The sequence below is a fragment of the Oryctolagus cuniculus genome, chromosome 6 (assembly GCF_964237555.1).
Source record: "Oryctolagus cuniculus chromosome 6, mOryCun1.1, whole genome shotgun sequence".
In the NCBI taxonomy this organism is placed as follows: domain Eukaryota; kingdom Metazoa; phylum Chordata; class Mammalia; order Lagomorpha; family Leporidae; genus Oryctolagus; species Oryctolagus cuniculus.
In genome coordinates this window covers 1,616,050-1,723,707 of record NC_091437.1, presented here as the reverse complement: position 1 = coordinate 1,723,707, position 107,658 = coordinate 1,616,050, and the positions used below count along the sequence as shown (strand labels likewise).

At 49.0% G+C, this 107,658-nt stretch overlaps 11 protein-coding genes across 15 annotated transcripts; 5 read left to right on the top strand and 6 right to left on the bottom strand.

Annotated features, from left to right (window-relative positions):
* The first annotated feature begins 4,016 nt into the window (after positions 1-4,016).
* Positions 4,017-19,901, top strand: ZNF496 (zinc finger protein 496). Of its 4 annotated transcripts, XM_070075749.1 has the most exons (9): positions 4,020-4,270; positions 5,020-5,146; positions 5,381-5,809; positions 5,958-6,129; positions 7,179-7,255; positions 15,739-15,871; positions 16,289-16,393; positions 18,120-18,233; positions 18,747-19,901. In XM_070075749.1, the coding sequence occupies exons 3-9, from the start codon at positions 5,420-5,422 to the stop codon at positions 19,382-19,384; spliced, it is 1,629 nt and encodes a 542-aa protein (XP_069931850.1). In that variant the 5' UTR covers positions 4,020-4,270; positions 5,020-5,146; positions 5,381-5,419; the 3' UTR covers positions 19,385-19,901. The 4 variants fall into 4 exon arrangements, with proteins under 4 accessions (XP_051685675.2, XP_051685673.2, XP_069931850.1 ...); XM_051829713.2 differs by lacking the exon at positions 5,020-5,146 and having other exon boundaries at positions 4,018-4,270; positions 15,760-15,871; XM_051829711.2 differs by lacking the exon at positions 5,020-5,146.
* Positions 19,902-23,838: 3,937 nt separating this feature from the next.
* On the bottom strand, positions 23,839-32,382 carry LOC103345959 (ral-GDS-related protein). Of its 2 annotated transcripts, none has more exons than XM_008251337.4 (13): positions 32,164-32,382; positions 31,732-31,794; positions 30,237-30,430; positions 28,819-29,012; positions 28,412-28,680; positions 27,555-27,770; positions 27,119-27,222; positions 26,599-26,668; positions 25,840-25,914; positions 25,356-25,430; positions 24,819-24,851; positions 24,343-24,464; positions 23,839-24,124 (listed from the first exon to the last, which is right to left on the bottom strand). In XM_008251337.4, the coding sequence occupies exons 1-13, from the start codon at positions 32,299-32,301 to the stop codon at positions 24,061-24,063; spliced, it is 1,617 nt and encodes a 538-aa protein (XP_008249559.2). In that variant the 5' UTR covers positions 32,302-32,382; the 3' UTR covers positions 23,839-24,060. The 2 variants fall into 2 exon arrangements, with proteins under 2 accessions (XP_008249559.2, XP_069931851.1); XM_070075750.1 differs by having other exon boundaries at positions 24,819-24,848.
* A 7,542-nt stretch (positions 32,383-39,924) lies between these two features.
* LOC100355420 (olfactory receptor 6F1) lies at positions 39,925-41,555 on the bottom strand. The gene has a single exon (XM_017339178.3). The coding sequence runs from the start codon at positions 41,198-41,200 to the stop codon at positions 40,259-40,261; it is 942 nt and encodes a 313-aa protein (XP_017194667.2). The 5' UTR covers positions 41,201-41,555; the 3' UTR covers positions 39,925-40,258.
* Positions 41,556-47,860: 6,305 nt separating this feature from the next.
* Positions 47,861-50,247, top strand: LOC100351873 (F-actin-capping protein subunit alpha-1-like). Its single transcript, XM_017339179.3, has one exon. It carries the CDS (start codon positions 47,901-47,903, stop codon positions 48,759-48,761), a length of 861 nt encoding a protein of 286 aa, XP_017194668.2. The 5' UTR covers positions 47,861-47,900; the 3' UTR covers positions 48,762-50,247.
* Positions 50,248-50,748: 501 nt separating this feature from the next.
* LOC100355668 (olfactory receptor 14A16-like) lies at positions 50,749-51,714 on the bottom strand. Its single transcript, XM_002723169.3, has one exon. The coding sequence runs from the start codon at positions 51,712-51,714 to the stop codon at positions 50,749-50,751; it is 966 nt and encodes a 321-aa protein (XP_002723215.3).
* Positions 51,715-61,148: 9,434 nt separating this feature from the next.
* On the top strand, positions 61,149-62,133 carry LOC100355911 (olfactory receptor 6F1-like). Its single transcript, XM_002723170.3, has one exon. It carries the CDS (start codon positions 61,174-61,176, stop codon positions 62,131-62,133), a length of 960 nt encoding a protein of 319 aa, XP_002723216.1. The 5' UTR covers positions 61,149-61,173.
* A 9,299-nt stretch (positions 62,134-71,432) lies between these two features.
* LOC100356160 (olfactory receptor 14A16-like) lies at positions 71,433-74,913 on the top strand. Its single transcript, XM_051829723.2, has one exon. It carries the CDS (start codon positions 73,107-73,109, stop codon positions 73,965-73,967), a length of 861 nt encoding a protein of 286 aa, XP_051685683.1. The 5' UTR covers positions 71,433-73,106; the 3' UTR covers positions 73,968-74,913.
* Positions 74,914-81,194: 6,281 nt separating this feature from the next.
* Positions 81,195-82,154, bottom strand: LOC100356418 (olfactory receptor 6F1-like). The gene has a single exon (XM_002723171.3). It carries the CDS (start codon positions 82,152-82,154, stop codon positions 81,195-81,197), a length of 960 nt encoding a protein of 319 aa, XP_002723217.2.
* Positions 82,155-89,049: 6,895 nt separating this feature from the next.
* LOC100352118 (large ribosomal subunit protein eL19-like) lies at positions 89,050-89,782 on the bottom strand. The gene has a single exon (XM_051829724.2). It carries the CDS (start codon positions 89,739-89,741, stop codon positions 89,151-89,153), a length of 591 nt encoding a protein of 196 aa, XP_051685684.2. The 5' UTR covers positions 89,742-89,782; the 3' UTR covers positions 89,050-89,150.
* Positions 89,782-98,752, top strand: LOC100356677 (olfactory receptor 14A16-like). Its single transcript, XM_051829721.2, has one exon. The coding sequence runs from the start codon at positions 94,356-94,358 to the stop codon at positions 95,286-95,288; it is 933 nt and encodes a 310-aa protein (XP_051685681.2). The 5' UTR covers positions 89,782-94,355; the 3' UTR covers positions 95,289-98,752.
* A 5,201-nt stretch (positions 98,753-103,953) lies between these two features.
* Positions 103,954-104,913, bottom strand: LOC100356936 (olfactory receptor 6F1-like). Its single transcript, XM_070075736.1, has one exon. It carries the CDS (start codon positions 104,911-104,913, stop codon positions 103,954-103,956), a length of 960 nt encoding a protein of 319 aa, XP_069931837.1.
* Between the last annotated feature and the right edge of the window lie 2,745 nt (positions 104,914-107,658).

The window sequence follows — 107,658 nt, the reverse complement described above, 5'->3', positions numbered from 1 at the left end:
GTTTCAGTCACATTCCAGGGAGCCTCAATTCCCAGCCACCCTGAACCAGGCTGGACCCTGCAGCTGGAGCAATGCCTGCCAACCAGATAGAACGTGTCTGACAGGCACCCTTTACTTCACTTTAACACATCTCTGCCCCATGTGCTTAAGTCTGACCACCATGATACACATCCTATGTGGGAGCATCTTTCTGAACAGCTACCCTATGGACTTTCCCCTCCCCCAAACACGTGATGACAATTCCTGATGCATTTCTTAGAACTCACCCAGAAGCTGTCCCTCACTCTGGGTGAGTAAAAGGGTCCCTGATGAGGTGATGGCTCCACACTATTTGTCATCTGTCCCCAGGGGTGAGGCATAAAGACATAATGGCTGCCCTCATAGAAATTACTGACTCTTAGACAAGCCATTTGTCCATCAAAGTTCACTCTCTGTGAGTAACCTCTCATTTCCTCTGCTACAGCCCATTCACCTTTCCAGCTGCAAGATGACCTTGTCATCCCTGCTCTCTCTCACATTCCAGTCCCCCCTCTGCCTCGGGGTGGGAGAGAACAGAGGGGAGAGGGGAGGTAAGGGTTTTGGGGTGGGGGTTGGGGAGAGAGAACCGCAGCTTTTGGAACTGGTTCCTGAGATCCTGGGGTTTGCAAATCCCAGTCTGAGAGGCAGGCTGTGGCTAGGGTGGGCTGCAGGTCCCAACCATGCTTCCTGGGGCACCTCTGTCTTGGCTCCCAAGGCCTTCAAGTGGTTGGATGAGGCCTAGCCCATCAGAGTCATCCAGTATCTAGTCTACAGATTTAAATGTCAATCACATCTACTGCCACAGAAGCATGCAGACACACCGTGCCCCTACTCCGGAGGGTGGGTGGAGCTGCAGGAAGCTGCACAGATGCTCACTGCCTACCTCCTCCAGGGCGGGGCCTGTTATCTGGCCCATCTCTAAAATGAAGCTCATGGCCACCTTGCACTGCGCCCACAACAGCTCCACAGCCTTGGCTCTACCCAGACCCTTAGGGTTCCTGGCTCCAGGTCCCCTCACTGGGATTCAGAGCTCCACACCAACTGCATTTCCCTCAGCCTCAAAGTGGGCAGGAACTATCCCTCCCTTTTCTCCCATCCTCTCTCCTCCCCCTACCTTTCCCAGCACTTTCTGGTCCTGCCAGACTCTCTCCCTCAAGGGATGGAAAATCTGCCAGTCCCCAACCCATAGTCATCCCCAGCCCCTTCCAAGAAACCTGCATTCCCCCAGTCCCATCTCCTATCACAGCCCCTCACTCCTTGATGCCTGCAGTGAGGAGTGGGCCTGGTTGGCTCTAGATGGGGCCAGCATTCACCAGCTGGCTCCAGGGGTCAGCCTGGGTCCCTGCTTCTAAAGGGAACCTGCTGTCTGTCCTGCCTGATGATCTTGGTAAGATGAAGAGTCCATGGGGTGGGCATTGTGGTGCTGCTGGTTAAGTCGCCACTTAGGATACCAGCATCCCATATCCCAGTGCTGGTTCGGGTCCCAGCACCTCTGATTCAGGTCCACCTCCCTGCTAATGTGCCAGGAAGGTAGCAGATGATGGCCCAGGTACTTGAGTCCCTGCCACTGACATGGGGGACCTGGATGGAGTTCCAGGTTCCTGGCTTTGGCCTAGCCTAGCCATGAGTGTTGCAGACATTTAGGGAGTGAACCAGTAGATGAAGACATGCTCACTGTCTGTCTGTCTCTCTCTCACTCTGCCTTTCAATACGTAAATATTTAAAAAGAGAAGGAAAGCAAAAAAAAGCTAAGTAGCGCATTAGGCCCAGGCTCACCATCCTCTCAGTTTTTCTGCCCAGTGAAGTAAGCTGCTGCTTCGTGCTCTTTCCCCAACCTCTGCCCAGTGACATGGTTGGGGGGCACCCCGCCCCCCCACATTGTCCCAGTACATTCCCTGCTATTGTTCTCCAGCCCCTCTCACCTATGGAATTATACTGTCATTTCTTTATTGTCCACCTGTCTCCCCAGGGTAGGATGGGCACTGTGATGCAGCAAGTGCTGGTGGCCTCTGGTGCAGAGGAAAACAATTCCCACAGCCTCCAGTGTGCTCACCTCCAGCTGACAGCCCCTCCCTGGCTCACTGACCACCCTCTCCAGGCCCCCTCAAGCCAGAGCTGAGCTTGGTCAACTCCTCAGTCTCAAATGTGACCGGAAGTAAGGCCTGCCCTGCTCTCCCACTGCTAGCCCCTCCCCAGCACTCCTGCCTCTGGACGCTGCTCCACTTGCTTCCCTCTAGGGCACACATCACTCACGTCATTGCCTTTACTCTTTTTTTTTTCCCTCAGAGAGAGAGAGAGCGAGAGAGAGATCACTCCCTAAAGGGTCACAACAGCCAAGACTCTGCTAGACTGAAGCCAGGAACCAGGAGCTTCCTCTTAGTCTCCCACGTGGGTGGGAGTCCAGGGACTTGGGCCATCTTCCGCTGTTTTCCCAGGCACATCAGCAGGGAGCTGGATTGGAAGTGGAGCAGCCAGGACTCATGGGGCGCCAGCATTGCAGATGGCTGCTTAACCCTTTACCCCACAACGCTGCCCAGACTCTACTCTTGTTTCCTGGCCCTTGCCCCTTCCCACCAGCAGCCAGTTGTGTTCAGGATGCCCAGCATGGCCTGGAAGGCCACCAGGACCACAGGTGCCTAGCAGGTCCTCAGTGCAGGTTTGCTGAACGACTGAACCATCCCACAGACCACAAAATGCAGTTGGCAGCATCATCCCTGTTTCTTGAGGAGGAAACCGAGGCACAGAGGAGTTACAAGGGCCTGTGGTCATCTGGCTAGGAAATGACGAGGCCCCAGGAGTTAGCCCAGGTGCTGACTCAGAACCCAGACTCTGACCTCTGAGCTGAGCTAAATGCAGAAGGAACACAGAGGAGGGGCTTGGCAGGGAGCTGTCTCTCAGAGGAAAGATCCTAACTGCTGGTGGGACCAAGCTGATGGCGGCAACCTCAGAACCCTACATTTTACCTACTTTAGAACTACAGGGTGCGGAGCAGCGAGCACCAATTCCAGTCCCCTAGAGCTGGTCCCAGACTACTCATGGACGAGCACACCAGCTGTGACCAGCACCTGAGTCCAGGTGTGGCTCCTGGCAGGTGCTCTTACAGGGCCCTTCCACATCCAGCATAGCCCCTGCCACTTGGTGGAGAGCCAGGCCAACTGGGGTCTGGCTGGCAGCCCAGGAGGAATCGCTGTCCACACAGGAGCCCCACTCCTTCCCTAAGGAGCCAGAGGATCCCAGCATCTAACTAGTGCTGGCGCCCATTGCAGTCAATGCAGGAGGGGAGGAAGGGGCTCAGGCCCAAGGCACCAGGACAGCCATGGCCACTGGGCCTCTGGTATCCAGACAACCCTCCACCTACTAGACCAGGCCACCTTTAGGGAGGAGGGCTTCCCACTGCTTGCCCTTGAGGGTCTGAAGGAGTCTGCCTTCCCTCTCCTCTCCTTGCCCTGGAGGGGGACAGAGGATGGAGCAGGGCGTGGAGCGCTGGCCACCCAGACTCAGGGCCTGACAAACCGGCTGGCCCGGGGAAGCCCCATCTGAAACGTGGGTGACAGCACCGGGGCAGAGACCCTAACTCCTTCACCACCTCCTGGGGTCCAAGTCTTGTCTCCCCTCCGCCCCTCGGCTGAGCCAACGGCCGCGCCTTCGGGACTCGCGGAGATCAGGCGGCGGTGGAGCAGGGAGGGGGTGGGAGAGGCCTTCCTGCGCCCCCAGACCGCCCTCTCCGGGAGTGGGCGAGGGGCACCGGGAGGGGAAGCGCCCCTGGCCCGCCTTCCCGGGACGTGGGCGAGGGGCACCAAGGAGGGGAACGGCCTGGGCCGGCGCGACCCCCGCCTGGGCCCTCGGCACGCCGGGGCCGGGGCCCGGGCGGGGCGGGGCGGGCCCGGCGGTGTCGGGTGTCGGGTGTCGCCCCGCGCACACCTCGGCCGGGGGCGGGAGCGAACCACTGAGATGCGGAGACCTCCGCCGTCCTAGAGCGGAGCAGGAAGTGTCCCGGGGGAGGGCGCGCGGGGTCCGGCCTTTCCGCGCCTCGGCGTCCGCGGGCTCGGCGGCGCCCAGCGGCCGGGGGCGCGCGGCGGGCAGCGGCGGGGCGGGCGCGAGGCGCGGCCGCGCGGGCGGCGCCGGCCCGCAGCGAATCGGGCCCTGCGGGGAGGCCTCACCGGAGAGGATCAGCGGCGGCCGCGGCCGGGGGCTGGATCCGGCGCCGTGCGAGGGGCCCGGGTGGACGCCGGGGCCGAGCCAAGGCCGCGAGGTGCGCGGGGTGGGAGGAGAGTGCGCTCCTCGGAGGATCCCGGCGGCCGCGGCCCCCGGGGCCGCCCCTCGCGTCTGCCGGGCCGAGCTCGCGCCAGGGGCCGGGGGACAAAGGGGCGAGGGGCCTGGGTACTGGGGCTGCAGGTGTGGCTGGGAGTCCCGGGCCGGTGCGGAGCGCGGGCAGGTGGCGCCGACGGGTCACAGCCGCTGGCCCAGTGCCCGCTCCGTGCGCCGGCTGCACTGCAGAGACCTGGGTGCCCATCGGAGGTTTTGCAGCTGCTCTGGCCTCATGGGTCCTCCTGCAGAGCAGGAGCCAGGCCCGCACGGCCTCCTCACCGGGACGCCTAAGCGGCGCTCACGCCCAGGTGTCAGTGCAGAGGGGGTATGAGAAGCAGATGCCGGGCAGGGCACCGTGCCGCCACCTGCCCGCCCACTTTTCCGGTGCTCAAGATGTGCCTCGGGGACCCGCGCTCAGCTGCAGTGGCCTCAGGTCCCCCCGACGGCAGCGGCTTCTGCGGGGCTGTGCCTCCTGCATTACAGCCTGGGATTCAGGAGCTCTGAGCCCGCCGTGGGAGTGCGGCGTCCCGGCCTGCGCGGGAAGGACTGTGGGTGGAGCCCAGAGCAGGGACCAGGTCTCTGGGTGGGGACAGGGCGACTTCAGATGGGGTAGATGTCCGAGTGAGTTGGCCGACAGACTCGTGGGAAGACCTGGTGCTAGGTGCCTCCCTGTTTTTCTGTGGCAACCTGCAGGTGCGGCCTCTGGTGACCTCCGGGTCCGGCCCAGGCTCTTCCCAGCCGCGCTGCAGCCCAGGGTGGGGTGCTCCGAGTGTGTAGGCCCGCAGGGCGAGGGCAGCCACTGGAGCTCCGAAGCTTCAAGGTAGAGGGCTGGGCACCCGTGGGTCCTGTCCAGATCGACCTGCTCTCCCGAGGGCCACTGGAGGCTCTTCTCCCGCTCCCCCACCCCTTCCACCCCCACGGCATTAGGGACCCAGGCGGTGGCACTGTCCTGTGTCCAGAAGGGTTGTTACGCACTCCAGGGCTTTCCCGACCCCCTGCCCCAGGCGTGACCCCGGGACCCAGCGTCGAAGCCGCGATTTCTGTTTGGAACCAGGTTTGTCTTCCGCCGCTGACCCCGTCACTGCAGCTGGTCATGCCCACGGCGCTGTGCCCCCGAGTCTTGGCTCCGAAGGAGAGCGAAGAGCCCCGGAAGATGAAGAGCCCCCCAGGGGAAGACCCCGGCCCTCGCGCCGAGCCGCCCAGCCCGGAGTCCTCCCGCCGCCTCTTCCGCCGCTTCCGCTACCAAGAGGCGGCGGGGCCGCGTGAGGCGCTGCGCCGCCTGTGCGAGCTGTGCCGGGGCTGGCTGCGGCTGGAGCGGCGCAGCAAAGAGCAGATCCTGGAGCTGCTGGTGCTCGAGCAGTTCCTGGCCATCCTGCCCCGAGAGGTGCAGAGCTGGGTGCGGGCGCAGGAGCCAGAGAGCGGCGAACAGGCAGTGGCCGCGGTGGAGGCGCTGGAGCGCGAGCCGGGCCGGCCCTGGCAGTGGGTGAGCTGGCGATCAGCCCCGGTCCGCGTGTGGGAGGGGCCACTGCACCTGCCCGGAAGGAGCCTGGGGTGGGCAACTGTGGAGTTGTGGTGAGCCCCAGCCCCGGTGTGCTCTGCCTCAGTCTGAAAAGCCCCCTCTGGGGTTGCAGCTCAAGCACTGTGAGGACCCCGTGGTGATTGAGGATGGGGAGCAGGAGCAGGAGCAGCTGCAGGCGGAACCGCACAGGGACCTTGCTGGGGGCCCAGACACCGAGCCCGTGGCCCTGGCTCAGAGCCCGGGGCTCCCAAGCAGACCTCCAGGCCAGCTCAGTGGGGATGCAGGTACGCAGCCCCTGGCGGCCCTGTGTGGTGGGTGTGGGCTTTGTTAGGGTGGTGGCTCTTGACTCCCCTGGCCCCTGAGGAGCTGTGAGCCATTCCCAGAGTGTGGGTCCGTCCCTAGGACGATGGACTCAGAGCCTTATGGGGACTTCTGCCCTCCCAGAGGGAGCGCTTGCAGAGGTGGGTGTCTTGGAGGTGCATCTCTGCACCGTGTCCACAGCTGTGGCCTGAGCTTCCGGGAACCTGTGGCCCCAGCTGAGCGGTGGCCTGCAGGGTCCTTGTGGTGTTCCAGGGAGGCACAGGGAGGTGGCAGGCCCAGGTGTGGTTCCAGTGCCATTGGATGGGAGGAATCCTGGTTGTGCAGTAGTCTGGGAGGCCAGGGGTCTGCTGTCATCCTTGGCATTGTAATCAGCTTTTCACTAGAAACAAAACACCTGTTAAATCCACATGCAATACTGTACAGGATTCTGCATGGTTAAGGTGAGGTGGGTGTGTGAATTCCAGGGCTGCTCACTGGGCCCAGGCACAGGGGCTCTGTCACCGACTTAGGAGGGTGGGCACCTGGGTGTGTTCCAGTCTGGGTAGGTCTGGGCTCACCCTCTGGAGCTTTACCTCCTGAAACAGCCCTTCAAGTGCAGTCACAGCCTGTGCTGCTGTAGGGTTGGAACCTCAGCATGAACTTGGGAGCACATCCTGCCAGAGTCAGTGTCTGTGTATACGGCCTGGGCCAGGCAGGGAGAGGCCCTGAGTGTGGGGGCATCGTCCTGGACCAGGCAGGGAGAGGCCCTGGAGGTGTGTGGGGGACACCCTCCCAGGCTGGGTAGGGAGAGGCCCTGAGGGTGTGGGGGGAAGGGAGAGGCGCTGGGGGAGAGTGGGTAGGGTATCGTCCTGACCCACGCAGAGAGAAGCTGTACATGGGGGAGTGTATCATCTTAAGACCCTCCCTGCAGACGAGCTGTCTGCTGGTGCCATCCCCTGGTCTCCTTTGCCAGACAGCCCTGGAGTGGGACGGGGACTGGCTCACTGGGACACCCTCATCTGGTCTCTTTCAGTTCTGCAGGACATGCCAGTTTTTCAGGAAGAGAGTATGTGGGGTGCCCCCCAGGTGACCGCCCTTCAGCTGCCTCCGGTGAGTGATCTCTGCAAGTCTTGAAACCTTGCTTCTTGTACCTCACAAGGTATTCAGCCCAGCCCAGAAGAGGTGAGACAGGTGGGTCTCAAGCCCTCCTCCCACTCTGCAGGCAGTGATGGCTGATCCAGGCGACTTCAGTCCTGTGTCCTTAGGGCATGGCCTTGGTGTGCCCAATACCATGTCCTATGGGGCTTGCTTGGGCTCTGCAGAGATGAGGTGGTGCTGGCCAGGCAGGTACACTGGGTCCTTCTTGCCCCGTCACTGTCTCAGCTGTGACGTCCCATCACAGAGCCTCTCCTCCAAGCGCTTGGTTGGCTGGTGTGGCGTCATCTGCTTCCACGGGAGCATGGGCTCCGTGGACGTGGGCACTTGCTTCATTGCACGCTCCCTGGCCAGTAGGAAACTGAAGAATAGTGGATGCGCTACAGGCTGAGGATCCCTTGTCTGAGGTGCTTGGAACCAACAGGGTTTCAGGTTTTGTGATATTTGCACCCACAATGGTACTTCAAAAAGCTCATGAAAATGGAATTAAAACACAAGTTTTGGGTAGACTTTACCGCAGTGGTTAAGGTGCTGCTTGGGGCACCTGCATCCCATATTTGGGTGCTTGGTTCCTGTCCTGCTGCTCTCCATCCAGTAGACTGTGAATGTGTGCCCTCAGAGGCAGCGTCCATGGCATCCTCATGGGAGGCCCAGATCACATTCCAAGCTCCTGACTTCAGCCTGGCCCAGCCTTGGCTGTTGAAGCATGAGCCAACAGGTAGATCTCTTTCTTCTCTCTCTCTTACTGTCTCTCTGCCTTTCAGATAAAAATGAAAATAAATAAATAGAAACTTGAAAAGGGAATAAAAGACAAGTTTATTTTGATGCCAAAGCATTTTGAAGTCCATGCATACGCAGAGTCTTCCCAAAGGTCATGGAAGATATGTGCCGTGAGAGACCCACGTGGAGTTCAGAATGATTTTGCCCCCAGACGAGCTTCTGTGTCAAGTCTGTCTTCCCAGGGCCATTTCTGGGTGGGTTGTTCCTCCTAGGCATGCCCAGAGCCCTACACCCTCTGCCTGCCGAGCTGCTCTGAGTGCCAGGTTCCCGTGTTCCTCCTAGTGACAGTTGCTGTTGTTCCTCACAGAGGAGCAGCACCAAGTGTCTCCAGCAAGCCCTCAGGGGAGCTCTGTGTCTTCCTGGGGCTCCACCTCCTGTGCAACAGCATGGAAAGGTGGGGTTGGCCATGCCCACCTTTAGCAGCAGGCCCCTTGAGCCCCTCCTCAGGCCTCTGGGTCAGAATGGGATAGATGTAGGATTTACTAGGTTTTCTGTTTCTATTTTCAGCTCTTTGGAATTTATTTCAAGCAGGGGGCAGGATCGGGAATGGCAAATCCCTTCAGTTCCCCACCCTCCCCCTTCTTGCCCTCTCTGCCCTGCTTTCCCCCGGCGCACCCCACGCTTCCTGAGTCTACACAGCTGCATGCAGGCTGCCCTTGGTGGCTTGCTCACATGACGACTGGCTTCCCAGACAAGCACTGCAGTCACCACGGGGGATTTCACCCGGAAGCAGAAGCCCCCGGCATCCTCGCCTGGCACATGTCCTGCTCAGGATTTCCGGAATGTCCTGGGGGCAGTGGTTCTTGAAGTGGTAGGAGGCAGTGGTGATACAGATCTGTGGGGGTTGGCAGTGGGCACGCCAGCCAAGTGGGTCCTGAGCCCCGCGTGGATCATGTGGCTGGTCACTGGGATGGGGGTCTGAGTTATTTTATACCTGTTCCCTGGGGAAGAGAAAGAAACAGAGATCCTTCATCCCCTGGCTCACTCCCCAGATGCCTGCAACAACTGAGGCCGGGCAAGGCCAAAGCCAGGAGCCTGGAACTCAGTCCAGGTCTCCCACATAAGTGGCAGGGACCCAAGTGCCTGAGCTGCCACCTGCTGCCTCCCAGGGTGTGCAGAGCAGGAAGAGGTATCAGAAGAAGAGCTGGGACTGTAATCCAGGCCCTCCATACGGCATGTGGGCGTCCCGAGAGCATCTTAGCTGCTGCCCTGGTCACCCACCACATAGGTGTCTGCTTTTCTGTTACATCTTTTAATCTTCATCGACTTAAGGTTGTTTTGTTTTAAAGATTTATTTATTTATTTGAAAGTCAGAGTTACACAGAGGAGAGGCAGAGAGAGAGAGGTCCCCCATCTGATGGTTCACTCCCCAGATGGCCGCAACGGCCGGAGCTGCACGATCTGAGCCAGGAGCCAGGAGCTTCTTCTGGGTCTCCCCTGACAGGCACCCACATTTGATGCCGGCACTCAGGCCAGGGCGTTCACCCGCTGTGCCACAGCACTGGCCCCCGACTTAAGGTTTTAAGATAAGTCTATTCTCTTTAAAATCTGTTGAGCCATGACTTGCATACACAGTAGGTGCAGTTTGGAGTTGCTCATGAATGGGTGCAGCTGTGTGGCTGCCACAGTCATCAAGTCCCCGAGACACCTGGCAGCGCAGCTGTGCCCCATCCGGGCCGTCGCAAGCGTCTGTCCCTAGACCAGTGCCCCGTCTGAGAACTTCGTATGAGTGGCGTTGGATGTGCTTGGTAGTCTGCATCCCGTCCTGCCCCGGCCGGTGCACAGCTGCTGTCTCCCGGTGGGTGCTCTTTTATCGCCAGGTGGTATCCATCACATGACTGCAGTTGTCTGTCCATTTCCCCGTTGGTGAGGAGCTGGTCACTTGCACCCCAGCTGTTGTGCGCGTGTCTGTGGCCTGGGAGAGCTGCATGAGGAGCCACCTCTGTGGGATTGTCCTGTGGTCTCCCAGCAGAGGGCAGAAGGCCAGCTGGTCATAGCCTCAGCAACTCTTGCTCTTGTCGGAAAATGTAGGCCTTTAAAGGGGATCTTTGGTGTGGCTTTAGTGTGCATTTCCCCGCTGACTGAATGATTCATTAGTTACATTTATATGAAGGATCTTCATAAACTTCATGGAAAATGTAATATGGGAAGACTTTCCTGATACCAAAGCAAACAGCTTTTGTGTGTGTATGTGTGTGTGTGTTTAAAGATTTATTGACTTGAAAGGCCGAGTTAGGGAGAGAGCTCGATCTGCCATCCACTGTTTCACTCCCCAAATGGCTTCAGTGGCCATGTCTGAGCCAGGCTGAAGCCAGCAGCCTGAAGCTCCATCCAGGTCTCCCACATCTGCTGCTGCTTTTCCAGGTGCATTAGCAGGGAGTTGGATTGGAAGTCGAGCAGCCGGGACTTGAACCAGGGACATCAGTGTTGCAGGTGGTTGCTTAACCCACTGCACCACAACACTGGCCCCCGAACTTAACCTTTAATTCCATTGTCCACAAACTTTGAAGTACCTGTGTGTGTGTATGAAGGAGCTTGAAAAAGTTCATGGAAAATGAAATTAAAAAGTAAGTTTAGGGTCAGACGCTGTGGCATAGTGAACTAAGCCTCTGCCTGTGGCGCCAGCATCCCATATGGGTGCTGGTTCTAGTTCCAGCTGCTCCTCTTCCCATCCAGCTCTCTGCTATGGCCTGGGAAGGCAGCAGGACATGGCCCAAGGGCTTGGGTCCCCGCACCAGCGTGGGAGACTGGAAGAAGCTCCTGGCTCCTGGCTTCCAGTCAACCGAGCTCATTTGGAGAGTGAACCAGCAGATGGAGGACCTTTCTCTCTGTTACCTGAAGTAAATAAATCTTTAAAAAATGTTTTTTGTAAAAAAGTAAGTTTAAGGCAGGTGTGGAAGATACGGATGGAGCTCCAGGGTTTGATCTGACCCAGCCCTAGCTATTGTAGACATTTGGAATGTGAGCCAGCAGATGGAAGATCTGTCTCTCTGCCTTTCAAATTAAATTAATTAATTAAAATTAAAGGAGATAAATTCCAGAAAATTTATTAAAAAATGTTTATTTTGATGCAAAAATTTTTGAAATCCATGCAGTTTTCTGACTTGTGGCACTCTTCGGTATTAGGGTCAGGCACACATATTTTGGAAAAATTTTTATTTTTGATTTTTTTGATGCTTATAAATGCTATATTTGGATTTTTTCATTTATCCTCCAGGTGCTTGTGACAGTATATAAAAATATGCTGAGTGTTGTGAACTGACCTTCTCAGATGTGTCTGAGGGTTCTGTGGGGTTCTCTGTGACTGGGTGTGGGCATTTCAGCCTCCAGGCTAGGAAGGTGTAATCTGATGATTTTCTGCATGAGGCCCAGAAGGCTGTTGATGAAATATCATCACCCTTCTTTCTGAATCTTCATCATCAAAGTGGGAGTGATGACATGGTGTGTGCATTCTTTGCTATGTTGACCTCTTTCTCACTTTTTAAATCTGTATATAAAGATCTATTATGGGGCCAGCAGGTGGCTTAGTAGGTTAACTTTCCGCCAGTGGCAATGGCACCCCATTTGGGCACTGGTTCAAGTCCCAGCTGGATTGGAAGTGGAGCAGCTGGGATTTCAACTTGCACTCATGGAATGCAGGCCTTGCAGGTGACTGTTTAACCCACTGCACCACAACATCAGCCCCATCACATGTGTTTGTAAATGTCTACTGCCTTGGCCTGTGTTTTTCTTCAGGATGGAGGCTTTTCCAGATGTGCCTTGTGGGCTGTGTGTGTGATCTAGGCCATCTGTCAAGCACATTTGCTTCTAGTTGTCATGGGTCTTGATCTCACTCATTCTGTTTCATTACTGTAGGCATTTGTAATATTTTTGTGAAACATCTGCCAATCATTTCTCTTTACTTTTATTCCTGGAAAGATTTTTTTATTTAGTGTTTTGGCTTTTTATTTTGATTTGATTGTGATTGAGGACTAGAACCTACTTTCTGGGTCTAAATAGTCGACCGCCACATCAGGCACATGGGCTGAGAGTCATCTGACTGCCTTGCCTCGTTCTCTTTCCTGCAGGTTAAGTTTTCCTGGGGACCAGTGTTTGCTTCTACACTTTCACATCAGTCCAGTTTTGTTCCTCAATCCAATTTCTTTTTTTCCTAAGGTATATTTATTTGAAAGTCAGAGGTACAGAGAGAGAGAAAGGGACACAGAGAGAGATCTTCCATACACTGGTTCCCTCCCCAGATGGCCATCACAGCCAGCACCGGGCCAGGCCAGAGCCAGGAGCCAGGAGGTTCTTCCAGGTCTCCCACAGAGGTGCAGGGCCACAGGCACTTGGGCCAACTTCTGGTGTTTCCCAGGCCATCAGCAGGGAGCAGGATTGGAAGTGGAGCAGCAACCCCCTGTGGGATGCCAGCACTGCGGACAGAGGCTTTGCCCGCTATACCACAGTGCCAGCCCTCTAAATCCCATTTCTGCTTTCAGAGCCTTTTTATCAGAGTTGCTGTGGCACTGACTTGAGAACTTCCTTGCTGCCCGTCCTGCACTGATGTCAGTGACTGCCTTCCACCACCAGGAGAGGGACACACATTGGGGTTGTTATTAGGTTGGGAGTCTTAAAAAATATTTCCTTATTGGATAAGCAGAGAGACAGAGACAGAGAGAGCAAGCTCCCATCTGTTCTTCACTCCTGAAATATCCTGACGCTGGGAGCCAGGGACCCAATTCCAGTCTCCCATGTGCGGGTCCCATTTCTGGGGTCATCACTGTGGCCTGCCGGGGTCTGCGTTAGCAGGAGGCTGGAACCAGGAGCCAGAGTGAGGGATCCAACACACGCTCTCTGAGGTGGGCCACAGGTTCCCGAACAGTGTCTTATCTGCCAAGCCAAACCCCTGCCCCTAAGGCTTTATTTATTTATTTATTTATTTATTTTTTAATTTTAAAGTTGGAATAGTGTTGGCCTTTCTGTTACAGTACTGAAAACATAGGCACAATTAAAACGACAAACCCGGGGTGCAAGCTTGGCTCAGCGGTTACATCATCGCTTGGATGCCTGCATCCCAGATCATGGTGTTGGGTTCAAGTCCCAGCTCTGTTCCTGGGAGATGCCAGCTTCCTGCTGATCGCACCCTGGGAGACAGCAGGTGATGGCTCAAGTACCTGGGCCCGTGCCACCCACCTGGAGACCCACGGAGTTTCTGATTCCAGCCTGACCCAGCGCTGGCTACTGGGGCATCTGGGGAGTGAACCAGTGGATGGGAGATGAAGCTCTCCACCTCCCTCCCTGCTCCTCCAGCCTTCCCCTCCTCCCCTCCTTCCTCCCCCTCCCCCTCCAGCTTCCATATAAAATGAATACAACTAAGTAAATAAGTAAACCTCAAGACACTTTAAAAGAAAAAAAGGAGCCCCTTGGAAAATGGTAGGAAAAAGAAGTAAGTGAGCTAACAAGATGGACCCAGATTAGCCAGTGCAGCTGTGAAGGTTATTGAACTACTGTTAACTTTCTCTGGTGTTACAGAGCAGTTTCTCAGCCATGGCATTAATATTTTGTCCACATCATTCTCTCTGTCTTGTGGGGCTATGTGTATATTTTATTGCATGGGGCTGTGTGCATTTACTTTTAATTTTTTATTTAATTATTGTCTAATTTATTTGGAAAGCAGAGTTAGAGGGACGAGAGAGAGAGAGATCCTCATCAGCTGGTTTACTCCCCAAATAGCCACAATAGCCAGGGCTGTGCCAGGCCAAAGCCCAGAGGCTGCAGCTTCTTCTAGGTCTCCTACATGAGGGCAGGGGTCCAAGCAGGCACTTGGGTCATCTCCCGCTGCTTTCCCAGGTGCAATAAAGGGAGCTGGATCAGAAGTGGATCAGCTGGGTGTTGCAGCACGCCCAAGTGGGATGCCGGCATCACTGTGCCACCATGCCTGCCCCTGTCTGCCTTGCTCTGGACCTTCCCCTCCTTCTGGGCACCCTGTACGTGGTGACCAGCCAGACTGCCCTCTGCGCCGTGCTCCTCCTGACTGGTTCTTGCTGGTGCACGTGCGTCTGTCCCTGGAGGCTGCCTGTGGGTTACCTCACCCCTTCGCTGGGTGCGTCAGTGCTGCCCTTGCTGCATCCCTTCTCAGGGGGGTGCAGGGAGCCGTTGCCCACCTCACACTGCACCTTCAGAGTAGACTGGGGGTGAGCACCGTGGTGGACTGCGGGTGTCGCTGGGAGCACTGGGAGAAGGCCTGTTCTCACATCCGGCCCTGAGCTGTGTGCTGCTGGGGCTCCTCCCCACCCATCTCCAGCTCACCCTCTCCCCTGGTGCAAGGGTCTGAATGTGTGCATCCCTCAGAATCAGGGTCTGGAATCCTAGTCTCCAAGCAGATGGTGGTAAGAGCCGGTAAGAGACCGCCAGCTGCCTAGCCCCTCTGCCAAGCGGGGACAGTGACAGGAAGGCCGCTGTGACCAGGGCAGGGCCTCGGCCCAGCACCACCCTGCAGGGCCCTCTGCACAGCTGCCGAGGACACCTGGGGGAGGCCGGCCCAGAGGGCAGCAGGTGCCGGCTGACAGACCACGTGTGGGAGTGGCTTTTGAGCCGGGTGCTGTGGAGAGGCTGGAAGGGTCTGGGCTGTGTCCTAGAAAAAGCTGTGTTGCTGTGAATGCCCGGGCAAGGGCTCGGGGCCAGGGGAGCGCCGTCCTCGGGGGCCAACCTCTGGTCCTGTGCGGTGAGAACAGGTTGTTGGTGGACACGTGGGTGGGCAAGGCCTGGTCACACAGGGGAGGGGTTGAGTGGGGGTGCCCCGATCCGTGCCCTGTGGAAGGCACACCTTGTGGGTGATGAACGTGAGACCAGGGGAACGATTTGTGATGGAGTTGGTACTCAGAAGGGAAGCAGAGCCTGAAGATCCGGAACATTCTCAGGCTGTCTGGGTTAAGGAGAATGAGAGTGCAGCTCAGGAGACAGCTGGAAAGGTGTGGCCCTGTGAGCGTGCATTAGAAAGGCAGAGAGAGGCTGACTCCATCAGCTGGCTTACTCCACACATGGCCCCAAGTCCCCGCGCTGTGCCTCCCGGGCGGGACAGCGTCAGTGCAAGAGTTCCTGACTGGTGGAGTCGCTGTCCTGGACCCAGCCTGGGACACTCAGGGACGTCCCAGCTGGGACACTGAGGGGCGTGGGGGCAGGGCCGCCCAAAGCCACAGAGCCTTGGAGGCCCAGATGCAGGCCCAGAGAGGGCTGCTGTCCCGCCCGCAGGTTGGGACTTGTCTGGGACCTGTCCCTCCTGTCCCGCATCTCTCCCTTTTGGAATGTGCCTGATCCCACTCCCGGCAGGAGCAGTCATCTCCACAGTCACACCTGCAGCCACACCTGACACAGGTGCCACCTGCACCAGACGGGGGCTGTCAGGATACAAGGACCGTGCTAGCCTGCAAGGAGGACGTGGGCCTGGGCTGCCGGGGCTGGAGCGCCAGGGTGGGGACGTCTGTGCCCAGGTTTCATGAATGAACCCCTGACCCCCGTGTGAGGTCCCAGGAGGCAGGACCAGAACCTTCTGCCCCAGGAGGTCCCTGAGCTGAGATGCAGGCCCTCACCAGACGATGCCCGGCTTCTCGTGTCCCTGGTTCTGCGTCTGTCCACAGTGTGCTGTCAGCCCCTGACCCAGGCCTGGCCTCTGGTTCCAGAGCCGGGCTTCTCCCTTCAAGGACATGATCCTGTGCTTCTCTGAAGAGGACTGGTCCCTCTTGGACCCCGGCCAGACTGGCTTCTATGGAGAGTTCATCATTGGGGAGGACTGCGGAGTCTCCGTGACCCCAAGTAAGACCCGGCTCCTGGATGGCGGCCTGGGGTCCCTGCCAGGGTCTCCCTCCCGAGTGCGACTGTGCACCAGATTGGGGGCTGGGGTCCCTGCCAGGAGCTCCCCCCTGTAACAGCAGGAGACTGGAGGTGTATTCAGGTCTGTGCCTGGTGGCTCAGCAAATGTCGCCCTGGCTCCTGCCCCCATTTTAACACCTGTGGCTCAGGCTTCCCGGGTTGTCTGTCACCAGAGGCCCAGCATCCCTGTCTGCTTCTGGCTTCACACCTGCCGGCCTTGAAGGCCCCGGCCCTGCCCCTAGGGGTTCCTGCCCACCACACTCCTCCCCCCTCTCCGCTCAGCTTCTTGGGCTCTGCGCCTGGCTGCGCTGGCCACCTTGGGAGCTGCTCAGTGGGGTGCCTTGCCTTCTCCTGGAGCAGATGACCCAGCCGCCCTGCCAGGCCCCTTCCAGGGAGAGGAGATTGAGCTGCTGCCAGAGGTGCTGGAGCTGCAGGGGAAGGAAGCACCCCAGGCCTCCCCGACTGGTGAGTGAAGGTTCCAGAACTGGGTGGGCGAGGGGGCAGAGCCAGGCTGTTTCCGGGTTTCCTGAGCAGCCCTCATATGCTGTCTGGGTACTGGTGCCCTGCCCTGTCCCTGTCGCTGTCTGGGTACTGCTGTCCTGCCCTGTCCCTGTCATTGTCTGGGTACTGCTGTCCTGCTTTCTCCCTGTCCCTTTCGTTGTCTGGGTACTGGTGCCCTGCCCTGTCCCTGTCGCTGTCTGGGTACTGCTGTCCTGCTTTCTCCCTGTCCCTTTCGTTGTCTGGGTACTGGTGCCCTGCCCTGCCCTGTCCCTGTCGCTGTTTGGATACTGGTGCCCTGCCCTGTCCCTGTCGCTGTCTGGGTACTGGTGCCCTGCCCTGTCCCTGTCGCTGTCTGGGTACTGGTGCCCAGCCCTGTCCCTGTTCCTGTCATTGGGTCCTAATGCCCTGCCCTGTCCCTGTCCCTCATTTTAACTGAGCCACACTGGGGCCAGGTGTCCCTCAGGTACCCACCCTAGGCCTGGTGCGTGCTAGGGCTCGGGCAGTCCTTCTGTGCCTGGGGCCTGCAGTGCTGGGGCTGGGAAGTCTGCACCTTGGGGGACAGCATGTGCAGGATCCTCAGCATCAGCGCCCCCTGTCGATGGGACTCAAAGATGCCCTGGAGCACATGGGCTTGGGTGCCCACGCCTGCCTGCATCAGCTCTGAGGCCAGCAGCCACGCTGCCATGTGTCCCACCCCGCGCTTTCCATCCTCGCCCTGTGCTCGCCCCCATCCCAGCCACCGCAAGTCCCCACCACCTCCCACCAGTCCAGCTGGGTATTCATAGGCCTGTAGGGAAAGCACCCCAGGGCAGGGGAGGGCCTGCTCTACTCCTGCCAGAGGGAGAAGCGCAGACCAGGGTCAGTACTGATCCTTTCAAAGGCTTTATTTTTGCACAGTTATATTTATTTATTCATTCTTTTGAAAGAGAGAGTTTTGGGGCTGTCCTTGAGGTAAAACAGGTAAAGCCACTGCCTGCAACACGTTCCAGCTGCTCCACTTCTGATGCAGCTCGCTGCTAATGGCCTGGGAAAGCAGTGGAAGATGATGTGGGTGCTTGGGCCCCTGCACCCACGTGGGAGACCCTGAAGAAGCTCCTGGCTTCTGCCTGGCACAATCTGAGCCTCTTGGACAATTGGGGAGTGACCAGCAGATGGAAGAGCTCCCTGACTCTCCCCCTTTGTAACTCTGCCTTTCAAATAAAAAATAAAGCTTTTAAAAAAGGAAGAAAGAAAGAAAGAAAGGCAGTGGTTGACAGAAAGAGAGGAGGATGTTCCATCAGCTGGTTCACTCCCCAAAGGACTGCACCAACCAGGGCTGGACCAGGCTGAAACCAGGAGCCTGGAACTCCACCCAGGTCTGCCACGTGGATGCCAGGGGCCCAAGCACCTGGGCCCTACTCCGCTGCTTTCAGTGGCTATGTTATAGGGAGCTGGATGGGAAGTGGAGCAGCCAGCACTGGAGCCAGTGCTCATAAGGATGCCAGCGCCACGGCCGTGCCTAAACCTTCTGTGCCACAGTGCCGGCCCCTCTTGCTGGCTCTAGACCCGTCCTCGTGGTGCTGGCCCTTTCTGCCTTCAAGCTCACTCATTCAGTGACACTGAGTGGCTCCCGGGGCTGCCCTCAGCTCACAGCCCGGCCCCTGGTGCACCCCCAGTGCCAGACACACGATTTTCCCTTTCCCCTGCAAAGACCTCCCAGCCCTCCAGCTGTTCGAGGTGGAAGAAAGAAGGAAACAGGATGAGCTGCAGGTGCTGGAGTCCCAGGCCTTCCAGCAAATGGCGCTCCCTCCAAGCACCCACCCAGGTACAGCAGGGCTTGGAGCACAGAGTTACACCCATGCATGGTGCATGCACACACACATGTGTGTGGCATGACCATACAACCACATGGCTGCTGGGCTGTGACCGGGTGGGATGGGAGAATGATGGGCTGTGATGGGCAAGTGGGCTGTGACTGGGCTGCAATGGGAGGCTGGGCTTTGCTCAGAGTCAGGCACCTTCCTGGACCCCCTGGGACCTCCCACTGGGGAAGGAAGGTGGTGTATACGGTGTGCCCATGGTTACCACCCTACACAGAGAAGTGCAGGCTCTGAGCTTGGAGGGGCCTCTGTGGCCAGAGGGGAGGGAGGAGAGAAGGGCACAGCATCTGGGCCGTGATGGCTGCTTTGTGGCTCTACCTGTGGTCCCTGCAGGGCCAGCCAGGACCGAGATCACCCAGGAGCACTGCAGGAACAGGTGTCTCTGGGCTTTGAGCCAGGCCTTCTGGGTAGGGTTCTCAGGGGCTGGTGGCACCCCTGACCAGCTTGGTTTCCTGTAGCTGGAGGCGGCCCACAGGTCCTGGAGAACAGCCTGGAGGAGGAGGAGGAGGTGACCATCGAGATCGTGTTGTCCAGCTCTGGGGACGAGGACTCCCAGCACAGCCCCCATGGGCCGCAGCCCTGCCAGGGCAGTGAGGAGATGGCAGGCGAGGTGCCCGCCTCCAGGAAAGCCTACGTGTGCCCCGCGTGTGGGAAGGCCTTCCGCTGGAGGGTCAACTTTGTACGGCACCTGCGTAGCCGCCGGGACCGGGAGAAGCCACGCGTGTGCCCTGTGTGTGGGAAGCTGTTCAGCGAAGGCGAGGACCTGGACGGCCACCTGGAGGCCCACGAGGCCCAGAAGCCCTACAGGTGCGGCTCCTGCGGGAGGAGCTTCCGCCTCAACTCCCACCTGCTCTCCCACCGGCGGATCCACCGGCAGCCCAGCAGACTGGAGCCGGAGAAGCAGAGCGAGGAGGGACTGGGCTTCCAGCGCCGGGAGCCCCTGGCCCGGCACCGCGGCCACACACACCAAAAGGACGCCATGCGGCCCTTCCAGTGCCGCTACTGCGTCAAGAGCTTTGGGCAGAACTCGGACCTCCTCCGCCACGAGCGCGTGCACATGAAGAGGCGCTCCAAGCAGGCCCTAAACTCCTACTGAGGGCTACGGCTCAGCCCCATGCTCCTGCTGCCCCCTGCGCCTGGGCCGTGTCCAGCCCCACCTGCTGCCACGGTAGCCCCACCAGTGCTTGTTCCATCTCAGAGGCCCCTGCACACGGTCGCCCCAGCTGGCAGAGGGCTGGTCTCCATCCTGGGACCACTGGGTCACCAACCAGTCCTCAGCACTAACATTCCCATCTTGCCCTGAGCACGGACCCCAGAGTCCAGGCTGGCTGCTGTCCCTGCCCAACAGGTTGGGTGGGGAGTGGACCCGGTGCACAGCACATCCTGTCTCCAAGGCAGCTGAAAGGCAGATGGTGGGGGTGGGGTGGGGAGCCCTATGGTGGGAGCTCCAGGGTGCTCAGGGCTGGGAACCCGCCATGGTCCCTTTGGATGTGTGCGGGGGAGTGGGGCTCCCCAGGAAGGCAAAGCTCTCCTTTTTAACTGTTGTGCACCTGCCCCAGAATGCCCCTTTCTCTGCCCAGATGCCCTTGGTAAACATTTGAGTTGGAAGCTGAGCTGTGGTTGTTTGAAAGGACTTAAAGCCCTCCTTGCCCTCCATGTCCAGGAGCTGAACCCCCAGTGAGGGCATTGGCCTGGGGGTGCCGGGCCCCCAGCTGAGGCTTGTCTGAAATCCTGCTCTGCCTGGCTTCAGCAGCGTTCCCCAGTGGGCTCTGCACCTCGGGTGGCTTGGTACAGCAGGAATGCCGGTTACAATTCCCAAGGCTGCAGGTCTGGGGGCAACCTGTCAGCCAGGCTGGACCCTCCTGGGGGGCTGTAGGGGAGATTCTGCCCCAGCTTCCAGGGCCTTCCTGGCAGGTGTGGCTGTTCCTGGCTGTGGTGCTCTGTGAGTCTGTCTCCTGGTTTCCCTTCTCAGAGAGACGTAAGTCACTGTTCCCATATGAACTTGTCTATACCGCAGTTGCAGGGCACACATCCGCCCACACCTGCACTGCTGCCCTCCCTCCTGAGCCTGCTGGAGCGGGATTCAGACTGCAGGGCCTGCCTCCTGGGCTGGTGTCCCCTGCAGGGGGTTTTGGGTCAGGCATGGCCAGCCACGGGCAGTGAGGCTGAGCACCAGGAGCTGGTGCTGCTGCTCCCGGGAGGCAGCTGTGTCAGCTCCGCTCCAGTGAGAAGGCCTGGGGGCTGTGCAGCTGAGCCAGGGTGCCGGGATCAGGTGGGTGTTCCTGTGTCGGGCCCACTGCTGGGCAGCAGGTGGGGTGGAGGTGCCCAGTGCTCCATGTCACCCCGTCACTTCACACCAAGAGGCTTCTGCCTCACACCCAATCAGTTGCAAGGCTTTGTAGCCTCAGTGAGTGCTGGATAGATGGACCCACTGGCCTAGGAACAGGAAGCATGGTCCAACCCTGCAGTCAGACCTCAGAGAACTGGCGAGGCCCTTGGTTTCTAGCAGCCAGGATGGGGATACCCCACACAGAAGTGGGGCCCTCTGAAGTCCACTCTGTGATATCCAGGCCTGGCCCGTGTGTGCCCAGCATGTCCTTGGCCTCAGGAAGGTCATTTCCCCTGGGGCTGTGGACACTTGGCTGGGAGAGAAGCCCTCTGCTCTCCGGTGAGTGTCTTGCCTGCAAGTCGGGCTTTGTGATGGACTGGAGCCCAGAGGAGGCAGTCCCACCCCCCAGGTACTGTCAGGGCACCCAGCTGTGATTCAAAGCCAGGAACCTGGTGGCAGGAAGACCGCAGCCTGTGTCTGGAGAGCCTGCAGGGCTGGGGCACGGCCAGGGGCTTCTCTGAGAGAAGGTGCGGTCCCCCAGCCCGCCAGGCCCGAGTGTGGTGGAGCAGAAGTATCTGCCTTCCCTTGGCCACTGGCATTTCTGGCCTCAGCTGAGGTGGGTAAAATATACAAGGTATTTGTGAGGCAGCTGAAGAGGTGCCTGTAGGCAGATTATTTAGGGGCAGGGGAGGTCGCTGTGGCGTAACAAGTAAAGTCACAGCTGGCAACACCAGCATCCACGTGGGAAACCTGGGTGCAGTTCCATCCTCCTGGCTTTGGCCAGGCCCAGCCCTGGCTGCTGCGGCTATTTGGGGAGTAAACCAATGGATGGGAGATCTCTTTCCCTCTCTCTGTAACTTTCAAGCAAATAAAATAAACCTAAAAATAAAAAGCAGCAATGTGTGTAGTTTTTAAAGATTGATTTATTTACTTGAAAGTCAGAGTTACAGAGATAGAGATCTTACATCCGCTGGTTCACTCCCCAATTGTCCTCAATGGCTGGAGCTGCACCGATCCAAAGCCAGTGGCTTCCTCCAGGTCTCTACGCGGGTGAAGGGCCCCAGGACTTGGGCCATCTTCTACTGCTTTCTCAGGCCATAGCAGAGACCTGGACCGGAAGTGGAGCAGCCAGGATTCGAAACCAGGACGCATATGGGATGCCAGCACTGCAGGTGTGGCAGCTTTCCTTGCTAAGCTGAAGTGCCAGCCCCAGCAACAATGTTTTAAAATAAATTAAAAATAACTATTTGTTTGAAAGGCAAGGTGAGTGGGAGATCTATCTGCTGATGGCCCCATATGCTTGCAGCAACTAGGGCTGGGCCAGGCAGGGGCCAGGAGCCCAGAACTACATCCAGATCTCCGGTGTGGGCGGCAGGGACCCAAGCACTTGAGCGAGCATCCGTTACCTCTCAGGTTGCACTAGCAGGGAGCCAGATGGGAAGCAGCGTAGCACACCAATATGGCATGCAGCTGTCCCAAGCAACGGCCTACCCCACAGCACCCCATCACGCACCCCTAAATGTCTCTATAAAAGAGGTTCTTCAGTGACCAACACCTGCAACAATGCTCAAGTTCTTTAGGAATCAGGTACACTCAGATGGAGCCTGAAAGCACAGAGCAGTCAGGTAATCACAATGGGAATGACAGCACGATTTGGCAGGGACGCGGCCATGCAAGGGAGCTCGTGCTGTGGGTGTGCAATGCTACAAGCATTCCAGGAACCCAGCAGTGTCTCCCAGGGTGCAGAGATGCAGCTTCTACGCTGTAGCTCCTCCACTATGTACATACCTGACAGATCTGTGCCGTGTCACCAAAACCTGTGCCAGAGTTTAAATACCAGCACTCAGAGCCCCAACCGGAAAACACTGCTATGTGCCTGATGGTGACTACTCACGCAATGATTGAATGCTGACAAAGGTGAGACACAGCAAAGTGCAAGAAGACAAGTTCAAGTCAGCCTTTGGAATCAGAAAGGCCAGGTCGAGTCCCTGCCCTCCGACATCATTTACAGCAAGCGTCAGGTGTCGGTTGGCCCCACTGTGTGTCAGCGCTGGTGCCTGAGGCCCTGGGACTCCCCTCAGGTGTGCCTAGCTTCTGCAAAGCTGGTGGCTCCCAGGTGTGTCGGGAACGTTTCCTAAGACAGCTCTGCGTGAGGGGACTTGAAGACAAATGTGGCGTCCACAGGCACAGGTGCTGACCCTGCAGCACTGCTGTCGCCTCGCAGGTTGAAGATGCAAGTTCCAGTGAAAATGTGGGGACATGGAAAAGTTAATACAGAGAAGATGGAGAATGAGAGATCAAAGCAAGTGTCAGGAAGGGGCACCTGCTGCCATGAAGCCCAGCCCTTAGTGTGTCCATTATTTCCAGAAACAGACGGCTTGTTCCTATGAAAATAAGCAACACATTCTTTTGGATGTCTCAGGGATACTAGCCATTAATGTGTCCCGTAGTGATACAGACATCAAAACAAGCTTTTATGATAAAGCATTTTGACATTGTGGTAGTATTTTTACATTCCATCTAAAATGCTTTTTATTCTTTTTTTCTATTGTTAAAGATTTATTATTTTACTTATTTATTTATTTGAAAGCTAGAGTTAGTGGGAGAGATAGAGAGGTCTTCCATTTGTTGGTTCACTCCCCAAATGGCCACAATGGCTGGAGCTGGGCTGATCGGATGCCAGGAGCCAGAGTTTCTTCAGGGTCTGCTGCATAGGTGCAGGGGCCCAAGGACTGGGGCCATCCTCCACTGCTTTCCCAGGCCATAGCAGGGACTGGATCAGAAGGAGAGATGCCGGGACTCGAACACACCCCTGATGCCAGCATTGCAGGTGGCAGCTTTACCCACTATGCCACAGCACCAGCCCACCAGCCCCTCTTTTATATATTTAGAAGGCAAAGTGAGAGAGAGAGAGACCTTCCATCTGCTGGTTCACTTCCCATTTGCCCACCACAGCCAGACCAGGCCAGGCTGGACCCAATATCCTAAACCCAGGGCAGAAAGTGCAGGAGGAGTGAGGCAGTGTTTTTACACCAGGCATCACATGATCTGCCAGATCCTCTTAGGAGAAGAACCTCAGGGAACCTCAAACAGCAAGGTGCAGCTCCAGGAGCTGCAACTAGGAGGGGCCCATGTCCGCGGCACATTTGCACGGGTGGAACACCGCTCACAACCTCAGTTATGGGGAAGCAATGATGAGGAAGCATGAAACTCATGATGCAACATATTTATATTAACTTTAATAAAACTCTACTAGGGAGTTACTAACAGTGACTATAGTTAAATGGGGGAAAAGAGAAAACATAAGAGGGGCAATTAAACTGATACAACGCAAGCCTCAGCTTCACAGCAGGGAGGCCACTGTCCCAGGCACCAGGCTCACAATGAGCTCAGATCTGCTCCTGAGGTTCTAGCACTCGGTCACGAGGGCATCACGATGGTGTTCATGGCCTTGAGGCTGATGTGGGCTTCTTGACAGGGGGCTCCAGCTGGCAGGAGAGGGCGTAGCTAACGGAGAGAGCACAACCATGAGTCCACCAAGAGCCTCAACTCAGGCCTCCCTCCCAGGGCCTGTCCAGGAGCTGCAGTCCTGGGGCCAGAAGTGCCCATGGGACAGGGCCTGCTGTCCACCAGGGGGCCTGGACGATGCTCCCCGCAGCTGCACAGCAGGGAGAGCCCTCCCCACCCCCACACTAGGCTTCACTTAATTCCTGCTCATCACTCACCTCTCCTTCTCCGTGAGAAACTCCACAGACCGGAACCACAGGCCAAACTCCTCATCACGCTTAAAATAATACTTGCTCGCTGCCACCTGCAGTAGTTGGATTTCTTGCAGGACTTTAATTTCCTGGGGATGGAGGGACACACAGGACACTGTTAGGGCCTGGGCTAGGAACGCTGTGGGGAACTGGTAGGGGAGGGGTTGTGAGGTTCTGGGTGTTTCCTCTTAAGAGGCCTCCTCCCCTCCAGCCCATGCAGGCCCCACCCTGGCCTCCGACGGGGGTGCAAACAGCCCCTCCCCAGGGGCTTCTCCTTGATTCCAGTCCTCTACCCTCACCCACCCTAGGGATGGGTCTCCCCCTCATGTGCACCCAGCCCTCCTAATAGAGCAAAGCTGCAGGGGTGATGCATGGGGGTCCCGACCGGGGCCACCTGTGACCCCCAGTGCCCTCCTGCCCTGAGTGAGGCCACAGCTGCTCACCTTATTCAGTTTCTGGAAGCTGACATCAGCCTGCTGGAAGGCAAACAGAGTCCATCAGAACCACCCCCAGCCGGGCCCAGCCCCAACCCTCCCCTTCATGAGGCCATCAAGGGGATGTGGGTAGGCAAGGACAAGGATCTGGGTGAGCTCTGGAGAGGGGACCTGCTGTTCTCCCCTGCCTGGTGACAGGAGGGAAACAGAGGCTGGGATGGGCGAGGGTGCTTGGCCATGTCAGTGCTTCCTGACCTTGCTGGGCCCAATTTCTCTCCTGCCCATGGAGCCTACCCGAGGAGAGGCAAAGGAGGCTCAGCCAAGACCTTGTGTAGCTTTGTCCCTCCAGGAAAGGGAGGGCCACCCGGTTGGAGGCCCCGACACTCCCAGGGCAGAGGCAGTGAAGCCCCAGCCCCAGGGATGGCTGTGAGGTTCAGGAGAGGGGGGGCAGCACTGAAGGCTAAGAACGCAGTCCAGGCTCTCCCCACCCCCCCGACCCCAAGCCTCAGGGACCCGGCCCACCCCACCTGCCCCAGGATCACTCACATGCACAGAGTCCCCCATCACAGTGTCCAACATCACCAGGTATTTCAGGTAGGTGCCAAGAAAGGGGACGACTCCCTGTGCCACAGGGGGTGGTGATGAGCACCTGCTCTCAGCTGCCCCCCGAGCCCTGGCCCCAGAGACCCCTCCACCCCAGCTCCTGGACCCTGGCTCATGTCTCCCCCTGGGAGCCATCCATACCTTGGCAGCCTCCCCCATTCTCCATCCTCCCAGCTACTCCCAGGACAGCAGTCACTGCTAGGACTCCTGCTGGGATGTCCAAGGGCACACAGGCTATGTGGCCCCCAGTGCCACCTCAGCCCCAAGTGCACTGAGAGCCCAGCTGCCCCAGGCCCTGGCTCTGGTCTCTCCGGTGGGGGCCACTGAGGCAGTGTGGGGACTGCAGGCAGTGCTGGAGGTAGAGGCCCTGCTCCTGTGGCCCGGGCTCCATTGTGACAGAGGATTCCCCTTGCCCAGGCACACACACCTTCTGTTGTTTCTGCAGCCTCATCTGTGCTCTCTGTGGATTCTTCTCCCGGGCAGCAAGCTTGAAGGCACCCTTCTGCCAGGATCAAGGTCAGGGTCATAGGGCCTGTCCTTCTGACCCCTGCCCACACCTGGGCCTTCTGCTGGGCCCTGCATGTCTCACCCCTCACCCAAGTGCACTCTGTGCTCCCACCCTCACTGGGGGCACCTTGAGCAAGGGGCCTTCCTGGGTCTGGTCTTTGGCTGGCAAGGGTGCTGGGCACCCCCCCTCACAGCTGTCCTGACTCAGCATCCTACGCCTGCCCTCCCCCTCCTCACTGTCCCCTGGGAGGAAGGCCAGGCCCTGCACCATGCATCACCCTTCCTGGTGCCTCACCGACCCCCTGTGAGCATTGCATAACAGGCTCATCAGCCCCATCCTCTACTTGAGAAATCAGAGGCCTTGGGCAGTGACCAGTCTCCATCAGGGCTCTCTGTGTCCTGGTCCCTGGCCAGGCACAGCCATGGAGGGAGAGGGCCAGGTGATCTCTGGAGGTCTGGCTGAAAGGTGCTGGCCACCCAGTCCCACTGGGCGCTCCCCCCAGCCCCAGCAGGGTTGAGGATGAACCACAGCTTCTGCTGCACATCTCCCCTGCCACTCAGGGAGTGGCCCCCAGGGATCATCTCTGAGTGACAGGCAGGGTCTGCACAGGTTCTGGGTGGTGACACTTTGCTTCCTCCCTACCCCTCAAACACTTGCCCCACCTTCCAGCCCCCCTACCTTGGTGAGCCGATCTCTGCTCAAGCCATTGTCCTTCTCACACAGGCGCTCAAATTTTTTGCAACTTTTCCTGTGGAGATGGGAAACCAGGAAGAGCTACTCAGTGTGATGGGAGCGTGGTGAGTGCAGCTCCCTATGCTTGAGAGCAAGGAGGATGCACACGGCCCAGGTGAGTTTCCCACTGAGTTCCCTAAGCCCTGGTGCCCAGGAGACAGGAGGGGAGCTCAAGTGGTTCTCCTGGGCCCCTCCCCTCCACTGAGCAGCACCGTTCTGCCTCAAGTTCACCTGCACAGGGAGCTCCGGTGCTGCCCAGGAGCACTATTAAAGAACTGGTGCCTGACAGCAAAGCAAATATCATCCTGTGGCAAAAATTAGGCAGAAGGTCTAGGGGTCTCAAAAGTGCCATTCCCCATGCCTCCCCTTAGAGTCCACGTCTGGCCCCTCCCAGAGTCATGGGGGATAATGCTGAGTCCTAGGGTCCCAGGTACACCCTGGTGCTCCTGTGGGAGAACACACCCACCTGGAGACTTCTCCCCATGTCTCTTGCAGGCGACAAATTGGGGAGGTCTGTAGAGCAGTGAGGATGGCATGGGCCGAGGAAACGTTCCTGAGGGTCTGGCACTCCTGGAGAGCAGAGCGGATGAGGGAGAAGTCACCTGATCCCCCTGGGCTGACGTCCCCCTCCTGCATCAGATGCCCACGGAGCCACAGGAAGGCACGAGGGCACTGTGGCCACCCTCACAGGGAGAGGATTGGGTTCAACCCACACGGAGGTTCAGGTGGGAGGTGAGCATGCACCCCTGGGGGAAGTGAGTCAGGTCAGGCCCCTCCCTGCCAGGAAGGGCCCAGGGTCTGTGTAGGGTCTTCAGCCACAGGGTGTACTCCTGAGGGCTGATAAAGCAAAATGGCCATTCCCAGAGTGCAGTGAGCGAGGGCCCTGGCCACCCACAGCTGACCTTGGCCACCTTGATCCAGTGCTCCACCACACGGGCCCTGTCCGTGGCCTTCATGCTGGGGTGCCCCAAGCATGTGGTTACTACACAATTTGTCACGCAGTTGAACTGCTGGACAGTGGCATGGACAGTGGAGGCCAGGTGTTCCTTGCCTCTCTTGTTGCTCTTGGTCCAGACGGAGCCCAGGCAGTGGAAGGGCACGACTTTCTGGAACAGCTCCTGGGGAGGAGAGTGTCCCATGGGCACAGCCACCCCCACTCAGAGTGCAGGGGTGCTGTGCATGGGGCTCACAGTGGTGGGAGCAGCATCCCCCTGAGGGTGCCCAGAGCCCCACGGCCCAGAGCCCATTCTTGGAGAGAAGACACAGAGGTGTTTTCTCCGGGGCGTCCTGGCCAACTCCCCATCCCTCAGCCCATCGCCATCAGCCCTGTGCTCTTTGTGCCCATCCCAGCGCACCTCCCTGTGGCAGCTACAACAAGGGGCTCTGTTTGCGTGTCTGCTCTGGGACCCCGTCCAACTCTGAAGCCTGATCAGTGCTGAGACAGGTAGGCATTCTGGGCAGACCGGCAGGGACGGGGGCCTGGCTGCACCTCAGTGAGTGCCCTCCACCACCACCGGGCCACACCGTGCCCAGCTTTCTGTCTGTCGCTCTGTGCACCTGGCATGAGTGTGTCCCATCTCTGCTGTGCACAGGAGACAGGTGGGTTAGGACATGAGAAACGAGCCCGGGTCACAATGGGGCTGAGACATGAAGCCTGGGCTGACTCAGAACACTGGACTCTGGCCAGGGCTTGTGTGGGGCAGCAGGTGCCTCAGGGACGCCGTGGTCCTGGCCCTGCCCAGCAGAGCCGGCTGCTCACCGCATCCAGAAGTGTGAGCTGTTCTGCCATCTTCCTGGGGGAGAAGGTGGTGATGTCAACCATCTCCACCCCAGGCAGCTCCTCTGCAGTCCCAGCCCAGCCAGAGGAGACCTGTGGAGCTGGCCCTGGTGCTGATTGTGCACATGGGGGCAGGCCCCATGGGGAAGCTGGCCCTGGCTCTGGAGCAGGTCCTGGCTGAGTCAGTGGTGCTGCAGCTGGCTCCAGAGCCAGTGTGCAGAAGGGTGCTGGCCCTGCACGCAGAGCAGGAGCTGGAAGAAGAGAAAGGGTCGCCAACGTGAATCACCTTCCAGTGACCTCTGCAAACCCCGAGAGGTCGCACTGCCTGGAAGGGGATTCCAGCCCCAAACACCACCCCTGAGAGACCTGCAGACTGTGCTGCCCCTCACCATCTGCTTTGGCCTCAGGGTGCTGGGCGTGTCCGGGCAGGGCATACAGAAAGTACACCTGGGTCCCCAGGTCTCCTCCAGGCAGGCTGACAGGCTTGCAGCCCACCTTCATCTTCAGCAGTGGAAGGCTGGTGTTGCCATGGAGCTCTGCCTTGTACAGGTCTCTGCAGTGTCCCAGGAAGGAAGCCATGTTGCTGGGGACGCAAGCGAGGGCAGCGGGGTCAGAGGCTGGCCTTGGCCGTCACACTGCACTGCCTGGGCCCCTCTGTGGTTCTGGGGCCCTGGGCATGCCTCAGCCTGTCCAGAGCATGACCCCACCCCCCAAGCCTTCCTGGGCTGCCCTGGCCGTGGGAGACCTGGTCAACAGGGCTGGTGCACACCCCGTGGTGACAGCCTCCCAGTGACCTTCTTTCCTGAGGGGAGGTTCCCCAGTGCTCAGCACGGAGGCTCCAGGCAGACTTAGGAGCAGGTTTCTCAGGATCTCTGCAGGTCTGGACCTCCTGGGGCAGGGGCGGGGACGGGGACGGGGACGGGGAGTGTGGGTGGAGCTGGGAAGCACCTGTCCTGGGCTGCTCTGCGCCCCAACCCCCCACTCCTTTGCAGGTCTGGGACCCCATTCCCAGCTCTGTTCTCCTTTCCTTTGAGGGGAGTCCTCGGGCCTCGGTACTCTCAGAGGAGTCACAGAAAGTGGGAGATCCACACCCTGTCTGTCTCTCCCCAGCCACAGCCCACATTTCACTCCCACAATTTGCAGGGACAGAAGGCCTCCGACTGGACCCACAGTCCGTGACATCCTAGTGGGGCCTGGGCTCTGACATCCTGACAAGACCATGGGAGGATGATCCTCTCCCCTCTGACCCTGTGGACAGGATCCAGGCAGGCGTTCAGTTGGGGAGTCTAGGTCCTCCCAGGTCAAGAGGCCCCGGGAATGCTGTCTGCTTTGCTCGCTGAGCTGTGACACGTGTCTGCAAAGTGACTGCCCAGTGTTTAACATTCACTTGCTGTGGGGATGAACCACACATGGACCCTTGCCAGAGAGCTGAGAGGCCTGGACCCCACACCCAGTGCCCAGGCCCTGCTCTGTCTGAATCGGGCACTGGGGCTGGGAGGTCTCCTTTACAGATGGAAAAGCAGGGCTGCTCTCTGTGGGGTTTTCCAAACCTCGAGGGCCGTGGGCTATTGAGTCCCAAGGGTGCAGAGACCAGAAGAAGAGGGATGAGTGCAGCTCCAGCAGCCCTGGCCACAGAGCAGGCACCAGGCCCCTGCCATGTCTGCAGTCACATGGTCCCTGTCAAACCCTGAGGCTCACGCCCACACCACCCCACTTCTCAGAGGAGCACACAGGCACAGAGAGCCACAGCTAGGGGGCTCTGGCACACAGCAGAGGCCCCGTGTGCCTGGAGGGCACAGAAGCTCACCTATGGAATATCTGGTCCAGGAAATACGGAACAGTGCTGAAGTCACCATGTGAGCACAGCAGAGTGGACAGGTAAGTGATGGTTCTTCCTGGGGAGGCCGGGACCAGGGACTCCTCCAGCTTCACCCCGGTGCCTGGCTGCAGGCTCCGCAGGGGGCAGACCTCCGCCAGGTGCAGTGTGGACACACCTCCAAACTAGGGGGGACCAGCAGGGACAGGAGTCAGAGGTGGCTCCAGGGACCCCCGACCATGGGAGTCTGGGCTGGGAGAAGATCCCCTCACAGAGGGCATCCAGCTGCACCAGGTGACCCCTCACATCCCTGGGGGGTGGGAATGAAAGGTCCAGAATGACTTTGTTGGCCACATAGAGAGCAGCGTGGGAGAGTGGGGAGAGCAGAGTATCCCCCCAGGGAGGCCAGCAGCTGGGAGCAGCAGTGCAGAGATGGCAGCTGGCGGTGTCCCAGCCACAGCCCTTCTGCACGGTGATCTGACCGTGGCTGCTCCAGGGGGACACCTCAGCCCCTCTCCCCAGCAAGTGCTGTCTGGGCCTCTGTCTCAGCAGGGCATTAGCTCCTGTGAGAGCGACGGTGACGCTCTGACTCTGCGTCCCTGAGTGTGGTTGCATGTGCCATGCGCTCCTGAGGAGGTGATGGATGTTAGGCCAGGCCATGGTGTGGGCCCCAGCTCTGCCGTGCTGATAAGGAGAGGGGACAAGGACACAGAGAAGCACGGGAGAACACGAGAACACGGGAACGGAGATGGACATGTACAAGCAGGAGACACAGGGACATCCAGCCCCCAGCACTGTGTGCAAACTCCTGTGTGAGAGCCACCCTCGTGTGGGCCCTGGGCTGTGACTGCCCAGCAGACCAGGCTTCCAGGGGCGCTCTCTGAGGCCGTGACCTGCAGCAGGGCAGCCGGGGACGAGCACTGGAATCCCAGCTGAGCTGCAGGACAAATCTCCTTTCTCATGGAACAGGATGGAGACGGGTGGAGGCTCCAGGGCTGAGACCGAGAGACACACTGCCAACATGTGCATGGAGTAGTCTCTCTCTCTCTCGAGTGTAAGCCTCACCCCTGTGTGTGTGGTTTGGGTTCTCTGTCGTGGGTTGTGGGGAGGTCTGGAAGCACAGCAGAGCTGACCCCTGCCCGGGATTCCCGGGCTGGGTGGGAAAACAGTGCTGTCCCACACGCGGACGCTCTTGACTTCGTATCCAGGGAACCAGTAGTAACCTTTCCCCTGAAAATCCCACCAGGGCCCGACATGGGGTTGCCATAACCCAGCTGTCAGTGGGCAGCAGAGGGGTGAGATCTCTTAGGAACGAGACTGGGGTCAGTCACTCTGGTTGGAAACACCAGAACGGGGCCCAGAGGTGCCTATATCCAGGCTCTGGTCCTCGGCCCAGCCTGCTCATCTTGAGTCCCTGCCTGTGTATCTCCCTAGGCCCCTCCCTCAGCCCAGCCCAGCACTGTCCACGGCTGTTGGCCTGACACACCTGTCCGTTGCCTGAGAAGATGAGTTCCTCACGGGAATCATTGCTGATCTCCAGCGTGGATCCCTGCAAACAGAGTGCCCGGAGCCAGGCCAGAAGGTGTCAGTGTCCCACAGGAGACACCCCGTGAGTATTTCCACTCCCCAGGTCACATACATAGGGACATCTGTATATACCCCCAGCCAGGAGGACTCCAGGTGACACAGGAGAACTCAGATGTAACTCCTGAGTGGACAAAATGGCCCCCAACACCCACTTTCCCATCCGCCATCCCTGGAATGGGTACCACAGCTGTCCTCCAATGCCCGAATCCTGGTGCTGTGCAGGAATGTCCCCTCCTCTTGTCCCCTTAGTGGGGACGGGAGGACAGCCCACGTGGGGTCACCAGAGACTCCGGGCCTGGACGGGACTTCCCGGGGCTGTAAACCCTGTTACCTGTGGCTGCCTCCTCCCCCGTGGCCACAGGCGTCCATAGTGAGAGCTCAGCCAGCGTGTTACACGCTGGAAGAGACCTTCATTCTGGGCTTTGGCTCTGCGAGAGCCTCGCCTTGAAGGGCAGCAGCAAGGGAACATAGTTCTCCCTGCAACGTTTCCTATCAAGTGAGCTGGCAATGGCTACCACTAGAATGTGGGTGCCTGGTTACCAGAGTTCCATGTTCTGTTGTGGCCCGTCACCAAGGAAGTGAGGTCACTTCCTCTAGGTCCAGTATATGGACCCTTCCAACAGGAAGAGCTCCCAAGGCCTTCTGGGCTGCTGATTGTTCCTCCTGACCCAATGCCATCCCCTTGACTGTGCACAATTCTGCAAACACAGCCCCATCCCTCAGTGCCTGGGAGACCTGGATGGGGTCAGGATCCCAGGTTGAAGGGCACTCAGTTGGAGTCTAAACCTCCTTTTCCTATCATTTCCCAAAGACAGTAGCCTGCTTCTTAGGAAGGCCCCTAAAATCCAAGCTAAGGTCAGTGAGGAAAGCCAAGGGCAGTGTCTTAGATGAGCCCTAAGTTCTTAGGCCATCTTCTGCTGCTTTCCCAGGTGCATTAGCAGGGAGCTGAATCAGAAGTGGCACAGCTGAGCCACACACCGGCACCCCTATGGGATGCTGGCACAGCAGGTGGTGGCTTCACCTGCTAAAGCACAGCACCAGCTCCTGTGTGAGCTTTTATTTAGAATGCTGAGATTGAATGGTGGAACTCGTGGCAAGGTCATAGCATCAGCTGGAGTTTGAGTGACTCGTGGAAGCCCCAGCCTGGGCCAGGGTCTTCTCCACTCCACAAGGGTGGCCCTCCATCCTGAGTCGGGTCTGGTCCTGGTTGTTCCCATGCTCAGATGCTGCCCCCCAGTCAAAATCTCTGAGCTGGAACCAGTGTTTGCACTCTGCCCTGCTGTAAGGACAGAGCTGCCTTCCCACGTCTCAGACACCCCCAAGCCTTCAAACACGAGTGTCAGCTTCAGCAGGCTCCTGAGCGCCACATGGTTTCTCTCCCAGCCCCATGCTGCAAAGTCTGGCCTGCTTGCCACGGAGTCCCGCTGCTCTCCAGACGTTGGCATACTCTCCCACAGACACACACATTGGTTTACTCTCACAATGCACACACATGCTGGCATGCTCTCTCACACACAGACACGTTTGTGTGCTCCCTCACACATAGACACACATGCCACACACACTGGCACTGTCACACACACACAGGTACACACTGGCATGCTCTCTCACACACACACATGCACACACACTGGGACAGTCTCACAGACACACATGCACACACTCTGTGCACTCAGCCAGATCTCTGCCACCCCAGGAGCAGATCCCCATCACCTGCTTGAGGCTGATGGCTGGCAGGGAGCACAGGAAGAGTACAGGGGTCCCAAGGTGGGGCAGACCCTGACATTCCTGTGCATGAGGGATGGTGGACCCACCCCTGATGCCCAGCCATGGCCTCTTTCCATAGTGAGTCCCTCGCTGGACCCCGCCACAGCCAGCCCCAGGCTCTCCCTGTCTGAGGATCAGAAGAGCGTGAGGCGACTGCTCTTCGACCAGGACCTGCCACCCAGCACCAGCAGGTTTGACCAGGACCCCTGCGTGCTGGCCCAGGAGCAGTTCTTCGCCAGGCAGTACTACTGGGAGGTTGAGGTGGGGGACAGGAAGGCCTGAACGCTGGGCGTGTGTCTGAGCAGTGTGGACCAGGAGGGCAGGGTCCCCAAGGCCTCCCAGCATGGCCTCTGGGCAGTGGAGTATTATGAGGAGCGACTCCAGGCCCTGTGCTATCCCAGGACGTGGCTCTGGCCTCCCTGGTGCTTCTGTCGGGTGGGCATTTTCCTGGATTGTGATGGGAGATTTTCTTCTAAAAAATATTTCCTTATTGGATAGGCAGAGAGACAGAGACAGAGAGAGCAAGCTCCCATCTGTTCTTTCACTCCTGAAATATCCTGACGCTGGGAGCCAGGGACCCAATTCCAGTCTCCCCTGTGCGGGTCCCATTTCTGGGGTCATCACTGTGGCCTGCCGGGGTCTGCGTTAGCAGGAGGCTGGAACCAGGAGCCAGAGTGAGGGATCCAACACACGCTCTCTGAGGTGGGCCACAGGTTCCCGAACAGTGTCTTATCTGCCAAGCCAAACCCCTGCCCCTAAGGCTTTATTTATTTATTTATTTATTTATTTTTTAATTTTAAAGTTGGAATAGTGTTGGCCTTTCTGTTACAGTACTGAAAACATAGGCACAATTAAAACGACAAACCCGGGGTGCAAGCTTGGCTCAGCGGTTACATCATCGCTTGGATGCCTGCATCCCAGATCATGGTGCTGGGTTCAAGTCCCAGCTCTGTTCCTGGGAGATGCCAGCTTCCTGCTGATTGCACCCTGGGAGACAGCAGGTGATGGCTCAAGTACCTGGGCCCATGCCACCCACCTGGAGACCCATGGAGTTTCTGATTCCAGCCTGACCCAGCGCTGGCTACTGGGGTATCTGGGGAGTGAACCAGTGGATGGGAGATGAAGCTCTCCACCTCCCTCCCTGCTCCTCCAGCCTTCCCATCCTCCCCCCCTTCCTCCCCCTCCCCCTCCAGCTTCCATATAAAATGAATACAATTAAGTAAATAAGTAAACCTCAAGACACTTTAAAAGAAAAAAAGGAGCCCCTTGGAAAATGGTAGGAAAAAGAAGTAAGTGAGCTAACAAGATGGACCCAGATTAGCCAGTGCAGCTGTGAAGGTTATTGAACTACTGTTAACTTTCTCTGGTGTTACAGAGCAGTTTCTCAGCCATGGCATTAATATTTTGTCCACATCATTCTCTCTGTCTTGTGGGGCTATGTGTATATTTTATTGCATGGGGCTGTGTGCATTTCCTTTTAATTTGTTATGTAATTATTTTCTTTTTTTAAAAATTTTTGACAGGCAGAGTTAGACAGTAAGAGAGAGAGACAGAGAGAAAGGTCTTCCTTCAGTAGTTTCACCCTCCCCATGGCCGCCACGGCTGAAGTGCTGTGCTGATCCGAAGCTAGGAATCTCCTGGTCTCCCATGGGAGTGCAGGGCCCAAGCACTTGGGCCATCCTCCACTGCACTCCTGGGCCACAGCAGAGAGCTGGACTGAAAGAGGAACAACTGGGACAGAACCGTCACCCCAACTGGGACTAGAACCTGGAGTACCAGCGCCGCAGGCAGAGGATTACTTTACTGAGCCGTGGCACTGGCCTATTTCATTATTTTCTAATTTATTTGGAAAGCAGAGTTAGAGGGATGAGAGAAATAGAGAAAGAGAGCAAGAGTGAGTGAGAGAGAGATTCTCCACCAGCTGGTTTACTCCCCAAATGGCCACAATGGTCAGGGCTGTGATAAGCCAAACCAGGAGGCTGGAGCTTCTTCTAGGTCTCTTACAAGCACTTGGGTCATCTCCCACTGCTTTCCCAGGTGCATTAAAGGGAGCTGGATCGGAAGTGGATCAGCTGGGTCTTGCAGCACGCCCAAGCAGGATGCCGGCATCACTGTGCCACCATGCCTGCCCCTGTCTGCCTTGCTCTGGATCCTCCCCTCCCTCTGGGTGCCCTGTACATGGTGACCAGCCTGCCTGCCCTCTGCACCGTGCTCCTCCTGACTTGTTCTCGCTGGTGCACATGCGTCTGTCCCTGGAGGCTGCCTGTGGGTTACCTCACCCCTTCGCTGGGTGCATCAGTGCTGCCCTTGCTGTATCCCTTCTCAGGGGGGTGCAGGGAGCCAATGCCCACCTCACACTGTGCCTTCAGAGTAGACTGGGGGTGAGCACCGTGGTGGTCTGCGGGTGTCGCAGGGAGCACTGGGAGTAGCCGAGCTCACTGCTGGCAGAAGAGGGGGCCCTGCCTTCTTCTTTCCTGATATTTCTTTTTTTTTTTTTTTTTTTTTAATTTTTGACAGGCAGAGTGGACAGTGAGAGAGAGAGAGACAGAGAGAGAAAGGTCTTCCTTTGCCGTTGGTTCACCCTCCAATGGCCGCCGCTGCAGCCGGCGCACCGCGCTGATCCGATGGCAGGAGCCAGGAGCCAGGTGCTTTTCCTGGTCTCCCATGGGGTGCAGGGCCCAAGCACCTGGGCCATCCTCCACTGCACTCCCTGGCCATAGCAGAGAGCTGGCCTGGAAGAGGGGCAACCGGGACGGAATCCGGCGCCCCAACCGGGACTAGAACCCGGTGTGCCGGCGCCGCAAGGTGGAGGATTAGCCTATTGAGCCACGGCGCCGGCCCTTTCCTGATATTTCTGCTTTTCCTACCCTGTAATGGAGTTGATCTCACCTCTCGGTTTCTCACAGTACGGATGGCTGTGCAGAGTAGGGGTGACTCCTGTGCAACCAGGGTCAGCAGTCCAGTACCTCCTCTCGTTGGGAGTGGGTGGGAATGCTCGGCTATCCTGGCCTGTGGAGGTGAGACCATGGGAGGTGTGCAGTGTGTGAAAAGGCACCGAGGAGATCCTCAGGCCGTGGGCGCAGGGCAGTGTGGGAGCCAACTGCACTTAGGCAGGATCAACTCGGGTTGCATGTGCTGTGGGTTGTATGTTCTCGAGTGACAAGTCACGAAAGAAGAAGACTTCTTGTCACGTGGTATAAAGGATGTGTCCTGTCGTGGCTGTTAGCATTGACCTTGGTCACACGGCCGAGGCAGTGCTCTGCAGGCTTCCTCACCCTGTGGTTACTGCTGTCCTGTCACACGCCACAAGGCAGGAGGAAGCCGCGTCCTGACGCCATCTCATCCCTTCTGTTTTCTTCTGCACCTGCTCTCTGATGTTTGCTTGTTTTCCCAGGTGTCCCCAGGGCATCTTCACGCATCCATCAGCACTTCAGTGTGTATCTGAGAGTGCTGCACCTACACATCTCCCGATTGTTAGAGGTAGACGTTAGATGCGTTTCTCCCACTCCTGGAGGACACGCTTTCAAAAGCACTGCCCTGTGTGTGTCTCTGCTGTGCCTCATGCAAAATTCTCACATTTAACAAAAATTGCAGTAGTCTTACATTTCCTGCTCTGTCTCCTACTGAACTGGTCACATTCTGTTTTTACTGAAACTTCTATTTTTTATTTGCTTTACACTTTTTTATTGAAAAACAGTTGCAGATAAAGTAATTCATATTTTCCAGATCCTATTTCCCTTTCTCTCTCCTCAGAGATATTCAGTCACATTTTCATATTTATTGCCTTAAAATGTACCTTTAAATATCTCAGAGCATTATTTTCTTTTTTTAAAGATTAATTTCATTAATTTATGTGAAAAGCAGAGTAACAAAGAGAGACAGAGATTGTTCATCTGCTGGTTCACCCTGTACAATGCGTGCAACACAGGGCTGGGCCAGGCCGAAGCCAGGAGCCAGGAGCTCCATCTGGATCTGTCACGTGGGTGCAGGGGCCCAAGCATTCTGGCCATCTTCTGCTTTCCCAGGCTGTGAGCAGGAGCCAGGAGCCTTTTCTGGATCTGCCACATGGGTGCAGGGGCCCAAGCCCTTGGGCTGTCTTGCGCTGCCTCCCAAGTGCATTAGCAGGGCGCTGGATGGGAAGCAGAGAAGCTAGGACTGGAATCGGTGCTCTGATATGAAATGCTGGTGTTGCATGGCAGCAACGTAACCCACTGCACCACAATGCTGGCCCTAGAGCATTATTTTAGACTTTGTTGATGGCTTGGGAAAGCTGTGGAAGATGGCCCCAGTACTTGGGCACCCATGTGGGAGACCCAGAAGAAGCTCCTGGCTCCTGGCTTAGGGTCAGCTCAGCTCTGGCTATTGTGGCCATTTGGGGAGTAAACCAGTGGATGGAAGACCTCTTTCTCTCTCTGTCTCTCCCTCTGTCTGGCCTCTCAAGTAAATAAATAAATCTGAGAGAGAGGCAGAGAGAGAGAGAGAAAGAGAGAAAGGAGAGAGAGAAAGATTCCTCTTCCAACCTAGGAAAATCCCTCTCTATCCTCTCCCAGAGAACCTCAAGTGACAAGTGCCATGCCATGTACTGGAGCTGGGTATGGACTCCCAGAGGCTGAGAGGGGCTGAGCAGCAGGGCCAGGCTGGGCCCCCTCCGTTTGTTACCCTTTGAGCCCAGTCTTGCTTTCCAGTTGCTTCTCTACAAGGCTGTGCATTCTTCACTGAGTCTAAGCCTTAAAACACACGGCTGTGGGGCCGGCGCCGTGGCCCAGTAGGCTAATCCTGCGCCTGTGGTGCCAGCATCCCATATGGATGCCGGTTCTAATCCCAGCTGCTCTTCTTCTGATCCAGCTCTCTGCTATGGCCTGGGAAAGCAGTGGAAGATGGCCCAAGTCCTTAGGTTCCAACACTTGCATGGAAGACCCAGAAGAAACTCCTGGCTCCTGGCTTCAGATCGGTGCAGCTCGGCCATTGCAGCCATTTGGGGAGTGAACCATTGGATGGAAGACCTTTCTGTCTCTCCCTCTCACTATCTGTACTCTACCTTTCAAATAAATAAAAAAAAATCTAAACAAAACAAAACAAAAAAAACATGGCTCTCTCTGGGTCTTTGGGACATCCTTTCTGACCAAAAGTTTAAATCATGTAAATTTCTTATTAAACAAATTTATCATGTTTTTGTTTTGCTAACCTGTCTTCTGTTGCACAGATACCGGCCACGACCCTTGTGACGGGTGGGAGAAGTGCCCCACTTTTCCCCCCCACGGTCTCTTAGGAGGCAGACTTTCTTTTTTTTTTTTTTTAAGGTTTTTTTTTTTAATTTGACAGGTAGAGTTACAGACAGTGAGAGAGAGAGACAGAAAGGTCTGCCTTTCGTTGGTTCACTCCCCAAATGGCTGCTATGGCCGGAGCTACGCCAATTGGAAGCCAGGAGCCAGGTGCTTCTTCTTGGTCTCCCGTGCGGGTGCAGGAACCCAAGCACCGGGGCCATCCTCCATTGCCTTTCTGGGCTACAGCAGAGAGCTGGACTGGAAAAAGAGCAACTAGGACTAGTACCGGGTGCCCATATGGGATGCCGGTGCCACAGGTGGAGGATTAGCCTAGTGCACCATCGCGCCGGCCCCAGGAGGTAGACTTTCAGCAGAGGCACATCTTTGCCAGGGGACTCAGTCTCAGTTAAAACATGTTCTCCTGCGTCCTTCCAACACGCAGCCTTCCCCGCCCCATTCACTTCCAAAACCAGGAAAGGTTCCCAATATTGGGAACAGAGAGGTCTGAGGGCAGCCATTCCCAGCCCCCGCCTTCCTCCTGGGGGAAGAACACAGCCCCAGCCCGTTCCTCTGCCTGGCTCTGTTGGCCAGCCCCTGACTGCAGTGTCTAACCCCAGCCCTGGGAAGTGGGTGAGGGGAAATGAATCTTCCTGGGTGCATGGCTGAGAAGGCAAGGCCTGCTTCTGGCTCCTTAAGGATGGGGTCTTTTGGAGGGAAATTAAAAACAAAAACGCTCTAATTGTACCCCAAGGTTATTTTTTCTCTGAAATCTAATTCTGTGGGACAGCACCTTGAACACGGATCATCACGGGACTTCTATAGCTTTACTCAAACCCTTTCAGTTCTGGGGAAACAGATGTGGCATCTTGCAAGTTAGCAGCTTCCCCTGCCATCTGCATCTATTGCCGTACCTCACCCAAGAAAATATCATGTGGGAATAATGGCACTCTCATTTCATTATGATTTCATGTATTTTCCTGTCCTAGTTCTTACACCCCAGATTTACAAGGTGATACAAAAATCTTACAAAGAACGAGAACTTGGAGTTTTAGTTATGCACGCTTCACACTGAGTATGTGTCCCTAATGTTATAAACAAAACTCAAAAGAAAACCCATGTCAATGTACGACTATTTTGCTTGGACAAGCTAGTTTGCTTATATCAAAAACTCCTGTTCCCCTCCTGCATGAGAAAGGAGAGCTCCTGCACCCAGTGTTTCCCTTGATAGGTCTGATTTTGTCTTCCAGGTGTTTCCCCTTTGTTTTCTCCCCCCTGGAACCAAAGAAGCATCCCTGTCACTCTGTGGTGCACTTGGAGCCATGATCAGAACACCTGCCATGCTGCAGGAATGGAGAGCCCTGCAGTCTGGGGGCCGGCACACAGCACACCTCCCCATCACACCGTGGGGAGTTTACCTCCTTTCCACTTTCTCAGCAGACTCTCCCTCACCTCCTTGTTCCGGAGCGTGTAGATGAAGGGGTTGAGAACGGGGGTCACCACGGTGTTCAGGATGTGGATGGCCTTGCTCAGGTCCAGGGCATCCTTGATGGAGGTTCGCACATGCAGGAAGATGGTGGACCCGTACCACAGGAGGACCACAGTGAGGTGGGAGGAACACGTGGAGAAGGCCTTGCTCTGGCCACTGGCCGAGGGGATCCTGAGGATGGTGCTGATGATGTAGACGTAGGAGACCAGGGTGATGAGGCATGAACTCAGGATGACCACACAGGCGATCACGAAGGCCACGATCTCCACGGCTTGTGTGCTGGAGCAGGCCAGGGCGATCCAGGGCGCGATGTCGCAGAAGAAGTGGTTGATGGCATGGGGGCCGCAAAAGGACAGGCTGCTGACGAGGGCAGTGGGTGCCACGATGGCCAGGAAGCCACAGGCCCAGCAGCCCAGGGCCAGCCTCAAGGAGAGCAGGCTGCTCATGATGGCCCCGTAGTGCAGCGGGTAGCAGACAGCCAGGTAGCGGTCGTATGCCATGACAGCCAGAAGGAAGTACTCTGTGCAGCCTAAGGAGAAGACCAGGTACATCTGCAGGAGGCAGCTGGGGAACCCTATGTCCTGGCTCCTCCCCAACAGCACGGCCAGGGCTTTGGGGACTACGGCGGTGGTATACCAGATCTCCAGGAAAGAGAGGTTGCTCAGAAAGAAGTACATGGGAGTGTGTAACTGGGGGGTGGTACCCACGAGCACCAGGATGGCCACATTCCCACCCACTGTGAGGACATACATCACGAGGAACAATGAGAAGAGGGACAGCTGGAGGGCCTGGGGCCCCGGGAAGCCCAGCAAGACAAAGTCCTGGGCTAGTGTCTTGTTGTCTGCGTCCATGATGCGTCCCTGTCTCTCAGTCCTAGAAAGATGTTGACTCGTGAACAAGTGCCAGCCAGCAGCTGGATGCACACAGAGTCTCCATGGGGTTTGCCAAGTGCCTGCACTGTATTAAGAGGCAGAAGGCGTGGACACCACCTGTTTGATGACGCATGGAATCAGGTGCTGTCATAGCGGATTAGCAGTTTAGGGAAGTAATGGGCAAAGAATTTTACACTTCAGGTCCAATATTGAAGTCCAGCCTGTGCCTCCATCATCCTACGTCAAACACAACCCAATGCTGTCATAAAAGTACAACCAAACCCACAAAGCTGGTCATTCCATGTTGACTCCGTTCTTCATATTTTAACCAGATTCCGCACGACCTTTGAATATAAGCACACAATTTTGTCTTCATTCAGAACTCTGTCTGGTTTCACTTGTGTGTGAGAGTCATGACTTCCAAATTGATTTTCTAATGTACAATCTCTGTCTTCAAAAAGAACGTGGAAAAGTGAACTAAAAGAATTTAAAAAGTAATCAGTTTCAGAATGATGCTTTGGCTCCTCGGATCCTGCCCCTTTTGTGTTTAAGTTCACGGCTGTGGTCACTCCTCTCACATAAACGGTCTGTGTCCCCACATGGGGCGGGACCCTCCTGCACCAGCTTGCTGCACCAGGCACCTCCTGGTGCTCACTTGGAACTGGTGTGCTGAGTGCAGCTGGGCAGAGCATCGCTTTGAAACCAGGCCCCATGGTTTGTTTCTGAACACCACCTTTGGGGGCGACATACTCTGCACATTCAGAGAGCAGTGGAAAGCTCTTCTGCTGTTGTTACCGCAGGTGACTGGAGCCTGCATTTGGAGGCAGATGCTGGAACCAGAGGCTGGTGCCTTCCTGCCAGACTGTCTGTCAGGTGTAAGGGCATGCCCACTGTCCACACCCTAGGATCAGGCCTAGGACACACCCACTGTCCACACCTAGGATCAGGTCTAGGACACGCCTACTGTCCACACCCTAGGATCAGGCCTAGGACATGCCCACTCTCCATCCTCCTGCTCCCTCTCCCCAGCACCAAAGGTCATGGTTGGTCAGGCACATACCCTGTGTCAACAGCACCTGACTACAGGGTGGTCCACACAGCACGGGTCTGGGGGGTCTGACCCTTGCATTTTGAACCTGCTGTGGTCAGAGACCTTTCCCCCAATAGGTTCCTATGCTGCCTATCAGCAGCTTCAAAAGTGATAGTTTAATTTATCTTCAAAAAGAAATCTATGTTCAAAGTACTTTTGAAACTCCACTACTAGAAATGATTCTATCTTAACCTTCATAAGCTATGTGAAACAAAACCATTATATTCATCTTTCCATTTTCAAAACTTAAAATCCAATTTGATTACTAAAATTAGATAATAAATAGAATGTTTATTACTTAATAATGAAATGATATTTTCAGACTTTATTTTCAGTTAAGCTGCTTAGTTTGTCAGACACCCTGGGGTGCGATTTATTTGAAGTGTATGGTGCTTGTGATGGGACCTGTGTGGCTCAGTCATTTCTGTATCAATTCTAAGACTTAGTAAAAGTTAAAAAAAGAAGATTTCTTTAGATAAATAAAGTTTCTATTTTTAAAATTAATTACCAGATTCACCTACTTTATAAGAGATAGACTGATCATTCAACAATTTACCTATCAAGTACAGTAAGTCATGTTAATTTCTTATATGTGAACACATATATGTTTTTCATGGAAATAGGCAGCGTCTATAACACAGCTGCATGTAGACTGCTTCTGACTCACAGGAGAGTCAGGGCATTGATCCAGGGCTGTGGGGATCTACTGAGGAGCGCGGATCTGTGCTCACAGAACTGCTCACTGATCTCACCTTGGATGGAATCTGTCAGCAAAAGACTCACCCGGTTGCGGTCCTTTCTGCCACAAACCCCACGGACTCCACAAGCTGCGTCTTTCGAGCTCAGCCTTGGTTACCTCCTTTTTTCATTCCATGGCTTTCTTCATTTGAACATATTGTGCACTGACTGCTGTCGTGCCTGCCTTCCTCATTCCTCTCTAGACGGCCTTCACTCTCTGGTCATCTCAGCCCTCCATGACCTCTGCCACTCTTCTGCCTCCTTTGTCCTTCTGATGAGGCCCCAGCCTCCCTGTGGTCTCCACTCCCCTTCCTTACATCTTCTCTTCCTCACCCTCAGCTCCACATGGAGAATACTGTGTGATCGAGTAATTGCCAAGAGCGGATGGATCTTCTGGGAGAAGGGCTCTCTCTGGGATACTCAGGCTGGCACGAAGATGTGACCTGTGTTAACTCTTCCTAGTGGGTGACAGAATCTCTTGATCCTTGGATTTAAAGGCCTGGATTGTGAAGTCTGCGGCACAGGAAAGGAATGTCTCTTGGGTTCTGTGCATGGTAACCTGGGCCTTTTGCCTGGCAGAGAGCTTCAGCCGAGCAAATGTAAAAGGAGTCCAACAGATGTGTGAAGAAGTCTTTAAAACGAATCCAATTACCTTAAATAAAAGCATAAGAAACAAAAGGCATGGTGCAACTGGAAATTACAAAGTAGCCCAGCATTAAAGAGGAAGTAGCAGAGCAAGGGAAAAAAAAAGACAGCTAAACATAGATTAGGGAACAGTTTCTCCTGAGGACACCATGCAGTTAAGTGCCATGTGATGACGCCTTCTTTAAGTGATTACTACCTCCTTCCTGAGAAACTCTCTTCTTTAGAATCTTAGACATCAGGAATTTTGTGGATTTGGAGTGTATGAGTGAGAATAAAATTTCCCATCCTGTGGGCAGCACCTGCTCCCATTGGTGCAGTGCACATCTCACTTTCCACCCCAGCCCCAGAGCTTCAGGGATGGAGCTTTTGAATGCCAATTCCTGGTTCATCACGACTTTGTAGTTCCTAAGGAACCAAAACATGTAGGTCTGGTTCACAGTCCAGATCTGGTGTTGGCACGTGACCCTGAGCCTGAGCACACTCCTTTCTTTAAATTTCACATCAACTGCACCCATCACCAAAGCCCAAGAAAGCCCAATCCCTTACTTTCTCTAAGAAGGCGCCCCATGATCTTTGGGGCTCACCATACCCCTTGTGGCCTGGGTGGACAAACCTCACCCTGCTGGACCATAGGGCGCCCGTTGGTGGTCTTAGGATAGGGACGGGACAGAACAGTAGGAATCTGGAAGTGTTTCCTGAACTCCAGAATCACTTGAAAGCTTTCAAATTGTTGTGAACAGTTGACTTTACTCTCAAGATGTTGATGATTGTGCATTAGGAAGCCACCAGGACTGAAAACACCAGGTGAAGTGATCCAAGGGAGAAAGCACGAAAGACTTCCCAGCTCCCCTTAATGCTTATTTCTAACAACTTTAGTGTGAGAGTGTTTGTGTGAAATTATCTGAACCTCTACAGTACCCCACACATGCTTCATCAGAGCAGGCTTACTTTCCAAGTGTTGGAAACAGCTAGTCGGCGCTGCCGCTCAGATTAGAGGCAGGCTGCCATCGAGGATCAGGGACTTCAAGAGGCTTCAGAAGAGGGAATCTGAGACTATTTCCAGAGGAAGCACACCATCCTTCGTAAAGACGAGGTACTTAGGTTTTGTGTGTGCATCTCTAGTGAATGGCCCAGGCGAGAGAGCCACGAGGAGGGAGAGCTCCAAGAGCATCTTAGCATCAAGGGAGGGCGTTTGAATGTAACAGAGGAACTGCTGACGTTCCAAGGTCAGATATCTGTGAAGGGACCCGTGTGGATCACGACTGTTTCTCAAGATTTCCCACGACTCAGTTTTGAGATGTTCTATTCCTGGAATGTTCACAATGAGAAGACTTAAACCTTTATGTTGCAAAACTGTGTTTGATACTGGAGAGGTCTCATTACTCTTAAATGGAGCTGGCTTTTGTAAACACTCCTGAGGGCAATGGGCTGCAGAAACAGATGTCTCTGCTCCATTCCATGGAAACCGGCTGTGTCTGGTCTTGGCACAGTTGCTTGCAGAGTTAGCGTGCTTTGCTTTCCACGACTGCTTTCCTGAGGGTTTCCCCCATGCGGGCTTTCCCTGGTGTCTACGGGTCAGGATTTGGTGCTGTCACAGGTGTGGGCTTCGTTTACTTGGTAATGAGCACTCCAAGAAGGGCTGCAGGTTGACAACCTTTGTTTTCACTATTTTTTTTTAAATTATTTTATTTATTTGCAACAGTTACAGAGAAAGGCAGAGCCAGAGAGAGAGGTCTTCCATCCACTGGTTCACTCCTCAAATAGCCGCATCTGCCAGAGCTGAGCTGATCCAAAGCCAGCAGCCTGGAGCTGCTTCTGGGTCTCCCACGTGGGTGCGGGGGCCTAAGCACTGAGGCCTTCTGCTGCTGCTTTCCTGGGCCATAGCAGGGAGCTGGATTGGAAAGTGAAGCATCTGGGACATGAACCGGTGCTCATAAGGGATGCCAGCATCACAGGCATCATGGGTTTAACCTACAGCACAATAGCATGGGCCCCAACAAAATCTTAATGCTTGTCCTTAGAACCTCTCACTGTGAACAATGAAACAAATCGTTTTTGAAGGCATTGTTGTAGGAATTTGGAAGTTAAGAGCTTTTTGCTTCTGTATTTGTTTGCTTTGGCCTCTGATAGGTCTTACTAGCATCAGAGGAACTTTTAGCTAAGTCCTAAAAAAACATTTTGGCTACTAGATGTATAGGTAGCAAAATGCTCTTTGTCTACCACATAATCCCAAGAAAATATATAACCAGTAAACTTTGATTTCTCTTACACAGAGAGTCAATGGGATAATTGAAATGTAGAGAATCAAATGAGATTTTATTTATTTGTACTTCTGTTTTATTATGATTATTAATATTCTCAAACTATTGACTTTTATTTTCCTGAATATGGCCAAGTGGAATTGTGTCGAAGTGAAATTTCAAAATGAATTGAAGTGGTGTTTGTATTAGGGGACACTGATTTTTACATCTAGGGCCAATAAGGTCTGAAATCTCTGGTTTCAAATAACAGCAATTTCCTTGAATCATGGGCGTATTGACTTGATATTAAATGTGACTTGAAAATATAATTATAATTATTGCATACTTACTATATGTGAGTTATTTTGTATAATTTTGCTGTGCTCTAATATTTCCTATTTTTAACTTTGAAATAGCGCCAGCCTCCCTGAAGCTTTGAGAGAACATTGTGCAGAATTCTGATGACCTTTGCCCTGATGACCCTTCCTTAACCATTGTGCTGCAGCTCAGGCAGCAGAAGCAAGACATTGATGCTGATAGAGTCATTGTGTCTAATGTCGTCCATATTCTCTGGAAATAACTGCTTTCATTTGGAGAAGACTGGTTTTTATGTCACACTGAGTGGGAAAACTGTATCAATAGCACAGGAAATACCTGATCCCGGACCAGTGTTGGGGCCAGCATTTGGATGCAGTGGGTTCAGCCACTGCCTCAAGTGCTGGCTGTTCTGCTTCTGACCAGCTCCCTGCTAATGTACCTGGGAAAGCAGCAGAAGATGGCCCGAGTGCCTGGCCCCTGCCACCCACATGGACGACATGGATGGAGTTCCAGGCTCCTGCCTTTGGCCTGGCCTAGCCCTGGCCATTGTAGCCATTTGGGGAATGAACCTGTCTTTCAAATAAATAAATTAATCTTTTTTAAAAAAGAAAAAAAGAGAACTATCTGACCCCCCACCCACAAGTAAGCCCCAGCTCCTCTTACTGATGCATCTCAGTCCACTCTGCAATGACTGATTTCCTCATCAAGAGGGCAGTTTGAGTGAATCAAGTGCCTGAATTATATCAGGGGGAGGACCGAGCATAGTCACGTTCTGTATCAAAGTCCAGGGTTTTGTCGCCTGCCTTTTCATTGGTTGAAGCAAATCTTGAAGGTGTTGGCAGGGGCCTTGGTGCTGTCTCCGTGCTGTGTCCTTGCTTCTCTCGTTATCTCTCAGTGTACATCACTTTATTGCTTTGGCCAGCCTTGTTTTAAAGGGACTACAAAGAGGCGATTTACCCAGTGGCCTCTAACTTAAACTCCTCTGCCCTCCCAGGCCAAAAGTAGCCCAGTCCTGAGGTCATCTCCGCTGTGCAGATCCCTTAACAGGTGTCACTGCTTTGCATGATGCCCTTCTTATGTCTAGTTCAAAACACTCCAGAAATTTTCCAAAACACTCTAGGAATATGCACCAGCTTTGTGTTTCCAGAACACATGAATTACAGAAATAAGTTGTGAGCCAGGGAAACTAAGACAGTATGGCTTGCAGCTCACTTTGATGTTCAACGGTGAGAGTTTGGTGCCACAAGGGTAGACGGCAGAAATATGCAAATAACCAATGTCAAATAATTCACAGAGACAGTTTCAAATTTAAGACTATTTATTAAATAGAAATTAAACCTATCAAATTGTATTGCTTTCAAGAATTTTTTTTTTAAATTAAGAAATTCCCTACTGGGAATGCAAGCATCTTTTTTTTAATGGTCAGAAAGCAAATTCTGTCTTCTCATAACTGCACCATTCCTGGTTGTGTGAGGCAAGCACAGTTTTTGCTATGTGGATGTGCAGTGAGAATCGTCCCATCTGCCACCCACTATCACCACTCTCAACATTGTCATTGTGTGGTTAGCCAAGGGCACCTGCTGCCTACATACTCCACTCACAGACTCTCTTAAAGCTTATCCTGAGGGCTGGGCCAGAGCAGCCCAAGATGGCCGACTTCGAGGATCGGGTGTCGGATGAGGAGAAGGTATGCATAGCTGCTAAATTCATCACTCATGCACCCCCAGGAGAATTTAATGAAGTATTCAATGATGTCCGACTACTACTTAATAATGACAATCTCCTCAGGGAAGGGGCAGCACATGCATTTGCCCAGTATAACATGGATCAGTTCACGCCTGTGAAGATAGAAGGATATGAAGATCAGGTCTTAATTACAAAGCACGGTGACCTGGGTAATAGCAGATTTTTAGATCCAAGAAACAAAATTTCCTTTAAGTTTGATCACTTATGGAAAGAAGCAAGTGATCCCCAGCCAGAGGAAGTAGATGGAGGCTTGAAGTCGTGGAGAGAATCCTGTGACAGTGCTTTGAGAGCCTATGTGAAAGATCATTATTCCAACGGATTCTGTGCTGTGTATGCTAAAACTATAGATGGGCAGCAGACTATTATTGCATGTATTGAAAGCCACCAATTTCAGCCTAAAAACTTCTGGAACAGTGGTTGGAGATCAGCCTGGAAATTCACCATGACACCACCTATAGCCCAAGTGGTTGGAGTGCTTAAGATTCAGGTTCACTATTTCGAAGACGGCAATGTTCAGTTGGTTAGTCATAAAGATGTACAAGACTCAGTAACTGTGTTGAATGAAATACAAACTGCCAAGGAGTTTATTAAAATCATAGAGAATGCAGAAAATGAATATCAGACAGCAATTAGTGAAAACTATCAAACCATGTCAGACACCACATTCAAGGCCTTGCGCCGGCAACTTCCAGTTACCCGCACCAAAGTCGACTGGAACAAGATACTCAGCTACAAGATTGGCAAAGAAATGCAGAATGCTTAAAGGCTTAGATTCTTCAGTATGTGGAACAAAAAGGATTCAACGTGTGGCCATATGATAAATAAGTGGTTTATAAACAAGAGTGATATTTTGCTAGGGCTTTCAAAGTTAACAGTTTTTGAAGTACTGTTGAACCTACAGCATTGTCTTAATTTCTTTTGTGTTCTCTGCCTTGTAATTTTCTGTTACCACTATATCTACTTGTAAATCTTTTTTCTCCCTACATTTAATGTTGGAGAGAGAAATCTATCCTGAAGTCATATTACTGTTTAGAAAATTTTCTTAGCCATGAAGCCCTGTTACTGATTTAGACAGATAATATGTTCAGTACTTTTTTACCCCTATCCTTCAAAGCATTCTGGTACCTGGTACTTCAGTGTTTTTTTCTGATCCACCAACAGCTTAAGGGGCTACACTACAAACTCTAGTTAAACGGAAGACACATTCGTCCTTCTCCTTCTGACTGCGTTGATCATTTACAGCATCTCATAATGGCAGTTTGCAAAAGTTTGAATTGGGGCTTTTCAGATCCTTTTTGAGGGGCAAAGAAGGTTTTCTGGAAATTCCATTATAGCCAGCTTCTCTGGGGAACTTGTTTTTAAATCCAAAGACTTGAACCACATTCCCTGCACATGAACTTGTTTCCTTTGTTTCCTCTTCGCTCATTGTCTCCTTTCCAGCTAGTCCCATTGTAGTTATAGACATCTGTATTTTTAGAACGGTTTTACGCATTTATTTTTTTTATTGAAGAACTGCTGACCGACTGTGGATATAATAGAGTATAAAACTTGAAAAATGCAGATATTGAATGATAATAATTATCTTGTGCTTTAATACTTTGTGGCAGGATTGTACTATAAGCAAATGACTCAACTACGTAATTCACAAACATGAAAAATGAACCAAAGTGAAAAGGATAACTTCCAGGCAGTATCTTTCTATTGTAACCTGTTATTTAAGGGAATACTAGTGATTTCTTCTAAATAGGATGTAATACTTGTTTCAAATTACTTTTCCTCAGTCCTGCCTGCCAAGAACACAAATGTAACTGTGATCTAGCAACCATTCCCAGGTATATTGGCAGGTATATGTATGATCTCAGAATACACAGGTGACATAGATATGATATGACAACTGATAATGGTGGACTCATTTACATTGTTTACACTTCTATGACCAGGCCTTAAGAGAAGGTCAGTTTTTTAAGAAACCAAGTAGTGTCTTCCTACCTGTCTCCAAATACATGTAAAAAAAAGAAGGGTGTTTGTGCTTCAGCATTGTTTTTGCTCAGAAATACCATCAAGCAAGAGTTTGTTTCCAAGTGATTCATTGAGCTGTGTAAGCATTTTTGTTTATTTCAAATAAAAGATATTTGTATTTTTTGTTATTCATACTATCCATCCATACCACACTATCTTCTGTATCAGGTAGTCCAATAGAAATATACCTGTTTTTTTCTAAAAAAAAAAAAAAAAAAAAAAAAAAAAAACTTATCCTGAATGTAATGTTTGAAAGCATACAACTGAGGAAATGACTATTTAGTTAATCAGTATTTTAGATCATGGAAACTTTGTTCCTAATACAAACAAATGAAAGGAAAAATAATGACAGATTTGGAATTATTTTTTTTCATTTTAAATATCGTAAGGGTAAAATGAAGGGAAAAACACTAACAGGAATTGTGTAAAAACTATTTAAATTTTGAAACAATCCTAAAATCATCCAGAATGGAAAAGAGTCTTGTACTGGCAAACATGAACATGAAGTGAAAAAAACAGCACTGCAAGCCTGGGGTCTGTCGCAGTGGACACAGTACATGAGAGACTTGCACAGTATTGGGAATTGCTGAGCTAAACTTCAAGCATTAAGACCTATGTAATATTCCAAAAGGTGACATCCTGCCTAGCAGCAAGAGTGATGTAAAAGGTATCTGATAACTTGAGACATGTGTAAAACCACATCATCTGATAGGCGTTAGCAACTCTCAGAATCATCGACATGCAGACATTGACACCTTTGGTGTCAGCTTCCCACTGCAAATTTTGTCCAAGGCTGCTTTCACATCCCTGTTTCTCAGGCTGTAAATAACGGGATTCAGACTGGGAGGTAGCAGAGAGTATAACACTGAAATAAAGACATTCAGTGATGATGGGGATGTTGAAGTTGAGCCTAAATATGCAATAAACCCGGAGGAGAGGAACAAGGTCACCACAGTAAGATGAGGCATGCAGGTGGAGAAGGCTTTGAGCCTGCCCAGTGCAGAAGGAATTCTTAGGACAGTGGTGAAAATGCGAACATAGGAAACAAACATTAAAATAAAACACATGGAAGCAAAGTAACAGCTGGCAATAATAAATACCTGTTCTAGAATTTGCTCTCCAGAACACGCATGGGTAAGCAATGATGGAATATCACAGAAAAACTGATGAATAACATTGGACCCACAGAAGTGGCCTGAGAATGTGCCTGCTACATGAAGGGACCCATACATACACCCGCTGAGCCACGAGACAGTCACCATCTGCACGCAGGTGCGACTACTCATGATGGCCTCATAGTGCAGAGGGTGACAGATGGCGACATAGCGGTCATAGGACATCACCAGAAGGAGGGCATACTCTGTGCCAGCGAGAGCAATCACGAGGAAAATCTGTGAGGCGCATCCCAGGAAGGAGATGGAACGACTGTTGGTCAGAGAGTTCATGATGGATTTGGGGAGAGTGACAGAGACATAGCAGATGTCAATCAAGGACAGATTCTTCAGGAAGAAATACATGGGTGACTGGAGATGCTGATCCAGAGTGGTGAGGGTGATGATGAGGAGGTTCCCCATCAGGGCTGCCAGGTAGATCAGCAAGAAGAGGGTGGCACACAGCACCTGCAGCCCCCAGTCCTCAGGGAGCCCCAAGAGCAAGAATTCTGTTATGGTGGTCCTGTTTGCCACTGTCTCAGCCATGCTGACCCCTGCCTGTGGATACATAGGAAAAATGATGATTGTCTTATCCACAAATATATTCAAAATCTGTTTTTTTAATTGTTGCTTTTAGTTCTATGGTTGATGGATTCTCTTCTATTCTTGGAGACATTTTCATGGTCAAGGTATTACAGAGTAAATCACAACTTGCTAACTCTAATGTTTCAGTTTGCAAACAATGTACTTTATTGAGGCAGTTATGAAGAGTAGGCTGGGCCACTTTACCATGTGATGGTCTAAACTGGAGGCAAACCAAAAAAGATTGCCTAAGCTTCCCATAAATGAAGATTTCCTCCGACTTCGTGGGAATTCGTGAAAATTGCCAGGGAAATTTTGGATCCAGGAGAGAAGTGAATTATTAGTCATACTTGGAAACTGTTTAAAAGTTGAAAAAGCATTAGAAAGAATTTTGACGGGGACCTGAACTGTGGCATAGTGGTTAAAGCCGCTGCCTTCAATGCTATAGGTGCTATCCCATATAGGTGCCGGTTTGTGTCCTGGCTGCTCCACTTCCAATACAGCTCCCTGCTAATGGCCTGGGTAAAGCAGCAGATGATGGCTCAAGTCCTTAGACCCCTGCACCTATGTGGGAGACACGGATGAAGCTTCTGGTTCCTGGCTTCCTCTTGGGCTAGCTGATTGTTGTGGCCATCTGGGGAGTGAACCCAGTGGATGAAAGATCTCTGTCTCTCTTCTCTCTCTCTCTCTCTCTCTCTCTCTCTGTATATGTGTGTGTGTGTGTGTTTCCCTCTCTCTGTACCTCTGAATTTCAAATAAATAAATAAATAAATCTTTAGCAAAAGCAACAAGAGAATTTTGACAGTGTATTTTCCTGCTTGTCATTTTAGCTGCAGTATGTGAGGGAAGGGAGAGAAGGCAGAGGAACAGGTTCTTTGCAACGCTGTTTGAGCCAACGGCTGACAGATTGCATGATCCTGACCTGTATCCTTCACATGTCAAGGTCATCCCTGGACCACTGATGTTTTCATGGAGTGTCTAATGAAGGAAGTAATATGTGATCTCGCTTTATAAAATAAATAGTTTGTGCAGTACCCACACATTCTACTTGGTCCATCAGTTTTTTAAGAAGAAATTGACTTGAGAACAGCTTTATCATCTTCCCTGGATCTAGTAAACAACGTTAAAATGCAGTCTTGCCTTTTATTCCTGAAGTTGAGTGAAATGTCAAAAGGTCAGGTAGGTTTTCCTACCTAAGACACACACTGAGAGCTAGAGTGACACAGGTCAACTTCTGGAGGAGGGGTCAGGCTTAGGGCAAATCCATTACCTGATAAAGCATCGCTTTCCCGAATTTCAGGGGCACATCATTGAAAGCACTGCAGTCCTCCAAGGCAAGGATGAGTCTGAGGAAGGAAGCTGGATGAGGGGAACTTTGGTTCTGCAGGATGGTGACGTCCTGTCTGCTGCCAGGGTGCTCACTGAGCTTCTGTCTTCTCTGCTTTGGCAAGCACAGGTCCAACGAAGACACTTATGTGGCTCTTGAATCTTTTGGGGCAGTAACAGTTGACTAATTAGATGAGGGTTAATTAAGTTCTATGGCCAAGGTTTCTGTTGCTGTTTTGTGAGATCATTACAGGTGCTGAGGCTGGGGAGTGTAAACATTAAGGTCTATGTTTGAGGAACCGTTACATCCGGTGGGTTTTCCTATGGTAAAACTAATCTCACTGATGGCAGGCCTGCCATTGATGGGCTGCTGTGATGCCACACTCTCAGGTAATGAAATAATTTGAATTCACAAACTCACAAAACTCGTATCAGGCAAAAGTAGTTTGCTATTTGTCTAATTATAGGCAAAATACAATTTATAGGCCAAATATAAATAGAAACTATGCAAGATATACCTTTTTCATTTGAGATCTTAATTATTTGAGTCTTCCTTTTTTTTCTTAATCTAAGGATCCTAATTTATTTATCTTTTCAAAAATCCACTCTTAGTTTCCTTGAAATTTCATATTGTTTTTCTAATGTCTATTTTGTTTATCATCTTTGTTGTTTATTATTCCTTTCTACTAACTTTGGGCTTAGTTAGTACTTCTTTTTACTAGTTCTCTGAGGAGTAATGTTAGGTTAATCTTTTGACACCTTTCTTCCTTTTTGATGCAGGCATTTCTGCTATAACTTTTCTCTGAAAACTAACACTGCTGTATTCCAAGGTTTTAATATGTTGTGTTTCCATTTTTGTTTGTCTCAGAATATTCTCTTTTTTTAAAGATTTATTTATTTATTTGAAAGTTAGAGTTACACAGAGAGAGGAGAGGCAGAGAGAGAGAGAGAGAGGGGTCTTCCATCCACTGGTTCACTCCCCAATTGACCGCAACGGCCAGAGCTGCACCCACCCAAACCAGGAGGCAAAAGTATCTTCTGGGTCTCCCACATGAGTGCAGTGGCCCAAGGCCTTGGGCCATCTTCTACTGCTTTCCTGGGCCTTAGCAGAGAGCTGGATTGGAAGTGAAACATCCGGGACTTGAACCAGTGCCCATATGGGATGCCGGTGCTTCAGTCCAGGGCTTTAACCTGCTGAGCCACAGAATGTTCTTTCTCAGATATCTCCAAACATGCAGCTGGTCTCAGAAGTGAGGTTGATGCTGGGGAATTCTGAGAAAGAGAGCTCTGGAAGTTATGCATATACACAAAGGCAAAAAGAGTGTATCAAAAGTAAAATCTGGTCATAAGCTTAAGCATTTTGTAAATTTCTCAAAGGGAGAAAAAGGCAGGGATAATTCAGTTATCCTGTCAGATTGCTAAAGGAGATAATGGGGGATTTTGCATAATTCACATTTATGTGCAAATTAAACAACATGCTCTAAATAACCAAGGAATAGAATTTTTCAACAAAAACTTTACAAGCCATGAAGGAACAGATGAGACATTCAAATCCTGAAATAAAACTGCCAACCAAGAAAGTTCTAGTAAAGCTGCCCTTCAGAAATTATGGAAAAAATGACTTTTCATAGCTAGAAAAACTGAAGAAATACATTATTACTAGAATGAGAATGGTGGAGGACTTCAAGATCCTGCTTTCACCAATGGGCAGGTCATCTAGATAGAAAATCAATAAAAAACCACCAAGTGGACATAGAAGACAGCCATAGAGCATTCTATCCCACAGCTGCAAAATATGTAATCTTCTCAACAGAACATGGAACATTTTTTTGTGACAGCTCGTATGGTAGGTCATAAAACAAGTCTCAAAAATTTGAAATAATGTTGAACATATTTTCCAATCATAATGCAATAAAATTAGAAATTAGTAGCAAAAAACTTTCAAAATGATAAAAATATGTACATGAAAATTAAAAAAAAAACCTTATGGCTGAACACCTGATGGGTCAAGAAGATGTTAAAAAGGAAATTTGAAATTTTTTCTGAACCAGTGAAAATGAAAACACAGCATATCAAAATGTATTGGATACATAATAAGTGGTACTAAGAAGGAAGCTTATAGCAGGCAGCACCAAAAAAATCTCAAATAAAAAGCTCATCAGTAAACATCAAGAGACTAGAAATCAAGAACAAACCAATCTACAACTAGTAGAAAGAAAGACATAATGGAGATGAGAGCAAAAATAAATGGAATACACATTTAAAATGCAATAGAAAGCCGGCGCCGTGGCTCAATAGGCTAATCCTCCACCTTGCGGCGCCGGCACACCGGGTTCTAGTCCCGGTTGGGGCGCCGGATTCTGTCCCGATTGCCCCTCTTCCAGGCCAGCTCTCTGCTATGGCCAGGGAGTGCAGTGGAGGATGGCCCAGGTGCTTGGGCCCTGCACCCCATGGGAGACCAGGAAAAGCACCTGGATCCTGGCTCCTGCCATCGGATCAGCGCGGTGCGCCGGCTGCAGCGGCGGCCATTGGAGGGTGAACCAACGGCAAAGGAAGACCTTTCTCTCTCTGTCTCTCTCTCTCACTGTCCACTCTGCCTGTCAAAAATAAAAAAAAATAAAAAAAAAAGCAATAGAAAAGGTAACTAAAATGAAGAGCTTGTTTCTGCAAAAGAAAAACAAAACATATAAACTCCTAGCTAGACTAAGGCAAAAAAGCTAAAATGAATAAAATTAAAAAAGCACAGTCTACCACCGACATGACAGAAATATGAAGAATAATTACAGATTATTATGAAAAACTATATGACAACAGATTGGATAATTCCTGGACACCTTACCAAGATTGAATCCTGGAAAAATTGAAAACCTGAACAGATCAATAAAGGGTAACAAGATTAAATCCATAATAATAATCTCCATTAGAGAAAAGTCCAGGTCCAAATGACTTTACTCCTGAATATGACTGAATGTTTAGAGAATAAATAACACTAAAGCTTCTTAAATTATTTCAAGCAATAGAAAAAGAAGAAATTCTTCTAATCCCATTCTACAATGCCAATGTCACCCTGATACCAAAATCAGACAAATACACAAAAAAAAGCAAAGCTAAGGCCCATATCTTTGATGAACATGGATGTAAAAATCCTCAACAAAACACTAGCAAGCTCACTCCAACAGCATAGTGCAGAGATTATTCACCGTGATTGAATGGGATCTCTCCCAGGGATGCAAGGATGGTTTAACATATGCAGATCAGTAAACATGATACACCACATCAGCAGAATGAGGGTCAAAAACCCTCTGATCATCCCAATGGATGCAGAAAAGGCATTTGCCAAAATCCTTCATGATAAACATTTTTGAGTAAGTTGGGTACAAAGCAATGTACTTCTTTATAATGAAGGCCATATATAAATAATACATCCATACAGAATGGGAAAAACTGGAAGCTTAATCTCTAAGATGTCAAACAAGGCTATAATGCCCACTTTCACTAGTTTATTCAGTACAGCACTGGAATTTCCTGCATGAACACATAGAAATAAATGATGCTGTTCCTATTGGAAAAGAGGAAGCTAACTTGTCATTGTGCACTGGTGACATGATCTTACATATGAAAAACCACAAAAATCCCACTAGAAACTATCAGAAGTAATAAGTTCAGGAAAGTTGCAGCATACAAAAATCAGTATTGTTTAGATAGCATTTTCTCCAAAAGCAAATCATCTGAAATCATCCAGAAAACAAACCCATTTATAATAACTACAAAATTATGCCAAGGAGTAAATTCAACAACAGAAGTTAAAGATCTCTGTGGTGAAAACTATAAAATATTAATGAAAGTAATTAAAGAGGACAGAAAAAAATGTAAATGCATTGAGTGTTGATGGACTAGAAGAATCAATATGGGTAAGATGTTTTTACTATCCAAAGCAATCTTCAGATTCAATGTAACTTCTGTTAAAATATCAATGTCAGTCTTCACAGCTAAAAAAAAATCCTAAAATTTATATAGGACTGGTTGGCGCCGCGGCTCAATAGGCTAATCCTCCAACTAGCGGCGCCGGCACACTGGGGTCTAGTCCCGGTCGGGGCGCCGGATTCTGTCACGGTTGCCCCTCTTCCAGGCCAGCTCTCTGCTGTGGCCCGGGAAGGCAGTGGAGGATGGCCCAAGTGCTTGGGCCCTGCACCCCATGGGAGACCAGGAGAAGCTCCTGCCTTCGGATCAGTGCAGTGCGCTGGCCGCAGCATGCCAGCCATGGTGGCCATTGGAGGGTGAACCAACGGCAAAAGGAAGACCTTTCTCTCTGCCTCTCTCTCTCACTATCCACTCTGCCTGTCAAAAAAAAAAAATTTATATGGGACTGTAAAAGCCCCCAAATAGACAAAGCAATCTTGAGCCAAAAGAACAAAGCAGAAAGCATCACATGTCTGACTTCAAAATATACCAGAAAGCTATAATAATCAAAATAGCATGATATTGCCTTAAAACCAATAGAGAGAAAAATGAAATAGCCTAGAAATAAACCCACACATCTGTAGCCATCTATTCTTTGACAAAGGTGCTAAGAACATGCTTAGAGAACAGAAGTTTCTTCACTCAGTGGTGCTGGGAAAATTATCTGTATGCAAAGGAGAATAAAACTAGACCCCTCAATCTCTCAGCATGTACAAAAAAATTGACTTAAATGAATGACCAGAAACTATGAAATTACTGGAAGAAAATATAGAGGAAACACTTCATGAAATTTGATGGGTAGAATTCTTTAAACAAGACATTAAAACACAGAAACAAAGCAAAACTAGACCAATGGGATTTCACGAAGCTAAAAAGCTTCTGCACAGCAAAGGAAGCAACCAACAGAGTGAAGAGAAAAATCTCCATAATAGGAGAAACTATTCATCTGAAAAGAAGTTATTATCCAAAATATGTTAGGAACTCGATCAACTCAATAGCTAAAATACAAATTATCCCTTTAAAAATGAGAAACAGAACTAAATAAGCATTTCTCTGTTTTTCCTTTTTTTTGATAGGCAGAGTTAGACCATGAGAGAGAGAGACAGAGAGAGAAAGGTCTTCCTTCTGTTGGTTCGCCCCTCAAATGGCTGCTGCAGCCGGCGCACTTGCTGCACCTATCTGAAGCCAAGAGCCAGGTGCTTTCTCCTGGTCTCCCATGTGGGTGCAGGGCCCAAGCACTTGGCCCATTCTCCATTGCTTTCCTGGGCCACAGCAGAAACCTGGACTGGAAGAGGAGCAACCGGGACTAGAACCCAGTGCCCATATGGGTTGTTGGCGCTGCAGGCGGATGATTAACCAAGTGAGCATGGCGCTGGCCCAGCATATATACTTCTAAAAGCTGGAAGGAAGGATTTTGAAGGCTTTCACTATATGGAAATAATCAATGATTGAGGAGATAGATATTTTTACTCTAAGCCCAACATTATTACATAGATGTATGTACTGAATCAATTTATGGGACCCCCTAAATATGCACATTTCTTATGAATCACTTAAAATGAAATAAAAACTATAGCTATAAAAAATCGTTTCCTTGGTTGTGTTATTTGTTATAAAGAGATGCCAGTCTAGTGCTTACGTGATTTCTCTTGTAGCTCTGCTATTGGAAAGGAAGAATCTTGAAGGTTGATCTAATTTACACTTTGAATGCTGAAACACAACTTTCTGCCCACACTCCTGGTGGCTGGAATAGCTGGGATGGATTTCTGCCCTCCTTTCTGAGGGGTGCACACCAGAGGCAGTGGCAACTAATGATGCTACTGAGAGTGCTCTCCCTAGGTTCCTGAGGCAACATTTCTGAGCCTCCTGATGCTCCCTGCCTCCTCCTGCTGCCAAGGGAGCACTCCCTGACCCTCACAAGGAAAGGCCCTGGGGAACCCAGGTGGAGGTCCCGGGTGGAGGGCGGCTCTCCAGGCCCCAGGCTCATGATCCCTGTGCTGCTCACGAGGGTCTCTCAGACCTCACTTCTCCCTACTCACTGGCCACAGGGAAATCACAGCTGAAATTAACAAAAATGATAATAAAATAAAAGAGTTTGGAGCTTATCCATAGTGCAGCAGGTCTGGACACCAGGACACAGCAGTGAGGAGACGCCTGGTCCATTCCCCTGTGATGCGATGGACACAGGATGCTCCCAGACACAGCCCTGCTGGAAAAGAGACTGACGAAGATCGACCTCATACCAGAACATTCTAGGAAAACACAAAACAGAACACAAGCCGTGAGTGTATCTCAGGGACACTATCCATGCTGTTCTCACCCACCCACTTAGTGAGGGAGGGGTGGGCCAAATGACAGGACCCCAGTGCTTCTGCAAGTTAGGATCCTCCTTTGGTCTGAAGCAATGCCCTCCCTCCCTCAGATACTCGTTTAGATGAATGCATGCAGTTTACAAACTGAAACCACAAAATGAAATTTAAACATATGTAGATTCATTTTATACTTTAGAGTTTATTTTTATAGACATATTCATTGGTTTAGGATGAATTTTTCTCTATCTTCTACTTCCTTTCTAAGATTGTTTACATCTAAAGAAGAAGCAATCCTAATCTTGTAGTTTAGGCTGAACTGAACAACCACGATCTGTTCCAGGAAAAGCAAACATTTTTCTTCTGGGTGGTAATACTGTTTTGAGTTTGTCCCCGAGTCTAAATGTTTTCTTTCTAAATAATAAATTTGCCCTTTTTGTTACCAGTAGGAGAAATGCACCTGCAGCATCTTTTCATGACAGCAATGAGAAGCCCTCTGTTCTTAGTCCTTATGTGAAAAACAGCATTGTGAGTGGTTTTCGTACAGCATCACATAATCAAAGATAGGGGAAAGTTTTTTAAAGCATTGCAAACTCTTTCATAAAAATAGTTTTTCTTGAGTTATCAATGTTCTTCATGTATTTTTGCTTTTAGTTATAGCGTGGACTGTAAGAAGGACAATTTCATTTTTGTTATTAAGAGTACAATGGTAAAGCCTTCATATTTTTCGGGAATCAATTGTGTGTGGGGTCAAATATTGGAGCAGTAAAATGTTCTCACCATATTTTCATTTCAGAATACAATCACCACGTCTCACTACAATTTCATAAAATGTAACTCAAAAATGTCCTGAGTGCAAAAGCAGTGCCCATAGGGAGCCTTGATGCTGTGTAGCATGCCTGTGTACCTGTCCTCCTCACCAGTCAAAACTTCCAGAAAGACAACACAGGTGATCTACAGGTAGGAGCCTCATTGACTCCATGTTGTCTTCTGCTGCCATTTGCACTGTGGCAAACAGATATCAAGTCAGGATGCTTATTGTAGATATTTAATTATTTTTCATATATATTTTTCCTATAGAGTACAAAAACATTTTTGTGGCAACTACAATGTTTTTTCAATTTAATTTTACTTATTATCAGTTGCTTTGGTACTAAAGTGCATGAACACATCACAGGGGCATGAATACATCCCTGGGTGTGCACATTTCTCTTAGGATCAGTTTCTGACCTTCTTGAAAATTCTTTTCCTTGAGCCTTCCTCACCAATATTGGGAGACAGGGTATCATAATCATTTTTTAAAGATTATTTCTTTATTTGAAAGGCAGAGTTACAGACAGAGAGGGAGAGAAAAATTGTTCATCCTCTAGTTCACTTCCCAATGGCTACAATAGCCAGAGCTGGGCGAGTACAAACCAGGAGCCAGGGGTCTCCTCTGGGTCTCCCATGTGGGTGAGGGGCCTAAGGATGCCATCCTATGCTACCTTCCTAGGCCTCCAGCAGGGAGCTGGATTGGAAGTACAGCAGTCTGAACTTGAACCAGAGCACACGCTGGATGCCAGAACGGCAGGATCGGCTTCACCATCTACTCCCTAGCACCATCCCCAATCATTTTTATAACAAAGAGTCAAAGATGAGGAAAGGTAGAGGAATACTTACAAATGAAACTTAGACATTTTGAGATAGATGTTGAAATTCAAATAGATAATCCATGCAAAGCCAAAATTCCTTTATTATCAGGGGCTCCACTAGTCATTCACTACACAAATTGAGTCTCCCATTATCTTCCTTCCTGCTTTCCTCCCTCTCAGACGACAGCAGATGAGACATGGGTGGAACAAACCACACGGCAGTGACAGAGTTCATTTTCCTGGGGTTCCCAGGCACGCCCTCTCTGCAGCGCATGCTCTTCATGATGTTTCTCACCGTGTACCTGCTCTCCCTAGTAGCAAACACCCTCATCATTGTCATTGTTCTCATGGATCCCACACTGCAGACGCCCATGTATATTTTCTTGGGAAATTTGTCCTTCCTGGAGATCTGGTACACGACCACCACGGTGCCTAAATTGCTAGCCACCCTCCTCTCCAAGGCTGTCACCATCTCCGTCGCTAGCTGCATCACCCAGTACTACTTCTTCTTCTCCATGGGGGCCACAGAGTGCATCCTGCTGGCCATGATGGCCTATGACCGCTACGTGGCCATTTGCAACCCTCTGCGCTACTCCCTCCTCATGAGCCTCCAGATTTGCCTGCGCTGCTCTGCAGGGTCTTGGATTGGGGGCTTCATTGCCCCCCTTCCACCTACCATACTCATCACTCATCTGAACTTCTGTGGTCCCCAGAAGATCAACCATTTCTTTTGTGACTCAGACCCGATTTTTAAGCTCTCCTGCTCAGACACATTCTTGGTGGAGGCCGTGGGCTACACTTGCAGCTCTGTTGTGATTCTCAGTTCCTTCCTTCTCACTATGTCCTCCTACAGCAACATTGTGGTCACCATCATCAGGCTGTCTTCCCGGGAGGCTCGCAAGAAGACTTTCTCAACCTGCGCCTCCCACCTCACTGTAGTCACCATCTATTACGGCACCATCATCTTTACCTATGTCCGCCCTCCCTCCAAGTACAACTTCACCATTGGGAAGATGGTCTCGGTGTTCTACTGTGTGATCACCCCCCTGGTAAACCCTCTCATTTACACTCTGAGAAACAAAGATGTGAAGAATGCGTTCAGGAAATTCCTGCAACAAAAGAGATTTCTCTTGTTTAGAAGCAGGCAGGAGTTTTGAGTTATCAACAGAAGTGAGCACTTCAGAGTAGATTCTCAAGCCACACTGAAAAATGGTAAGTCATAGATATTCTACTAGGAAAATGAGGCCATCCAGTACAGTCATGTCTGTACTCTATATTTTGGGTTGAATTCTACTGAGTTTCCCTAATCTTGCTCTGTTTAAGAACATTTAGTACAAAGCTACCTTGTCAGACATGTAAAGAAAGGACAGTCCCTGCCTAGGCGGTGAGCACGATTGGAAAGCAGACTTGTTTAGTCCAATTATTGCAGTTGGGTTCATTCATAATGTACATCTTAACAGGAACCATGGATTCATTCATAATGTACACCATAAGAGTAACCACAGCCAGAAGAACCCTACTGACCAGAGCAGTGTTCCTCTGCTGAGTAGATGGACTCACATAGCTTAACCCTTCACACCCCACAATATATCCCACTGGAAGTGGGCTTCTGGCTTAATGGTGAAAACACTTGATGAAGATGGTCACATCCCACATCAGAGTGCCTGGTTTCCCAATTCCACTCTGGCTCCTGACTGCAAGATTCCTGCTCATGCAGACCCTAGGAGGTAGCAGTAATGGCTCATGTAATCGGGCTCTTGTCACCCACATAGGGGATTTGGATTGAGTTCCCTGTTTCCCGATTCATCCTGGTCCAACCCTCCCATCGCTTTTGTTAGGAGATTGAACCAGCAGATAGGAGCTCACTGTCTGTCTCTCAAGTAAATTATAAACTATGTATTTAATATACCTATATGTGTATGTACATATATGCATATAAACTAGGTAAACTTTTAATAATTGTTTTTGATGCCCTAGATGCATTGTAGGAATTGGCAATGATTTAATTTTTATTGTAATTATAATTATGTATGTCATTTGAAAAATATTAGATAATATTTTTTGATTATACAGGAATGAGAGTAAATTAACTCAATTTCAAAATATTAGCAAGGGTAACATTGTGAATACATGGAGGGACAGAAAAGGAAAACTTGGTGCAGAAATGGTGTCTCTAACATAGCAAAATGAGCATCAACTCTCCCATAAAAGGTCCAAGCAGAGGCTTAATTCAGCAGCAACTGACTGTTCACCAAGTGAAGGAGAGAGGGACACACAGCACACTGGGCTTCTACTATTCCTGTGTGTTCTCCCCTTCCTGGGCTCAGGAGAGCTGTATGGGCTTCAGCAATGCGAGTCTGGTTTCAGACTTGAGGGTAACAGGGCTGCGGGAGGAAGTCAGGCCCACCTGTGCTCTTCAGAACCAGTGCCCACCCACCCTGGGACTACCCCCTACTGTTCTTCTGGCAAACTACCACCCCTAGACCTCAGCCTCATCTCCTCGGGGGTGGGTGCAGAATGGTGTGCAGGTCCCCAAGTGAGAATCTGCCCTTCAGCCAGAACCTAGGGAATGCGCAGATTAAATTTAGAGAAACACAATTTAAGCATCTAGGCTCATAAACAACCCATTTTTACTGATAAGACAATAATAAAATCTAGAATTTGGTGCCCAGGCCAATGTTTGAAATATTTTCTTACTTTTACCTCAATTGTGATTTTCTGGAACCTGTGAAAAGTGTAATAAAAATATTTTTTCTAATGCTAATTTGTGTTCATTTTTAAAGTAATATATAGTCATGGCACCTGTTGTCAAGTTATTTTTATGTGTAAATGTAACGTCAGCTGTACTACACTATCATTTTTTCTGCCCCTTAATTTGTCAAACAACACATGCAAACCACCTCAGCCATAGTGCATTACACTGAATCAGTGTATAGCCACTTCTTTGTGCCTTCCCAACAGATGATAGAGCTCTTTATCCCATTAACAGTAGCAATTTTCCCTAAAACTGGTATTTTGGAAAGGTTCATGTCTTTCCCTCTTTCTAACTCCCTGTCTACATACTTCTACTTGGTCTTCCATTTTATATGGGCAAAGGTAGTGTGAGTTTTGGTATGGCTATCATTCCAAGTGCAATTTGAATACTTGCAAATTAAGGCCTCTAGTCCCTTCCATCCATTTTCAGCCCAAGGTTCTCTTTGTAAATGCTTGGATACTGCTTCCAGAAGTTGTAATCCTGCTATTTCACTGGAAAGGGGAAAACATTGACAGAACTTAATAATCACATTTTCTTTTCTTTTTTAAAAATATTTATTTATTTTTATTTAAACAGTGTGTTACAGAGGCAAAGGGAGATTGCAGGGGTGGGAGGTTTACTCCTCAAATGGCATCAATGGCCAGGGCTGACCCAGGCCAAATTCAGGAGCCAGGAGCTTCTTCTGGGTCTCCCACATGGGCGCAGACAGGGGTCCAAGCACCTGGGTCATCTTCTGCTGCTTTCCCAGGCAGGGAGCTAGATTGCAAGTGGAGCAGCTGGAACTCTAACCAGTGCTCATAAGGAAAGCCATCACAGGCAGTAGCTTAACCCACTGCACCACAAAGCAGGCCCTGGGTGTGGGGAGCAACTCGGACTAGACTAAGTTACTGGAATTAAGACTTATTCTATGCATCTGCTCTCCCACAATATGGCGCTGAGAAGGGAGAAACAGCTTCTACACAGCTGCCTCCAGTTCAACCAATAAACTGTAGGACCTACTCCTGACTGGAGGAGAGCAGCGTACTCGGCGTGTGGGTAGCAGAGTTGGGATTGGTGGAAGAGGACTATAAAGGAGGAGAGAGACAACATGCACCAGGAACATCTAAGAGGAACATCTATCTGAAGGAACACCTGAGCAGCCCCCGAGAGAGCCGGCCGGCTGGCGGTGTGCCGCTCCCCCGCGGAAGTGGGGAATGTGGCAGGGGGAACCGCCCTTCCACGGAGGTGGAAGGGTTGGTAGCCAACCCGGGAAGAACCAGCAGCAAACCCGGGGAGGGCCGAGCAGACGAAAGAACAGCGCAGGGTCCTGTGTCATTCCTCCACGAAGAGGGGGAGCGACATAATGGTGCCGTGACTCGGATATGAAGCCTAGGCAGGGCTTAGTGTCGTTCCTCCACGAAGAGGGGGAGCAACACTGGGAATTTTAGTTGGATGAGTTTGACATTTCACAGAAATGCACAAGAGCATCCTATATGAGAGCTGTGCAATCTTTCCTTGCATTTTCCCATTTTTTTTGTTGTGTTGAACTCTTTTTTTTCTTCAAACCATGGGTTTTCTTTGTCTATCAGAAACATCAATCCTTCCTCTATTCTTGGAGGTGCAGATATATCTCCAGTTATATTTTTAAAATGCTTCTTTATTTTTAATCTGTAGAAAATGTGTTCATTTTGTTTTATATTTTGATCCTAAACTCCACCTTTTTTGTACTTAGAGAAGTTTTTTAGAAATACCACCATTACCCAAATGTTTTCAAGGCTATCACTGTGTTTTTGTTTCAGAACTTTTATTTTTTCTTCCTTAAAGTCTTAGTTTATGCTGTAGTTTTGGTAACTGGGCACTTGATGTGAGGTGTAGGTCAGATAGTTTTTAAACACTCGGTTTGCTCAACATTGTGTGTCAGTTCACAATCATCAGCCACAGTATTTCCACATGCATTAGATACACTATGAATAGCTGTGGTTTTATTCATTGACCTCTTTTCTTTGGATTGAATGTTTGCTGTTTGCACGGTGTTTCAACTTTTACTCCTGATTGACACCTTGACACATTGTATGTGTCTGTGGGGTGCCCTGCTGCTCCTGTAGACATGCATCCCATGCAGTGGTCGCAAGGATGGCAGCGTCCCTCACTTTGAACCATATCGTGTCTTTGTGGTGTGCGCTGTCAAAGGCCTCTCTCTGGTTTCTTCAGACACATGATCTTGCTGGCTCTGGTCTCCCTGCCATGCAGTGGAACAGCAGAGCTCACCTCTATGCTCTCCTGGGGGCTCTGCACCATTCACCAATCTCTGCTGGCCCCCGACCCTGGCCCCAGCCCCAGCCTGGGGAACCACTGCTCCCTCTGCTGCTAGGAGCTGGGATTCTCAGATCCCAGGCAAGAGCGAGCCCTCTGGCATTTGTCTCCTGGGCCTGGTGTACTTAACAACAAAAATGCATTTCAACAATGTTAGAGGAGAGAAGGGAGAAAACCTGTCATAAAGAAGAGAGTGGAGGGGGCCAGCGCCGTGGCTCAGCAGATTAAAGCCCTGGCCTGAAGCACAGGCATCCCATACGGGTCCCTGTTGGAGACTGGGCTGCTCCACTTCCAATTCAGCTTTCTGGTAAGGCCTGGGAAAGCAGTAGAAGATGGCCCATGTCCTTGGACCCCTGCACCTGCGTGGGAGACCTGGAAGAAGCTCCTGGCTCCTGGCTTCGGATGCACACACACAAAAATCAAGCCTGTGTATACACAGGCAATGCTATAGCTGAGAAAGAACTTCTAAGCTCAATCCCATTCACAATAGCTACAAAAAATTTAAATACCTTGGGATAAATTTAATCAAAGATGTGAAAGATCACCATGTTAAAAATCACAAAACATTAAAGAAAAAAATAGAAGAAAACACAAAAAGGTAGAAAAATTTTCCATGTTCATGGATTGGAAGAATCAACATCTTCAAAATGTCCATACTACTGAAAAGCAATTTATAGATTCAATGTAATCCCAATCAAATACAAACAACATTATTCTCAGATCTAGAAAAAATGATGCTAAAATTCATATGTAAATACAAGAGACTGTGAACAGCTAAAGCAATCTTAAACAACAAAAACAGAGCTGGAGACAACACAATACCAGAGCTCAAGACATACTACAGGACAGTTATAAGCAAAACAGCCTGGTACTGGCACAAAAAGAGATGTGTAGACCAATCGAGCAGAATAGGAACTCCAGAAATTAACCCACACATCTACAACCCCTGGAGCCAGGACAGTCTCTTCAACAAATGGTGCTGGGAAAACTGGATCTCCACATGCAGAAATATAAAACAAGACTCCCTAGCTCACATCTTATACAAAAGTTCACTCAAAATGGAACAGAGATCTAAATCTATGATGTGATATCATCAAATTACTAGGGAATATTCAGGGAAACCCTGCATGACATTGGCATAGGGAAAGACTTCTTGGAAAAGACCCCAGAAGCACAGGCAATCAAAGCCAAAAAATAGACAATAAAACTTCACAATAGTGGGTTTTTTGATGATTTTTCATTTTGACACCAAAAACACAGGCAACAGAAGACAAAATAGACAACTTGATCTTCATTTAAAAATTTTTAAAAATGTGTGCATAGAGCATCACTATGAATTTAGTAAAAAAAAACAACTCATTGAATGGCAGAAAATATCTGCATGCCATGTATCTGCTATATTTTGACATCTTGTGTATATAAACCAATTTGAAAACCTAGCAAGAACAAAACTATCTGATTTAAAATAAGTTAAGGGCCTGTGTGATAACTTTCCCCAAAGAAACATACCAATGGCCAATAACTATATAGAAAATAATTTAATATCATTAATCAATAGGGATATATAAAAGAAAGTTACAAGGAGATATCACTTCACATACATTAAAATAGCTACTGTCAAAATAAAAAAGAAGCAAAAGTTAAGGACAAGTGTGGTAAGGCTGTGAAGACACTTTAATCTTAAAGTATGGGTGCTTGGAATGTAAAATGGTATAGCTCCTGTGGAAAGCGGTATCCGCTTACTCAGATAATCACACCCCAGCTTTCCGCTTGATCCATACTACTGAAAGTCTACGTGAAAGTTTTGAAGGCAGGAATGCAAAGAGAGTTTGTACTCATACACCAATTGCAATAGCAGCATTGTTCACAATAAATAAAACACAGATCCAACCTAATTATATGAACAAACAAAATATTATACACACAGAGATGGTGAGGGACCTAAAAAATTTGTGGAAAATGGAATTAAGTTTATTTTGGTGCAAATGATTTTTGAAATCTGTGCATAGTTCTTTTTTTCTGTTCTTTTCTTTCTTTCTTTTTTTTTTTTTTTTGGACAGGCAGAGTTAGTGAGAGAGAGAGAGAGACAGAGAGAAAGGTCTTCCTTTTTCTGTTAGTTCACCCCCCAAGTGCCCTCTACAGCTGGTATGTTGCGGCCGGCACGCTGCGCCGATCCGAAGCCAGGAGCCAGGTGCTTCCTCCTGGTCTCCCATGTGGGTGCAGGGCCCAAGGACCTGGGTCATCCTCCACTGCACTCCCGGGCCACAGCAGAGAGCTGGCCTGGAAGAGGAACAACAGGGACAGAATCCATCGCCTAGACCGGGACTAGAACCCCATGTGCCGGTGCCGCAGGTGGAGGATTAGCCTAGTGAGCCATGGCACCGGCCACATAGTTCTTTCATAATATACATTTTCCATGAACTTTTAAAATTAATTAATTTTTTTATTTGAAAGACAGAATTACAGAGAGAGGGAGAGAGAGAGAGAGAGAGAGAGAGAGAGAGAGAGAGAGAGAGATCTTCCATTCTGCTGATTCACTCCCCAAATGACCACAACTGCCAGAGCTGAGCTGATCTGAAGCCAAGAGCCAGGAGCCAGGAGCCAGGAGCCAGGAGCCTCTTCCAGGTCTCCCACATGGGTGCAGGGGCCCAAGGAGTTGGCCATCTTCCACTGCTTTCCCAAGCCATAGCAGAGAGCTGGATCAGAAGTGGAGCAGCCAGGACTTGAACCGGCACCCATATTGGATGCTGGTGCTGCAGGCTGGGGCTTTAACCTGCTGTACCACAGTACCAGCCCCTCCATGAACATTTTAAAGGCCCGTCTGTGTATGTGTGTGTAACTGTGTAACAATCAACATTAAAAATGAGGAAATGTTAACTCAATTCTACAATGTGAGACTTGAGGGTATTTTGCCATGTGAAATATGCTAGTATCAAAATAGGGAATGCTGTATGTTCTCACTTGTATGATAGACTGGTCAAACTCCAAGACAGAAGACAAATGTAAGTTGCTGAGTGCTATGGGCAGAAAGTGACGAGGAATTACTATGCAATGGGACACAATATTAGCTAAGGAAGATGGAAACATTTACATTTTAGAGATCAAAGGGGTGAGAGTTGAACAACCATGTGCATAGATAATGCCAATTAACGTAAAAATGGCTAAAGTGGTAAACATTATCATACATATTTTCACAAAATAAAAGTATTATTGAATTGTTTTACTGCAAGATATATGAGCATGGGTTGATGGCAAACTCCTGAGCACATGCTGGAAACAGATATTTTCAAACATTTTTGGCACCAGTTTAGCAGAAACTTTAGGAAATTGATCTTCGATATATCAATTATGTTTCAAAGACATTCTTGAACCATGTGCACATGTGCACAGAGGCAATATATGGAAAATTATGTTAATGTGCTACTATGGTAGAAATGTTGTCAAAACACTGACTACCCATAATAGAATATTGTGTTATATATAAAAGCAAGAAGTCTTGTGAAGTGGGGTTTTGTAAAGAGCTGAGTCTATGAGCCCCGGCAGTGCATGTGAGAAGACCCTTCTCCATAACTACGCGGCTAAAGAGGAAGTGTGCTGAGGAAACACTCCCAAACCTGAATTCCAGTTAGCTCTGGGAATAAATGTGGCAGTAGACTTTGCAGTCAATTTGTTTTCTACAGTCCTTGTTATTTTACTTGAATACTTCTTCTATAAATGCTACTGCACAGGTGGTCGTTGTGATGTAGCGGGTTAAGCTACCACTTAGACACTTGAATCTTACATTGGAGCGCCTGGGATCCAGTTCCCCCTCAGCTTGGAATCTAGCTTTCTGCTAAAGCACATCATAGGGGGCAGCCGATGATGGTTCCAGTACTTGGGTCCCTGCCACCCATCACGGTGACTGATCCTGGCCTCAGCTTGGCTGCTGAGAGCATTTGAGGGGTGCACCAGCAGATGGGAGATTTTTATCTCTCTCTCTCTTGCTCTGTAGTTCTGTGTTTCAAAAAATAAGAATCCATTTTTTTTTATAGAAGCTACTGCAGAAGTAGAAATGCAAAACAAACTAGCATATGGCTCAATATGTGTTCCTGGATTTACCTTTTAATACCTGAATGCAAAAGTTCTCTTTACCACAACAAGGTAAGGTGAAAACAGCTTCAGGAGTGGAAAGACTCCACCGACGCTGCGATCTCCTCCCGGGGGGCACACGTGTCACCTTCCTGAGTGCTTCCAGAGCCACCGGCCACTTGGCCAGGCTCACCCCACCACCAGGACCTCACCACGTTCTCACCCCTGGGCCGGTGCCAAAGTCCCCCCAGCCCTGGGGAATCGGGGAGGAAATAAATGTCCCGTGGCCGGCAGCTGGATGGAAGCCCGCAGGCTGTGGCTCCTCCTCACACCCGTCAAGACCCAGACAGCGGAACCCCCGTCACTCACTCCCCTGTCAGCACGCGGGCTGTGGAACGCGTCACTCCCCTGTCAGCACGCGGGCTGAGGACCCTCCCTCACTCCCCTGTCAGCACGCGGGCTGCGGACCCCCCTCAATTCCCTGTTAGCAAGCGGGCTGCGGACCCCCGTCAGTCACTCTCCTGTCAGCACGCGGGCTGCGGACCCCCGTCAGTCACTCCCCTGTCAGCACGCATGGTGCGGACTCCTGTCAGTCACTCCCCTGTTAGCACGCATGGTGCGGACTCCTGTCAGTCACTCCCCTGTCAGCACGCAGGCTGCGGGACCCCCGTCAGTCACTCCCCTGTCAGCACGCAGGCTGCGGGACCCCCGTCAGTCACTCCCCTGTTAGCACGCAGGCTGCGGGACCCCCGTCAGTCACTCCCCTGTCAGCACGCAGGCTGCGGGAACCCCGTCAGTCACTCCCCTGTCAGCACGGGGGCTGCGGGACCCCCGTCAGTCACTCCCCTGTCAGCACGCAGGCTGCGGGAACCCCGTCAGTCACTCCCCTGTTAGCACGCGGGCTGCGGACCCCTCCTCACTCCCTGACGCGGGCTCCGGACCCCCGTCACTCCCCTGTCAGCACGCGGGCTGCGGACCCCCCTCAATTCCCTGTCAGCACGCGGGCTGCGGACCCCTCCTCACTCCCTGACGCGGGCTCCGGACCCCCGTCACTCCCCTGTCAGCACGCGGGGAGCCTGCCCCGGAGGTCGTGGCTCAGCCCCGCACGCTCACCGCGGCGCCACCTTCCGGTTTCCTGGCGCCGCAGACAGAGCAGCCGGTGCTGGCGGAGACGCGGGTCTTTCCTGGCGGTGCTCGGGCGGGAGCTGCGCCGCGGGCGCCCGCCGGGCGTGAGGGGACCCGGGAGACCGCCGCGAGGTGTCCGCGAGGACCCGGGCGGCCAGTGCACGGCCGCGCGTCCAGACCACCCAGCTTCCTATTCGCCAGAGGTCAGTCGGGGACGGGGCGATTCTCCGGTTGTAAATGCGCCTTTAACAGTGTAGCGAGGCGTCCCGCGCCGCGGGCGATTCCGTGACGGACACCTATGGTGCACCGAGGAGCGGCCCCAGACGCGCACGCCGCGAGGGGCTCTGCCGAGGGTGTGGCGAGGACCCTCAGACGCGCCGGCCTCCGGGGCCGCCGCGGCTCCGAGAGACAAACGCGCACTTCTTGTTTTACTCAGCGCTCTTGTCACATGACCTCTTGAAATGTGATAATGTGGATGATTTTTAAGATATAAAAATTTAGTCTTTGATCAGCATACAACATGTGTATATATCTGTAAATTGGAATTTGGTGTTTTCGTTTCACAGCTACAGTATTTATAGAGCTGTATATAAGGGAACCTCAGTGGGTTCAGGAACTCTGTCTCTCTGCTTCTCAAATAAAAAAAATAATTTTACAAAGGAAGCCGGTGTTTCGCCTAGTGGCTAAATGCCCACGTCCGACATTGAATTCCCTGGGTCTGATTCCTGGCTGTGTTCCTGACCCCAGCTCCCCAGCAATGCAGACCCAGGGAGGTAGTCACGAGGGCTCAAGGGACCCCCTGACTGAGCTCTTGCCAATCTTGTGAGACTTGGATTTCTTGACAACTTCTGTCAAAGGTTCCAGCCCAGTCCTGGACCTTTGTCAGTATTTAGGGAGATGGGAACTTTCTTTCTCTGTCCCTCTTCCACCCTGTCCCATCTCTGTTTTCTACCTTTCAAATCAAAAACAGTTTTGAAAAGTTCATGGAAAATGGGAATGAAATGTGTTTATTTTATACAAAAATTATGAAATCCATGTATAGTTTTCCCATAGAACTCACTTTCCTTGAGCTTTTTGAAAACCCTTACTGTGCATGAATCTCAAATTTTCTGCACCACAACATACATCTTGTAACTCTATTTACTGTAGATATTTTGAAGTCTCCTTTTACATTAAGTATATCTATCTATTTATCTATCTATGAGGCAATGGTCAATGGTCAATTCAGAGTAATTACATTATCCACAAACAGACTTTTTACATTTCTTGATGTCAAGTACATTCTAAATCCTCTCTTCTATTTTGAAACATATAATGCATTTTTGACAATGGCACTCAGCTTGCTGTATCAAAGAACACTAGAACTATTCCTCTCATCTATCACTATGTAGATCTGTGACACCTGTGAAGTATTGGAACAGATTTACAGGAAATTTCCTCCCATCTGCCAGACGGACAACCTAAGGAGGGAAAGACACTAAAACTCCTGCTGCTCCTGAATGATGAACACATTTCAATTCATACATTTTCTGCCTATCCTAAGTTGTCCTTAATATCAACTGCATTTAAACTTTTTCCATGAAAATATGATGTGATGAGTTATATGATATATGAGATGTCTCAAAATGTTCATGGGAAATGTACACTATGAGAGAACTGTAAGTGGAGTATAAGTTTCTTCTTGGGCCAAAATATACTTATCTCTTAATTCCATTCTCCACAAACATTTTGATGTATACTCACATTTATCTGATGATTGTCTGGTGAACTGTAGCTTGACCGGGGTCCACCTAAGAGAAGGTGGGTACAACCAGAAGACCAGGACTGGTGCGTGCTTGTCTGAGTAGATGGTTATCCGTGCTATAGACCTTCTCACAGAAAAGGGGCAGCATGGCTGGGAAAGTGGCAAACAGGACCACCATAACAGAATTCTTGCTCTTGAGGCTCCCTGAGGACTGGGGGCTTCAGGTGCTGTGTGCCACCCTCTTCTTGCTGCTCTACCTGGCAGCCCTGATGGGGAACCTCCTCCTCATCACCCTCATCACTCTGGATCAGCATCTCCAGTCACCCATATATTTGTTTCTAAAGAATTTGTCCTTGATTGACATCTGCTATGTCTCTGTCACTCTCCCCAAATCCATCATGAACTCTCTGACCAACAGTCGTTCCATCTCCTTCCTGGGATGCGCCTCACAGATTTTCCTCGTGATTGCTCTCGCTGGCACGGAGTATGCTCTCCTTCTGGTGATGTCCTATGACTGCTATGTCGCCATCTGCCACCCTCTGCACTATGAGGCCATCGTGAGTAGTCACACCTGTGTGCAGATGGTGACTGTCTCGTGGCTCAGTGGGTGTGTGTATAGATCTCTTCACACTGCAGGCACATTCTCAGTCCACTTCTGTGGGTCCAACATCGTGCACCTGTTCTTCTGTGATATCCTTTTGCTGATCATGCTTGCTTGTTCTGGACAGCAATCCCTAGAATATGCATTTATCATTGCTAGCTTCTGTTTTGATCTTATGTGTTTGATTTTTATGGTTGTGTCTTATGTTCACATTTTTTCTACTGTTCTGAGAATCCCATCTGAAAAGGGCAGAAAGAAGACTTTTTCAACCTGCCTGCCTCACCTTGCTGTGGTGAAGTTGTTCTTTTCTTCAGGAATTATTGCATATTTAGCCCCAAATTTTGGATCTTCCCCTTCAGTGAAAGTGCTGACATCTGTACTTTACACTCTATTACCCCCTCCCTAAATCCCCGCATTTACAGCCTGAGAAATTGGGACATGCAGGTGGCCTTAGGCCTTGGCCTTGGGATTGTTGTTGGTAAAATGCTCAAAAAATTTTTTGATTTAAATAGATTGATGATAATTGCTTCTGAAAAGACAGTTCTGTTTTTCTCTGCTATTTGATACAATTTAGATTTTTGGTTGGAACTTTTGAGTTTTGATATATGAGATCATGTTGTCTTCAAACAGACAATTTGACTTATTCCTTGCTAATTTCTATGCTCTGTATTTATTCTCTCACCTAATTTTTGCATCTAGGACTTTTGAACACAGTGATGAATGTGGGCCTCATTATTTTATTCCAGATTTTAGAAGGGAGAATTTCAAACTTCCCACTCACTATGAGGCTTGCCTTGGGTTTGCCACGCATGATTATGTTGAGGGAGGTGCCTTCCACACCTAATTTGTTGAGCATTTTTATCATGAAAGAATGCTTCATCAACTGTTTTCTGTGTCTGTTGGAGTGGTTGTGAGGTTGCTGTGTTTAATTCTGTAACGTGAAATGTAACATCCATTGATTTGTATACACTGAGCCAGCCTTTTAATTCCATGAGGTAGATTCCAGTTGATCATGGTGAGTGCTCTCATGTGCTGTTGATTTGGTTTGCTGGTATTTTGCTGAGGATTTTCATGCTGCTTTCAATAGGGATTTTGACTTGTATAGTTGCCTTTTTTTTGATATCAAGGTAATGCCAGCATCAAAGAATGAGCTTGGAAAAATTCTTTCCCTTTTACTTTTTAAAGTAGTTTAAGAATTGGCTTTAGGTCTTTGTCAAACACTGTAGAGTCAGCAGTGACACCATCAGGGCTCGACTTTTCTTTGATGGAGAATTTATTACTGAGACTGTTTCATTACTCTTTATTGTATTTTCTCATTCTTTATGACTCAATCTTAGTAGTTTTTATGTGCATGGGAGTTTATTTCTTTTAGGTTTACCAATTTGTTGTATAATTTTTCTTAATAGTTCCTAATGATCCATTGTAAATATGTGGTATTAATTCTAATGTTTCCTTATTTACTTTTAGAATAAGCTTATCTTTTCTTTAAAAAGATTTATTTATTTATTTGAAAGTCAGAGCTACACAGAGAGAGAGAGAGATCTTCCATCTCATGGTTCACTCCCCAATCGGCTGCAAAGGCCGGAGCTGTGCTGATTTGAAGTCAGGAGCCAGGAGCTTCCTCCAGGTCTCCTGTGCTAGTGAAGGGGTCCAAGTACCTGGGCCGTCTTCCATCGCTTTCCCAGGTCACAGCAGAGAGCTGGATTGGAAGTGGAGCAGCCGGGTCTCAAACCGGTGACCATATGGGATGCTGGCGCTTCAGGTCAGGGCGTTAACCCACTGCGCCACAGCGCCAGCCCCTCCTTTTTTATTTATGATATTGATTTTTTAACTATTTATATTTTATATTTAGCAGTTTTAACATTTTCCCATATTCATATGTGAATGTTACATACATAATCTACATACTACTTTTCTTGAAAGTGGGGATTTTAATATCACATAATATGGGGTTCATGTCAAGGATTACAGAGTGAGGAAAGGAGGCTGTATTATTTTGTAGAAGGTATAATTTAGTAAAGAAAGCACTTAAAGCTGTCCATATGCCAAATAATATGACATGCACACATTCTTATACTCTTTATATATATAAACTTCCACATACAAGAGAAAACATGTAAAATTTGTCTTTCTGTGTCTGGCTTATTTCATAATTTCATTATTGCATAATGATTTCAGCATTTCATTTTTTTATGTCTGAGTAACATCCTATTGTGTATGTACAGCACATTTTTAAATCCAGTAATCAGCTGATGGACATTTAGGTTGATTACTTACCTCTGCTACTGTGAATGGAGCTGCAATAAACATGGGAGTGCTGCTACCACTCCTATATGCTCATTTCATTTCTTTTTTTTTTATTTTTTATTTATTTGACAGGTAGTTATAGACAGTGAGAGAGAGAGAGACAGAGAGAAAGGTCTTCCTTCCCTTGGTTCACTCCCCAATGGCTGCTATGGCCGGCGCTGCGCCGATCTGAAGCCAGGAGCCAGGTGCTTCTTCCTGGTCTCCCATGGGGATGCAGGGGCCCAAGCACTTGGCCCATCCTCCACTGCCCTCCTGGGCCACAGCAGAGAGCTGGACTAGAAAAGGAGCAACCAGGACTAGAACCTGGCACCCATATGGGATGCTGGTGCTGCAGGCAGAGGATTGACCAAATGAGCCACGGCACCAGCCCCATTTCATTTCTTTTGGATATATTGCCTGAAGTGAGATAGCTGGGTCATAGGCAAGATCCATTTTTAGTTTTTTGAGGAATCTCCATATTGTTTTCTATAGTGGTTATATTAATTTGCATTCCCATCAAATTTCTTATTTCAGTCATATATCACTTTTTTTATATCTAAATATTTGTTAATTTTTTTAAAAAATCTGCTCTCATTTCCTTGATCTTCGGTATTATTTGTTTAGTCTAATTAGTTTATTTCTCTTGGGATCTTTTTTTACTTCCTACCTACTGATTTACATTTAATTTGCTCTTGTTTTTCATTCTCTTTGTGCAACATTCAATTATCTGGGCTCTTTTTTGATTTTTGATGTTGGTGTCATAGCCACAAACTTTTCCTCTGAGAACTGCTTTTGCTCTATCCCATAGGATTTGGAAAGTTTGTTTCCATTTTTATTTGTCTCATTTTCATTTTTAAATTTATTTATCTCTTTGAAAGTAGAGTTGCAGAGAGAGGGAGAGACTGAGATGGGGTGGGAGGGTCTTCCATCTGCTGATTCACTCTCTAGGTGGTCATAATGGCTAGGGCTGGGGCAGGCCAAAGCCAGTAGCTTGTTCCAGGTCTCCCACATGGATGTCTGGGTCCCAGATCCTTGGGGCATTCTCTTCCGCTTTTTCCAGACCATTAGCAGGGGGTTGGATCAGAAGTAGAGCAGCTGGGACAAGAACCAGTGCCCGTATAGGATGCCTGCATGGCAGACAGCAGCTTTAACCACTATGTCTCATTCCCAGCCCCATCTCAAGATATTTTTAGAGTTTCCTTTTTAATTTCTTCCTTGAGCCCTTGGTGAAAGAGCACAATGCTTAATTTCCATGTGTAAATGCAATTTCTAAAGTTCTCCTTTTTTTTTTTTTTTTTTAATTTTTTTTTGACAGGCAGAGTGGACAGTGAGAGAGAGAGACAGAGAGAAAGGTCTTCCTTTGCCGTTGGTTCACCCTCCAATGGCCGCCGCGGCCGGCGCACTGCGGCCGGCGCACTGCGGCCGGCGCACCGCGCTGATCCGATGGCAGGAGCCAGGAGCCAGGTGCTTTTCCTGGTCTCCCATGGGGTGCAGGGCCCAAGCACCTGGGCCATCCTCCACTGCACTCCCTGGCCACAGCAGAGGTCTGGCCTGGAAGAGGGGCAACCGGGACAGAATCCGGCGCCCCGACCGGGACTAGAACCCGGTGTGCCGGCGCCGCTAGGCGGAGGATTAGCCTAGTGAGCCGCAGCGCCGGCCTAAATGCAATTTCTAAAGTTCTCCTTTTTTTAAAAGATTTACTTATTTATTTGAAAGTCAGAGTTACACAGAGAGAGGAGAGGGAGGGGGAGGGGGAGGGAGAGGGAGAGGGGAGGGGAGGGAGATGTGGTAGGGCTCAAAGTAAGAAGTACTGCTATCCTGGCAATCACTGCACGAGGTGCACATCTCTGGGATGTATTGTCCAAGTGTATTGGTCACAAAGCTGTTTTGAAATAACAGAAATAAACAATGTCCAACATAGAGGAATTTATGAAGTAGAGAATATTGTATGGGACATAGAATCCAATAAAGTTTTTCATCTTGTTACTAACAATATCAAGATATTTAATTATAAAGTGAAAAAAAAGTTATAAAGTGAGGCTGCAGTGAGTGCCTCTCATACCAGATTTTTTTTTTTTTTTTTTTTTTTTTTTTTTTTTTTTTGACAGGCAGAGTGGACAGTGAGAGAGAGAGACAGAGAGAGAAAGGTCTTCCTTTGCCGTTGGTTCACCCTCCAATGGCCGCCGCTGCAGCCGGCGCACCGCGCTGATCCTGGCAGGAGCCAGGAGCCAGGTGCTTTTCCTGGTCTCCCATGGGGTGCAGGGCCCAAGCACCTGGGCCATCCTCCACTGCACTCCCTGGCCATAGCAGAGAGCTGGCCTGGAAGAGGGGCAACCGGGACAGAATCCGGCGCCCCAACCGGGACTAGAACCCGGTGTGCCGGCGCCGCAAGGTGGAGGATTAGCCTATTGAGCCACGGCGCCGGCTCAGATTTTTTTTTTATTTGAAAATGTGCCTAGTTGACATTGTGAAGTGTTCCCTCAGTGGGTGTTGGGAGACAATTTAGAAGACACCTTGAAAGGAAGGGGTCAGATGTAGTCATGGAGGCATCTGAAATATAGACACATGTGTCTCAGATTCCAGGTCTGTCTGAAGATGAGAATATGTGGATGTTAGAAAAGACTTTAGTAGCAAAAACAAGAATTAGTGCTGAATTGCCCGTGTGCAGTGATGGAGTAGGTACCAACATGGAGAACTCTAAGGGGCTAGGTTTTCTGAATTAAAGACATAATATAGTTCCTTTTCTTTAGGGTGATGGGATAATGCTGGGTTCAGCTTTTTGGTGAGAAGCAGTCCGTGGTCAATTCTGTTCTCAGAGGGAAACAGTGAGAGACAAAGATGTTCTCCCTGGAGACTCAGTGCAGCAGTGTTTCAAAGCAGCATGCACATACCATCTATACCCAAAACCTAAGTGGTACACAACAGAATAATATACAAACAAATAGGATGTTCAGAAATAATTTCCTAGATTTAGAAGTTGCTCAAAAACTCACAAACGGTGTCTTTATACACTAACCTCCCAGGTCAGCAGAGATGGTCCAAGCCCCTGGTAAAAATGCATGTATAAATGTGTGGTGAAGACCAGAAATCAGCCTGTGAGTAAATAGACATCTATCTGTAAAGTGTTTCTTGTCTCCTGGACGTTTTGTGAGTTCTCTTCAATAGTGTCCTAGATTTATAAAATCTAATTAAATCTTGTTTTTTTTATTTTTCTCCTTCCAGAGTCTTACTTTTGCTTTGTATTATTGCTCTGTTTTTTGATGATCTCCACCAGCACAGATTTTGAAATGCCACAATAATCTGCTTTAATGCAAACTCTCTAAAGAAAATGTGATTAGTATAGTCATGACCAAGATTCTCCCTTTCTAGTACAACTCCTACTATTAAAGCTTTTGAGTGTCATATCCAAGCATTTACAAAATCAAAACCTTGGGCTACAAACAGATAGAAGGGACAAGAAAGCTTCTCTTACATGTCTTTGAATTGTCATTGAAAGGGCAGAGTTGCAGCACAGCGGGTTAAGCTGCTGCTTTCACACCGGATTCCCACATAAGAGCACCACCTTGGTCCTGGTTGTTCAGATTCCGGTCCAGCTCCCTGCTTATGAAAGCAGCAGAGATGGCCCAAGTACCTGGGTCTCTGGCACTTATATGGGAGATCCAGATGGAGTTCTGAGCTCCTGCCTTCTACCTAGCTAAGCCCCAGTCATAGTTGTGGCCATTCAGGACTGAATTGGGTTGGAAGATCCATGACCATATATTGCTTTAAAAATGAACACAAATTAGCATTAGAAAAAATATTTTTATTACACTTTTCACAGGTTCCAGAAAATCACAATTGAGGTTAAAATAAGAAAATATTTCAAACATTGGCCTGGGCACCAAACTCTAGATTTTATTATTGTCTTATCAGTAAAAAAGGGTTGTTTACAAGCCTAGATACTGAAATTGTGCTTCCCTAAATTTAATCTGCTTGCACATCCCCTGGGTCTGGCTGAAGGGCAGATTCTCACTTGGGGACCTGGGCGCCACTCTGCAGCCAGCCCTGAGGAGCTGAGGCTGAGGTCTAGGGGTGGTAGTTTGCCAGAAGAACAGTAGGGGGCAGTCCCAGGGTGGGTGGGCACTGGTTCTGAAGAGCACAGGTGGGCCTGACTTCCTCCCGCAGCCCTGTTACCCTCAAGTCTGAAACCAGACTCGCCTTCCTGAAGCCCATACAGCTCTCCTGAGCCCAGGAAGGGGAGAACACACAGGAATAGTAGAAGTCCAGTGTGCTGTGTGTCCCTCTCTCCCTCACTTGGTGAACAGTCAGTTGCTGCTGAATTAAGCCTCTGCTTGGACCTTTTATGGGAGAGTTGATGCTCATTTTGCTATGTTAGAGACACCATTTCTGCACCAAGTTTTCCTTTTCTGTCCCTCCATGTAATCACCATGTTACACTTGCTAATATTTTGAAATTGAATTCTGTACTATTCAAAATACTTTCTCATATATTTAATGACATTACCTAGCTGTGTCTATAATAAAAATTATATAATCATCAATGCTTATAAATAGTGTCAGTCTCCGCATATATGTTTAATAAATGTTTATTAATTTACATATATATTTAAATTGCTTAAAAATTATTTGAGAGACAGAGAGTGAGCTCCTATCTGCTGGTTCAATTTCCTAACAAAAGCGATGGGAGGGTTGGACCAGGATGAATCGGGAAACAGGGAACTCAATCCAAATCCCCTATGTGGGTGACAAGAGCCCGATTACATGAGCCATTACTGCTACCTCCTAGGGTCTGCATGAGCAGGAATCTGCAGTCAGGAGCCAGAGTGGAATTGGGAAACCAGGCACTCTGATGTGGGATGTGGCCATCTTCATCAAGTGTCTTCACCATTAAGCCAAAAGCCCACTTCCAGTGCGATATATTGTGGGGTGTGAAGGGTTAAGCTATGTGAGTCCATCTACTCAGCAGAGGAACACTGCTCTGGTCAGTAGGGTTCTTCTGGCTGTGGTTACTCTTATGGTGTACATTATGAATGAATCCATGGTTCCTGTTAAGGTGTACATTGTGAATGAACCCAACTGCAATAATTGGACTAAACAAGTTTGCTTTCCAATCATGCTCACCTCCTAGGCAGGGACTGTCCTTTCTTTACATGTCTGACAAGGTAGCTTTGTACTAAATGTTCTTAAACAGAGCAAGATTAGGGAAACTCAGTAGAATTCAACCCAAAATATAGAGTACAGACATGACTGTACTGGATGGCCTCATTTTCCTAGTAGAATATCTATGACTTACCATTTTTCAGTGTGGCTTGAGAATCTACTCTGAAGTGCTCACTTCTGTTGATAACTCAAAACTCCTGCCTGTTTCTGAACAAGAGAAATCTCTTTTGTTGCAGGAATTTCCTGAACGCATTCTTCACATCTTTGTTTCTCAGAGTGTAAATGAGAGGGTTTACCAGGGGGGTGATCACACAGTAGAACACCGAGACCATCTTCCCAATGGTGAAGTTGTACTTGGAGGGAGGGCGGACATAGGTAAAGATGATGGTGCCGTAATAGATGGTGACTACAGTGAGGTGGGAGGCGCAGGTTGAGAAAGTCTTCTTGCGAGCCTCCCGGGAAGACAGCCTGATGATGGTGACCACAATGTTGCTGTAGGAGGACATAGTGAGAAGGAAGGAACTGAGAATCACAACAGAGCTGCAAGTGTAGCCCACGGCCTCCACCAAGAATGTGTCTGAGCAGGAGAGCTTAAAAATCGGGTCTGAGTCACAAAAGAAATGGTTGATCTTCTGGGGACCACAGAAGCTCAGATGAGTGATGAGTATGGTAGGTGGAAGGGGGGCAATGAAGCCCCCAATCCAAGACCCTGCAGAGCAGCGCAGGCAAATCTGGAGGCTCATGAGGAGGGAGTAGCGCAGAGGGTTGCAAATGGCCACGTAGCGGTCATAGGCCATCATGGCCAGCAGGATGCACTCTGTGGCCCCCATGGAGAAGAAGAAGTAGTACTGGGTGATGCAGCTAGCGACGGAGATGGTGACAGCCTTGGAGAGGAGGGTGGCCAGTAATTTAGGCACCGTGGTGGTCGTGTACCAGATCTCCAGGAAGGACAAATTTCCCAAGAAAATGTACATGGGCGTCTGCAGTGTGGGATCCATGAGAACAATGACAATGATGAGGGTGTTTGCTACTAGGGAGAGCAGGTACACGGTGAGAAACATCATGAAGAGCATGCGCTGCAGAGAGGGCGTGCCCGGGAACCCCAGGAAAATGAACTCTGTCACTGCCGTGTGGTTTGTTCCACCCATGTCTCATCTGCTGTCGTCTGAGAGGGAGGAAAGCAGGAAGGAAGATAATGGGAGACTCAATTTGTGTAGTGAATGACTAGTGGAGCCCCTGATAATAAAGGAATTTTGCCTTTGCATGGATTATCTGTTTGAATTTCAACATCTATCTCAAAATATCTAAGTTTCATTTGTAAGTATTCCTCTCCCTTTCCTCATCTTTGACTCTTTGTTATAAAAATGATTGGGAATGGTGCTAGGGAGTAGATGGTGAAGCCGATCCTGCCGTTCTGGCATCCAGCGTGTGCTCTGGTTCAAGTTCAGACTGCTGTACTTCCAATCCAGCTCCCTGCTGGAGGCCTAGGAAGGTAGCATAGGATGGCATCCTTAGGCCCCTCACCCACATGGGAGACCCAGAGGAGACCCCTGGCTCCTGGTTTGTACTCGCCCAGCTCTGGCTATTGTAGCCATTGGGAAGTGAACTAGAGGATGAACAATTTTTCTCTCCCTCTCTGTCTGTAACTCTGCCTTTCAAATAAAGAAATAATCTTTAAAACATGATTATGATACCCTGTCTCCCAATATTGGTGAGGAAGGCTCAAGGAAAAGAATTTTCAAGAAGGTCAGAAACTGATCCTAAGAGAAATGTGCACACCCAGGGATGTATTCATGCCCCTGTGATGTGTTCATGCACTTTAGTACCAAAGCAACTGATAATAAGTAAAATTAAATTGAAAAAACATTGTAGTTGCCATAAAAATGTTTTTGTACTCTATAGGAAAAATATATATGAAAAATAATTAAATAACTGCAGTAAGCATCCTGACTTGATATCTGTTTGCCACAGTACAAATGGCGGCAGAAGACAACATGGAGTCAATGAGGCTCCTACCTGTAGATCACCTGTGTTGTCTTTCTGGAAGTTTTGACTGGTGAGGAGGACAGGTACACAGGCATGCTACACAGCATCAAGGCTCCCTATGGGCACTGCTTTTGCACTCAGGACATTTTTGAGTTACATTTTATGAACTTGTAGTGAGACGTGGTGATTGTATTCTGAAATGAAAATATGGTGAGAACAATTTACTGCTCCAATATTTGACCCCACACACATTGATTCCCGAAAAATATAAAGGCTTTGCCATTGTACTCTTTTTTATTTTTTTAAATTTTTTAAATTTTTTACTTTTTTTTTTTTTTGACAGGCAGAGTGGACAGTGAGAGAGAGAGAGACAGAGAGAAAGGTCTTCCTTTTGCCGTTGGTTCACCCTCCAGTGGCTGCCTCGGCTGGTGTGCTGCGGCCGGCACACTGCGCTGATCTGATGGCAGGAGCCAGGTGTTTATCCTGGTCTCCCATGGGGTGCAGGGCCCAAGCACTTGGGCCATCCTCCACTGCACTCCCTGGCCACAGCAGAGAGCTGGCCTGGAAGAGGGGTAACCGGGACAGAATCCAGTGCCCTGACCGGGACTAGTACCTTGTGTGCCAGCGCCGCAGGCAGAGGATTAGCCTATTGAGCCACAGTGCCGGTGTCATTGTATTCTTAATAACAAAAATGAAATTGTCCTTTACAGTCCACGCTATAACTAAAAATGAAAATACATGAAGAACATTGATAACTCAAGAAAAAACTATTTTTATGAAAGGGTTTGCAATGCTTTTAAAAACTTTCCCCTATCTTTGATTATGTGATGCTATAAGAAAACCACTCACAATGCTGTTTTTCACATAAGGACTAAGAACAGAGGGCTTCTCACTGCTGTCATGAAAAGATGCTGCAGGTGCATTTCTCCTACTGGTAACAAAAAGGGCAAATTTATTATTTAGAAAGAAACCATTTAGACTCGGGGACAAACTCAAAACAGTATTACCACCCAGAAGAAAAATGTTTGCTTTTCCTGGAACAGATCGTGGTTGTTCAGTTCAGCCTAAGCTACAAGATTAGGATTGCTTCTTCTTTAGATGTAAACAATCTTAGAAAGGAAGTAGAAGATAGAGAAAAATTCATCCTAAACCAATGAATATGTCTATAAAAATAAACTCTAAAATATAAAATGAATCTACATATGTTTAAATTTCATTTTGTGGTTTCAGTTTGTAAACTGCATGCATTCATCTAAATGAGTATCTGAGGGAGGGAGGGCATTGCTTCAGACCAAAGGAGGATCCTAACTTACAGAAGCACTGGGGTCCCGTCATTTGGCCCACCCCTCCCTCACTAAGTGGGTGGGTGAGAACAGCCTGGATAGTGTCCCTGAGATACACTCACTGCTTGTGTTCTGTTTTGTGTTTTCCTAGAATGTTCTGGTATGAGGTCGATCTTCGTCAGTCTCTTTTCCAGCAGGGCTGTGTCTGGGAGCATCCTGTGTCCGTCGCATCACAGGGGAATGGACCAGGCGTCTCCTCACTGCTGTGTCCTGGTGTCCAGACCTGCTGCACTATGGATAAGCTCCAAACTCTTTTATTTTATTATCATTTTTGTTAATTTCAGCTGTGATTTCCCTGTGGCCAGTGAGTAGGGAGAAGTGAGGCCTGCGAGACCCTCGTGAGCAGCACAGGGATCATGAGCCTGGGGCCTGGAGAGCCACCCTCCACCCGGGACCTCCACCTGGGTTCCCCAGGGCCTTTCCTTGTGAGGGTCAGGGAGTGCTCCCTTGGCAGCAGGAGGAGGGAGGGAGCATCAGGAGGCTCAGAAATGTTGCCTCAGGAACCTAGGGAGAGCACTCTCAGTAGCGTCATTAGCTGCCACTGCCTCTGGTGTGCACCCCTCAGAAAGGAGGGCAGAAATCCATCCCAGCTATTCCAGCCACCAGGAGTGTGGGCAGAAAGTTGTGTTTCAGCATTCAAAGTGTAAATTAGAACAACCCTTTGGGCCAGCGCTATAGCACAGTAGGTTAATCCTCTGCCTGCGGTGCTGGCATCCCATGTGGGCACCGGTTCGAGTCCCGGCTGCTCCACTTCCCATCCAGCTCTCTGCTTTGGCCTGGGAAAGCAGTACAAGATGGCTCAAGTCCTTGGACCCTTGCACCCATGTGGGAGACCTGGTAGAAGCTCCTGGCTTTGGCTTTGGATTGGAGCATCTCCGGCCATTGCTGCCAATTGGGGAGTGAACCATCGGATGGAAGACTTTTCTCTCTCTGTCTTCCTCTCACTGTCTGTAACTCTACCTCTCAAATAAGTAATTTTTTTTTAAAAAAAGAACAACCTTCAAGAGTCTTCCTTTCCAATAGCAGAGCTACAAGAGAAATCACACAAGCACGAGACTGGCATCTCTTTATAACAAGTAACTCAAAAAAGGAAACATTCTTCTATTTTTATTTCTATGATTTTTATTTTTTAAAATTGATTCACAAGAATTGTGAGTATCTGTGTGCTCCCATGTGATGATCAGTGCACATGTCCATGGTCTAGGGTTCAACTGTTTTGTCACCACCACTCTACTTCCAGCCTCTGTGAGGTCGGTGTTTTAGATTCCACACATGAATCAGATCATATGACTTTTGTCTTTCTGTGCTTGGCTTATTTCATTTAACATGATGATCTGCAGTTACCTCCATGTAGTTAACAATGACAAGGTTTCATTCTTTTAATGGTTCACTAAGATTCCATTATTTGTACAAGCCACATTTTATATATCCATTAATTTATATATCCATTCATATCATTTTTATTTTCTCCATTTTTTCTTCTTTTTTTCAAAAATCTTTATTTATTTATCTTAAATGCAAAGTTACAGAGAGAGAGAGAGAGAGAGAGAGAGAGAATGAGGTCTTCCATCCACCTGTTCCCTCCCAAATGGCCACAGTGGTCAGGGTTCAGCCATTTTAAATCCAGGATCCAAGAGGTTTCTTCTGAGTCTCCCACATGAGTGTATTAGGGGTCCAAGTACTTGGGCCACCTTCTGCTCCTTTCCCAGGCACATTAGCTGGGATCTTGATCAGAAGTGGTACAGCTGGGTCTCGAACCGATGCCCACTGGGATACGATACCTAAGCCATAGATGGTGGTTAAATCTTTTATGCCACATTTCCTGCCCCTCATTCCTTGGCTATTGTGAATAGTGTTGCAATGCACACAGGAAGTGCAGATGTCTCTTCAACATGCTCATCTTGTTCCCTTTGAGTATATTCCCAGTAGTGGGACTGCTCGATCATATGTGGTTCTATTTTTGATTTTTTGTGGCAGCTCCATACTGTTTTCCACAATAGCTGTTCTAATTAGCATCCCACCAACATTTTTAATCAAGAGTTTCTGTTTCTCTGCATGCTCATTGGCAGTTGCAGTCTTTTGTCTGTTTGATAGTAGCCGTGCTACCTGAAGTGAGGTGATTTCTCCTCATGGTTTGTTTTTCATTTCCCTAATGACTTGTGAAGTTGAGCAGTTTTTCATACATCTATTTGCCATTATTATGCCTTCATTTGAGAAATGTTTACTCAGGTCTATTGCCTGTTTTGTAGTCAGATAATTTGTATTTTCGCTAATGAATTGTTCAAGTGGTTTACATAGTTTGCAAATTAACTTCTGTCAGATGAAATCCCATTGGTCCATTTTTCCTTTGTTGCTGTATTTTGGTGCCTTATCCAAAAGAAAAAAAAAAAAAAAATCCTTAACCACTCAAATGCCCTGAAGCATTTCCTCTGAATTTCCTCCTAGTCCTTTCAAAGTTTCAGGTGATATATTTAAGTCAAGCTTTAAAATCTGTTTTTGTACATGAGAAGAGATTGGGAAGGAGTCTGATTTCACTCTTCTGTGCATGTAGAGATAATTCTCCAGCACCATTTATTGAGACTTCCTTTCTATAAGCATGTTCTCAGCATCTTGTCAAAAGCAAATGGCTGCAGATGTGTGGGTTTGTTTCTAAGATCTATATTCTATTTCACCTGCTTCTATATCTGTTTTATGGCAATATCATGCTGTATTGATTATTGTAGCTTTATAATGCAATCTGGAGTTAGGGAGTATAATGCATCCTATTTTGTTCTTTTTGCTCAGGATTACTTTGGTCATTTGAGGTCTTTTTTGGTTCCATAGGAATTTTGCTGTTGGATATTTTAGTACTGTGATTTTCCAGATGGAAACACAAAGACAAAGAATTCAACTACACCTTACACCAAGTGCACATAACCCACATCACATCCAGCCACTGCAGAGTGTATACTCTTCTCAACAGCATGTAAAATATTCTTTTTAAAAAAAGATATTTATTTATTTATTTGAAAGTCAGAGTTGCACAGAGAGAGAAGGAGAAGCAGGGAGAGAGAGAGAGAGAGAGAGAGAGAGAGAGAGGTGTTCCATCCACTGGTGCACTCTCCAACTGACCACAATGGCCAGAGCTGTGCTGATCTGAAGCCAGGAGCCAGGATCCTCCTCTGGGTCTCCCACGCAGGCGCAGGGGCCCAAGGACCTGGACCATCCTCTACTGCTTTCCCAGTCCACAGCAGAGAGCTGGATCGGAAGTAGAGCAGCTGGGACTCGAAGTGGTGTCCATATAGGGTGCCGGCACTTCACGCAGCAGCTTTACACATTATGCCACAGTGCCAGCCCCGTAAAATATTCTTCAGACTATAATATTTGATATAGACATAAACTAGGACTGACCTGTGTGATACTGGAAATATCACACAGATAACCTCTGATTCTAGCAGCCTGCTGCACCCAGCGCTGCAACCCTCAACAATTTTCTATACCTAGCAATTTAATGAGGGATTGATTTAAACTTGGGAAAGACAAATTTCAAGTATACAGATATGAAGCAAAAATCCATTTAAATTCTACCTATTTATTTATTTGTTTGAAAATAAAAGAGAGGAAGAGGATGAGGGGCAGGGAGAGAGAGAGGGAGAGAGGAAGAGAGGGAGAGAGAATGAATTTCTCCCAAAATGCCTGCAACAGTGTGACAGCCAAGACTGGGCCAGGCTGAAGCTGGGAGCTGAGAACTCAATCCAGATCCCCTACGGGGATGACAGGAACCCAGTCCTGTGATCCGGCACTGCTGAATCCCAGGGTCTGTACTGGCAGGCAACAGGAGCCAGCTTCTTTTTGCTCAGGATTACTCTGGTCATTTAGGATTTTTTTTGTGGTTCCATATGCGTTTTACAGTTGGATATTTTAGTACTGTTATCATCCAGATGGAAAATCAGCAAACAGAAGCATTTGGCTATACTCTATGCTAGTGGACAAAACAGTCAACCATAGAATATTCCATTCAGCCACTGCTGTGTACACAATCTTCTCAACAGCATGTGAAATATTCTCCATGATACATGGTATGGTAGGTCACAAACAAATATCAACAAATTTTTGAAATTGAAATCATACTGAATATCTTTTCCAATCACAGTGAAGTAAAACTAGAAACAAATAAAAAGAAAATCTTTCAAAATGATGAAAATACACGGAAGTCAAACTATTTATTGCTGAACAACCCATCGAGGAAGAAACTAAGACGGAATTGAAAATTTTCTAGAAGCAAGTGGATATGGAAACACAGTATCAAAATGAATTGGATATAGAACAGCTGGCAACACCAACATCAAAAAGCAAAACATTTCTAGTAAAAAACTTACCATTACATATCAAGAGACTAGAAACATAAATAAAATAAAAGGTGCAAAGGAAAACATTACTATTGACATCACAGAAATATTAAGAATCATTAGAGATTATTATGAACAGCTTTATGAAGCAGGTTTGATAATCCCCAGACACAGTACGAAAATTGAATCTTAGAGAAATACAAAACCACAACCGGACAGTATGGAGTAACAAGATTAAATCAGTAACATACATTCTTCCATTTGAGAAAAGCCCAGGACCAAATCGCTTCATTCCTGAATAAGACCAAACATTTAGAAAATAAATAATATGAAAGCTTTTAAAATTATTTCCAACAATTGAAGAGGAAGAAATCCTTCCAATCTCATTTTTTTTTTTTTTGCGGATAAAGACGTGTTTTATTTTGATGACCGACCCACGGCTTCCCCAAGGCTGCTATGTACAGACAGAAGGGGGCGTCGTTTCTCTTCATTTCTTGGTCTCCTCCTCCTTGGACAGAGTCTTGATGATCTCCTCCTTCTTGGCCTGAAGGCGCTCCTCTCGGCGCTTGCGGGCCTCCTTGGTCTTCAACCTGCGGGCCTCAGCCTGGTCAGCCAGCAGCTTCTTGCGGGCCTTGTCGGCCTTCAGCTTGTGGATGTGCTCCATGAGGATGCGCTTGTTCTTGAACACGTTCCCCTTCACCTTCAGGTACAGGCTGTGGTACATGTGGCGGTCAATCTTCTTAGATTCACGGTATCTCCTGAGCAGCCGGCGCAAAATCCGCATCCTCCTCATCCACTTCACCTTCTCCGGCATCCGGGCGTTGGCTGTACCCTTTCGCTTACCTATGCCCATGTGCCTGCCCTTCCGGCGGGCCAAGGTGTTTTTCTGGCACCGAGCCCGGGAATGGACCGTCACAGGTTTGCGGATGATCAGCCCATCTTTGATCAGCTTCCGGATCTGCTGACAGGAGTTGGCATTGGCGATTTCGTTGGTCTCATTGGGGTCCAACCAGACCTTCTTCTTGCCACAGCGGAGGACGCTGGAGGCGAGCCTCTTCTGAAGCCTGAGCATGCTCATGGCTGCGGCCGAGGCGGCGAAAGGAAAGGACTCCCCAATCTCATTCTACCACACCAGTGTCACTCTGATGCCAAAATCAGACCAAGGCACAACATGGCTGGGATTCTCCAGGCGAATTAGAGCCAACAGAGTTAAGGCATTGTGAAAGGGAAGACACAGAGAAAAAAATGAGAGATGAAAACCTAACAAAGCAACTTAAGTCATTTTTCATGAATCATGAAGTTGCTACCAAACAATCACTTTGAAGGTGGGCAAGATGTCTGCACTCAGAGGTTGTAGAGTGAACGGTGCTGAAAATAGTCATCACCACTGAGCTTGGGATGAGAAACATCCAGAAGGATTTAGTGTGATGATAGCAGTGGTGTGTGAAGTGGGCATTGTTCACTTTCAACATCTGCTTGCTGAAAAGGCTCCAGACCTGAAGCAGTCTGCAGGGGGTAGGGAGGAGCTTCAGCGCAGGCATGGCAGGCAGTGGGTAATGGGGAATGAGCAACAGGTGGATCTCTTGCATCTGAAGTGCCCAGTGACACCCTGTGTGGTGTCCTTCCACTCTGGGTCACACAGGACCCACATGGCCTCCAGGTCTTGAACAGTATTGGCACTGATTGAAGGACTGTGGCACCAGAGCTGGTCCATCTAATCCCCTTCTGGCTATGTGTCCAGCTTCACCATCAAACATGTTGTGAATTGCAATTAAATTATTTATATAAGCTGTGTTGTCAGAGCAGCACATCTGGCTGAAGAACAGCCTGTGGACCTGGTGACAGAACACGGTTCACCTGCAGCCAGCAGTGTACACCTGGCCACAGAGTGTGGTTCACCTGCAACCAGCAGTGTGCAACCAGCATTGTGGGTCTGGTGACAGACTATGGTTTACCTGTAGTCATATGGGAACTTTGGTCAAGGCTCGTTGGCTCCAGAGGTAAACTTATGATTAATCCAGGTTTATGATGGAAGTGACAAAAGAGACATTAACAGAAGCAGATGGTCACTAATGGGGATCTGATTTGACATAGTTTCTTATCTGAAGAAAACCAAATACAATAAATATTTTTTTAAAATACAATTTTAAGGCAACAATATAAGAAAACCCTTAATACCAAAATTGGAATCTTCAGATTTAAAGCATCCTGTGAATTCTAGTAAAAGGGTGGAGCAAAGAAGTTCATTCTGGTGAAAAACACTAGGAATAAAGCACGTGTGGGAGCCAGTGTTGTGGTGCTGTTGGTTATCCTTGCCACACATGCTGTCTGTGTCTCACACTGGAGTGTCCATTCAAGTGCTGGCTGTTAGAACAGCTTCTAATCCAGCTTCCTGTTAATGCACCTGGGAAGGCAGCACACCATGCCCAAGTGCTTGGGCCCCTGCTACCCAAATGGGAATCCAGGATGAATCTTCTGGCCTCAGCCTGGCCCAGACCTGCTGGTTGTGGCCATTTAGAGAGTGAACAAGTAGAGGGAAAATCAATCTCTCTCCCTCTCTTCTCTCTCTCTCTCTGTGTCTCTGTCTCTGTCTCTCTCTGTCTCCCTATCCCTCTTTCTCTCTCATTGCCTTTCAAATAAAAACAAACAAGCAAATAAATAGATAGAAAAACAACAGCATCAACAACAAAACACTTCCAAGGACATAAAACCAAAACATCATATTCTGGAGTTTGTGAATTCTCTGCAATGACACTTACTTCTAAAAAGCACTCTGGCACCTCACAGTTTTATTTCCATCAAAAACTTTAAATAAAAAAAAATCTATGAAATAAGTATGAGATTAAAAATTAGCAGGATTAAGTTTCAGATGATTATGACTTCATGTTCAGAAAACCAGAATTAATATTGGAACAGTCAATTAATACAGCAATTAGCAAAAAGTAACATATTGAGACAGTGAGGCGATTTAATAATTAGCTAAAAGTAACATATTGAGACTGTGAGGTAATTCAATAATTAGCTGTCAGAATAGCTACAATGATAAAGCAATGGGATCCAATATGTATTTAGGCAATTAATATTTACAGACACAATGGAATAAAACACCCAAGGCAAGTTACCAAATTCTCAGTTGAAGCTCTTGGAAAATGAGCTGGGAAGAAGTATAAGATAGTAGTACTATGACAAAAACTGACAAATTTAAATACTTCCCGGAAAGTGGCAAAAGAATGTATGGAGGCTTGAACAACAAATAGGAAACCACCTCTTGTTTTGTACATTGTTTTGTGCATAGCATGTAGAGGGAGAGAAAATCCTTTCTTAGAAAGACCCCAAACCAGAGGCTATTAATAGACCTGTATTGAATAAAGCCTCATGGACAACATATCATTACAAAGAAGGAGAGGAAAAGCAAAACCCATGTTCATGTTTTTGATGTCTAAGATGCATGAGTCACAGACCTTCAACTCCTTGTGTACATTTTAGACAGAGAATGAGAAAGCCCATGAAGATTTCTCATGTAAGTGTTGAGACAAATTGCTCAACACTTTGTAATGTGTCCTCAGCCTGACGGTTAAATGCCTATGCATCTGTGAACACCGTCACCTTCCTCCTGTGTTCATGTAGCAGAGTGAGGGGCACAGGCAGATGCTGGACTGAGCCCACAGTTCCGCAGATAGTTGAGGCCATGCCAGAATCCATTCCTTTCTAGAAGCAATGTGAGAGTTAATTTGGCTGTGCTCCCAGGGCACTTGGGAGTCGCTTTAAAACACAGGAGGAGCATCAGGCGGCCTCCATCTGGGTTACCAGGGTGTGCACGTCTGCCAGCATCCCGGGAGGGTCACTCTGGCCATGCCCTGACACCCTGGGCACATGAAGTCAGAGGCTCTCTCCTGTGCTATTTCCTTGTCTGCGTTGTGTTCACGGGGCTGCCTGGAAGCCGGCAGAGGCACCAGGAGAGTGAACAGTGATGGCTGTGGTCATCTCCTAGCTGCCTGCATGAATGTAGGGAGAGGCCCCACCCAGCCACCTCGCCAAGCCAAAGGACGTGGACATGTTACACCCCAGAGGGTACAGCAGTGTGGGTGAGACAGGGGATAGAGGGAGAAAAGGAGAGAGAAGAGAGGGAGATCTTTCAGCTACTAGTTCATTCTCCAAATAGGGGCAGCAGGCAGGACTGGGCTATGCTGAAGCCACGACCAGGATCTCCCATCTACAAAACCTTCCTGGGGCAGGACTGGGTTGTTGGAGGCCCTGACAGGGAGAAGACACAGTGGCACCCAGGGCTGTGGAGCGAAGCCACGTGTGCTCCCATCCCCCCCTGCCAGGGGTGATGTGGGACTCATCACCCAAGTTCCCCGCTGCTCCCATCTTCTGTCTGATGGCAGGTAGGGGTTGCTTTAGCCTTGATGTCATTTACAGTGATTGACATCTGAGGACATCTCAGAGTGGGGCTGGGGAGGCTGGTGTCTTGGATTTACTGTCCCAGTGGTGTGTGTCTTGTGCTGTGGCTCATTCCGGCTTGAACCAAGGTGCCAGCGGCTCACTTCCTTCAGTCTTTTACCCTGAAGAAAGTGAAAGAGCCACCCATGGTTCTGGAAGGGTCCAAGAGATCCCTGAGAACTCCCTGGTGCACCCTCCTTGCCTGGCCTGGGGATCTGACCTTGAATTACCCAGAACAGAAGAGCTGAGAAGCTCACAAAGAAATGTCCTGTGAGCCCAGAGATCTTGTCAGAGGCCACCACCATCCAGTGAGCTCTGACTTTGTTCCTGTTGGGATTTGCTGTAACTGGTTTATCTGAATGAATGGAATGGAAAGGCACACGCTTGGTTCAAGCTAGTGAAGAATTTGCTGTGGTCAGAATCTTCCCGGAGGAGGGGGAGAGGAATCAGCCTTGAGTCCAGGCAGGTGCTCAAGCTTCAGCCCATGTCACACCCAGCTGCAGCGTGGTTCTGCACAGCTTGGGGCACCCCTCTCCCCCCACCTGCTGGGTGCTCCCACAGCAGGGGCTGCGTCTCCAACCCCTTGCCAGCTCAGTCTTCATGCTGTGCTGCTGACCCAGGGCCACGCTTGGGAGACCACTGAGCATAGGTCTTTCTATGAGCAAGAACAGTCTGCATCATTGAAAAATGCCTACAACTTCCAGAAGTTTGAAAGAATTCCGAGGCAGTACTAGAGACATGGTTTTGTCCATTGCTGAGATCTGCCTGCTGTAAAGTCCTTCACAGCTTTTCTTGACTCGGGCTAAGAAGACAGGAGGCATGGAGGAAGCTGTTATTTGGGAAAGGTGGAGTAAACTCAGATGACCTATCCAGGGACACAGAACTAGGAAATGCTTGTTTAAAAATTGGTTTAGGGCTGATAATTCCAGAGCCCAAGGCTTCTCTCCTCTACATTTCCACTCAAAGTCTGAAGTCCCGTGGGATTCAGATCTGGAGAACCTTAACCTTGGCGGTGCCACGGGGGTGTGGTTTGGGCCACACTGCTGCCCTAGCAGTGACAGGTGCAGTGTGGGTGCTGGGATGAGAGGACCTCACGGGAGGCATCCCAGTGTTGGGCTTGGTGACCTCACACTTTCTGCCAGAAGCACCTGGGAGTGGGAGAGGGGCAGTTAACAGCAAAGGCAGGGGAGCCGTGGGCAGTCTCAGGCTGCCACTTTGCTTTTCGAGACATTGGCTAAAGGCCAGAGCGATGGCCAACCTCACCTCTGGCAGCTCCTTCCTCCTGCTGGGCTTTCCCAGGGCCCAGGAGCTCTGGCTTCTCCAGGCTGTGCTCTTTCTGGTGCTTTACCTGGCAGCTCTCCTCGGGAACCTTCTCATCCTCACCCTTGCCACTGTGGACTGCCGGCTGCACACCCCCATGTACTTCTTCCTGAGGAACCTGTCCCTCCTGGACATGTGCCTCATCTCCGCCACGGTTCCCAAGTCTGTCGCAAACTCTCTGACGAGACAAAACACCATCTCCTTCCTCGGTTGCGTGGCACAGGTATTCCTCTTCTTCCTCTCGGCCACGACAGAAGTGGCTCTGCTCACGGCCATGTCCTACGACCGCTATGTTGCCATCTGCCACCCACTCAGGTATGAGATCATCGTGAGCCAGGGAGCCTGCGTGCAGATGGCGTCCTCTTCCTGGGTCAGTGGGGCTCTCAATGCAGTCCTGCACACGGTGGCCACGTTCTCTGTGCCCATGTGTGGACCCCTCCACGTCCACCAGTTCTTCTGTGACGTCCCACAGCTGCTGTCCCTGGCCTGTTCCCGCAACGTGGGGGAATTGGTGGTGATAGGGCTCAGCCTAGCACTGGACTCTGTGTGCTTTGTGTTGATTGACGCTTCCTACATCCACATCTTCTCTGCAGTGCTGAAGATGCCCTCCCGGAAGGGCAGAGCCAAAGCTTTCTCCACGTGCCTGCCTCACCTTGCAGTTGTGACTCTCTTCCTCTCTTCTGGCTTTTTTGCCTATTTACGCCCTCTGCCCTCGAATCCCTCACTCTGGGATTTGCTGGTTTCTGTGTTCTACACGGTGGTGCCACCCACCGTGAATCCCCTCATCTACAGTCTGAGAAATAAGGACATGAAGGAGGCATTGAGAAAACTGCTCAGGGGTAGATTCCGCCCTTCAGGTTAGAAGAGTGAGACTCACGCACCCCCTGGTCACCTCATTCACTACGTTATTATCTGAATAATCTGGTTATATAGCGTGAGCACGATATTGTGTATTTAAAGTAGGAATTATTGTATGAAAAGGCCACTTGTACTCATGCACATTCTACTTTGGAAGGCTCCTCATGGCCAGGGAAAGAGGGTGGCCCTCCACTGGTGATGGAGCAGTCGACGTGGACCTTCCATCTGTCATCCTTCGTGTGTGACAAGTGATGTATGAACAGGAACCGGGACATCAGAAGCACACTTGGGGCCTCCCAGGTGAAGCGAACGCAGGGCCATTCTTAGCAGTATCCGCAAAGACACGTGGGATGATTTGCATGACCTACTCTGAGGTGAAAGGGAATGGAGGTGATGGTTGTATAGCCTGAGGTTGTGCTTAACGCCACTGAGTCAGGGAAGTGAAAATGCTTGCTTTTGTGTTATGTGACTCAGCATTGCCACCAGCTTAAAAACAAAACAGAAGAGTCTATTGTCCATCCATCTTTCTCTTTTGTTTCCCAAACTTACTGTATGTGTTTTCTGATGTGGCTGTGTTCTTGCAGTCTAGTGAGAAGACACAGACACATCAAAACTCAACCTTATGGAGGACATGGATGTCAGGGCACAGAGGTAATTTGATTTTCTGGAAAACGAAAGACCCTGGAAAAGGAGAAGACCAAAGCGAAAACAGAAGAGAGTGCAAAACCAAACCAAACCCAGCAAAGGGTCTGAGTTGGTAACTAAAGTGAAGTTGCTCTGGAAGCGCTGAAGTGTGCAGAGTGGATGGTGGCAACTCCGGATGGAAACAGACTTCAGACACGCATAGAGAGGGAGAGAGTTGGAGGTTGGGTAGAAGGAGGGAGAGAGGGAGTCTGATCACTTGTTGCTTTGTAGATGAAGTTGCTATAGGCGCTTCTTTGTCACATATCTAAGTCCTAAATATGTTCAGAGAGACAAAAACAGCAGCCACGAAAATTGAGTTTATAACCAATAAGAGCTCCAGGTACTCATAACTTCTGGATGCACAGCCCACTGTGGCCCAGGGCTATTTTACCAGTCCTGAGCTTAGTGTGTCTGTTGTTTGCCTGAGATTATCCCAGACTGTCAGTTTCTCTTGACAGGCTGAGACATTTCTTAGTACCATTGGCCTGATCAATGTAAAACTTACTTCAGTTGTAATTTGACATTTATTTATCCAAGTCTTTCACGCATGTCTCTTTATGAGCAAACTGTGTCACTCTCCACACTTAAATCTCTAATGTCGAGCTGAGCATACAAATGACTGGGTATTTTCAGCAAATATTTATTGAACATATGGGTTACTGGACAATACCCACATCTTTTCTTATAGCACCAGAAGTTTGCTTTTACCCTTACCCTAGAACTTGTTGATCTCTTGTTTGAACTATGCATGTTGGGTATATTCGTAACGTCTAGAGATTGTTTAATGTATTTGTCAGTGTGAGAGATTCTAAACATCTGGTAGAAAAATATCATTAAAATTGATTCAAAATGGATTTATGAACAAATTCAATTTTCAATGCCCTTGAACCTAGGATTGTTTCTGTTTGTAATGAGTTGCCTTGCAATTCATTCCAACAGTAATGGATTAGTTTTGCATTTAAAAATGCTATATTTTTTCAGATTTGACAATTTAAAAAATATTTATTTATTTATTTGACAGTCAGAGTTACAGAGAGGCAGAGGCAGAGAGGGAGAAGCCTTCCCTCCACTGGATCACTCCCCAGATGGCTGCAATGGCTGGAGCTGAGCCTATCTGAAGCCAGGAGCCAGGAGCTTCTTCCAAGTCTCCCACTCGAGTGCAGGGGCCCAAGGACTTGGGTCATCTTCCACTGCTTTCCTAGACTGGGACTCAAAATGGAGCCCATATGGGATTCTGGCACTGCAGGCAGCAGCTTTACCTGCTATGCCACAGCGCTGATCCTGAGATTTGACATATTTTTTTTTTTTTGACAGGCAGAGTGGACAGTGTGAGAGAGAGACAGAGAAAAAGGTCTTCCTTTTCTGTTGGTTCACCCCCCAATGGCCGCTGCTGCCAGCGAGCTATGACTGGCACACTGCGCTGATCCGAAGCTAGGAGCCAGGTGCTTCTTGTGGTCTCCCATGTGGGTGCAGGGCCCAAGGACTTGGGCCATCCTCCACTGCACTCCTGGGCCACAGCAGAGAGCTGGACAGGAAGAGGAGTGACCGGGACAGAATCTGGTGCCCTGACCAGGACTAGAACCCAGTGTGCAAGCGCCACAGGCAGAGGATTAGCCTATTGAGCCTTGGTGCTGGCTGATTTGACAATTTTTAACATTTTTCCATATTCACTTCATATATGAATACTATATACCTACAAATTCATATGATTTTTCTTGGAAGTTGAGATATTAATTAATGTAAAGTGAAATTCAAGACAGTGATCATAAAATGAGGAAAGAAGGGCTTATTATTATGTAGAGGGTACAATTCATATTATTTATGACTTTTTATATGCCAAATAATATGACATCCACACATTTTGTTGCAAATGTCATCTTTTTATTTAATCAATTTATTTTTTAATGAATACAAATTTACAACTTAGGAAATATAGTTATTCTTCCCTCCATAACCGCCCTCCCACCCACACTCCTACCCCACTTCCTCTTCCCTCTACTCTTTCCAGTCCCATTCTCCATTAAAATTCATTTTCAATTAACTTTGAACACAGAAGGCCAACTCTGTACTAAGTAAATATTTCAACAATTTGCACACACATGCACGCACATACACACACAAATTGTTTGAGAACAAGTATCACAGTTAACTCTCATAATACTACTCATCGAGAACAGAGGTCCTGCATAGGAAGTGCGTGCACAGTGACTCCTGTTGTTAATTTAACAATTAACACTCTTATGTATGACATCAGTGACCACCCAAGGCTCTTGACATGAGCTGCCTATGTGATGGAAGCCTTTTGAATCCACAAACTCCATCAGTATTTAGACAAGGCCTCCCTTCAAAGAAAAGTACATCCTTCTTTGATGGCCACTTCTTTCTGCTGGGAATCTCACTCACAGAGATCTTCATGTAGAATATTTTTGCCAGTGTCTTGGCTTTCCATGCCTGAAATGCTCTCATGGGCTTTTCAGTCAGACCAAGAAGACTTAATGGCTGACTCTGAGGACAGAGTGTTACTTAAAGCAATGGTCATTCTATGTGTCTGCTGCATGGACTGTTTCCCATGTTGGAGCATTCCCTTATTTTTAATTCTATTATAATTACCTGACACTTCAATTTGTTAAGTCAACAACAGGAGTCACTGTGCACTTACTCCTCATGTAGGATCTTTGTCCTTAGTGTGCTGTACATTGAGATTTAATGCTATAACTAGTACTCAAACAGTATTTTTCACTTTATGTTTCTGTGTGGGAGCAAACTGTTGAAATCTTTACTTAATGTATGCTAAACTGATCTTCTGTATATAAAGAGAATCGAAAATGAATCTTGATGTGAATGGAAGGGGAGAGGGAGTGGGAAAGGGGAGGGTTGTGGGTGGGAGGGACGTTATGGGGGGGAAGTCATTGTAATCCATAGGCTGTACTTTGGAAATTTATATTCATTAACTAAAAGTTAAAAAAAAATAAAAAAAAATTACCTGACACTTGATCCTATTTATATGTTCACTTTAACACTTAATGTGATCACTTTGACACCTTAGATGGCATTTTTGTCACTCAGCTTAATGGAATTTGGAGTCCTAAGACAAGTTTTTATACTGTACCCTTAGAAGTTAGTTCTTAGGAACATGTATGTAGAACTATACAGCTTTACAGTTATAAATTTCCTCCTCCCTCTTTTATTCCCGCTCTTGTTTCTTACTGAGGTCTATCCTTTTTTTTTTTTATCTTTTATTTAATGAATATAAATTTCCAAAGTACGACTCATGGGTTACAATGGCTTCCCCCCCCATACCGTCCCTCCCACCCACAACCCTCCCCTTTCCCACTCCCTCTCCTCTTCCATTCACATCAGGATTCATTTTCAATTATCTTAATATACAGAAGATCAGCTTAGTATAGAGGTCTATCCTTAATTGACTTTATACACATATGACTAACTCTATGTTAAGTAAAGAGTTCAACAAATAGTAAGAAGGGAAAAAAGTGAAAAAATAAAAAGAATACAAGTGTTCCTTGACAGTTAATACAAGGGCAGCTCAAATCATCCCTTCTTGATGTGTCAATTTCACTTCTGCAGATTTTGTTTTATGTGCTCTATTCATTCTTGCAGATCAGGGAGAACATATGGAATTTGTCCCTTTGGGACTGGCTTATTTCACTAAGTATGATGTTTTTCAGATCATCCATTTTGTTGCAAATGACCAGAAACAAGGATGTCAAATATCTCTATGATGAAAATTACACAACATTAAAGAAAGAAATAGAAGATACAAAAAAATGAAAAAATCTTCCATGTTCTTTGATTGGAAGGGTCATTATCATCAAAATGTCCATTCTTTTGAAAACAATTTATAGATTCAATGTGATACCAATCAAAATACCAAAGTCATTCTTCTCAGATCTAGAAAAATGATGCTGAAGTTCATATGGAAACACAGGAGACCTTGGATAGGTAAAGCAATCTTATGTAACTAAACCAAAGCCAGATGCATCACAATTCCAGATTTCAAGATATTCTTCAAGGCAGTTATAATCAAAACAGCCTGATACTGGTACAAAAACAGATGGATAGACCAAAGGAGCAGGATAGAATCACCAGAAATCAATCCAAGCATCTACAACCAACTTATATTTAACCAAGGAGTTAACACCAATCTCTGGAGCAAGGACAGTCTCTTCAACAAATGGTGCTGGGAAAACTGGATTTCCACATGTAGAAGTATGAAGCAAGACCCCTACCTTAATCCACTCAAAATGGATTAAAGATCTACATCTCCGACATGACACCATAAAATTATTAGAGAACAGTGGAGAAACCCTGCAAGACATTGGGATAGGCAAAGAGCTCTTGGAAAAGACCCCAGAAGCACAGGCAGTCAAAGCCAAAATTAACCAATAGGATTGCATTAAATTGAGAAGTTTCCATACTGCAGGAGAAACAGTGAGGAAAGTAAAAAGGCAACCAACAGATTGGGAGAAATTATTTGCAAACTATGCAACTGATAAAGGACTAATAACTAGAATATACAAAGAGATCAAGAAACTCCACAACAACAAAACAAACAACCTAGTTAAGAGATGGGCAAAGAACTTAAAAGACATTTTTCTTTCTTTATTTTATTTTTTTTATATATTTGACAGGTAGAGTTACAGACAGTGAAAGAAAGAGACAGAGAGAAAGGTCTTCCTTCCATTGGTTCACTCCCCAAATGGCTGCCATGGCTGGCACCGCACCAAAGCCAGGAGCCAGTTGCTTCCTCCTGGTCGCTCATGCGGGTGCAGGGGCCCAAGGACTTGGGCCATCTTCCACTGCCTTCTCGGGCCACAGCAGAGAGCTGGACTAGAAGAGGAGCAATCGGGACTACAACCTGGCACCCATCTGGGATGCCGACGCCACAGGCGGAGGATTAACCAAGTGAGCCATGGTGTAGGCCCCAAACAGACATTTTTTCAAAGGAGGAAATCCAAATGGCCGGCAGACACATAAAAAAATGTTCAGGATCACTAGCTGTTAGAAAAATGCAAATCAAAACCACAATGAGGTTCCGCCCCACCCCAGTTACAATGGCTTTCATACAAAAATCAACAAACAACAAATGCTGGCGAGGATGTGGGGAAAAAAGTACCCTCATCCACTGTTGGTGGGATTGTAGCCACTATGGAGGACAGTGTGGAGATACCTCAAAAATCTGAATATAGACCTACCATATGACCCAGCCATCCCATTCCTGGGAATTTACCCAAGGGAAATTAAATCAGTAAATAAAAAAGTTATCTACACCCCCATGTTTATTGCAGCTCAATTCACAATAGCTAAGACATGGAACCAAACTAAATGCCCATCAACTGAAGACTGGATGAAGAAATTATGGAATATGTACACTATGAAATACTACACAGCAGCCAATGTCATATCTTTAATCATCATTTATTTGTTTATATGTGTGTGAAGTAAGGAACCTAAAATTTTATTCCAAGTGCAAAGTGAGTTATGCTTAAGAAATTAATTACACTTTTAGATTTCATTAAAATATAAATATTGACAATGCTACAAAATACATATGAATCTGCTTTAAATTTCTCTTCAGCTGTTCCATTATCATTTTCTTGCTGCAAATCACCCTTATTGGATTGTGACAGCATTCAGCAAGACTAAAACCCTTCTGAGGCTCAATCCTCTTGTTAGAATTCAAACATAATCACAGCTATTCTCTACATTTGTGTTTTCTATGGCATTACTTTGTGTGGTTGTACGATATGGTTGTGGGCTGTGGCTATTTCAAAAATTTTCTTTTCTTGTGGGAATTGAAATTTCCTACTGGGTGATCAGGGCAAGGAATAGCAGTTAATGGGTCAGAAAAAGAGAAATTTCCTGAACGAGACTGCCCTGGGTGTCTGCACCCACATCTCCCTCTTACCTCTGAGCCACAGGACTTGCAGTGTCCTGTCTCTCATCCACCTGTGCTGTGCATGTCCAGGAAGGAAAATGTCCACAGCTAAGTCTGGAACTGATTTTTCCTACCCTGAAACACAGGTGAAAACAAATAACCAAGTCAGTTGTCTTGTAATTAATCTAGTGTGCTGTCTTAATGGTAATTACTGTTGGAAAGATACCTGGAAGTCGTATTTATGAATGTGTTTGGGAGACTACACCTGGCTTCTCTGGTTTGCTGAGGTAACAAACTTAGAATTAATCAATATACAGATGCAGCCCATTGAAACATGGCAATGACTGCTATATGGTGATGCAGTATAAAATGGAGACATCTCTTCACACATATTTATGTAAGGCCGTGGCCCTCAGGGGTGGTGTGGAGACCTCATACACTCAGTCTGGGTTACGGTCCATTTTAATATGGTGGTGAGGAATGAATTCTGGTCTCCGAATTCACGCTGGGCCAATGTCTTGCAGGATCCCTACTGGATTTCAGATGTACCGAGATCCACTGTCATCAGGGAGCTTAGGTTTCACAAAGAATTTTTGAGGGGTGGATAAACAATGTTTCCTGTTGCATAATCTCAAGCACTTCAGCTGGCTACTGAGATATTTAGAGAAGAAAAGATTAAATTCATTAAACCTACATCACTATTTTCTTTCTCAGAAGCTACTAAGTGGTTGAGAGGCTATAGCAAATTATTTAAGGATTTGAAGTTGACAAAAGTGGGAGATGGTGTTGTGGCGCCATGTGTTAAGTTGCCATTGGCAATGCCAGCATCCACTATGAATGCCAGTTTGAGGCCCTGCTGCTCCGCTTCCAGTTCAGCTTCGTTAATGCATCTTGGGAAAGCAACGGAAGGTGGCCCTAGTAACTGGGTCTCTGCCCACCCTCCAAGTCCCCCGTGTAGGAGAACTGGATGGAGTTTCTGGCTCTTGGCTTCAGCCTGGTCCAGCACTGGCTATTGTAGTTATTTCGAGAGTGAAACAGCAGATGGAAGATCTCTCTCTCTCTCTCTCTCTCTCTTTCTATGTGTCTCTACCCTTCTCTCTCTCTCTCTTTGTCACCCTCTCTTTGAAATAGTAAATGAATCTTTTAAAAAGTAATAATGACAAAAGGAAATACAAATTAATGTGGAGAACTGGACTACCTCAGGTGAGAAAGAAAGGAAAGGAATGAAAGTGAAGTATTACCCATGGTAGGTGGCATAGTCCTCGAGAATATAATATTTGAAGGCATGCCATCATACCCTACTAGGACTGACCTGTGCAATGCTAGAAATCCTCACACAGATAACCTCTGAATCCAGCAGCCTCCTGCACCCAGCACCACAACCCTCTACAACTCTGTACACCTAGCAACTTAATGAGGGGTTCATCTAACCTTGGGAAAGACAGTCTTTCAAGTATATAGATATGAAGCAAATATCCGTTTAAATTTTACTTATTTATTGACTAGAAAATAAAAAAAGGAGAGGAAGATGGAGAGACAGAGAGAGAGAGAGAGAGAGAGAGTACTCCCATATTCTGATTTCTCACAAAATACCAGGGGAGTGACTGCTTTATAACTGCATTTCACATAAGTAAAATTTATCTTTAAATAAATGAATAAATGAATGTATAAAATAAAATATTCAGCCAGTGCCACAGCTCACTAGGCTAATCCTCCACCTGTGGCGCAGGCATCCCGGGTTCTAGTCCCAGTTGGGGCGCCAGATACTGTTCCGGTTGCTCCTCTTCCAGTCCAGCTCTTTGCTGTGGCCCAGGAAGGCAGTGGAGGATGGCCCAAGTGCTTGGGCCCTGCACCCGCATGGGAGACCAGGAGGAAGCACCTGGCTCCTGCCTTTGGATAGGCGCAGCAGCAGTGCGCCGGCCATGGCGGACTTTTGGGGGGGGTGAACCAACTTTCTCTGTCTCTCTGTCTCTTTCTCTCTCATTGTCTAATTCTGCCTGTCAAAAATAAATAAATAAAATATTCGATACTTAACATTTTAAAATATGGTTTGAGAATCTACTCTGAAGTGCTCACTTCTGTTGATAACTCAAAACTCCTGCCTGTTTCTGAACAAGAGAAATCTCTTTTGTTGCAGGAATTTCCTGAACGCATTCTTCACATCTTTGTTTCTCAGAGTGTAAATGAGAGGGTTTACCAGGGGGGTGATCACACAGTAGAACACCGAGACCACCTTCCTGGTGGTGAAGTTGTACTTGGAGGGAGGGCGGACATAGGTAAAGATGATAGTGCCGTAATAGATGGTGACTATGGAGAGGTGGGAGGCGCATGTTGAGAAAGTCTTCTTGCGAGCCTCCCGGGAAGACAGCCTGATGATGGTGACCACAATGTTGCTGTAGGAGGACATAGTGAGAAGGAAGGAATTGAAAATCACAACAGATGTGCAAGTGTAGCCCACGGCCTCCACCAGGGAAGTATCTGAGCAGGAGAGCTTAAAAATGGGATCTGCATCACAAAAGAAATGGTTGATCTTCTGGGGACCACAGAAGTTCAGATGAGTGATGAGTATGGTAGGTGGAAGGGGGGCAATGAAGCCCCCAATCCAAGACCCTGCAGAGCAGCGCAGGCAAATCTGGAGGCTCATGAGGAGGGAGTAGCGCAGAGGGTTGCAAATGGCCACGTAGCGGTCATAGGCCATCATGGCCAGCAGGATGCACTCTGTGGCCCCCATGGAGAAGAAGAAGTAGTACTGGGTGATGCAGCTAGCGACGGAGATGGTGACAGCCTTGGAGAGGAGGGTGGCCAGTAATTTAGGCACCGTGGTGGTCGTGTACCAGATCTCCAGGAAGGACAAATTTCCCAAGAAAATGTACATGGGCGTCTGCAGTGTGGGATCCATGAGAACAATGACAATGATGAGGGTGTTTGCTACTAGGGAGAGCAGGTACACGGTGAGAAACATCATGAAGAGCATGCGCTGCAGAGAGGGCGTGCCCGGGAACCCCAGGAAAATGAACTCTGTCACTGCCGTGTGGTTTGTTCCACCCATGTCTCATCTGCTGTCGTCTGAGAGGGAGGAAAGCAGGAAGCAAGAATGGATGATTCTGTGTGTGTAGGAAATTAGTAATGGAGCCCCTGATAATAAAGGAAATGATGGCTTTGCATGGATTATCTTATTTGATTTTCAAAAATATTTCCAATAACTCACTGTTTAGAAATAGAGGAACTCAGGTTTCAGAGCTTTTCCCTCAGTGGCCCCCCCCGCATATGGCATGGTAGGTCTGGAGCCCAGGAGGGCTGTCTGCAAGGACCACTGCCCACACTGGTACATGAGTGTGGGTATGGGGAAGAGCATGGCCCTGGCCCCCATAATGATCTCACAACCTGAAGTGAACACAGCAATGGGGAAATCAACAATGAAGCCAGCAGGGTCCGGTGACTGGGGCCTCTGCATTCACAGTTACTCCGTGGAGAGAGACTCCTGATGAATGAAACGTTGCTTACAGCATTCAACCCATGACCCCTGGTGCACCTGTGAGTCAGAGATGGGAGGGAGATGGCTGCAGGAGTAAACCCCATCTGCAGGACAAAGTGAGGGTCGACTCAATATGGCTAAGAAGTTTCATTCTTGAGTATTCGTCTGCCTTTCCTCATCTGTGACTGTTTGTCTTAAAAATGGTTGTGACACCCTGTCTCCCTGTATTGGTTAGGAAGAGTCAACAAATACATTTTAAAGAAGGTCAGAAAACTCGTCCTTCGATAAATGGGCACCACCAGCGATGTATTAATGCTCTTGTGATGTGTTCATGCACTTCAGTGCTGAAACTTCCAGAAAATAGGTGAAAGTAAAGTGAAAAGTCATCCTAGCAGCCATAAAAATGTTTTTGTTTTTGTCTAGACAAATACCTTTCCAACATATTTAAATTTCTGCAGTAAAGATCCAGACGTGACATCTGTGTTCACAGTGGAAATGGCAATGGAAGGTAACATGGAGGTGTCAGTCTCCTGCCTGTAGATGCCTGTGTCCATTTGTTCTCAAGGTTTTGAGTCATTGACACTGTAGGAAAGCAGGTGCCTGTGCATTGTGCACTGTCTGGGCACTCCCTGTGGGGCTCCATTCATATGGCACAGACCTTTTTCAGCTACACTTTCTGAAATTACAATTTATGCCTGGTGAAGGCGTCCTGGGATGTTTGTGTGGTGGGGACATTTTACTGTCCCAATTCCTGACCCAATTTCCAACAGCATTAAGGCTTTGCCCCATTGTTGTTAATGCCAGAAATGAAATTGTCCTTTTTGCATTCTATACTTTAACTTTACTTATTTTGAAAATCATCAGTTCCAGCCATTGCAGCCATTTGGGGAGTGAAGCAGTGGATGGAAGACCTCTCTCTCTGCCTCTGCCTCTCTGTAACCCTGCCTTTCAAATAAATAAATAAATCTTATAAAAGAAAACTTTTCATGAAAGAACTTGAACTGCTTTTTAAAATATTCTCCCATATTTTTGATTATTTGCTGCCATAAGAAAAACACTCAGAGCTATTTGATTCATACAAGAACAAAGCTCCATAGGCTTTCTGGTTACTATCATGAAAAGCATACTGAGGACCACTCTCTCCTATTATTCACAAAATTCGAAAAGAAAATACCTAGAGCTTGTGGAAAGAATCAGACCAGTGTTACCATAAAGAAGAAGATGAAAAAAACCCCTTTGCTTTACTTAAATCAGATCATGATTGTTCAGTTCAGCCTAAGCTACAAAAGGATTGCACATTCCTCAGATGTGAACAATCTTAGAAAGGAACTAGAAGATAGAGAAAATTCATCATAATCAATCAATACAGCTATGAAAATGAACTAACACTTATATATAAAGAGGAATCTACATACATTTAAATTTTATTTTGCGGTTTCAGTTTGTAAACTGCATGCATTTATCTAAACGAGTATCTGAGGGAGGGAGGGCATTGCTTCAGACCAAAGGAGGATCCTAACTTACAGAAGCACTGGGGTCCCGTCATTTGGCCCACCCCTCCCTCACTAAGTGGGTGGGTGAGAACAGCATGGATAGTGTCCCTGAGATACACTCACTGCTTGTGTTCTGTTTTGTGTTTTCCTAGAATGTTCTGGTATGAGGTCGATCTTCGTCAGTCTCTTTTCCAGCAGGGCTGTGTCTGGGAGCATCCTGTGTCCGTCGCATCACAGGGGAATGGACCAGGCGTCTCCTCACTGCTGTGTCCTGGTGTCCAGACCTGCTGCACTATGGATAAGCTCCAAACTCTTTTATTTTATTATCATTTTTGTTAATTTCAGCTGTGATTTCCCTGTGGCCAGTGAGTAGGGAGAAGTGAGGCCTGCGAGACCCTCGTGAGCAGCACAGGGATCATGAGCCTGGGGCCTGGAGAGCCACCCTCCACCCGGGACCTCCACCTGGGTTCCCCAGGGCCTTTCCTTGTGAGGGTCAGGGAGTGCTCCCTTGGCAGCAGGAGGAGGCAGGGAGCATCAGGAGGCTCAGAAATGTTGCCTCAGGAACCTAGGGAGAGCACTCTCAGTAGCGTCATTAGCTGCCACTGCCTCTGGTGTGCACCCCTCAGAACAGGAGGGCAGAAATCCATCCCAGCTATTCCAGCCACCAGGAGTGTGGGCAGAAAGTTGTGTTTCAGCATTCAAAGTGTAAATTAGATCAACCTTCAAGATTCTTCCTTTCCAATAGCAGAGCTACAAGAGAAATCACGTAAGCACTAGACTGGCATCTCTTTATAACAAATAACTCAAAAAAGGAAACATTTTCCTG

Excerpts from the sequence above, each read along its gene's own strand:
- LOC103345959 (XM_008251337.4), bottom strand. The coding sequence starts at position 32,301 with ATGTTCCCTTGCTGCTGCCCTTCAAGGCGAGGCTCTCGCAGAGCCAAA. Across the intron at positions 29,013-30,236 it reads CTGGACCAGATATTCCATAG|CAACATGGCTTCCTTCCTGG; the intron begins GTGAGCTTCTGT and ends TTGCGTCCCCAG. Across the intron at positions 28,681-28,818 it reads CCCTGAGGCCAAAGCAGATG|CTCCTGCTCTGCGTGCAGGG; the intron begins GTGAGGGGCAGC and ends CTCTTCTTCCAG.
- ZNF496 (XM_051829711.2), top strand. The coding sequence starts at position 5,420 with ATGCCCACGGCGCTGTGCCCCCGAGTCTTGGCTCCGAAGGAGAGCGAA. Across the intron at positions 6,130-7,178 it reads CCAGCTCAGTGGGGATGCAG|TTCTGCAGGACATGCCAGTT; the intron begins GTACGCAGCCCC and ends GGTCTCTTTCAG. Across the intron at positions 18,234-18,746 it reads CCCTCCAAGCACCCACCCAG|CTGGAGGCGGCCCACAGGTC; the intron begins GTACAGCAGGGC and ends GGTTTCCTGTAG.
- LOC100351873 (XM_017339179.3), top strand. The coding sequence starts at position 47,901 with ATGGCCGACTTCGAGGATCGGGTGTCGGATGAGGAGAAGGTATGCATA.
- LOC100355420 (XM_017339178.3), bottom strand. The coding sequence starts at position 41,200 with ATGGACGCAGACAACAAGACACTAGCCCAGGACTTTGTCTTGCTGGGC.
- LOC100355668 (XM_002723169.3), bottom strand. The coding sequence starts at position 51,714 with ATGGCTGAGACAGTGGCAAACAGGACCACCATAACAGAATTCTTGCTC.
- LOC100355911 (XM_002723170.3), top strand. The coding sequence starts at position 61,174 with ATGGGTGGAACAAACCACACGGCAGTGACAGAGTTCATTTTCCTGGGG.
- LOC100356418 (XM_002723171.3), bottom strand. The coding sequence starts at position 82,154 with ATGGGTGGAACAAACCACACGGCAGTGACAGAGTTCATTTTCCTGGGG.
- LOC100356677 (XM_051829721.2), top strand. The coding sequence starts at position 94,356 with ATGGCCAACCTCACCTCTGGCAGCTCCTTCCTCCTGCTGGGCTTTCCC.
- LOC100352118 (XM_051829724.2), bottom strand. The coding sequence starts at position 89,741 with ATGAGCATGCTCAGGCTTCAGAAGAGGCTCGCCTCCAGCGTCCTCCGC.
- LOC100356160 (XM_051829723.2), top strand. The coding sequence starts at position 73,107 with ATGGCTGGGAAAGTGGCAAACAGGACCACCATAACAGAATTCTTGCTC.
- LOC100356936 (XM_070075736.1), bottom strand. The coding sequence starts at position 104,913 with ATGGGTGGAACAAACCACACGGCAGTGACAGAGTTCATTTTCCTGGGG.